Source organism: Rhynchophorus ferrugineus, unplaced genomic scaffold, assembly GCF_030347505.1.
Source record: "Rhynchophorus ferrugineus isolate W39M unplaced genomic scaffold, kcgeb_rfMv2 rfM2, whole genome shotgun sequence".
NCBI classification, from domain to species: domain Eukaryota; kingdom Metazoa; phylum Arthropoda; class Insecta; order Coleoptera; family Curculionidae; genus Rhynchophorus; species Rhynchophorus ferrugineus.
Window position 1 is genome coordinate 40,476,881 of NW_027472581.1, and position 144,179 is coordinate 40,621,059.

General features: G+C 32.8%; 2 protein-coding genes and 1 long non-coding RNA gene across 3 annotated transcripts; 1 reads left to right on the forward strand and 2 right to left on the reverse strand.

The window, feature by feature from the left end:
• The first annotated feature begins 30,233 nt into the window (after positions 1-30,233).
• LOC143191207 (uncharacterized) lies at positions 30,234-31,123 on the forward strand. The gene is made up of 2 exons (XR_013004441.1): positions 30,234-30,466; positions 30,815-31,123. It is a non-coding gene; the product is annotated as an uncharacterized LOC143191207 (long non-coding RNA).
• Positions 31,124-32,493: 1,370 nt separating this feature from the next.
• On the reverse strand, positions 32,494-34,063 carry LOC143192072 (FAD synthase). The gene is made up of 6 exons (XM_076397560.1): positions 33,818-34,063; positions 33,669-33,763; positions 33,495-33,618; positions 33,329-33,441; positions 32,995-33,275; positions 32,494-32,696 (listed from the first exon to the last, which is right to left on the reverse strand). The coding sequence occupies exons 1-6, from the start codon at positions 33,915-33,917 to the stop codon at positions 32,579-32,581; spliced, it is 831 nt and encodes a 276-aa protein (XP_076253675.1). The 5' UTR covers positions 33,918-34,063; the 3' UTR covers positions 32,494-32,578.
• A 10,568-nt stretch (positions 34,064-44,631) lies between these two features.
• Positions 44,632-102,272, reverse strand: tnc (tenectin). Its single transcript, XM_076397561.1, has 8 exons — positions 102,022-102,272; positions 71,110-71,205; positions 55,916-55,972; positions 55,627-55,836; positions 55,315-55,566; positions 50,544-55,250; positions 45,758-50,486; positions 44,632-45,696 (listed from the first exon to the last, which is right to left on the reverse strand). The coding sequence occupies exons 2-8, from the start codon at positions 71,195-71,197 to the stop codon at positions 45,594-45,596; spliced, it is 10,146 nt and encodes a 3,381-aa protein (XP_076253676.1). The 5' UTR covers positions 71,198-71,205; positions 102,022-102,272; the 3' UTR covers positions 44,632-45,593.
• Positions 102,273-144,179: the final 41,907 nt, after the last annotated feature.

Here is a 144,179-nt window from a genome sequence, read left to right on the forward strand (position 1 = left end):
TTAAGTGAAGCCACTTTTGTTATTGTGAAAAAATGGATAAAAAGGAATTTCGCGTGTTGATAAAATATTGCTTTTTGAAAGGAAAACACACAGTTGAAGCAAAAACTTGACTTGATGCCGAGTTTTCAAACACTGTTCCAAGAAAATCAACGATCAAGGAATGGTATGCTATGTTTAGACGTGGTGAAATGAGCACCGGTGAACGCAATGGATGCCCACGAGGTTGCTACCGACGAATACATTAAAAAATCCACAAAATGATTTTGAATGACCGTAAATTGAAATTGAGTGAAAAGCAGACACTCTAAAGATATCAACTGAACGTGTACATCATTTTATTCACGAATATTTGGGTATGAGAAAGCTCTGTGCAAAGTGGATGCCGCGCGAGCTCACTTTTGACCAAAAGTCCCCGGCCTACCATTTTACTATGGTAGGCCGGGGACTTTTTAATTTACCTGTTAAATAAAGTTGAATTAAGTTTAATTATTTTTTATTTTTTAGTGAGTTCCTTACTTATTTTTTGAAATCATTTCAATTTTTTAATTATTTTATGATATAGTGAAAACGAAAATAATATAAAAAAAATCCAGGATGCTAGGATACATTTAAGATCCAATATGATACAAAACAACTTCGTCTTTTCATAGGTTCATATCATTCCCATAGGTAATTCCAGTGATCTCAAATAAACCTCCAAGAACATGGAAACTTGCAATTTTAAATTTTGCGCGCGTCGCTCAGGCAAACTGGATTTACTAAAATCTTTTGCTTGTTGTGTCTTTGAAATAGAGACTTAGCAAATCACTAGACCTCAAAGAGTTACGCCGAATGCGCTTAAAGTTGATGAAAAGAACGTCCTCCAGAAACAATGGTACTTACAATAAATTAACAATGGTATAAAGTTCCTTTACTACCGCTAAGTAAATTTTCATAATCAGTAGTTTCAAAGTTTCCAGGTCTCTCGGAAACAAAGGTGAAGGAATGTTTAGTCCTTTGAACGGCTTATGACTGACCTACAAGTCATTATGACCATATAAGGATTTTCAAAAAGAAGGGTGGATTGGGGATCTTGAAGAAATTTTAGGCTAACATAAAGATCCTAATTAAAACAATCCCTAATTAAATCGTCAAAATAATTTCAAGCGTTATGTTGCCTAATCAGTCTAAAAGCACATTTTCTTCATTCCCATTTCGACTCCTTTCCGGAAAAATTGAGAGATGTGAGAGGAGGAAACAAAGTGAACGATTTCAAATAGTTCTTAGTTGTTTGTTCTTTGATCCGTGTACTTAATGTTGTATTCAGTGATACATATATTTATGATACAAAAAATATTATTAGTCTAAGCCCAAAGTAAAATTAAAGCTTACAATAACAAGATGATGAAAAGGTAATTTCTATTTTTTCATGTTTGTCAAAAGAAGTTTATTCATGTAAATGTCAAACAATAATTGGTGATGCTGTTTCGATCGAGGACCTTCTGCCGCTAGCCTGGTCGAAACATAATTCCATCACTGACAACTTTTGAAAATACTGAACCAAATTATTTTCACAAACCCCTTTACATCATAGAAGAGTTTAGCAGAGACAGGAACAAATGTTCTTCGAACAGCGCAAGGCTTGAGCTATAAGAACAATGCATCAAAATATCCCAGTTAATCTCTCTCAGTTCTTTACTGCCGTTGTCGTTAAGGAAAACAACGCCCAACCGTTTTTTAAGCAAATAAAACACGAAGAGTTACTTTCCTTAGAGTCAGTGCAAGCTATGCAACCATTTGTGCAGCTTATCGGGCTTTAACCCCGATCCTTTCGTGGTAATTGACTCACTTTTAATATTCTATAATAAATCATTTCAAAAATGACTCGATTCGTTCCTCTGACACTGGCATTCATTTAAAACCATAAACACAAAACAAATTTCAATGTTTTTTTTTTCTTTTCGAAAGTACAAAAGGAAACTATGATTAAAATGATCTACTGAATCTCATCTCATTTCAAAACGCAATAACGTTTGGTCTTCTAATTTAAAAAAATCAAGTAAGCTCTAATCACCTCTATCTTATATATAAAATTCTCATGTCACAACGTTCGTTCTCATACGCCTCCGAAACGACTTGACCGATTCTTATGACTTTTTTTTGCATATTCAGTAGGTCTGAGAATCGACTACTATCCATTTTTCAAACCGCTAAGTGATAAGGGGTGTCCACTCCAAAAAATTTTCTTAATTTTGTGTATAATTTTTTTTATTATGTGGCATTAAAAAATACCTAAAATCCTAAATTATCACTTTTCCTCAAACCTCAAAGAGTTTTTGAACTGACTGCATTTGCCAGGCATGCCACCACATAACTTACAATTGAAGGTTTGATCTTCAACTATTTTGCTTCGTAATTTGAACTCGCCACGGCTATGCAACGGTACGCGATTAGTCATTAAAAAATTAATGAAAAACTTTATCGAAGCCACCATTTTAAATGGCAAGTTTCGAGGTGAAAATATATTAATACCACGAATATCTATTATACCCACAAATGTGCCAATTCAATTTAAGCGTATTCAATTTCCATTTTTCACACGGACAATTATACGTTGCATGCTCTCGAATGAGTAAACCATCAAGTTTGTTTGTATTAGCTAAAGACGGGATAATAAAATATATTGTTCATGCTGTAGCATTAAAAAAATAATATTATGCAATAAATTAATGATATAAATAATTATTACTTAAAATAAATTTAAAAAATTAATATTTGGTGTTTTGTTATTTTTATATTCTCTCATCGTTCACAGCGCTCCATGCCTTTTTCACTCATATAACACATCCTTACACACTTCCAATAAGTTGGTTATTTTTCATCTACACTAGAAATTCTCTAGAAATTATTTACATAGCAAAACAACGTTCCGCTAGTTTATATTATAAGAATCATAACTTTTCACACAATTTTATCCATATGAAAACTGGAAACCTCCACTTTGATTGTTAATTCTAATGATAATTATTAATGTGAATCTCAAAGATCAATTAGTTGACGTTTAAACAGGCTAATGTTAGTGGTGCAACTTGAAAATAAGGAAGTGAAAACCAAAGCTTAAATTAATTAACAACTATTTAGGTAATAATAGTAGATAATAATAACATCAAATAATACATGCTCATATTACGGATTCGATGAAAAGGCAATCTAAATGCGGGAAGTTATAATAAACTTAAATAAAAGTTCAATGAGCTAAAATATTGTAATTAGGTTAAGAAGAAACAAGAACAAAAAATGTAAGTATATGCAGTACATAACACAAATAAAAAATAAACATGTAATAAGCTGTACGACCTTTGGAAATTATGAAACAGCCTATTCAATTTCTATTCGATTAGCTTGAAATTTTATCTGCAGCTTCGCAGATGCTGTATCTATGTAACTACAATTCAATTAAACGAGTAACTTATCAAACATTGTAAGTAACAGGAAAACGTGGTCGGGTGCAGCTAGTTAGTAATCAAAATCACTATATATAGTATAAAACAAAGTCGCCTTTTCTGTCCCTATATCCCTATGTGCGCTTAAATCTTGAAAACTACGCAACGGATTTTGATGCGGTTTTTTTCAATAGATAGAGTGATTCAAGAGGAAGGTTTATATGTATAATACATGCATAATATACTAAGGCAACATTGCTAATTTTAGAGGTTTCTAACGTGATGTCGTAAATTAACCTATTTTTTAGGCTTATTTAGCAATTAGCAAAAACGCTGCCTAACCCTACGAGTTAGATCAAATTAATGTACTACAGTATTGTACACCATAAAAAGGTCTACAAAAAAGTCCGCGATGGTATATGTTTATCTTTTAGGGATAACCCACATTAACCATTTTTATTATTTACTTTTTACGAGAGAAAATGGCTTATTTACGAAGCTATTTTAAGCAATACGGCATTAATCCTTATCGAATTAAGTACCTTAAATACAGTGTGCAATTAATATAGATCAATATGGTTCCTTACAGCATGTAAATTAAAGAAATATTTTCGGAGATATTACAAATTTAAAATTTGCGTTTAAAAATGTGTAATGTAATAAAAATTGTATGAATTTAGATATTCCAAAGATAGCAGGAAATCTTCATAGTAAGTATAGGGGAAGAGGAATTATTTTACTCCAAATTTAATGCATGCAGGCCAAGGGCAGTAATGAATGAACCAAAAATACTGGATCGATTTTAATCATGTTTTCATTGAGTGACATAGGCATATATATTTCATGCTCGTTCAAAGTCGGAGCGGGCCGCTATGTTTTTATATACAACGTTCATATTTTTTCTGTAGTGTATTTAATTTAGTATCAGCATTGCACCCGTGCGAAGCCGGGGCGGGTCGCTAGTTATTAATAAATGTAGCCTATAAAACGTTTGCGATATTTCAATTATGTCTGGCAAAAATAGAGTTATAACTTGTTAGAGTTATAACATTATCTCTGCTTTCAAAATCACATGAATGACTTAAACAACCTGAATTAAAATATGTACAATTTCATCTTTATGCGAAGATTTGACGTATTTGACGTAGCGCCAACTTATGAAGTCTGGCATAAGAAACTCTGTATAAACTTCATTAAACGTTACCGAAGCAATACATTGAACCATTAAACTCCTACATGTCAGCCACGATGTTTAGTGTAATCTAGAAAAAGTTTACTAAACAATGAAAAAACAAAAGCAGGTATACCACGAATAAAAATTATTAAGTGGGTCCAGACAAGGAAAATAAAGTTAACTAAAGCAAATCAGCGCATATTAAATTCACCTACAACCAAACCGCTCGTATACCTTGAAATGAATCTAACTCGAGTTAATTCGAATTAATATAAAAAAAAATTTATTAATTATTTATAAGAACATCTACACTTGAATAACATTGAACTAGGATGCAGGCTCAAGAGATCCAAACTGTGTGATCGTGTGTAGTTGTAATGTTAGTAGTAAAGTAAATATGATGTAAACAAAATATTATTATGTAATAATACAGAAAATTGTACCAACTTTTATTTTAGTTTATTAGAGACTAAGTAAGGGTCAATGGGTCTTCCTAGATAGGTACCTAATTTTAACTCATAATAGAAAATAATTATAAGTTAATCTTCAACGGCCTACGATAATATATTAATAATAAAAGAAATTCCAGTTGTCTCGCTTCAACCTATAAACCTTGTCTATTTTATGTAGTATCATCTTTAATTAACTTATTTTAATAAAAAATATAATTCAGAATTATTTTTTACTTTATATGAGAATACGCGATATGTATATATGTATGTATTCGTAAATGAAACGGTACTTTTCGATCAATGTTCCCAAGGTATTTATATCAAGTTTTTTTGCCTGTTCTCAAAAAAGAAAATATTCCACCACAATGCCAGTTACCATTCCGAACGACTTTTTTCTCGTGGCCTGTCAATTTTTATGACATCCTTGTCTGCGGATAGCTGATTTACGTTCGCTTCGGTAATGTTTCGATCGCGATGTCGCAAATCAAGGAGACATTATGTCGCGAATTAAAATGTTCCGCGTAAATCAGCGGCCATTGTCTGGGCCAGTATGTAGATGCGGCTGAGTAATGGGGCCCCCTGTCGGACAGCCAGCACGGACACGAACCTAAACTGTACCTTGTGCTGCTACCAGAACCTTCCGCAGGTGGGTGTCTGTCGCCAAGGGCACTGGACATAACACATTATATTTTTTAACTACAATATTAGTTAACACTTTACTTCAACTAGCTTATGATGATGAATTTTTAATTAACTAAATAGTAGTTTAAAAACGTACATCAAAAATGTTATTTTTTGAAATAACAAAATTAATTAAGCTATTCTTTTAAAACTCAAACCTTTATAAAATACAAACTTCAACTAATTAGCAAACTCAATAGATAACAATAATTTTATAATATTAAATGAATTTTACAGTTTCTTTTAAAAATATGGTTTAAAAATATCATATGAAGTTCTCACACGTATTATGTCTAGTCATATATGTTCGTGAAAATTCGATGTATCAATTTAAACAATTGTTAAACAACCTAACCTAACTATTAAATTGAATGGTTTTAATATTTCTCTACATAAATTAACATTTTCCAGTTTAGTATTATTGGTATTTCCCCATTGAGATTAATCATGGAACGCTCGAAATTATATTTTCGATATTTATTACTATTTTTGCTTGATTTGAAGAAATTTATTCCCACAACCCATCAAGCACTTATAGTGATGTAGCTCCGATATATTTATACTGCCAATTTTGGTCTTAAATATTTAAAAGTTGTGATATTGATGACAATGACAAATAACAACATAAAACCAAAAAAATTCGTAAAAAAATAATAATAAATTGCAAGACATATTGGACTATATCCCAAGTATCTACTATATCCTCAGTAGTTGATGAATCAACTGTTTCCAAGCGTTTACATGAGTTGGGAAAATCAAAAATGATGGAAAATAGCCATCACACGAACTGACTGAAAAAAATATCTCAAACCGTTTTGACATCATCATTTGAGAAAAACAAGAATAGACATACAATGATAATTCGACAAAGTGCAAAAAGGAATAGACTAACCTACTAGTGGAAGAGCCATTAATATCGACACCGAAGCTGAATTTTCATGGCAATAAAGTCTTGTTGTGCTTATAGTTGAATTAGCTGTATATGAAAAATTTCAATTGTTACTGCAGAATTCATTTGAACAAATTCACCTGGGACTTATTGTAGCAGGAAAGACTAGCAATAACGAGTAACAGAGGCAAAGTCATCCTCTTGCTTAACAACACTCGGTTGCAAGAATAATGAAGGATACATTGTTGCAGCTCAAATGAGAGCTTCCATAAGAAGCGTTACGCACTGCGCGTCTCGCAACTTAAGATCGACACCGCAATAATTCCATGGCTGGATAACGCCACGTACCTAGGTCTTCACTTCGACCGGCGGTTCGGTTGGCATTCCCAAATCCAGAAAGCAATCCAAAAAGGTTCGGGGATAGTAAACCTGCTATCTTCTCTGATCTGCTCTTCTAGCAGACTTCCCATCTCCATCAAATGCTTATTTTACAAGATGTTAATTCGGTCCGTACTCCTCTACGGATCTAATGTCTACTTCAAGTTTGTTACACCCAACCAGGTTAAACGGCTTCAAGTTTTCCAAAATAAGCTCCTCAGGAGAATCTTAAACGCTCCATGGTTTGTCAGAAATAATCAAATTCATAGGGAAACTGACACTCCAGAAATCAAGCACTTCATATCTCAATCATTCCACAAACAACAACTCAGCTCAAGTTCTTCTGAAAACGCACTTGTTCGCGAGCTGGTCGACAAGCTGGGAGCTTAGCACCGCGTAATCGCCAAGCTCCCCCCTTTTCCAGGCTGAAACGACCTCATCCGTCGCTACAGTCATAACTTTTGCCCCCATACAACACTACCCAGTTGTGTGTTAACTCAGGTTTGCGAATCAATAGAATCGCCGGGCCCTCGTGCCCAATAACAGCTGCCCGATCAGCGGGTGCCATATCCCCAAATTTAATGCAGTAGCAGTAGTGATCCACAGGGGTCAATTGTGAGGCGGTTTCGGTTTAGTGTATTGGTAAGCCCCGAGGCAGTCCCATATAACCCGGTCCAATTTGTCATTCCAGCGCAAGTCTGCGCGATCAGGTATGCGTCATGCATTCCACCGCCTGGTTTTTAGGCCAGAACAAAAAAAAAGCTCAAATGAGAGTTTCTGCCGTGAATTATTTCTAATTAAATTCTTTTTTAAAATGAAAAAATAATCAAAGCTCCTGCAAGAGCTAGTCTTATATGTAAATATAAAAATAGAATATAGAATATAGAAATAAAAACCGATCATTTATTTCGATTTTTCACAAAAAAAATTGTATATATGTTTATGTTTTTTATTGTTTTTATGTCATTTATGTCAATGTCTTCACATCATTCTTCGATTCATTTTTAATCTTCTCAAATTTAACCTTCTTTTGATAACTCTACTGATTCTCTTCGCGCTTGAAGGATAATGTAAATTAGTTTTTTGATGAAAAGTAACACTAATAACAAATGTCCAGTGACAAATTGTATATAATTATGGCAAAATAAAGGACCAGCTACTAACTACTGACTCGAAATTTCGAGATCTTGAAGCCAATAGATTCACACAAACGAAGAATCACAGTACAAGTTCACGATTTTATATCCGAGCTCTACTCGAGATATTTCTCCACTCTTCGCCCCTCGGAATAGTTGTATTACCGAGCTGCCCGATATTTTAGGCCAATAACTCATTAGGCTCTTCGTGGCCTTATTCTATTACAGCCGACACTTCCCCGTCGTGCTCTAACTCCAAATTGTCTCGACCTCCTCCGGCGAGCGATTAACTCATGTACCGCAAGCTGCGTGGTGTGATAGATAACGACGCCACGTCCTTGCCTGGACCTTGTGCCTCTTAACGGTGTTACCGGTTACAGGCACCCTCCTTACTAATAGTAAGAAGTATCAGTTATTGTCACTGGATCAGCTGATAGGGTGGGGTTTAGTGGGTAGCCCAGAGATAGTCTCTACATAACCAGTCCAACTTGCTTATTCTTGCGGGTCTTCCCGACCAGGTATCCGTAATAGGACTCCCATTCCCGGTTCCAGGCCAAAAAAAAAGAATCAAATCAATTGTGTGTTATACAAGGCACATACACCAACACATAGTGTAACTGAAAAATTACTTAATGTATCATTATGATTTCTAATAGAAAAATAGGGATGATTTTTGTTAAGTGTCAGTTGCCTAATAAGATTTCTTCAAGGTAACTTACACAGGAACTCTATAATATTAGCTTTATGGGATAGATAACGCTATTTGTTAATTTTCATAAATTAACATTGGTTAAATTCATTTTGGTGGTCGTAAACCTTGAACTGTGATGCTTCTATCTAAATTGAATAAGCTAGGCTAGGAGTTTCATTCAATGTCATTGTCATAAATGAATCTTTCTTTTCATGAAAAATTATTTTAGCCCTGTCAAATAAATAGATTCATAAGAAAGCACGTTTATCATCTCGTCAGAATAATCCTATCGACCGCACCAGATTTAGTGTTAATATCAATGAATTAATATTTTTAATCAAAAGTTGGCAATGCCTGCTTCGTTGGCGCAGTGGTCTAGGCGACAGGACGGCCCTCCTGCTGTTGCGATATTCGCGGATTCGAATCCTGCTGGGGCAATTGATATATATTATGTGTGTAATTGTAAATGTCTTTAGGTATCAGTGGAAAATCCGACAAGGAAGAACCATCCCAGTGACGCCAGTAATCAGGCTGAGTAAGGATGTTTTCTGAGATGGCCTCTAAGTTGGTCACTGGTCAGTTGATAACCTTAATGCCGGGACAGTGGTTTGGAGCTCACATTAAACTGTAAGTCCAGTCCAGAGAAACCTTAGTTGGTAAAATATCTCTTTAATTTTTTTTAATTATTTTTTTTTTAAATTAATACTCACGTATCTTATAACATTTAATTACATTTTATATGTAGATTAAGAATTAAGTTAAATCGATAGTATTACAAAATCACTTTAATTTTTTTTTAATTATTTTTTTTTAATTAATACTCACATATCTTATAACATTTAATTACATTTTATATATAGATTAAGAATTAAATTAATTCGATAATATTACAACATATACTGTCGACCAAATCCTAACATTTACATAAGCCAATACTAAAATTAATCATAGAAAATTCACTGAAATATAGAAAATTAAATTTACTGGAAACATTACTTCAATGTAATAAAAAATAAATGAACTAAATAATGATGTAATTATCTATACGAACGATAATTAGACATGTAATAGGGCATATTAAATATTTATTAAAAATGTCCGAAGCTTCTGGGAAATCGTATGAATCATGAAGTCAACTCAGTGCTTAATAAACAGATAATTTGTACATAGTTCAATGATTAATATCGATTTTTGATTATTGCTCGCACACATAAACACAAATTCCAATAATATAGTTAATTATTTTATTTTGAGTAGTGTAGATAGAATTGAATCATCCTAGTTTATCGATATCGATATAGTTATTATTTTATATAACATTATCTCGCTGAATGCAAACAAAATGAAATCTGTTAGATAATTAATTTAATAATATTTCGAAAGTGATTACGTATTCATATAGAAGTATTAGTTTAATGTATATTTAACGATATAAATAGAAATATTATTAATTACCCAATTTTATCATTTATAATATCAAAAAAAACCATTTTTTAATTTTGCTAAAATATACCTACAAAAATATTTGATTTCCATTAAAGTAGCATCCAAATCAGTTCATGTTAATTTTGCGTTGCGGCGAAATGACAAATACTTAATTATATCACTTGATGGATGCCTGATTCGTCAAGTAGGATTAGCTAGATACTTCGGAATACATCTCGATGGTAGGTCAAATTGAAAACATTATGTTAGACAAAAAGCTGAACAGGTTAAACTCAAAGTCAAGCAACTATGCTGGATAATCGGAAGATACCGCCAACTTGACCTAAAATAGAGATTGAGTTATTAGTCAATCATAAAGCCAATTAGGACCTAAGGTGTGCAAATATGAGGTTGGACTGAATCATAAAACCAACTAGTAATCCAACGCACCCAAAACAAAGTTCTACGATTAATTACAAATGATTATCGCTACGTAACCAACAAAGAGTTGGATGATGACCTCGAATTCAAATGGATATACGAAGTGATCCAGGATTTCAACTGAACCAAACCATACGAACTTTTGTTAAGTGTATATTCAGGAATTCAGTGCATGTTTAATCTTATATTAGCACATTTTTATGAAAAAATTTAGATAAATAAATATAAACAATGGTCACAATAAACACTTATTAAACAAATTATCTCAATCACAAAAGGAGTGGGCCAATCAAAATGAAATTAATCATCAATCATCGATCAATAAAAGAAAAAACATGCTAATTATTGTAAAAAGAGCCGCAAGTCTATATATTGTTATTGAATTACTATAAGCTATTCTCTTAAAGCTACAAAAATACTTACTTCCGGACAAGCCTAGTATTAAGTCAAGTTAAGATCTGTAGAGATAAGTAAAGTTATCTACTCTCTACTAGATTCCCGATTATTAATGAAAGAAAATATATCTTTTTTATTTCTGCAAATTAAGACTTATTTTTATTAATTGTTTTATTTTGTAGCAAATATACTTTTCTGGGATGGATAGATTAGCATAGCATTAACATTGATAGATTAGAAATGGGGAAATTTACGAAGTTGGTAAGTTTTGGAGAAGAACTAACCTTAAAAACACCCATATAATTAGAAATTGAATGATTTCATATTAACTTTAGTAGAACTCTTAAGAAGTTGTAAAAATATTAATCAAGGTATCAATCTAAACAACTTTTTTATAACATCTTTATTAGATACGCTTAGTACAATCTTAATTATAAATTAGTTTATTACTACATTTCATTTGTACTTGGATTAATTCACAAGCAAGATAAGTGCGAGAAAATACGTCAATACGTATTCCTCAATTATAAAATTATAATAACTTATAGCTATAGTTTACACTAAAGGTATACACTTTATGTAAGTTCGTATGGTTTGGTTCGCTTCAATCTCCTGACATCCTGCGCGCTGTCCAGCAGTTGTATTGCTTCCACATTAGTATGATTGAGTAAACCTCTTTTGTGCTTCAAGGCGAAATCTTGGATAACTTTGCGATTAGCATTGGTAATCAATCGAAGAATCTTGTTTTGACAGCGTAGGATGACTAGTTGATATGCGTTTTTACTGCAACCCCATATTCGCACCCCAAAATGCCTTTATAATTGTCTTATAAATCATAAATATCTTTGATTTTAGATCAACCTAACTATTATATTCGATGGTTTTTACATTTCTCTGCATAAAATTTCTACATTTAGTATTAGTTTCTAGTATTAGTAACGCTAATCATTGAACGTTTATAATATTTTTTGTTTGCCCAGCACTTTAGTTTATGAGTCTAAGAAAGCCATCTACATCGACTTCCAAAGCAACTTGCTGTGTGTATAGCATTAAAAACCACTAAAAACGAGGAAAGATGTTGCTGCAGATGTCTATCAATGTCAATTGAAAAAATTTAACGACATATTGCTATAAAAAACCAATAATTACCACTTGATTTTGATTACCACTTTGCAAACCTATTCGGCATGTCTTAATTTGTACACGGTTTCGAAAGACTGAAGAAGTGCGAAAACTAATCGATCCTTACCATACCAACACTGTTCTGTCGACACGGTATCGCTACGTTGCCACAAAAGTGAGAAACAGTTGAAGAACATTATGGAAAATACTTTAATCAATGTATATTGTACCATATTTTCAATAATTGCCTTTTATAGTGACACTTTTATATTAACACACCTATTAAAAACAGCTTAAAATATTTATATTTTCTAAACACAGAGGGTATCACCTTCTGTCGGTCTGTAAATATATTACCTAGGACCTCAAAAATCTTCAAGAGTGTAGACGCCTCAGTTGAAAGAAGCGTATATTTAAGAAATGGAAATAACAAGTCGATAATGCTATACAAATCATCAAGGTACGTCAATGTGCAATGATAGTTTCGCCAATCAAGTTAAACTTACTCGACAGCAGTGAAAAATAAAACACAAGTTGAGAAGTCAACCTACATGAAAAACATATATTAATATCCGATCTGATTAATGAACAAATATTAAAGATATTTAGATTATTAATAAATTACCTCCTGAGCAACTTGTTAAACAAAATATATTCTTGTGGTTAAATTGCTTATTGCCTAAATATAATGCAATAAATTAAGAATATTTTAAAACTATAATAAATACATACATGTAAATAAAAATTTACAAGATTATCGAGTTTACTGAATAGTATCTTAAAAAATTGCTTTATTAATTCACGCTATGCTCAGTAAGTATTAAGCGACCGCTGGCGGAAACGTTCCTTACCTGAAATGTTGACTAGTGGCCGTTCTTGTAGAAGTTCATATCGAGCGACAGTTGCTCAGTTACCCTGTATTTTAAATAAACCAACCAATGCCCATTCAAATGCAAAACATACACATAACCGCCGCAAACACTGGCCCCTCAACTACAACTTATGCCACTAAAAGGGCCGTTTCAATTCCCTGACTCTTTTTTTGTGCTCTTTCTTTCTGCTTTCGTCCAGTTCTTATGCTGCCATTCTTGGAATTCGTAAGGCGTTGATCTCACTTTTTCAACCGCATATTGTGGCATAACACTTAAATATAGAGTACGATGGCGAACATATAATTTCGGCTGAAAATTATACCTTTTATCACTAGAATTATTTCATTATTTCGGGTTTTAATAAAATAATTAATCGGCTTAGGTAATATAAATTTGATTTTTCTTACAAATATTACTTTTTACAGAGATATCAACATATAGAGTAATTTTTAAAATGTAAAAGGGAGTTTAAATATTAAACTATATTATGTTTCCTAATAGTATATTTTAGGGTAAATGATATGGTAGATAAACGAAAGGAAACAGTGGTATTTACATTATGTGACCGTTATTTATTGACGATAGAAAATAAAATGTAGGAAATACAAGTGATAAAAGAATCGGTGCTGGGTTCTGAGAGAAAGAGACTTGGGGAGACGATGGTGGCACGACTAAACTGAACGATGATCGCTTACCGAATTATCCAAAGTATCCCTCAATAATCTCCCAGATAAACATCTCGGGGTTTCTAGCCATTCGTTATCGTGTTCCTGTTGGCGCTGCTGGAACCGCGCCCGTATTCAACATCTGGGTTCATATTTCTGGGTATTTTGTAGACCGTTATTTCACGATGTAAAATTCGACATGCCTCAAGGTCGCTACAATATGTTAAAATTTAAAGACATTTTAGAGCCAGGTCTGGAGAGAAGTACGGGTGCACCACGATACTAGATCCTGTACCAAAATCCCAGAAGGGCCCCCAAAGTGCAGCAAGAGTCTTTGATTTCTTGATTCTTCAAGACGTAAATCGCCCTTCTGAAGTTTGAGTCCTTGATGAACTAGATTCTGATCATCGTCCGGTCCTTCTCAAACTCGGAAACTGCGCCACCACTCAAGTCCCACTCACAAGATTCAGGAAAAAGACCGACTGGAAGAACTACCAAATTCTTCTCCTTAAATCCGATCCAATTCCAAAAAGTTACACTCTAGAACATCTCGAGGAAGCTAACTCGTGATATTCAGTCTGCTTACGAATCTGCCACAGTCGAAATTTCATCAGAACCCCAACCGTGGAGAAACAACCTTCCCGCTCCCCTTAAACGTGAAATTCGCATCAAAAACGGTCTATGCATATTAACTCAATTCACCATTGATGCTGCAGACAAAAGGAAGGCGAGCAGAGAATACAAGGGTGTAAGGTAAGGAAGGCCGTCTTGACCTGGTGAGCGATGAAACGAAACTCATTTCTCGCGAACCAAAGGCTGGATGCTCCAAATGCCTCGTGGAGAAGACGCACAATGTCACTCCCCCCCCTAAAGTCAGCGGTTACAGGAAATTTCGCAGTCACTGACCAAGAAAAAGTCGAGCTCCCCGCAGAGACCTGCGAAGTTCAGATGAAATGCCTCCCACCCGCAGAGAACACTAAAGCTAAAGACAACGACACTGTCATCAACTAATCCATCAAAAGACCAGTAACCCAGCCTTTCTTCTCAACCATATCCTGTCTCCAAAGTCTCTACAAACTATTTTTTTATTACTTAATTAATACATTGTTACTAGTCGTGTAACTTAAATCTAGGTATATAACTAGGAGGACCCATCGGCCCTAACTCAGTCTCTGGTGAAATAATGTTTATCCATGTCACTGCTGAATTTTTTAATATATGCACCTCACTACACAACACTACACAAGAGCAGATGGTTTGATACTTTTGAGTCTGTGTCCTGTTCTGGTGGTATCCAAAAGTTACAATATTTCAATATTAGTATGAGAATGGAGTATTTCCTCATGCCCCCTTGCAATTCTCTTGATTTCTTGACTGACTGTGGGTATCTCTACAAATTATGATAGGCAAACTTCAAACCAAAAAATCTCCAGGTTTCGACAGAATATCGATAACCCAGTTAAAAAACTCCCGCATAAGCAGTTCGCGGAACTGGCAAACATGATTAATTCCATCACGAGGCTGCAATATTTCCCGGTATCATGGACAGGCACATATAGCGGTTATTCCCAAGAAAGGAGCAAAATCATCTTCATCTAACTACAGACCCATTAGCCTTCTCAGTGCCATTTCGAAGCTTGCCGAGAGGGTAATACTCTACGTTCTCAACTCTCTCAGAAAAGACAACAACATTCACAACAAAAGACATCATTCTGGATGAAAAATACGGCTTTCGCGCTCACCACTCATCCGTCTGATGCTACCCGTTTGGTCGCACACATCCATCAGGCTCTTGACCAACGTAAAAATCTTGGAGCAGTCCTTTTGAACCTAACCAAAGCCTTTGACAAGGTCTGGCATGACGGTTTGATCGCAAAATGCGTGCGGTTAGGCCTCCCAGAAGACCTAACCGCTCTCATCAAGTCCTATCTATCGGACAGATATTTCTAGGTGAAGATCAGGAAAACACTTCCAGTCGAAAACAAATCTATGCTGGCGTACCTCAAGGTTCCCTGCTGGCCCCAGCCTTATTTAATCTCTTTATTTCAGCTCTGCCGAGAAAAGAGCACATTGACGTCGCGTTTTACGCCGACGACACTGCTTTCTTCACGTACGCCAGGTTCGAAGTTACAATTCACGAACATTTACAGAAGCAGCTCGATTATGCGGTCAGGTGGTCCAAATTCTGGAGGTTGCAAATCAACCCCATGAAAACCCAGGCCATCATGTTTAATAAGAAGCGTTACGTACTGCGCGTCTCGAAACTTAATATCAACACCGCAATAATTCAATGGCTAGATAACATCACGTACCTAGGTCTCCACTTCGACCAACGGTTCGGTTTGCATTTCCAAATCCAGAAAGCAATCCAGAGAGGTTCGGAGATAGCAAACCTGCTATCTTCTCTGATCTGCCCTTCTAGCAGACTTTCCATCTCCATTAAATGGTTATTTTACAAGATATTAATTCAGTCTGTACTCCTCCACGGATCTAATGTCTACTTCAAGTTTGTTGCGCCCAACCAGGTAAAACGGCTTGAAGCTTTCCAAAATAAGCTCCTCAGGAGAATCTTAAACGCTCCATGGTTTGTCAGAAATAATCAAATTCATAGGGAAACTGACACTTCAGAAATCAAGCTCTTCATATCTCAATCATTCCACAAACAACAACTCAGCTCAAGATCTTCTGAAAAAGCGCTTTTTCACGAGCTGGTCGATATGTTGGGAACTTAGCACCGGGTCACCGCTAACCTCCCCTTTTTTTCGGGCTGAAATGACCTCATCCGTCACTGCAATCATAACTTTTGCCCCCATACGACAGTATCAAGTCGTGTATAAACTCAAGTTCGCAAATCAATAGAATCGCCGGGTCCTCGTGCCCAATAACAGCTGCCCGATCAGCGGGTGCCATATCCCCAAATTTAATGCAGTAGCAGTAGCGATCCACAGGGGTCAACTGTGAGGCGGTTTCGGTTTAGTGTATTGGTAAGCTCAGAGGCCCACATAACCCGGTCCAACTTATCACTCCAGGACAAGCCTCCGCGACCAGGTAAGTGTCATGCATTCCACCGCTTGGTTTTAAGCCAGAACAAAAAAAAGTTCACATATATTCTACGGGAGGATAAACCGGCTATTAGGTTAGAGAGAAACGTAGTCGTGCTCGTCTTTTATATCCCTAAACCGCATAGTAACAATCCTCGAGCGTTGCCAACTGTATAATCCAGAATGGGTATGGCCTAAAGAGTTATAGCGGTCTCTAAACATGTAAGCATCTAATATTATTATTAAGCAATGTCCTATAATGCGGCTATTTTAAAGCCCACAAAATAATACTTTCAAAATGCAATAAAGTCTCTACCACCCCATGAAAGTTTGTGAAACCTCATGTCATCATGTAAAACAGATCAGAGAGATCAATTTCTTAAAACACAAATTTGATATCACAGTAAGGCAATAACTCCCTATAAAACAATATTTTAATTTATATAATAATTTACTATAAATATTTTAAAAACTATATTTTTCCTTTAAATATAATTTAAAATTAGAAGAATTACATTAATTTAAGTTAAATCTAATTTTCTTCCGCAAATTTTAGCTGTTATCAGAAGTGCATACCGAGCTTTGGCTGCTAATTCTATAGACCATCTCTATAGCAAACACCAAAATTGCTTATATAAACTAATCTAAACTTAGTTATATGGATCTATAATCGATACCAACAATGTTTATCGACGTCATTAACGTGACAACAATATGCACATTCAATCTTTAGAAAGTAGTCGACCGATTGTTATTCCCTTTGTTTGCCTTTAATCTAATAGTTCATAACAGGGGTATTATTGTATAAATCCATTATATGCATAAACTGATGTACTCTTAAGAAGATTATAAAATAACGAAATTCAACTAAATACGAATAATAAAATAAACTATTTGATACAAATAGAAATATTTAAGAAATATATTATAATAATATGTGGTTATAATTATAATATAATTATTTAGTTAAAACATTAAATAGTTGCAACAATCACCATATTCTCCTGATGGGTCTCATTCTGAATTCTTGCTATAACTCCATATCAAAAAAAATACCTAGCATATTCTTCACACCTATTTCAATATGTGACCGAAAGTTGTCATGCAAGAGAATGACTTTGCGCCTGTTATTCGATTCGTTGTATGGTTTCGATATTGATATCGCTAGACTCCTCAGCAGTAGGAGTTTCGATACCTCGTCTTACCAGTCTCACCAAATGCAATGCAAGACCGGCCATATGTATTCCGCTTCAGTGAAAATTTCAGTAGAATTCATGAGGCATTGTCGTTCCAGCCAAAATTGATCACAAGCTACATGGTTATGATGATATAGTCTCTCCAATGATGTTTTGTACATACGTCATCTAAATTTGTGACGTCAAAACGGTGCAATGATACCGCATCAACTCAGTTTTAGTTCAGTTTGGATTTGACACACAACAAAATTCTGATCTAAAAAAGATAATTAATCAAAAATACTGTTGTCAAATATAATTTATTTTATCATTATATTAAATCCAATGCATATATTATCGAAGGACTTAAAACTACAATTAAGTACACAGTTATAATAGTTTGTAGGTTAAGGTCGTGTTTGATTATATTTACAGTGAACTCTTTTCCATACCGTTTGTAGTTGTATCCTCTGGAGGCCTAATCCACCTAATTAACAATTGTATATCCATATAATTTACTTGCATTAGAGAACATATTTACCTCTTACGCTTAATTCTTCTTCGGTACAGTATTTCCTTGTAAAGACATTTTGCATGCTTTTACACTATCTGCAAAACAGTTACTATTATTGCTCTCCTGACACATTTTAACCAAATGCTCATGTAACGTATATTCTGAACAATTACACACATATATCTGCACATAAATCTATTACTCTCTACAATAACATTTCCTATGTTTATCATATATTAATTATATACTCACCTATACTTGTTTCCCCTCTTATCACCCTGTCTTAGAAATTAGCAGCATTGAATCATATCATATTCAGAAAGTTTCATTCAAGTGAATAACTAAGCTGTAAATTTCCAATCTATCTAACATTTCTTTCTTTTATTTCTTTTTGAACACCATTCCATCATTTGTCAATTTCTTCTTCAATGTATCTGATCGAGTTCACCCAAACTGAAGGTGTTATTAACCATTCCTGCTTCCAGCAGGAAGCACAATATATGTGCAATGAATTATTAATAAATGTTATGACTAATAAAACTTAATCAATTATTATTCACTATTTTTATCATCATTTTGCCGTGAGTGATTATATTGGTCCCATTCTGAAACATCCATGTCTCATCTATATACATCATTTGAAATAATGCATGTGTTCCTTCATTTCATTATATGCTTTTAAAATTGTATTCTTTTAAAAACAATATCCGGAACTTCCATTAGGCCTCTTCTATACATTTCAGACTAACAGTTTCCTCTAAAATAATTGTATTAAATTATATTTGTAGCGAAAAACTACTCACTATTTTTATACGTTTCATATATTTAATCTCTGATAGAGCTAACGTCAAGCTGATTTCATTCGTCACCCGCTTTGTATGGGAACATTTTTTTTTCGGTGAATTTTTCATTTTTTAAGATATTTCAGTGACTGTGTCCACTAATATGCAGTGCAGCTGCAACACGCTAAAAAATATATTCAATAAAAATCGCAGCAAATTAATATTTAACAGCAGAAATGCTTACCTCTCTAACGAATTTTACTGACAAGAAGTTCAAAGTAACTGATTAGAGACTAAACGACGAGACTAACTTTCTAAAACAAATTTACAAAATGCGACAGACAACACATTAAACATCTTGATGACATATGTACAAAACTTCTTTGGTTAGAATATACTTTTTTATTGTGTGCATATAAATTCTATTAAATTTTGTATCTATAATGTTTAACATTTATAAGCAACTATTTCTTTTAGAAAATATTAAATTCATAAGAGTATTTGATATTTATCATATTCAATAGTAATATTTAATTCCTATAATAGATTTTTTAATTTTTATATCCCAAAAAGATTTTTTGCTTCAATCCTATTTTCTCTAATTAAATAAAACTTAGAAACGTCTGACTTATAATGTGCTTGGTATAATAGACCAAATACGAATTGGAATTATTCAGATTTCAATAGAAAGTAAAGTCTGGCTAAGTTCAATAAAAGTTCTCGATTTCGTAAAGCCAAAGAACCAACAAGAATAAATTATCCATGTAATAAAATGACTATATATGCTTACTATATAAAACGGAGAGTCGGGGAGTCTGAACTAATATGACGAAATTATTAAAAACAGATAATTTAGTATTTATCGATACAAATCGGGTGGTATAGATTAAACTAAAATATAGGTAATCAACTAGATTTAAAATTAGATAAAATGTAAAAGTATTTAAAAGTATTTAATTCAAACATATATAACACTGAGTTATAATGAATTTTCTTCGCCATGTTAAAACGAAAAATATACTTATTAAAGTTATTCAAAAAATATTTATGAGCAAGTCTTGCTAGCTAAGCAAAGTGTGTTGAAATTAGTTTAAACATTTCAAATGATTTTCAACTGCAACACAAGAAATCGCCCAAATTGTCGACAAAGTTGAAACTCATTTCAACGCATTCAAATTATTGATTCAGTTATTATTCAATGAAGTAATTATTCATTGAATTGAAATCTGATATTCATTTTCTCTCTACCTTCTTTATTTGAGGTTTATTTCGTTCCATATAATTAACTATGGAAACAAACGAGTTGTGGTAAGCATACCCATTTTCATAAGGTTCAGTCACCATAGAGTTTAGTTACGGGAATTATTTGCTTGTAAATATATAATGTTTGAATATCAACGAGTCAGATATCTTTAGGTACTCTCATCCTATGTGCAATGATTCATATGCATAACATTTTCAATGAATCATTTATCTGAATTCTTTAGTGACCTGGACGACTATATCGGTGGAGTAACTTAAAGACCATCTGAAAAGACAGTCCCACCAGTTTGATTAATGGTATAATGTGTTTATATGGGATCAGGTCTTTGTGTTTCTAGTTCAGATCATTCTCTCGTAATGCCAACAAGGGTTAATATATTTTAATGTCATGTCATGCTTGGTTTCTTATGTACGATTATCTTGGTTAGTTAACTACACTAATCTAATACTAATTCCCAAAATACTGGTATACGTGATACTACGTCGTTTCTTATGTTCAGGTTCTTGGAATATAATCTCTATTACCTTCGATATATTTCTATTTACCAATTTGATCAATCCGGTGTTAAGTGATCCTAGTGTCTTTCCTTGCCTTTCATACACTTATTAATCTGTTAGTTTGTCCTATGTAAATAATTTCACAGTCGTGGAAGCGCAATGACCATTTGATTATAACAGGTCAATTGAATAATCCCGGCCTATCACATAGATGGTGCTAATAGAATTATATCCATATGTATTTTAGTTATCCCTAAGCCTCAAAAGATGCGTGTATAAATTTGACAGCTGTCGGATCATTAGTTTGTGAATTATAGAATTTTCAATGAAGCAACTTTTGTTATTGTGAAAAATATGGATAAAAAGGAATTTCGCGTGTTGATAAAATATTGCTTTTTGAATGGAAAAATACAGTTGAAGCAAAAACTTGGCTTGATGCCGGAAACTCGGCATCAATGATTTTGAATGATCGTAAATACAAATTGAATGAAATACCAGACACTCTAAAGATATCAACTGAACGTGTACATCATATCATTCACGAATATTTGGGTATGAGAAAGCTCTGTGCAAAGTGGGTATCGCGCGAGCTTACTTTTGACCAAAATCAACGACGAGTTGATGATTCGGAGCAGTGTTTGAAGATGATCAAGCGTAATAAACCAGAGTTTTTGCGTCGATAGGTGATAGTGGATGAAACATGGCTCCATCATTTCTCTCCGATGTCAAAACGTAACATAATACTTTTAGATATCCCAGTTAATCATAAATCGATTTTACTTACTAATATAAACTTGCGGAACTGTATAAATCACAAAAGTAGTATTTGCCAATTATATTATCTCAATTAGTCAACTATATTCAAGAAATAGACGTTTTACTCTATTAAATTACTTACCGATAATGACAAGAATAAACCTCAACCATTACTATGTCAGATCGTGATAAATTATTCGGTTTAGCAACAACAAATTAGCAATAAATATAAAACTTCCATTAAACAGGATAAATATGATTTACGCAATTGTATTGTTTAAAATTTCTACTTCCGCTTAATTATATAAATCCAGTTCCGCTTCGTTTGCTTCAACAGAATACAAAAATACAGTTATGTTTCAAGTAAGATAACAGTGGGAACGAAATGTTTGAATAAATATGAAGATGTCTAATAATCATTGGCAAATTGCTACAATAATGTGGCTTAATAAGAACATATTGTTATATTTATAGTAAGATAGAGATTTTGATTAAATATAAAAGACCAATTTTTATTTATTTTATTATGTTAAAAATACTCATTAAAATCTCAACAAAGTACCATTTGCATATATTTTGTGCTTTAATAAAAACAAAAATGCTACCAAAATCATCGGTTGCTTATGGAATATAATATTAAATACTGAATAAATTCATTGTGTACAATAAAAAGTGTCTGTTGAAAAATTCAAAAATGAAAACATTGCAGTCGTGTTAAGATTTACCACTTAGAAGCAGACATTTTACTGTAAAGCAGAATGACAAATACATTGTACTATACATAATACATTCACATCGTCTGCAAGAAATACTACTGTCCAAACATATGCTTATGAAACAACGATTTCATGGCGGCAACTATTAGCCGACTAACTCAAAATTTCTCTCTACAGTGACTTAAAACTAGATACTTATATAGGAAGACCCATTGGCATTTACTTAGTCTCTAATAAAATAAAATAAAAGTTAGTAGAACTTTTTACTGTTTGCCCATTTAGTACACTTCACTACACAACCATACAATGTTACATATCCATATTTAATTCACCATTCACAATATAACTTAACAAGATTGCACGGATTGGTACTCTTGATGTGCGTCCGCTGTTATCCAAGAGCTGCAGCATTTCCATGTTAACTTGGGAGTAGAGTCTTTCTCATGCCTTGTCTCTTAATTTCCTCAATGACGGTTGGAATTTGAAGGCCTCGGTTTAAGTAATTGTTTCTATAGTATCTGGATGCGCCCACAATATTGCTCAGAATTTTATTCCAAACGATTCATCCCATGGCAATGTTACTATGTGGGAGAATAATATTATTCAAATTCATTGATGAAGTTTTCTCGTTCCTTCATAATTATTGTCTACAATAGCAATTCGTATTCACATGTAGAGAGTAGGTAAGCAACAGGACCCAAAACATTTCTTTGTGGTACACATGTTTCTTTCATTGTTGAGTAAGTTTCTTCTTGGTATCTATAGACATTCTGGCTGAGATGTAGGTGTTTATAAGTTCAATGCATTACTTCGGTAACATTTAATGTAGTCAAATAATTTTGATTTCATTATGATTGGATTTATGGATAAACTGTGGGTACTACTAACAAATCCAACAAGAGTAAATCCTTCAGGTTCACGAAGCCAGTGTAAAGTACTCTGGAATTTCTGATGTTAGTGAAGTACATAGGCTAAAAGATTTACTACCATCCGTTCTTATTGAAATACATATAGAATACTTTTTAGAATAACATGAAATAGTAATTAAATTAAGTTCTAGTTTGTAGTACACGAGAGCGCTTACTGTGTAAAACTTCTCTCTGTAAAACATGTCATTATATAATGTAAATCGCATCAAAAATTTATTGCACATTACTACGTGCTAGGGGAATACAAAAACTAGATCCTCCAGACCAACTTATTGGTCTGTTGTAAGCTACGTTGAGCTTTAAAAAGACTGAAATATTTATATGGTGTTTTAAGAAGATTACAATATTTAAAGCATATAATAATATCAAGAGACTTCAAAATGGAACATTGGGTCACAATCAGATGGCTTGGATTGATGTCTTCCTTCTATTCACTGCATATTGAATCAAATTTAATTGATATGTGGTGTAGAAAATAATTATTACAACAAACATTCGGATAAAGAATGATATGCAAGCAAGAACTCTTTGGGTATGTGAAAAGAAATATTGTCCACAATAACATAGTGGGTTCAGATGAACTCCATCAGACACACTGACAACGAAATTGACAAATGGTCAAATGGAAATTAATAACTTAGTTAATGATTTGAAAAGCGACTCAGACATTAATAGTGACTGAATGGAACTGGAAACAACTAAAGCTAACTATACAACTAATACAGACCAGCTCTATGATTGTGCATATATATTTGTTCAGAAAATATATGAGGAGGGATATACCGTTTGCAGATATAGTTAAAGTATTAAATATTTAAATGATCTGAATCTGAATCTGTTTAGATTAGCTTTTTAACAGGTCAATTGAAAAGTCCCCGGACTGATACATAGATGGTGCTACTAGAATTAAATCCATATGTTTTTTAATTAGCCCTAACACTCAAACGATGCGTGTATAAATCTACTCTAAAGATATCAACTGAACGTGTACATTCACAAATATTTGGGAATGGGAAATCTCTGTGCAAAGTGGGTGCCGCGCGAGCTCACTTTTGACTAAAACAACGATGAGTTGATGATGCGGAGCAGTGTTTGAAGTTGATCAAGCGTAATAAACACGAGTTTTTGCGTCGATATGAGACAATAAATGAAACGTGGCTCCATCATTTCACTCCGAAGTCCAATCGAAAGTCATCTGAGTGGACTGCACACGATGAACCCGCTTCAAAGCGTGGTAAAACAGTCGGCTGGCAAGATTATGAGGTTTGTATTTTGGAATGTGCATGGAGGAATTTCCATTGACAACCTTGAAAAAGGAATGGCCATCAACAGCGACTATTACATAGCGTTATAGTACCGTTTGAAGGACGAAATCGCTGAAAAACGGCCGCATTTGAAGAAAAAGAAAGTGCTGCTTCACCAAGACAATGTACCGTGTGCACCGCCCCCAGCGACTATTTCCTGTTCTCAGATCTCAAAATAATGCTCGCTGGTAAGAAATTTTTGTCGAATGAAGAGGTGATCGTACTACAAAAATGTTATCGAAAAGTTGGACGGTCGCTATAATCAGTATATTACGCTTAAAGGAAATTATGTTGAATAAAACAAAATAATTTTGCCAAAAAAATGTGTTTTACTACGGTAGGCCACAGTAAAAATTTTCAATTGACCTGTTATTATATGTCAAAGCAAGAATCAACTAAAACTCAGAATTGGTGTGGCAACATTACGACGTTTTGACGTCATACATTTAGATGACATGACTTCACTGGTTTATTGAACTGACTATAAATTACATATCTGCGGTATTCGAACCACCTACTAACGCAGCAATAAGGTGAACATCTTGCCGCCGTTATCAGTAACGTTACCAAATTTTAAACCTGTAAATATTTATAATCAGAAAAAAAACATTTAAATTTGATATAGTTTTAATCTTCAATATATATTAATTCTTTATAGTTAAAAATATTTTCTCTTGATAAATATATTTCCAATTACATACTAAACTTATACATTTAAATCAAACTGATATCATAAAAAAAGTTAAAACTGCACGGGACCCTAATAAATTTCAATAATAGTACGACACTCGATAAAATTGAAAGCGAAAGCAATTAAGACCATCATTATCAACTGTAAATGGCCATTCAAAATTAACGAAAAGAACTCATTATCCAATCTACTGCTAAAGATCTACCCTCTCGGCCGGTTTAGTTAATTCTTGGCAGACCCTAGTAACCGTTCCGACTTTCTGCCGTGAATGTCCCACTAAATAATGTAAACAGATCTCCCAAAGGAAAACATTTCATTTATTTGGGAATGCCTTCATTTTTCTGAAAGTGGACCTGAGAGAATTACTTGATACAGATTAAAAGAGATTGGATACTCTGATATTCCAAATGGATTTTCCTCTTTGTTTCATATTTTACCTTTTTTCATTTATATTAAATGCGATACATCAAAGAGGAGGAAAAGAGAAAGGCCGAGCAGGAACGGATCAAGTAGATTGTGCACTCTAAAATATACGAACATATTTATTAGCAGTTATTTAAAATTCAATTGCAAGTCTAATTAAAATTAAGTTTTAAATTTACAAAACTTTCCAAATCAACTTTTAAATGTTATATATATTTAGTACAAAAATATGAACTTAGTAAATAGTTATGGTAACATTTAAATATTTATGATAAAAATATTGAACAGCGAAGTTATACATAAGGTACAAAAAATATAATGCACGCCTATTAAATAATATTTCTATGTAAGTACATTCTTTTGGCAATACAAGGGATTGGCTAGGTTAAAATCTTCAAATAAAACCTGAAGGCATACACACCCCATATGTATACTGGAAACCAAATAAGATATCAGCAATAATACCAACATTATTGTAAATCAGAATCAGCTAAATACCTCGGAATATATTTCGATGGTAAGTTAAACTGGAAACATCATGTTAGACAAAAAGCAGAGCAGATTAGACTCAAAGTTAAGCAACTGTACTAGTCGGAAGATACTCTCAACTTGACCTAAAATCAAAGAGATTGGTTTATCAGTCAATCATAAAACCTATTTGGACCCATGCAGTGCAAATATGCGGTTGCACTAAGACATCAAACCTACTAGTAATCCGTCGTACTCATTACCATTTTGGAGCTCTTTTACCAAGGAAAATGCCGATTCGAAATTGTTCGTTTGCTTGATATTACGCAGTCGAATATTTTTCGCGCCTTAGATCATTTCATAGAGCTTGGCCATGGTGGTCGACATCCAGGAAGTGGAGAAAAAGCGACGCCAACACTCCTGCTAACCCCAATATCATAAAAAGGCTAGTGCAGTGAACTTAAGTATCTGCATGAGAAAAGACTGAGAGAGGTATAAGGGACTGGTATGTGAGACCGGTATAAGCAAGTCGTTAGTTCCACGAATAGCAAAAAAGAAGCCTAACCTCAAGGCGTATAAGCTGCAAAATTTCAGCTCCTCAAAGATGAGGACAAGCGGGTAAAATTAGAAATATGTCGCCAACTCAAGACTCGGGCCGCTGCTCAGCGACGGGAGCGCATCCTCTTCACAGACGAGAAACTGTTCACCGTTGAGCAAGAGTACAACCACCTAAATAACAGGAGTTGGCCGCTAAGGCTCTCGGCATCGTCGAGCCCTACTAAAATCTACAGTCCGTCATCGTCTGCAGTGTAATTTGCGCCAGAAGTAAAACCCTCCTCGTTTTTGTGGATTAAGGAGCCAAAATCAATCAAAACGTGTATCGTCACGACATGCTCGAAGCTGTCGTATTTCCGTTGGCTCAGCAACACTTCTGCTATGTGAATGGGACCTTCCAACAGGATTCCGCTCCAGTCCATACGAAGAAGTGATTCAAGGCATGTTTAAATATGTGTATCGTCATGGAAGCTACTTCCAAACCGGCTGAGTATATTATTACCAAAGACCCATATTATTGTTATTAATTGTTGTTTTGCTAAATGTATCTGATTTAATAACATTATCGCTAAAAATATTTCTTGCAGTTTCTTTGGGACACCCTGTATTATAAAAAAAAATTCTACGATTGTAACTTTTACTAACTTTAAAAATGTAGATTATTGTTCTATAGTCCGTGCAATAAAACAGCAAATAAACATTGTCGACGACGTCGAATATATGCCAGTTACAGTTTGTAAAAATATAAAATTCCTTTGAATCTCATAGCAGAATTTTCCTATTTATTTTATCCCAGTTAAAAAGAGACAGAATGTTGTCTGATGCGTCTCAATGCGTAACCAAATCAGGCTATGAAATTCAAATTGGATTGGCATTAGAGGACCATGTTAGCAAATGTCTGCAAAATTCATTAAAATATTAGTGACAATAAGAAAAATTTACTAACTGGTAAACGTTGTTAGCCAAAATTCTAAGTTAGTGCGACAATAACAAGTTGTAAACGTGCTGACGTTATCAATGTTGATAATGTGTTTTAGTTGTTTTATTTATGTTTTATACGAGCTCTACGCCCTTATTAGGTACCTGCACGTATTTTCAGCAATATCTATTCGATAAATGTTAGCTGTCAATGTAAACAACTGTTTTAAAATTTCTGTATTATTATAGTGTTATTCGGTATATATAGAGGCTAATCATTAGACACTTTAAATTTAATTTCCACATTCATTATATTTGTTGCTTAATTTTAAGAAATCTGTTACCGAAACCCATGGAGCATTCTTAGAGGCATATGATGATACTGCTGCGAGATATTTCAATTATCGGTTTTCGTTTAAACGATTTAAAAATGGTGATTTTTATGTCAACGGAAAAGATAGGCCTCGAACACAAAAAAATTCGGAGATGATTAATTGCCATACTTCTGAACCCCGATTTCTAATTCTATTCCAACCCAAAACCCATCTGGTTCCAGATGTTTACATGGTTATCATACAAATTGACTGAAAATGTAATTTCGAACATTTTAAATACCGCGGTTTCATCGCTAACCATGGAGAAAGACGTGAAAATATTACTAAGATTACAAGCAAACCTAATATAAGTAATATAACTATAATGTAAAAAATATTTCATTGATTGACCGACTGTTAATGTTAACTTTTGTTGTTAATTGTCATAATAACAACACAAATGATAAATCAGACACCAGCATGTCCCGTGTTATGTCACTGAAGTTAACAAAAGTATATATTTTACCATATTTTACCGTATACATATGTATATATATATATATATATATATATATATATATATATATATATATATATATATATATATATATACATATATGCAAAATTGAATTGAATTTGTAGACAACTTATCGTATATTAAACTAACATTTGAGAAAGGTAATCGTGACATTGGTTTTTTGTGATGTTTTCTGATAGATATCTTGACCTAAAGGCTTAATTTAACTCTAAGTGATTTATTCACAAATATACATGATATCTTGCGAAATAGCCTTATGAGCATATAGAACCCCAAAAGATTATTTTAAACAAATTACCAAACATATATCGTAGAAACAAATTATCTAGGAAAGTACATATTACTTTAGAACATCTAATGTAAGTATTATCTAACTAACATCTAATGCAAACAATTAATATAAATCATTAAATATCCATTCATTGACACTATCAGCTTTGTTTTTTGCATTTTAGTCTCTTCGTTTCTTAGATATCGTAATGACTGAACTAACTGTTTAATGTGGGGTTAAACCATATGTGTTAGTCAGTGTTTCTATCCAAATAATACTATAACTTTATTTACTACCATGCAACCAACATGGAAGTTATTTCGGTAGTCATCCGGCCGGTAAGCTTGATACATATGTGAGCTATAATAAAGTATAATGTCCTATATGTAAAGTCGTACCTATTAAATAAAAAAACTTAATTATAATTTGTCCAAATATAGCTGCCCCGCTAATTGAGTTCTTCAATTTAATTTATTATATTTAAGACATTCCTCCTAGTACGGTCCTTAACAGAAAAATCTATATTCACTTTAGTAGGTAATTCGTTGTAAAATTTAAGGAAATTACAAAGAACACTGAACATGAATGTGGAGAAATTGAAATAATAGAATTCCCGGGAAAGGTAATAAAATGGATTGGGAAAAGATCCCGTATTTTAAATTATTAAACAGAAACCATTCCTCTGAATAAATTTAATATGTACATAATAAATTTATGGAAATAACATGGAAATCATATTTGTTAATATTGCTTTTGTATTGTATTATTTAATATAGTGATCGAAGTTTTTTTTGTAATTCGGCAGTAGATTAAATTATTATGCCTGAGATTAATTGAAAATATCGTTAACTTCCACAAAATTAATATATTGAAATTAAAATTAATATATCTAAAATATTTAAAATATTTTTAGTATTAGTAGTGGCATCTCTCGGTGAAACGCTCGAAGTAAAAGTGTTTGATTACAGATTCTCACATCACACTACATCTATAGCTTCGCTACCTATCGTAAGAGGACTCTGTAAAAATATAAAATGGGTATTACAAGAATTGATATCGTTGTATAAGTAAAAATAAAATAAATTAATTACAGACAAATGTAATAGAATAAACACTTATCTGAATACAGACGAAAATAGTGATACTAATCGATTATAAAGATAAAAAATTAGTTATCACTACATTTTACTGTTTCGGTATTTAGTGTTTGAAAATTAGTCGTATTATATTTCAGTATTTGATAAGATATATATTTATATGATTACAAAGGGGATTTCAGTTGACTATCAATCTAAAATAAATCAATTTCTATATTAAAGAGAGCACGCGCCAAATAACCTTCATATAACCTTTACATACAGTCCATAGACTTTTTAAAACTGGACTTTCAAAACTTTTCCAAATAATACTTATGACAGTATATTTCAGTAAATAAGAAATATGTATATTTTAATAAAAATAAATACTTCATATCCAAAATGTTATAAAACATTTTAATAACTTTTAGATTTTTTCAGAAAAATGTCCGTTCTAATAATGGAAGTATGTTAACCAGGAAACGAAATGGTAAAGGATTTGATTTTATTTAATTCATACGATTTTACTGCAATACCACAACTTTTATTATATTTTTAAAATTAGATCTAAGAGTAGATAACCCAAAATACATTACGTTATGATCCCCACTGCAATGCTCACCTTTAAATATTTTGATAATAAATCATATATCGTAATATTTAAAAAATATATATATTACATATTTATATGTAATATAGATATTTTTACATATTACATATTTATATTACAACGAAAGCCCTTAATATGATTTTTTTTTCAAATATCAGATCTCGAATATAACAAACATTTTAACACAGTAACAAAATGTACTATATACATTTTTTTTTAATATTTTAGTCTCCTTTTTACCAACGAGGTTTTATCTGGACTGACTACCGATTGGCGAGTGACCAACTTAGAAATCATTCCAAAATACATGCGGTCTTACCTAGCCTGGATCATTTTCCTTGTCGGATTTTGCACTCTTGCCTAAGAACAACCACAAACATAAATTTACGACCCATCAGGATTCGAACCTACATATAATTAAATAATATATTTTCAGCAAAAAAATTGAAAAAACATTTGAACTTTAAAAATAAATAAGGAACTCAGTGACAATTAAAATATAATCAAACGTTTTAAAATAAAATATGTACATAATAATTGTTGTAATAACTAAATAAAAATAAATAAAAACCTTAATTTAACATATCTACAACACGTATTTTATACTCTACTATATACGCACAATTTAGCTTAATACCTCCCTAAACCTATTTATTTATTTACAATATTATTTTAACCACCACCAACTGATCACTTTGTTCGTATTTTAATTTTTTGTATATGACAAAATTATATTATTATTTTTACATTGTTTGAGCTCAGCACCTAGAACCACAACTTTAGAATCCATATATAAAAAAATAGAATATATGGCTTAATATTTATATATTAATAATAATAATTAATAGTCTTATAAGAAAAACCATTTATATATAGCTTTTAATACATAATGGATGGTAAGTTCTAAATTTAACCTATATTTTTGACAGGATGATGCATTTCAATGCCAAGGGGTATATAAATTCTCCTTAAAATACTATCGTCTAAATAAGAGAATCAGCCATCTGCATCTGTTTTAATTTAAATGAAACCTTAAGTGGTATATTACACAATATGACATATGATTTAGTGTGATGCATTCAGATGTACTATACCAATATATACACATAAAGTAATAGCAGTATTGAAAATGGTATAAGAGTCAGCAGCCTATAATTTGATTGATGTTAATAAGTAATCAAAAAGAGATGAAACGAAAAGAAGTAGTTAACAGATGGCATGAGCTGAAGTTGAATATTAAGGTGCATTAATTAATTTGTTGAAACATGTAAAGTGCGGATTAAAGAATTGCATGCATTAATAAGCAACAAATGTATGCTATACTTGTATTAACATTCTCCAGACTCTTTGAGAACTTGTTATCTTTGTCATATACTTTCTTGGCCAATTAATTTAAGGCAAAATTACTGTTAACAAATTACCTTCTTACTAGTTATACAATAAACTCAGAAAGTGTTTGTTACCTTTCAAATTTTATGACTAATTGTAAAAATTAAAGAGAATCATAGTCTATAAGTGTATATATCTGTAAACTTAAATATCCTCTCATACAAAAAAAAACAAATTCTTGATACTACAAATTATTGTAATTTTATTCTATTTGCCAGCTTTGACTCTCACTGAAACTCTTGAAAAAATTCATGTATACAAAATGAAATCATATAAGGTATTGTCTATTTAATGATGTTAGCATATTCAAATCTTTTCACTCTAGAGAAGAGAATATATAAAAGAGAAAGAGAATATATAAATTAAAAGACCACTGGAAGGTAAGACACATTCAAGCTAAATTTCAATTATAAAAGTATGTTGTCAATAATATATAATATTATAATTTGTAGCCATGTTCAAACCAAAATTGATATCTTTATATCTCATATTAATTGTTCAACTCTGTATGCAAACAATTTATAGCAGTTTATAAATAATTTATTGTTAATATCTTACATTTTTTCATCACTTTTCATTACATCATAAATTAAAATACATCTATCACAAATCGTCCTTTTGTACAATACAGCCACTTGGAATTAATTCCAATAATTTTAAATAAGCATTGGTAGTAGATTCCTTTGACAATGATTCTATTGTTAGCTTCACTTGATACAGGCTGCATAAATATAAAATAATTCATTATACAATTTGAATGTCATGTATTTCAAATATTTCCATACAATTTTATTAAAGTCTATTGTATTATATTTATTCATACTATATTTTTATTTTTTACCAACCAAAGAAAATGTATTTGTTTTAAAATAATAAGTAACAGACTAGAGCATTCCTATTTTATTTCAAGTGGATCAAAATATTAATTTAATAAAAATATATTTCACATGCACTTATGTGACATTTGCGGCAATTATATGGAAATATATATAAATATTATACTTTTAATTGTTACTAACCTGTGGTAAAATTTTGGATAGCATCCAAAACTAACATCAGGGAATTCAAGAACCAGTTGTTCCAGTTGTTCTATAATTTTATACTCAGGTAAATTACAATATATGCACTTAGTGAAAAACCTTTTATCTGAGTGAAACAATAAAGGTCCAGCTTCAGTCATGATTAATTTTACTAATTCTGGAATTCCTGGAAACATAAATACATTATGGGTAGAAACACTTGGATATGGCAATTTTCCCCCTGATATTGTAGTATAATGTAATATAGATGATTTTGGAATCTGTAAAAAATATTTTAAAATAACTAAAATTAATTAAGGAACATATAACTTACATATGCCTGTTTCATTCCTGCTGCTTTGGGATCTTTAGTTTTAAAGTATCTACAGCATATGTCTTTCAGCTCAGAATTTAGCACAAGTGGTTCATTAAATGCCAATGCAACAGCTAATAAAGTCTAACTTATATTTGGTATGATAAATAATATTTTATATTATTACCTTCATATGTAACATCATCATGTGTTGGTCCAATACCACCTGTTGTTATAACATAGTTATATTTACTTGAAAAATGTTTAACTTCTTCCGATATATCATTCACATCATCTGATACAACTGAAATCTGATAATTTTATTTCTTTATATGTGATTCATAAATAACATGAATTAAACCTTTTTTAAATTAAGTCCTAAATTATGTAACTCTTTAGCCAAAAAATGTGAATTAGTGTCTGGAATTTCTCCTTTTAGTATTTCATCTCCTATAACTATATTAGAATTGGGTAGTACATGCATGTTAGACAACTAATTTATAGTAATACCTAGCACGCCGGCAGTAGTAATTTTTGAATTTTTCTCTGTGCATAATGATCGTACCTTTAAATACAATCTATTAATTTTATTAAATCGTTTAAAATTCATTCTAAAATTGTTTAACAATTTAAAAGTACATTGGATAACTTTGTCGTTTCAAGGTTATAATTTAATTGTCAGCAATACAACTCCATACAGTAGTAATTGTGCCAAAGAAAAATTAGAAGAAAATTATTGATGAACTTTAGCTAGAAATATACTTCAGTTTGATAAAATTATCGGATATTCGATTTTGATTCTAGGTTGACAATGTTTATATTTCAACATTTTTTTACGAATATATATTTGGTTGCATAGCAATTTATATTTAAATTATATTATATTAACAGCTTTGTAAAACATAATTTTATATTTTCTCGTTTTTAAATAAACATATTCTTTATCATGTAATTTGATAACTTAACATTATATTATAACATATTTAAATATTTTGTTAAATGGGTAGGCAACTGGAAATACCTGGCGTATTTTGTAGTCCGTGTCGATATCCTTTCAATTTTAGTTGTATAAAACTGGTTTAACGTGTGTGCTCAACCACAAATACCCGCCTTCGATTACCTCTATACTCAATAATACTAGAATAATACTATTCAGCAGTTTTTTTAGTTTTTTAACGGCAATAGTTTTTATCAGCATTTAGTAATTATCTTGCTAAGTATTATACCGATAGTGTTTTTATTTGTTCTTCATTACTCTACTACATTTCATGGTTAGTGTATGTGTTAAAATGATTATTTCAGTTAGGATCACAGAGTACAGTCATTTTAGATGAATCGATTGTAGGTCAATTTAGGTTATTTGTTTGATAAAACCCAATTCAATTTTTTTATTTAGCTTTTCTTTCCGTTGGTTCCTTAAAACCAATTTTTTAACTGTAAAATATAATATAAATAATCTAAATCAAATGAAAGTGCACTAAAAAGTTCAAATGCTTAGATGGGGATATGATAGTTAGAAAACGCTAAGTGACATCAAGGTTTCGTAACGGTTCTGATTGGTGTATGATTATGTATTTTTATTTCTGGAAAAATCTTGGTAATCTCACTTTTAATTTTGAAGTAAATGTATCTTTAATAACCCCTCTATGGTACATTATTATCCTAGATGAATATTTTTTAGGATTCTTTATTACAATCATCTAGTCTATTATTGATATATTATAGATTAGATGAAAATCTATTATTAATGAAATAGCATTTATACAATTAATTCAATAACTCACCACTTCTTTTCATTAAAATAAAATAGTTTTAGGTAAATTGCTCTTTTATAATATGATTTTTGATAGTATATCGAAAAAAGTATTGTGGTTGTCATACCAAAAACAAAACCGTTAAGTATATGTTTTTACAGTACAATATTCTTAGTTTACTGGTGATTAAGATGGTCAGAACATCTATTAATGCTAACGTCATTTAATTTCTATTGTTTTCTTGGTTTTGATTTCAAAATTCCTGAGATTATTAGTAAGCTTTAAAGTATAATTAGGATTCGCGAATCTTAATTATAGCATATGGATATTAATGTGTTTATTCCGCACTCGTTTTGCTTGTGTATTGACACAAGTAAAATAGAACTATAGCGATACAATAATTTGCACAATGAGATTATATATAATACACCTAATGTGAGATGTATTTAAATAAATGGTGTTGGGAACAATCGCCTGAAATCGACTATCGAGTTTAGTAATTGACTACTTTTTACTATCGACTGTTTCAGTCGCTATTTTTGATTCGACTGTTTTTACTAGTGACTGCTTTCAGTCGACTATTTTCAGTCGCTATTTTCGGTTCGACTGATTTTATTACTATTTACTATCGACTGTTTCAGTCATTTAGTTACTTTTTAGTTAGTAATTTCGGTTCTACTAGTTCATTAGACTGATTTTTAACAATGTGACTGTGTCGTCCTAGCCGCGACCTTGAAAGTAATGTGCCGAATTTATGCTTATATAGATTTATATGTAATATATGTGGTTTTATGTTTTTTCGTTGTTTGCTTGTGAATTACTATATATTGTATATTAATATAGCAGCATTTTGGAAAGCTAGTTTTCGAGGGCAAAAAAATAAAATTGTAAATAATAAGATACTTTTGACTGGCATTATAGGTAATACTTTGGGCTGATATAATGGGTAATACTTTTTTAATAAACTTTCACGATTTTTGTCCAAGCCTTTCGTTTGTCCTAAAAACTTTTTTCCTAAAATTTTGAAAACTAAAATTGGGTTTCAAAGGTTTCAGAAATTGCATCGATTCCAAAAGATTTGAAGAAGTTTTTGCAGTAACAGTTGTTAAATCTCTTTTGAAAATATTAACGGTGAAGAGGTGAATAAAGTATATTAAATATTTGTAATAAGTACATTTTCTGATAGAAAAACTCTATTTTAATATTAAACAACTGTTTATTTTGATGGCTATTAAGAAGAGCACAACAGTTTTTATTTGTTGATGAATGGGCTATCTTAACAGAATGTGTTCAACATTTTTTAGCCCCTTGGAATAATGATCACCGAGTTATCTGGTGAAAGATATCCCACGATATCTTTAATTATACCATTAATAAGAGGATTGCAGCATTCTATCAAATCCAGGATTTTAACAAGTGAATGGGGAAATGTTTTTCAAAATTGTCTATTAGATGTCATGAATAAAAGACTGGCAATTTTAGAAATGAACACAGTATGCGGAAAATCCGCATTTTTAGATCCTAGATTTAAAAAAGCAGGATTTGGTATTGCAAATAATGCTGAGGCGATACAAAAAGTTATCACAAAAGAGGTATCTTCCATTCTAACTTGAAAAAATACAAATATGGTTCCACAACTCGAAATTCAAGACACTACTGACAAAGAATGTATTGACATTGAAGATATTTTGATAATAAAAATGGCTAGAATGAAAGAAGTAATTACTCCAAGGATTGCAGCAACATTACAGATTAAGCGGTATTTGGAAATGCAATTTATTCGGCCTTTAGAAAACCCATTGGATTTTTGGTAAGCCCATAAAATGACACTACGTGAATTTTATCAGTTACACGTAAAATATTCCTCTATACCCGCAACATATGTCCCCTCGGAACTAGTTTTTTCAAAATCTGAGCAAATAATTAACGATTGAAGAAATCGGCTCACGGAAGAAAAGTTGAACATGATAATATTCCTTTTAATTAAAAAGGGTCTGGTAGTTATTGTACGATTATTTTTGGTCCATCATGGATTAGATTTTTCAATTAGGTATACATTTACATTTTATTTAGTATTTATGGTTATTGAACATTTTTAGTTTTTAGGTTTTGTTTAAGTTGTATTGTACTATTTATATATATTATACTATGTTATTTAAAAATAGCAATTAATATATTAAAACACGATAAAACATTTGTGGTGTTATTATTCCATTCCTTTTTACAGATCCACAGAACATTCAGTATAAAAGTAATACTACTTCCTATAAAATGTTTCGGTTGTACTACCCTTGGAAAATATAAACACATTTAAAATTAACTGCTCCAAGCATTTATATCCGTCCTTTCCTATCTCACAATTTATACAGACAAGAATTCGTACATCTTCGTCTGACATCACGAAAAAAAAACAGTCTTACCGCGCATATGTATACATATAAAATAGTAATTACTATTTTCAGTCGCTATTTTTTTAACTATCGACTGTTTTCAGTCGATAGTTCCCAACGCTAGTTAAGACATAATTAAGAAATTCTAAGGAATTAAGCACTTTGTTTCGTAAACTAAGCGAAGCCGAGAAGAATGAATTTTTGTAAAGCCGGATTTAAGGATTATATATACATGGGATACACAAAATATGAATACTATCTAATATATAGTATATCCAAAGAAGCAGTGGACATACGTCATCACGGTGTTTAATGTATTGCCTACCACAATTTGTAAATTCGTTTTAGAGTCAGACAACCAGTTAAAAGATATACAGTGTTCTATGCTATGTTTCGGACACGTAAACGAGTGAGCCTGCAAAAGCCGCTCGCTTGTCAAATGTCACGCAAAATTCTTCAAAACATTAGTTATAGCAACTACAGGTTTTAAACCGACAAACGTTGTTTTAACGCTTTGCTTGTTTTGATAAATTTCAAATCACTGCTTATTATTACTCAGATTGAATATATCGAAGCCAGACAGAACAAATTCCGTCTCTAATCAGTTACTTCGAACAAGAACAAGATAATGGAGTCCCTCTTGTGCCATAAAATTCGCTAGAGAGAATTTTACTGTTAAATATTAAATTGTAACGGTTTTATTGAAAGTATTTTTTAGCGTGTTGCAGCTACATTGTATATTAGTCTGGGCACGGTCATTAAAATATTTCAAAAGGTTAAAAGCACAATTTTGGATTCGCTGAAAAGAAACAGTTCTTACACGAAGGGGAACGCTGTTCTTGACGAATCAAGATCAGCTTAATACTCTATCTGAGATAAAATATACGAAATGTATAAAAACAGCGAGTAGTTTTTTCAATATTAACATAATTTAATAAAATTATTTAATATGATTTGATATTTGATAAAGATATTGTATTTATAAAGCCTAAGTACATAATATGTCTTATAAAAACACTTTTTTCCTAAAATTTAGACGCGACTAAACTTTATAATCTTTAAAGATTAAATTATTAGTTCGTTAGTATATATAAGTACAAGAAGTAAAGTGAATTCTCGATCTAGCAGTGTTGTGTACCCGGTTGCACATACAGTAAATAAATGAAATTAAAAATCCTAAATCGAATGGTATCAAAGGAATTTATGATCGCTACAGCATGTTTTGTTGTTATAAGTTGGGGTAAGTTTATTCATAACAGGTTAATTAAAAAGTCCCCGGCTTACGATAGTAAAACACAGTTTTTTGCCAAAAATAGTTTTTTTACTAAACATAATTCCCTTCAAGGGTGATACACTGATTATAGCGACCCTTCAACTTTTCGGTACCATTTTTGTAATTAATTTCGGCGATCACCTCTTCATTCGACGAAAATTTCTTTCCAGCGAGCATTCTTTTGAGATCTGAGAACAGATAATAGTCGCTGGGGGCCAGATCTGGAGAATACGTATAAGGAAGCACTTCGAAGCCAAATTCATGGATTTTTGAGACGGTGTATTGTCTTGGTGATGCAGCACTTTCTTTTTCTTCAAATGCGGCCGTATTTCTATAACGCTATTTAATAGTCACTCGAATGACTGTCGATTGGACTTCGGAGTGAAATGATGGAGCCATGTTTCATCCATTCAAAATCATTTTATGGATTTTTTAAATGTTATCGTCCGTAACAACCTTTTTTGGGCGTCCACTGCGTTTACCGACTTCGGTGCTCATTTCACCGCATCTAAACGTAGCATACCAATCTTTGATGGTTGATTTTCCTGGGTCAGTGTCCGGAGACTCGGCATCACTCCAAATTTTTACTTCAACTGTATTTTTTCCCTTCAAAAAGCAATATTTTATCAACATGCGAAATTCCTTTTTATCCACATTTTTGTTTCACAATAACAAAAGTTGTTTCACTCAAAATGCTATAATTCGGAAACTAATGATCTGACAACTGTCAAATTTATGCATGCATCTTTTGACGGTTAGGGCTAACTAAAATACCTATGGATTTAAATCTAGTAGCGCGAACTATGTGTCAGGCCGGGCCCTCACGCACTTGTAGGGGAGTTGTGACACAATTCTAAACTGGCCGTAGAAAATATTCTAGTTCAACCCCAAACCGGAAGTGATAATCGGAAGGGTGAGACTGCAGACATCAAGCGCAAATTTATCTTCAAAATCCAACCAGGGAAGAGATATTTGAATCTCAGCCTCGCAATTTAATATTATCAACTGAATCCATTTCTTATGGGTATTATGATGAGCTATGAACTTAATAGAGCTTTTATTGCTTATAAGGGCTGACCGCAGTTCATGCTCTTGAACTGTAAATTAAGGGAAAATCTATGAACAACAATCATATGTTTCAAAACTACCTGTGGATGTCGAATTAACCTATTCTGATAAATAAATCGGTCGATTTATGGATTCAAGGATGGAAGTAGCTAGTCAAAGAAAATATTTACGAAAATAAATTTGTTTAATTTTATTTTAATCTACTGAACTCAATATACGTTTTCCTGTCAGAATATTGGCTTTATAATTAAACGGAATCATTTCTGTTACAATAAAACAAACTCTATAAACAATGACATACAATTGGTGATATGGTTGGTTTATATTGTTTTAATCGAAAAATGATTGAAAGAAGAATAAACACTTTAAAATAAAGAACCCTGCCATCCTATCGCAGCGCCCGATATCATATGCGGTTGTGAATCTGAACTGTTTTCAAATCGACATAAACATATACAAAAATGTCATCAAAATGTCACAAACGTTTAAGAAGGGTTTAGTGAGATACGCTCACATTATTTTTATACAATTCTTGTCCTAACAATAAGGAACACAACAAAAAAGGCCGGCTTGTTTAGCGCAGTGGTCAATGCTGGGATATGGATATGCTTTGTTTTTGTAATTGTAATTGTAAATTATTATATAAGCAACAGTGGAAAATTCCACAAGAAGTAACCATCCCAGTCGCTCCAGTAACCAGGCTGGGTAAGACCGGATGTTTTCTGGGATAATCTCTAAGTTGGTCAGTCGCTAATCGCTAAGCTTGCTTAACGCCGAGGATCGGGGTTCGGAGTCCACGTTAAACAGTAGATCCAGTCCAGATAAATCCTCGTTGGTAAGAAGGAGATTAATGTATATTAAAAATAACAAAAATAGGATTATCCCACTTGGTGCAGTGGTTCTAAAGTTGCTCGCGTACATACATTTCAGCGATTCATTTTTATTTATACAGATTGGCTTTTTTATATAAAAACACTACAAATTAATTCTAACACCTAATATATTATATTTATTATACTAAAATATTTTATAGTTTTGTTCGTAAGCCTACGTGCATATAGGAATGGATATGTAATCAGGTTTTTTCAAATCGTTAACACGCCTATTTTCGGTGAATTCGCGGTACGTGACAAAAAATATTGATAAGTGTTGTTAATACTTCATTGCCAATTAAAACAAGGCACATTTTGATGCAAGCCATATCAGTATATTTTAATACAATTCCTTTCTTGAACGGTGTATTTACATTTTAAAATTAAGATCGTATTTTGTTTATCTAAACTTTATATACCTCACGCTTGGTAAAAAACGCAGCAATAAATATGATAAAACTTTATATTCTGTTGTTTACTGAAATTTATATTGAAAAATTATGTAGATATACAAAATATCATAATAAAAACCACAGTAATAATATACTTCCAAGAAAGCAATTTCGGTTTGGTGTAAAGTTATCTTCAAAATTTTATTTTGAAGGACTGCAGTATTTTGATTTTCCTTTTGATTTTTTTTAAGTAAAGCGACAATTCAGGATGATCGAACTTTTATGTCGTATGTCGAATTGAATGATCTCCTTTTAATCTTATATGGTGTTTACTTCTTAGTTTCTGATTTGTACCACTATGTATTATATTTGATGTTTGTTATATTGGCCGATTATTTCTTGGTTCAGATGGTATTTTTCCTCATTTCTGAAGTGGTTCAAATGGGATGGAGACAAGCGCTGTAGATGGCCCGCATGTAGGTTTTGAAGGTCGTGACTTGAGTATATGATAGCTAGGTCCCTTACGAACAGTCTGGCATAGTTTACGCCAGGAGCGCATATTTTTCTGCGTTTGCAATATCAGTTCGATAGTGAGTGCCTGAGTCCTACTGCCGTGTTTAAATGGGCGAAAGCATTCATTCAAAGATGGCCGCGAATCCGTCGAGAATGAGCTGCATGATCGTCGACCGCGAACCAAAATTACACCAGACAACATTCGCCGCGTAGAACAACTTATTTTGGAGGAACGTAGAATGACGGCGCGATGTGTTCCTAAACTGTTGAAGTTCGAGCAAAAATTTACGCGGTTGAAAGTTTGTGGCCGCTTGCTGACGCGATACGAGGCGGAGAGGGACGGGTTTTTAATGCGAATCTTCACTTCATACGAGACATGGATACACTATTACACTCCCGAAAGCAAGATGTCCTCTAAAGTCAGTCAAACCGAAGATGACCAGGTCTGCGGGTAAGGTTTTGTGTACGGTGTTATGGAAGCGGCACCGGCGGGGCGTGTTGTACGTCGATTTCCTGCGCATCCAACGTACCCCCTGAAACTCGCTTATCGCTCAAAACAGAGGGGCACTTCAGCACGAAGTTCGATTCTTCTCCAGGATAACGCGCGCCGTCATACCGCGCGTCTCACGTTCTAAACAATATCGGAATTAGGGTGGGAGGTACCCTAAGGATTTATCACCCTGCGACTTTTTATGTTTGGACCACTGAAAGAAGCCCTTGGAGGTCAAAGATTCAACACCGACGTGTAGAGGAGTTTGTGCGCACATGGCTGTCCGAGTTGCCCAAGGAATTATTCGATACTGGCATCAAAAACTAGTAACTAGTGTTTCGATAATATTTTGATAGCCCAACTCAAAAATCTTCCCTACAATCAGCTCGCCGAACTAAGTAATATCATCAACTCCATTATGAGGCTGCAACACTTTCAATCCACATGGAAACATGCATTCATCGCAGTTATCGCCAAAAAGGAGCTAAGTCATCACCTTCTGACTACAGACCTATCAGCCTACTAAGTTCCATTTCCAAGCTTGTTGAAAGAGCAATTCTTTATGCTCTTAATGATTTTACGAAGGCAAACAATATCATTCCAGATGAGCAATTCGGGTTCCGCGCCAAACATTTAGCCGTTCATCAGGCCCATCGGTTGGCCTCAAAAATCAACTGTGCTTTTAACCGACGTGAAAGACAGTTTTCTTGGACCTAATCAAAGCCTTTGACAAGGTTTGGCACGAAGGCTTAGTGGTGAAATGCGACCGATTAGATCTACTTGATGACCTAATAGCTCTTATCATTTCTGTCAGGGCGATCGTTCCAGGTGAAGATTATCGGCGTAGGAGTGCCACAAGGCTCCCCCCTGGCACCCGCTCTATTTAATATTTTTCTTTCAGATATCCCTAGGAGACCACAAGTTGAGGCAGCTCTTTGCGCAGACGACACTGCTTACTTTGCTTCTTCAAGAGTAGCAATGCACATCCGAGGCAGACTCCAAAAACAACTCGATGAGACGGTCCAGCGGTTACATTTCTGGAGGTTGCAGGTCAACCCACAGAAAACCCAGGCCATCTTCTTCCAAAAGAAGCGTGTCTTAAAATCGAGAAAGCCGAAGTCCCATGGTCAGAAGAAGCCACCTATCTCGGTCTTGTCTCTCCATAAAGGTCAACGTATTGTTAATTTGCTGTTCCCGCTTATCAACCGGGCCAGCAGGCTTCCTCTCCGTATAAAATGTCTCCTGTACAAGATGCTGGTTCGATCAGTCATTCTATATGGCTCCAGTGTCTATATAAAATACGTCTCACCTAGCCAGGTGGAATGTCCTCAACTCTTTCAAAACAAAATTCTCACAACAAATTCATAGAGAAACAGATGTCCCCCAAGTTCATGATGTTATATCCGAGGTCTACTCGAGATATTTCTCCACTCTTCTTCTCACGGGCAATAGATGTATTAGCGAGCTGGTCGATATTTTAGGCCAATAACTCATTCAGCTCTTCGTGGCCTTATTCTATCACAGCCGACACTTCCCCGTCGTGCTAACTCCAAATTGTCTCGACCTTCTCCGGTGAGCGATTAACTCATGTACCGCAAGCTGCGTGGTGTGAAACGACGCCACGTGCTTGCCTGGCCCTTGTGGCTCTTAACGGTGTTACCTGTTACGGGCACCCTCCTTACTAACAATAAGAAGTTTCAGTTAAGATCATTGGATCAGCTGATAGGGTGGGGTTTAGTGGGGAGCCCAGAGGTAGTCTCCACATAACCAGTCCAACTCGCTTATTCGTGCAAACTATTCTTTTGATTCAATAAGGTGCTACTTCTTTAAATATATAGTCTATATGCTGTTCACTGTTAATTTTTATTTAGGATACGTACGTTTGATAATGTATATTCGAATTTTCATGATTTTAATTTGATGACGCTCTGTGTATGATACAATATTTTAGAGACGAATGTAACGAACATTGCAATTAAAGTGTTTCTTCAATTTCATTTAAAAACAATATCATTCTTATACGATATCATACCTTTTATATCTATATTATGAAATGTATGCATGAAATTATTTATGTTTGGATGTCAAAAGACAGAGAAGACAGGCAAGGTTTAAGTAGCAGTGAATTAGCCAAGACTCTTTCATAAATAATTATAATCTACAATATCTATTATAAAATAGAACATTTGGGGAGTCTATAAATATAATTAGTTGATTTTTAAATATCTAATCCGTTTTAGAGATAACAAAGATAACTGGTCACTAGTTATTCATATTCTAGATATGTTCCTAGTGAATGAATTAATTTTTTACAAACAGGTAAATAAAGATGGGACCATCCCTCTGCTAGGTTTTAGACGAAGGGTTTGTTTGTTTTGTCATGAAAAGATTGTAAGGCAGGTTTATTGTAAACCTGCTTCATGTTCTTCTGAATTCTAGATTTGACAAGTTTGGTCAGAGGCGTTTTTTGATTTGATCAAAAGTTCCAATGTTGTTGATGCTTGGGAAGTAAGGGTAATGGGTTAACGATGGATGATTGATTTTATGGGTACATAGTATGATAAAAAGAATATTTTCATTTACATAATGTTTATTGTTATTGATAAATAGTACATATTCTATTTATATCTAAAATATTGAGCATCCGATAATATACAAAAGACAGTCTGACCGTTCAAGCGGCAGAAACAAAGTATTTCCACAATTTTTTAAAATAATTACTTAAAGCTACGTTTGGCAAACATTGACACTAGCTTGCCATTTTTCTACCGGTCAAACAACTCAGACATTGGTCGGGATACGCAACACAATATATATTGTAATTGTAAAAAAAGAACTACTAGCCCGAAAAATACATTTGATTGGCTTAGAAAATACGACACTCCAAAAATTCTAAATATACAGTTAAAAAAGTGTAAAAATTTCATTTGTTTTCAGTCATATTTCGTTAAGGAGTAAATCTATGTCGAGTATACAAGTTACATCACTTAAAATGTCGTATTGGTTTTTTAAAGTTAGGTCATAAGTCATATTGAGGAATCCTGTCTGAAGCTTACCCCCATTATCCTCGTAATGTATGACTGTATATTGCACCTAACGACCGTATACGCAGTAGATTCTCATTTTTCAAAAAATATCCTAAGTCAAAAAATGAGATATCTCTGCATAATACGTAACTGACCTAAAGTGAATCGGTAAATTGTAATTTTTGTTTATTCGATACCATAAAAGGGTAAATTTCTTTATCAGATACAGTTCCCGTTTCCCTTATTTTTTGCATAAGTACATAACTCCCACAAAAGATGGCCGCCTATTCTTTTAAGTCCTTTCTACATTTAAATGACTAGACAATCATCTCTTGTGCAGGAATCGTCAATATATCAAGGCACAATATATTAATTGTCCTTTTTTGGCACCCGAGAATGCAATTTAATTGTTCAAGACTATATTCAATTAATATTAAATGTCTTTTTTATCACTGTGCACTTACGTGCTATAGTTAATGTCACTATTTCACCCGGCAAAATTAGCTTCTCATCTTCTTCTCCTCGAAGCGGCGGCTGCTATCATTTGTCGAAGCATCGGTTCAGGACTGCATGGTTTGGGATCGCATTTCATTTGACCATCACCTCCACAACTGTGGGTAATAAATATATGTTAGGAAAAAGTTTAATATGAACTCGATTCTTTCTACTTACGTGCAGTGCAGACATGGTCCAGATGTTGCCTTGATAACTTCACCGACTTGGTAAGCTTTTCCTTGGATTTGACATCCGTTTTTGGTCGCTCTACCTTTGTAAGCGTGCGAGAAGAAATGAGGTGGTAATGTTGTTGTCGTTGTAGTCGTTGATGTGGTCACATTTACAGATGTTGCCATGGAAACGGGACATTCGTATCTAGGACAACAGAATCCTCGAATAGGTTCCTCATGACATCTTGGAATAGGTGGTGGACAGCTCTGTTGTAAACAGATTATGTCGCTTCTAAAGCAGAAACAGAAATCGCACGGGTCATCCCGTGGAATCTGTTGGGCAGATACGTAGACTTTGCCGCCGTATCGACAAGTTCCAGGTCCAAAAGCGCTTTGGTCTTCTTCTTCCTCTTCTTCTTCGCCAGGTTCATAGTCGGTGTCTGAAATATGTTCACCTGGAATAGCCGGTCTATGCGATTCGGTTGATGTGGTAACACGTTCAGTTGGTAGAGCCGCTGATGTAGACAATTCTCCTGGAATATGACGGGTTGTCGTCGATTCAGATTCAGGCCCTGAAGTGTACAATCCTCCCTCAATTGGTTCGGACACATTAACTGGTTCAAGTGAAGCTGTTGTAATTACTGCTGGTGTAGTAAGTGGAGGCGACAGAGTTTCACTTTCACTGGCAGCTTGACTTGGTGTACCATCCGTTTTAATTTCTTCTTCATGTAGAGCAGGTGTAGTTTGAATGCCTTCGACGCTCTTAACAACCTCTGTTACTACTTCTGGTTCTTGACTAGGTTTTTTCGGAGCAACGGTTGTTGCTTGAGGTTCGTAATATGGTTTGCTAGTTTCCGGCTCTATTGTTTCAGTTTGATCCTCAATACCAGGTGTTTTCGATTCCTCTGTTTCTGATGGAACTATTGCTGATCCTGTCGTAGCTGTTTTATATTCTCCTTCCGGCGCTGATGTGTATACTTCGGTAGGTTTAGGTTCAGCTTCAGTGACGGCAGGCTGTCCAGTTTCTTTCTCAGATTCGGTGACCTGTTCGGATTCTGGTGTAATTTCTTCTACGGCCTTATGTGTTACATACTGTTTCTCAGTTGTTAGTTCCGAGACCGTCGGTTCAGTTGTCAAAACGCCAGCTCGAACAGTTACTAAAGGTTCTTCAGTGATCTTGTCTGTTTCTGAAACAGTTGGTTCCGTCGATTCTGATGCTTTAATGGTCTGGCCTTCTTTAACTATTTCGGAAGTTTCTTCAACAGCTGGTACTTCACTCTGCTTTTCGGTCGATGGAGTTTTTTCGACTGGTATTTCCGTTGCTTGTTCTGATGATTCTGTAGTAGGATATTGATATTCTGTATCTCTTGTTGTTGTAATGTCTTCACTCTCATATGTAGGTGCAACTGTTTCTGCTTCCACATGTTTGATGCTTTCAGTTCCTTGTTCGCTTTTATCAATAGGCTTACTGGTTATTGATTCATCGCCTTCTTCCGTTACTTGACGATCAGATTCAGTAGTTACTGGTTGTGCTTCTTCCGATTCTGTCGATAAGTCTGGAACAAATGATTTTTCTGTAACTTCAAGTTCAGGCTGTATTGTTATTTCTTGAATTGAAGGTTCTGTTCCTTTCTGAGGCCGTGTTGTTAATTTTTGTAATGATGGTTCAGTTTCTGAAACAGGTAATTTTTCTGTAGCCTGAGATTCAGACTGTGTGGTTATTTCTTGAACAGAGATGTCGGCTTCTGTGACAGGTAATTTTTCGGTAACTTGAAGTTCGGCCTGTGTGGTCAATTCTGGAATAGATGGTTCGGCTTCTGCCTCAGGCAGTTTTTCAATGATTTCAGGTTCATATTCTGTGGTCAACCGAACGGCAGGGGATTCAGTCTCGCTTAAAATATCTTCTCCAGGCAGTTTTTCGCTTTGCTGTGGCACATGTTCTGTAGTAGCAGGCTCAGCCGGGGTTTCAGCTTCTTTTACTACTTCTTGTTCAGGTAATTTTTCTGTAACTTCAGTTTCAGATTCGGTGATTACTTTTTCGCCAGGAAGTTTCTCAGTTGTATGGGTCACGACAGGCTCGGTGGGTTGAGCAGGAGATTCAGTTTGTTCAGTAACTTCTTTGGCAGGAAGTTTTTCAGTAACGTGAGAATCAGATTCCATCGGTTTCGCAGAGCCATAATCAGTTATCTCAGTAATATGTTCAACAGGTTCTTCAGTTGGTAATTCCGTTTGAGGTTTTTCGTCAAATTTACCAGGTAATTCAGTTTCAGATTCAACTTCAGTTACAACCGGCGTTTCAGTGGCAAGTTTAACACTTTCTGTAGATTCTGGAACTACATTAGTAGATTCTTTGTCGGCAGTTGATATCTCAGATATAGGACCAACGTTAGTTGAATCTTCGAAACTCTTTGACGGTTCTTTAGTCTCTTCTTCCACCTGAGGTTTATATGTGATTTCTGATGGTGTTGTTACAAACGATTCAGTTTCTGTTTCTTCTTCAGGTTTGGTAACTGGTTCTTCAACAAGATGTTTTTCGGTAGTTAATTCTGTCCTAACATCCTCGGGCTTTTCAGTTATTTCTTGTTCTGGTGTAATTTCTTGGGAGGAAAGAGTTGTAACGTCTAGTGATGGTCCAGTAGGCTCAACTGATGGTAGTTCTGGTGTTTGTTCCAGTTCTTCTGTCGTTTCGTCAATAACTGATTTTATTGTCGCTTGACTATCAATTTCTGGTTCAATTGTTTGATCTACAGGGCTGATTGATTGTTTTTCTACTAATGTTTCCGTTACTGCAGGCTGTTCTTGTGATTTTGTTGTATAGGTTTCAGGCTGTTCGATTTCCGGAGGTGGACTATATTCTGTTCCTAGGCTTACAGGAGACGAAGACTCTTCTAGTTTTTCTGTGCTTTCTTCTTCAGTTATAGATTCTTGTTCTTGTTTTTGGGTAGTAGTTTCTTCCTGTGGATGCTCCTTCTTGTACACTACAGTAGCTGTATCTACAGGTTCTCCTTCCTTTACTACGATTGCTGGTTGCTCCGGTCGTTGTGTTGTTTCTGCTTCAGTTTCATATTTAATTTCATCATCACCTGAAGTAAATGTCTTTTCTCTGGCTGGTGTGGTGACTTCTTGTTCAAGTTCAACAACAGATGGTTTTTCTTTTTCGGGCGCGACAATTTCAACTGAAGGTTCACCTTCTTTACCTTGTTCGGGTATTGTAGCAGTTTCTTCAACGACCGTGGGAACATCAGTAGATTTGACACTGCTTTCAGTTTCTCTTTCTATTTCCACTGCAGCTTGTTCAGTTGTAACCTGTTCAATATTTATTCCAGACTCCTTTTCTTTTTCGGGAATTTCACTAACTGGGCTTATTGGCTCACCTTCTTTAGGTATCACAGTGGACTGTTCCTGTTCTTCTCCATCTTCCTTTATTTTTGAAACAATTGAAGGGATATACGTAACTCCAGAGTAAGCTTCTGTTCCTTCTTCAGAAGGCAATTCGGATGACTTTTCTGGCTCCTGAGTTTCAGCTTCAGTTTCAGAAACTTTCTCTTCCGATTCTGGTCTTGTTTGTTTTAATTCTGATTCTGTCGTAATTGCTTCTTCAGTTTCACTTCGCTCTGTGGCTGTTTCTTCAGTTGGTCCTGTTGAAGGTTGAATCTTGATAGATGGTTCGGTTACAAATTCTTCTTCAGCTCCAGATCCTTCTGTAACGACATCTTCATCGTGTTCGGCCTGTTCAGGCTTATCTGTACTAATTTGTTCAGTTTCAGTAGCAGATAACTCGCTGGAAGTTTCTGGCACAACTGTATGTTTTAGTAGTGCTTCTGTTGTAATTTCTTCAGAAATTTCCGGAGCAACAGTGGTTTCTGGAGATAATTCTTCAAGTTTGGTTTTGGTGACAATTGCCTCTTCAGCTTCAGTAGTAAATCCTTCAGCGGCCGCGGCCTCTGATGGTTCCGTTGTTATCAATTCAGGTGTTTCTGGAACTTGGGTTACTTTTCCTAATAATTCTTCTTCAGTAATAATATCTCTTTCAGACGTTGATGTTTCTGGAGCTGGAGTAATTTCTTCAGATTTTTCTGTTTGAAGTTCTGTAATTTCTGGAACTGGAGTTTTTGGTACAAATTCTATTTCTGATTCTGTTGTTGGTCTTTCTTGGTCAACTTCTGTAATAAGTCCCTTAATTTCTGATTCAGTTACGGATTGTTTAACAGTTTCTGTTATAATTTCTTCGGTAATTTCTGGCTGTATAGTTGCCTGTGGTTCGAGTTCTTCACCAGGTTTAGTCGTTTTAGGTTCCTCGGTTGTTATTTCCTTTTCGGTTTCCTCGCTTACTGACATTTCTGTAACGGTAGGTGGCTCAACTGGTAATTCTGTTGTAATTTCTTGTTGGATTTCTGGAGCCACAGTCTTCGTTGGTAGTTCTTCTTGCGGTTTAGTTAGTTTCAGATCTTCTGTAACAGCTTCTTCTGTTATGGAATCTGATTTGCTTATTTCAGTTTCAGATGTGTCTACATAGGGGAGGTCCGTTCTTCTAATTCCTCCTTCAGTCGTTTCTTCTGATTTAACTGGTGTAGAAATTTCGGGTTGTACAGTCTTCTGGTCCTCCGTTATTGTTGTGACTTCTGGTATTTCAGTACTTTCCGGTACATATTTAACAGTTTGAGTTTCCGCGACTGGTGTAGTGGTTCCAATGACATGACTATCAGATTCCATTGGACTGGTTATTTCAGGACCAGCTGAAAAATCAGATTTATGTAAAACGCTTTTTTAATAATAAATTAAATAATACTTACTGCAACTATATGTAGGACAACAACTATCTGGAGTAGCAAATACTGGTATACAATTCTTCATTCCTTCAGGAGATGGCACGCATTCAATAGATTCGCACCTTAAAATGGAACTGATACAGCGGCATGAGGTTTGACAGTGATTAATAGGAGGTACACTGCTGTTGTTGCTATAGGTCTTTCCATCAACCAGACAACTACCTTCTCCAGGAATTTCTCTATCGACTGTTGTGGTTTGTTGTGGTGCTTCAGGTTGATCAGTTGGTGCAATTTCTGGTACTGCGGTTTCAGTCTCAGAGGTGTGTTGTTTAAATAACTGCTGATCTTCGGTAACACCTTCTGTGAATAGTTCAGGTTCTTCAGTTGAAATTTCATCATATAATTTATTTCCTTCAGTAATATCTTCTTCTGATGGTTTACTTTCCGGTATTGTTCCTGGTATAGTAACAGTTTCTGGAGCCGTAGACACTTGTTCAGTAACAGGTTCTTCAGGTAATTTCTGTTCTTCAGTAGTAACTGTTTCAGATAATTTGACTCCTTCAGTAGTAGCTTCTTCAGGTAATATTTTAACTTCAGTAATGGGTTCTTCAGGTGATTTTTGCTCCTCTGTAGTGGTGTCTTCAGGTAATTTTTGTCCCTCGGTAACATATTCTCCTGGCAATTCTTGACTTTCAGTAACTTCTTCTGGTAATTTCTCTTGATCTGTAATGCCTTCTCCGGATCCCTCAGTAGCGGTTTCACCTTCAGTAACTTGTTCTTGTTGTTCTGTAACTGCTTCTTCGGGTAATTTTTGTTCTTCCGTAACAAATTCTTCTGGAAGTTTCTTCCCTTCAGTAGCGATTTCTTGGGAAGATGATTCTTCTGTAATGGTACCTTCAGTAACACTCTGTTCCGGTTGTTTCTGTTCTTCTGTAATAACATCTTCAGGAAGTTGTGGTAGTTTGGTAGTAAATTCCTCGATTGGTCCTTGTTCTTCAGTAATAGGTTGTTCTGAAATATCTTGTCTTTCAGTTGTAGCTTGTTCAGGCAGTCCTTGTCCTGTAACAACTTCTTCAGATGGTAGTTGTTTTTCCGTAGTGGCTGGAAGGCCTTGTCCTTCAGTGACATCGCCTTCTTGAAGTTTTGGTTCTTCAGTAACACCTTCTTCGATAAGTTTATGTTCTTCCGTAACGGCCTCATCGTGTTCCTGAACTTCAGTAATTGGCTCCTCAGGTAATAGTTGTTCTTCAGTGACAGCTTCTTCTGATTGTTTTTGTCCTTCCGTAACAACTTCTTCGGATAACTGTTCTTTTTCAGTAACAGTTTTTTCAGTGATTTCTTCAGGGACAGTTTCGGTTTGTATAGATTCTTTGGTAATTTCTGTTTGAGTTTCTGTATTACTCTCAGGTTTAGTTGTTTTCAATGCAGATTCAGTCGATCCGCTACCTTCTTCTTCTTCACCAGAACCTTCTTCAATGATCGGACTTTCTGTTTCATTCTCTTCAGACACTGGTTTAATAGAACTACCTGGATATTCGGCTGTTACACCAGAAGTTTCCTCCGTTTCAGCATCAGGAATCTCGTTACTTTCTTTAGTTACTACTTCTAATTCAGGTATTTCATTACTTTCCGTAGTACCTTCTGGTAGCGCGGTTTCTTGAACCTCTGGTGCGGGAGTTGCTTGTAGATCTGGTGTAGCTGTTTCCGTTTCAGGAGCAATAGGCTGCTGAGGAACAGTGCCAGCACCACATTCAGTCCCTGAAGTGCATACTTCAGGAACGATGGCTTTTTCAGTAATACTTTCAGCTTTCTTTTCAGTTGCAGGTTCTTCAACTGGGGTTGAAATTTCAGTAATAGAAGGTACGACTTCTTCTGTAACATGATCATATGGGGGCTGGCCTTTGAAATCTGGTTCTTCCTGTATAATTTCATTTTCCTCATCTTTGGGAGTTTCAGTGGTAGACGCACCTTCCGATAATTTGGTGGCAATTTCGGGTTCCAAACTGATATCAGTACTAACATCTGGAACAATCTGGGTGGTATCTTCTTCTTTCTGTGTAACTGAAGTTTCTGTAGATTCTTGTTCTTTTTCAGCTTCAGTTTGAGCTTCAGCTTGAGTTGCTGATTCCGATTTAGGCGCTTCTGTAGATAAGGCGGTTTCAGAGACATGATCCATAGATTCTGGCAATTCCGTTTTTCTTGCTGGTATTTCTGTAACGATAATGATTTCGTCTTTTTCTGTTGTAACTTCACTAGATATTGTTGTTTCAGGAGGAATGCTTTCTGGGGTTTGCACTTCGGATAATTTTTCAGTAATTTCTTCTGATGGTTTCTCGGAGCTTTGTTCCGGAAGAACTTCATTCTCGTCGGTACGGGGTAGTACAGTTGTAAGTTCCGGAACAGATTCAATGTCTGGATAAGATTTTGTGCTGACACGTGCTTCTGTTGCTGTTTCCGGCTCTGTAACACCTTCTTTAGTTGAAATTTCAGGTTGCGATTTAGTAATGACACGTGCTTCTGTTGCTGTTTCAGGTTCAGTAATACCTTCTTCGGTTGAAATTTCAGGTTGTGATTTTGTGCTGATACGTTCTTCTGTTGCTGTTTCTGGTTCTGTAATACCCTCCTCGGTTGAAATATCAGGTTGTGATTTTGTGCTGATACGTTCTTCTGTTGCTGTTTCTGGTTCAGTAATACCTTCTTCGGTTGAAATTTCAGGTTGCGATTTTGTGCTGATACGTGATTCTGTTGCTGTTTCTGGTTCAGTAATACCTTCTTCGGTTGAAATTTCAGGTTGTGATTTTGTGCTGATACGTTCTTCTGTTGCTGTTTCTGGTTCTGTAATATCCTCCTCGGTTGAAATATCAGGTTGTGATTTTGTGCTGCTACGCTCTTCTGTTGCTGTTTCTGGTTCAGTAATACCTTCTTCGGTTGAAATTTCAGGTTGCGACTTTGTGCTGATACGTGATTCTGTTGCTGTTTCTGGTTCAGTAATACCTTCTTCGGTTGAAATTTCAGGGTGCGATTTTGTGCTGATACGTTCTTCTGTTGCTGTTTCTGGCTCTGTCAAACCTTCTTCGGTTGAAATTTCAGGTTGCGATTTTGTGCTGATACGTTCTTCTGTTGATGTTTCTGGTTCAGTAATACCTTCTTCGGTTGAAAGTTCAGGCTGTGATTTCGTACTAATACGTGCCTCTGTTGCTGTTTCTGGCTCTGTCAAACCTTCTTCGGTTGAAATTTCAGGTTGCGATTTTGTGCTGATACGTTCTTCTGTTGCAGTTTCTGGTTCAGTAATACCTTCTTCGGTTGAAATTTCAGGTTGCGATTTAGTACTAATACGTGCTTCTGTTGCTGTTTCTGGTTCAGTTATACCTTCTTCGGTTGAAATTTCAGGTTGCGATTTTGTGCTGATACGATCTTCTGTTGCTGTTTCTGGTTCAGTAATACCTTCTTCGGTTGAGAGTTCGGGTTGTGATTTAGTACTGATACGTGCCTCTGTAGCTATTTCTGGTTCCGTAATGCTCTCTTCAGTTGAGATTTCGGCAGGTTCTTCAGGAACTTGTGTGGTTGGGCCTTCTGCTGATCCTTCTTTCTCTACAGTTTCAGCCGACGGTGTAACTGTTGGCCCTTCTTTCTCATATAATTTTTCAGTAACTTCAGGTTCTTCTTTATGGTCATCTGATGGTACTTCACTTGTTTTATCTGTTTCAGAAGTTGGGCCATATTCTTCAGTAGTTGCTGCAGTAGTTATCTCTTCTACAGCGGGCGCTTCTTCTTCGATTGCAGGTTTGTCAGTGCCAATACGGCTAACGATACTTGTAACCGCTTCAACAGCTTCCGTAACTCGAGTAGTAATTGATTCAATTGCTTCAGTAACTCTAGCGGTGATTGCTTCTATAGGACTTTCAGTTGCTTCTTGTTGAGTTACTAACTTTTCGGTTTCTTCTTCTACTTCTATTGGTGCAGCAGTGGTTACCTGTTCTTGTTCAGTTACTTCTTGTTCTACTGCTACAACGGGCGTTGCTTCTTGTTCTGTTGCAGCTTCCACAGCTTTAGTTGTTAAATCAGCTGCTGTGGTTAGTTCTAGAGATTCTTCCGTTTGGTGTTCAGCTGGTTGTGGTGATTCAACTGGTTCACTTGTTGCGTGTTCGATAATATCAGGTAATTCAGTTACCGGCTCCATTTCTTCTTCAGCTTCGTCATGATGTTGACCCTCAAATAATGAAGATTCAGTTGTTCCTTCTGGGGATTCTGTAATTATATGTGTAGATACTTCTGGCTCTTTGCTTGTTGGCACAATTTCAGATTCTGGTGTAGTCAATAATCGTTCAGTAACAGCTGCTTTTTCTGCTTCAGTGACGCTGGCGATAGTGGTTGGTTCAGTTTCGATTGTAGTTGATGATAATGTCGTTAGTTCTTCTTCAGTTACGCCGGCGCAATCATAAGTATCAGGACAGCATTGTCCTTCTCGAACTGGTAATGGTGTACAGTTAACTTTGTCCAAAGGTGTCGGACCGCATTCTTGAACAGCGCAGACTATATCTCCGCGCATACAGTAGCACTGTTCACAAGGAATATCCTTCTTGACTAATTCACCATCGGCGTAACTTTGACCATTGTAAACACATTCGAATGGTTGCAGTGTGGTGGTTGGAGCAAGAGTGGTGGTGGTTGTTGTTGTCGTGGTTGTAGCAATTTCCGGTGTCGTGGGTCCTTCCAAATAGTCGGGATGTTCTGTAAATGATCAATACAATTTAAATATCGGTTCGATTACACAAAATAAATGCGAAACACTTACCACAATTGTATCGAACAGGACAACAGACACCTTCCTGGAAAACTGGCTTGCAACCCTCAACGTTCAACGTGCACTCCTGCATAACACAAGCCGTCTTGTTCCTGATACAATAGCAAAGTTCGCAAGGATTTTCAGGGTTGGATGGAACACGGGCACCATCGGAGTAGAACAGGTTATCGATTGTACAACCATATTCATTAGGATGACCAACAGCAGTAGAGGGAACAGTAGAAGTGATAAGATGAACGGGTACTGTCGAGAAAAAGTGTTGTTAGATATCGCTCCTTATGATTCTAGTTCAATGTTCGTTACCTTCGGGACAAGTTATTGTGGGACAGCATTGATCAGGTCTGCTCTCCACCTTGCAGTTAGCACCGATTGCTTTAGTGAATGGGCAAACCCTCAAGTAACACATTAGCATCCGGTTGTGACATGTACAGTTCAAGCACGGTTCGTTCGTTATAATTCGGTCGCCTTCGTCGTAATGTTGGAAATTGTAGTAACAACCTGTTGCATCGGCAACTAGAAACAAAAAAAGGAATATAGTTAAAGCATTCGCTAATTTGTTAGTAAAATGCAATTGTTTGTTCTGATGTCTTACCAGGATAGTATTCAATTTCGGTGCTTTGTTCATTGTGGTGTTCAGATAATGTTGGTGCTGAAAGAAAAAGCATGGATTAGTTTTTCGTATTACTAATTATTATTGAAAGAATATAGATGAAGATCAGTCCACTTTCGTCCATATAACTATAATTTGTCTAGGGCTATAGAACCAGTACAAATAGCGGTCAACAATATCTACAAATGGACTAGAGACTGGAAAATACAGCTTAAAATAATTAAGCAAAAACTTAAATATATCACCGACGGATTCCTGATTCCTCAAGCAAAATCAGCTAAATACCTCGGAATGACAAGAAGCAGAGCAAATTAGACTCAAAGTCAAGCAACTGTCCTGGTTAGTCGGAAGATATTCTCAACTTAATTTAAAATCAAAGAGATTGGTTTATTAGTCAACCATAAAGCCTATTTGGATCCATGGGATGAAAATATGGGGTTGCACTAAAACATCAAACCAACTAGTAGTCCAACCCACCCAAAATGATGTTCTAGGATTAATTATCAATGCTTATCGCTACGTAACCAACGAAAAGCTGCACCATGATCTCGGAATCAAATGGATACAAGAACTGATCTAAGATTTCGCCCAAAAACATGAACCAAGTTTGCTAAATCACAGCAACATGGAAGCAATACAGCTACTGGATAACACGCAAGCAATCAGAAAATTGAAGCCAACCAAACCACACGAATTAGTTTAGAGTATAAGTGTATTTTTAACTTTAGCTAAATTCTAATAAGTAGATAATAAGTAGATTAATTTTATTCTAATTTGGGAAATATATTCTGATATATTAATCTCGTACGCGCCTTGCTTGTATATTGTAGTGCAAGTACAGCAGAACAGTAGTAATAAATTAATTTATAAATTAAGATTATACTAAGCATATCGAATGTAAATTAATGTGATCAGAGAACCGTTCGAACTCACCTTTCTGAACAGACAGGCCAGAATTCTGATGGAATCACAAATATCCTCGAATTACATTACGGAAGAAGAAACGAGGTACCACTACTTAATGTCCAAATGGTCTTGAATCTTGGACACTTTTTATGATATAATTGGAAGTAAATATAATATGCACCAGAGTTAAGGCGAGATTTTTAAGCATATATGGAGACACAAAACACAGATTAAAGCTATTTATAACTGCATTTAGTTATGAACTATTAGTTGAAAATGAAGGTACTAGAAGGTATGGATCGAAAAAGGACCTAAAAAACGACAAAAATATATCCTGATATTTTGCGATGGATATTTAGAAAACCGAATTTTATTTAGAATTATATTTAGAAAAACATACTGAATGCCGTGATAATATGCTAACTTATATAACTAGTTATAATACAGAAGAGTATAGTTTTGCCACAAGGGTAGGATCTATAATTAATAAAAAGGCGTGATCTTTCATAAATGAGAGACATGTGAACTTATATTGGTTATTAAAAAGGAAACCCATTAAAGTAATTACCTACTACTAATTATAAAATAACTCTCATAAAACAGTATCCATCCAACGTCTTACCGAATAGTTTTCTATAATATCGAATAAAACCTATCCAACACCAAACAATACGGGTTGATTAAACTGTACAATTATGTTTCTTGATCATATTAGATAACAAATTAATCAATTATGATCATTAAAGATCGTTTAATTGATACTCTCGGGATGCAGTCGATTAGAACTTTAATTAGCAAATAAAATTGTAATTAATTACAAGTGTGTTGCATTTTTTTAGCTGTTGAGGAATGTTGACATAGTTTTCCGCGAAAAGCCGGTGGTTATATCGCTATAAATCTGTTAAAAAAACGACGGCCTACTACGTCGAAGAGTTGGTTTTTTTTGCTGCGAGCGTTCTCAGACGCACGGTATTGTCTAGTGAGAAACAATGTAAAAAACTAACGAGTTCGTTAACTTTGGAATACATAAAGCCAATGATTTGTGGGTAATTAAGGAACGCGAGGAGGATTCATTTGAGAGTGTGAGCGAGACGAAGACGAAGCATAAAATTAAATAATCAGATGTTGGGGTTAAATTATACATTTTTTGTATTGGTCAGTTCTGAGACTTGCAAAAAAAACTCGATAGATAGGCAACTCAACAAACAAGAAATTTCTAATTTAATATAAAACAAGATGTGTTCTTAAATTAGACATAAAATGAAATTAATACTTAGCAAGGTTAACTTTAAATTACAGTTTATTTTTTGACAAATTTGAATTTAAAATTCAATTTATGCAAAATGGTAACCTCTATTATAGTTTTCAAAGAATTCGAAATATTTTCGTCGACAGATGCGAAATGGCGTATTGAGTGTTTACCATCGTATATAATGACCTAATATAAATGAAAAACAGTCGTCATTGGTATGTATGTCGGTATGTTATTGATATAATGGAAACATCACCATTTAAATGGTATTCTTACTAGATCTACGAGCATCTGTTCAAATGTAGCGCGGCGACGCACAGAATTCTGTGATTTTTTTATTAATCGATCGTCCGACCTCTACATTCGCTTTTTACGGCTTTTTAAGTCAAATTAATTTGAATACAAGAACGCTTCGTCCTAGACGTTGTGTAGGTTACCGGTCTAGAGCCGTTAAAGTTCGAATCATGTCCGCGATATTCAGGATTTGTTCTTTTATTCATTGTATTTAGACCGATTTTATTGTTCACACATTTACGCCTGAAGAAGACACAAAAGTATTCTGAGAATAGCGCTTTTTTAGTCGAAGAACGTTTAGTCATGAAGTTAGGACTAAAATTGAAACGAACAAAAAGGACACACAATAGTTTAAATGATATTTCGTTAAAAAAAAAACGTTTGCATTACTTGCAAAAATAGAAGCTTCATTGCTTGCCGCTCTTTTTTCTATATAATTCTTAAACAGAGCTATGATCGATTTTTGTATAAACATTGCTTAAATATCAATAAGTTTATAATAATAGCATATAATTTATTGGCATTAACGGTATTTTTTTATACTAAAACTTAAAAATACTTTTTAAAAATATAAATCATTTTGGTCGTCCAATGAAAGAACGTAAAAATAATTAAAATTATTGATATTGTTTGTCAATAGATCCTGAAGAAATGTTGGAATTTTACTAAACGTGTTGGACGTGAAAATTTGAATAATATTAACAAAACTAAGTTTGCCTAGATCACTGTTATATTCTAATTGGCCGAACATTTGCTTCATCTGCGAAACTGTAAAAGAATTATCAAACATTAACATCAGGTACTGTTATGTCGTCTGTGTCGACAAAAACGCTATATAAGGAAATAAATATCTCATGGAGGACCATTTAATATGCTAATACGTATGCCGAAAACTGTTTTTTTTTTCTTCACGAACTGGACAAATTTTTCGGAATTTTAGATATATTAGTGACTTGTTAACATTGCAAATTCAGTTGCACGATTATAGTCTAGGACGAGCCCGTCCGTTGGACGTTTGTTCGTAGGTGTTGTTAATGTTGGTTGTACATTTTTAGAATCTGTCGCGGTGTATTAGCTGGTTGCCTAATTTCTCGGACGCTTCGTGAATCTTAAGTGGGTTTTGATGATATGTTAATATTCGACACGCCAGTTAAAAACATGTGTACTGCGATGATTCTTCATCATGGACTACATTTCGATTATGAACATTTAAAAATCTAGTTTATGTAGAATATGACCTCATTGCTTTCTAATACAATGTAAAAATGACATGACAATGGGATTACTCAATGGTTATTAGACACTACATATTTTAAATTAATTGTTTAAATAACGATTAGCCCATTTTTTGTTTATAAATAGCATCCTATAAAAACAATAAATGATATAAGCGTTTAATAATATTTTATTTTCAAGTAATCTCATAGTAGTAAATTTGTTATATGTGGTTAAAGAAAAATTATATAGAAGTGCACGCTTGCAGATTTAAAGTAAGTAATAGTTGTGCAAATGCAAAAGAAAATTGGAAGAATTGAAATTATTTTATTGCCTCATTATTACTGTCATTATTTTATTTAAAGTTCTACTCTCATTAACAATCTGAATGCAGATGAGGCCTGGAATTAGTAATTATTAATATTTATTTTTTCATTATATGCGATATCGTCAAGCATCACTATAAAAAATATTTTAATATTCTAATAGTAGCTATTATAAGTAATGATCAGTATATAAAATGTATATAAAAAAGGCAACGAATTAATTTTGATGGATGTGCTATGCTTGGCATATCTGTTGTTTTTGTATATGAATGTATATGAATATGAACTTTAATATTTTCTGTTTTTCTCTTTTATTAAAAATAACATCGAAAGTAATTTGTTGTTGGTGGAAAGTCGGTGGAAGCTAAGCTATGACAATAAAATAAAACGTTGAGTATTGATTTCCATCTTTCAGAAGAGACGATCCTTTGATATATATCGCCATACTCAACAAAAACAGTTAGGAGATGGGTAATTGGATGTTAAAATTGAATGAAACCATTAGGAGATTTTTCTATAGATAGCAACTCACATAATATGATATAATAATAATGATTATTAAAATGATAGTTATATCTATATATTTTGTATATATATTTAAATCGATTTATAGTTTCTTGTACAATAAAAAAACATAGCCATTTAATATTTACTACCTTAGCGGTTCATCAGATATTCATTACCGTAGTTAAATCATTTTCTTTTTGGATCTGTAGTTTTCCACATCTCAAATGTTGACCAAAGAGCAAACAAAACTTTACAGTTAAAGATAGTTAACATTACTTTAGAAAGATCCCTCTTTAGACGGCTATTACCATCCGTTTGTATGTCTCATTAGTAAATAAACGGCAAAACTAAATCGTCAATAGCTCATAACCATCTGTTCCCAGTTGCGTGGTAGTGAGTAAATGAGACTGAAATGGTACCGAACACAAATTTTAGTATCCAGTTAAATACCAGTAACTGCACTTAATTATAATTTGCTGCCTTAATTGAATCTCCTTTTAAAGACATATATATGTGTAATAATGTCTTAATACAGCACTTTATAAGTCGGTCATTCTTTGCTAATTTATTTTATTGAACTATGATTTGTTTTAAGTTGTAGTAAAAGGCATTTAAACACACACATAATTACAATACAATAATTAATGAGCAATCATACTGACGAAACTGTTATGGAACTACAAAAGGTAAAGTGTCATCTTTAAAATTGATTGTTACTTAACAGCCATTAGGAGTCATAAAGCTTTTTTCGATCAATAAACGTCGATCATACTGGTCGCTCGCCTACGAAAGTAAAAAAAGTATGCTCAGCTATATTTGTAGATGTAGCATAACCCTTCGATAAGGTTTGGCATGAAGGCCTTGTTCATAAACTACAGAATATGCTACCAAAACAACACACCGAACTATTAAAATCATACATACAACCATAATGTTTAGAGTCAAACGAGAAGAAGCTTACTCTACAATAAAAGAAGCTAAAGCAGGTGTACCACAAGGAAGTGTACTGGGACCAATGCTTTATCTACTCTACACTTGTGATATACCACAAACGCAAAATATTACGATGGCTATATTTGCTGATGATACTGCGATTATAGCTGTCGGAGACAATAGTGAAGAAGCCTCACGAAAATTACAACAGGCGAGTGCAATATAAATAATTGGACACAAGCTTGGAAAATAAGAATTAATGAAAGTAAATCTGTTAAAGTAAAACCAATAACATTAAACAATACTTCATTCCATATAGCAACAACGCTAAATATCTCGGAATGAATCTCGATGCAAAACTTCAGATACCCATAATCAGTAAAGAAATCAAGAGAATTGCAATGGGGTATGAGGATAGACTCTATTCTCATACGAATATTGAAATATTGCAACTATTGGATACCACCAGAACAGGACACAGACTCAAAAGAATCAAACCATATGATCTTGTGTAGTGAGGTGCATATATTAAAAAATTCAGCAGTGACATGTATAAATATAATTTCACCAGAGACTGAGATAGGGCCGATGGATCCTCTTAGTTGTATACCTAGATTTAAGTTATCATAAAGACAAATTGTAGGTTAGAGAGAAACGACTAGTAACAATATATTAATTAAATAATAAAAAAAATTCTGATCACTCGCATATAATTTTTTTTTCCGAAAAAGAATTATCGATGATTAAAGATGAGTTAATAAACATGCTAAACAGTCAATTAAAATAAAAACAACACGCTGGAATTAACTGGGCTCTTTCGAACCGGATCATGTAATAAATTAATGTTAATGTCCAAATATATGAATAATGTAGCGTTTTTTCTACGTAAAACTGACCGATGTAACTGTACAGTAGAAAGCATTTTTCGTATGCAGAGATCGCAAAAAATAGTCTCAAACAGTTTGCGATTGATTCATAATTATTCGTGTCGTTACGCGTATTATAATTAACCACAGGATTTATGCCGACTTCCCACAATGGATGATGTTATATCACACGTCTCCAAATCTGAAGGACGTGAAATTTAGATATTTTTTTAGGTCATTATATTTTCGTTAGGAGGAAGGATAGATGGCATCAAAGAGTTCCGGAATATTATATTGTTATGTTTATGGTGTCCCCATAGTAGACTTTAATGTATTTTGAGTTATTACTGCTGGTTTTTTAACCATTGTCAATACAAAAATGCGAATAAAAATAATTCAGGTATGATTATATAATTTTTTATGAACTAGATAAAACCTACAAAAAAACCAGTTAAGTAGTTACGTTATATGATATGGTATGTTTTTTTTTTTGGTTAATAAAATATAATTGATTTTAATGCTCTGTAATATCGTAAATTTTAGGTCTTTGGTTTATAAAAGAAAAACCTGTGCTTTTGCAGAAATATGCAAGTAAGTCTAGAAGTTATTAAGGTAGTTTATGTTTCCATGATACGCGGCTATTTATGATGAAAATGGAACTGCTAGACAAGAAGACAAATCTGCGCTCGAGCTTAATAAGATTATTGATAGTGTGACGGAGGAAGCTGCAATCGCGACTACAAAGCAAAATTAATTGATGAAATTAGTCGAGCACCGTCTCTTTCTAATCTCATGCCAGCTGTTCGATCTGACGGATTGTCATTTTTGTGTTCTCGTCTAACTTAGGCGGGGTATTATGGAAATCAGCGTTGTGTGAACGATATAGCATGGTCTAGCCGCTAAAAATCATCCATTGTACGAACAGGCCTGTACAATAAAGATAGCGGAGGAAAAACGAAAAGAAGCTGCAGTGTGGTCCCGCACGGCTATATATGCGAGATCAGTGCGGCGTGGGAGCCTATTTACAGGGTGATAATGAAAGAAAACCACATTACGCTAATAGATCGTAAGAAAGAAACCAAAAGTTGTCCTTTCGGTTTCTTGTAGAGATTGGCTAAAGTGAGATAACTAGATAAAAATCTTGTCCATCAAGACATACTCTAAATCTCTAGCTTCGGTGGTATAAAAATTATGAATTGGAAAATTGTGTGAATAGCTTGAAATATGCTTCGAAATATTATAGATCTGCAAAAGTTTTTTAGCTTAAATGAGGTAGTATATTTAGGACAAAACCATGTTTTTTGGAACCACACCTTCTTGTGTTATCCAAGAGATGTATTTCTGTGTCATAAGTTCTTTTTGTAATCAATTATACTGAATATGTTTCAGTCAATCAACTAAAGCGATAGATTGAGGGCTCTGTACGAAATAAACGAAGCCTGAATTTATGGTGATGGTGTAAAACTGGTTCTCGGGAGGCAGAAAAAAACGCTGTTATATTTTTTGCACACCCTGTTCACGCGTGGGAGCCTGTTCCGGAGGTCAAGCGACGGACCGCAGGCCAGACTGTTTTGTTTGGGTCAGTGGCGGGGGTCAGCACTGACCGGCAGGATAAGTCGGCGAAACGCAGGATTCGGCAGATGCAAAGTGAGTTCGGGCCGATGTGACGAGATACCGTGTCTGGCTGCTCGGAGTTTTGAAGGAGTTCACCAATCGAGCAATTTATCTCCGTCAGAAAAAAGTCTCTCGGCCTGTCTGTTATGCGAAGTTCGTAAGTGGTGTTGCGAAACGAGTACCGACGTATTCTATTAGGTGTATGACTTAATTTTTAAGATGCTTTAGGAAACATATTTCATATAAAACAGTTTCAGTAAAGGACCTCTAAAGCAGCTCGGAAAAGCTTTAAGTGAATATTCTGTCTTGGTATCAACGTAATAGTTAACCTAATTACACACGATTTTTACGTTTAGGATTGTCGTTTACAAAATATTCGTTAACATTTTCAACGGAAAGTCCTGTTTTGTTGTCAGGTAATTCGCAAAGACCTGTAAGCTTTTGTTGTTCTTATTTTGAGTCTTCATTTAGCACCTACTTCAATTCCATTCCTTCAAACCTACGAGACTGCTACTATAAGATGCGGTCAAGCATTAGCACCAAGAATAGTATATTATTTTAATTCTGGGTTCTAGAAGCATTTCATTCTTGTTTGAACAATTTCTAAAATACCGAATACAAAATACTTTTAAGTCGCGTATTTAAAATACAAAATGTGGTATTTTAATTCTTTTTATTTAAAATTCAAAATTCAATTAGGCATTATGTAAATATAATTGAACTAGACCAGCAAGCTTATTAATTAGTAAAAGAATACTTTTCTCTCATAAACACTAGATTGTTAAAAATACCATCAGACAAACAGTTTCTTGTTGGGTCATGAAAACTGACTTTCCAACTATTATTTCATGTTTTTCGTAATTTTCCTTTGATGCATGGTTTTAAGGTTTTGAATTCTTTACCTGTAATCTCTTGTGATTATTTCTGGCAACCAACACATTTTGTAACAAGGGTGCTAGATGCCAATATAGCATGGTTATATTCTAAGCTCTCATTCAGTTGTGATTCCATAACAGTAAAATTCTACAAATTGCAATCAAATTTCAGTCTAGTTTATACAGAAACTAAAGTAGACGGAAGTTCGTCATAGTAATAATTGTTGACCTGAATATAATCTAAAGCTATAGCAACTAGTTTCAATGCTTCAATGAATTCTGCAAAGCATTCTTGTTCTATGACCGAGAAAGTGTTAGTAATACTAGGGTATTACTAGGTTAAGGTCTAGGTCTAAACTAGTCTAGACTAGATCTAAGGTCTCATAGTTCAGATGGTTGGACCCTTTTCTACCACCCGATTTGTTAACATTTCTGGAGAGACCTACATGTGGCATTCTTTCTTATATGTGGACGTGTGCAAGTAAATAAAAATGTGAAATTCTTATGATATTCATATCAATTATTTCTCACATAAACATTGGTTTAGACTCGAAATGGAATCTGCAAAAACTAATGATACACTTAACAATATTATTATCATTCTGCGATAGCAATACCTTACGGAATCAACTTAACAACCGCCGCATTTAAAATTAATTATCATTCATAAGGCAATAAAAGATTATATTCCGAGTTAACGGATATGAATGTTTTTGATAAACGACACCGTGGCGTAAGGATATCCGCGAGAACGAGAGAAAAACGAGGAAACGAAGCCGGTTGGAGGTTCGCGCCTAGGCAACCGTAAGGCTAAAATTAATAAACCGAAGTTTCCGACCCGAGTCGCCCAGGAAAGTTAATAAATCGCCGACAGCCCCGGGCTGTGTAACTCCAGCACAAACATAGAAATCCAGAAACAATCGGTGGTCATGGGAGTGAGTAAGTAAGCCACGCGATGCAAAACGGCGATATCAGAAACTTGAAATTGATCTCGAGAAAAGGCCCCCAGGGCGATAGTGGAGCGGACACTGCTGTTGCATCTCGAGATGGTTATTGAAGATTATGAGCACGTTCGTTTCTTTGTTGGTATTACATCAATATGAAATTTTTTGTGTCGCGAAATTGCTATATATTCGAGGAGAATCATAGAGAGAGCAATTTTATATTAGAAACTGTCATATCACGGTAGAATCAATAAGTTCACGAGAAAAATGAATGATAACTAACAAAATTTCAAGAGGATTTTTGATGGATTTTCATTTCAGTATATTATCCCACAATTTCGATACTTTTATTCTTAAGATCGTAACGTTCTTATTAAGGTTTAATAAAAACAATTTACTTTCAAAAAGCTTTTCAAGGCTTGAGGAGAATCCGAAATTAGATGCTGGAACGATTGATAGTTGAATTCAATGAGTTTTTCATGAACCAAATGAACATGAACAAAATTTCAAAAAATTGACACTTTCTATGAGAGACTAGTCTCATAGATGGCACAAAAATGCGACCTAAATAGATTGTTGTTAATTAGTTAGAGGTGAATCACGTGACATATTTATAATGTTCCGAACGACATATTTTATTGTCATTTAATAAAAAATATATCAAAAAACTCTCAAAATTGTACTTTTCTTGTAAATAATATAAAGATATGGCAAGTTTAAATTGATAGTTTTATGTTAACATTGCGCTTATATTGTTCTTTCCTGAGATCAATATACAAATCAGTTGAAAATTATACCAATGGGAACATTTTTAAACTGTTATATGTAGGTATGTTTAACATAAGTTCCTCTATTGACAGACAGCACAAGTAAAACCGAAGTATGCAGTACGATTATATATATATATATATATATATATATATATATATATATATATATATATTTATATCAGTCATTATATGTTTGTTTGTTCTTAAAGCGTAATAATTAACGCACATAATAAGTCTAATCCATATTTCGTTATAAAAGTTTGCTATTTGATTAAAATGTAGAGATATTAAAGTAAGTATCAAAAACTGAAACAAATGGAAATAAAGTTAGGGGAATAAATACCTATAAGTAATATAAAATTGTGAATTTGGTTTAATTTATTTAATTGCTTGGAATTTAGATGGTTACTTTTATTGGTACTCTTGTTATAATCATATATTCTTGATATTTTAAAATATCTGGTGCATGTCCCAGCAGGATTCGAACCCGCGACTCCTGTCATCCTGTCGTCTAGGGCACTTTGCTAATCAAGCCGACAGAAAGTAATATTATATATAATATTGTATATAAAATGCATATAAATTGTATTGTATTTAAATTATTTATAAAAATACTATATAATAGTATACTAACTTGTTATTGATGATACTTAATTATTAGTATGCTTTAACACATTTTTAATTTTAAATTAGATAGGAGTTGAATTTGAAATATTTCCGAACGTTATTTCGTCTTTAATACGTGACGATTGCCCAGTTATGCTCGACTAAAATTTTGCCCATGGGTTTCCGAATCGCAACTGCAGTCTACCCAAGATCGGACGGCATAGTCTGGCCAAGTCGTGAAATGCATAACATGTTATCGGCAGGTAAAGCAGATAACTGTAAACGCCGGTACATAATCACGATCCCCGTATACATATCGTAACTCTTCTTAATCCGGCTTGATGTGAACGTGGAAAGCGGGATTGTTTTCGAAAATTTATAGCGGCATCTTCGCGGAAGAGTAGCCGGCTGGCTCGGGTACCCGTTTCTTCGGCTGTTTTTCATTTTACTCGGTCATTTCGATGGATATTCGAATATTTTATTCGGACGGAAGTCTATCGGGCACTTTATGACGGTTCAGAAGTAGGACGTGTCGTGAACGGACTTTGATTCCACTTAAATTTTTTTTGAAAACCGCTCGTACGTACGTTTGATCATTATACGGGAAATAACTCGTTGAATAATGAGGTTCATAATAGATTTGTTTGATTACTGTTATCAGCATTGTTTGATTCTCATTATGAGAACTGTGTTTTTAATAGAACGGTTTCATATTATAGATGTATTAGTTTGATTTTAAGCCATCGAATAATGAAAATTGGTACTCTTACTATTCGATATCCTATTATTTCTATTCTAGGCTTGGTATACTCTAGACAATATCTGTTGTAATAAAAATAAACTTATTTTCTTTAATTTTTGGTGGTGATTCTTTTTTTATTTTATTATTAACACTGATTATTGACTGACTTGAAAATTATTATTGTCTTTTTAATATATTTAGCTATATGTATAATATATTAATAATTATTATTATTATATTTTATGTTTGTAAATATTTTATGTCGATATTATTGTAATTATTGTGAAAATTAATTTACGGTACGCAAATGAGATTTTTATGTTACTAACTATTCGTTAGCATTGTTTATGTGTGAAATTTGCAAATATAACGCATTAATAACTACTAAGCAAGCATTCCAATCATGTTTAGTATTAGCTGTCTATAATTACTCTCAAGTATAAATAATTATCAGTAAAACATTTGCAAGGAATATTTTATCAACAAAAAACTATAATATATAGTCGAAACACTTGTTGATTATGAGCACTTAGATCTTTAAAAACAATTATGTTGTACCAAAAACGCTTGACAAAGTTTGGTAGGGACAAAGAAAATTAAACTTACAAAATTATTTACAATGTTAACTCTACAAAATTTTTGAGGCTTTGGTGTCGAGAACATTTCCAATAGCGTCTTTTTATGAACGAACTTAATTGAAGATTTTTTTTATTGTAAATTTTATATAGTCCTAAATACAATATCATGGCCATGTTTAACCATGAATTAAAACATCTGTTTCAAGGAACTTCTGATTTTGAAATTTCTATTATCAGTTGCTTAGTTTATTATAAGTTGATATCATTGTGATCAAAGAAATGCTAGTTTATGACGACTGCTAATTGTCGTGTTTCGATGATATAAAAGATGGTAAAATAGTGAATAATGATAAAGTATTAGTAATTAATTTAAAAATCATTAATTTTCACAAAATAAAAACTGTACTTCTTCAAGATACTAATTCAAAATAAATTATAAAAGTAATATTAGGAAAAAGGAATATTACAAATAACATGTCGTTTTTTTCTGTTTCAAAATGTATTCATAACATCATGTTACACAAAAACCAGAGCAGATCAGATTCATAATCAAAAAAACTGTACTAGTTAGTCTGAATATATGCCCATCTCGACTTAATATCAAAGTGATGGGCTTATCCAGTCAATTATTAATCCTAAAGACTTATGAAGTACAAATATGGAGCTGAAGTGAGACACTGAATTCTCTAGTAATAGAGCCCTGCTAAGAAAAGCGAATATTATATTCAAGATTTCGCCTTAAATCACTAAATAATGTTACTAAAGGCAAGTAACATAGTACGCACAGGAGATCAGAATATTAAACCGAAGCAAACCACACGAACTTTTATGGTATAAGTATTACTCTTAACTTTAGCTTAAGTAGATTAATTTAATTTTAATTTAGAAAATATATACTGATATATTGATCCCGCATTCGTCTTGCTTGTGTGTTAATACAAGTACAATAGAACAATACTAATACGTTAATTTACAGATTAAGCATATCTGATATAAAATATAACTAAAGAAATTGTCTTCATTCTATTCATGTTTTGAAATTTTGTTCAATTATATTTTGTAATTAATTACTGTATTTTGAATGTATAGCATCCACTAATTTCGTTTTTGTTTTGACCTGTTCTTGTTTCGCTTAAAGCGAAGAACGAATTCTTATGGGAACTAACCGAGAGACAGGTGAAAATTAAAAATTGGATTCTCCTAGCAACAGCGAACATTCTCATATAAATAATGCATGGAGGAAAAATGTGCTAAGACGGGAGATTCGCAAAAACCAGGCTTGAATGAATCCATCCATCAATGGGGGCATTATACAGGCTCGATTCTCGAAACAATTTGTTATTGACATTCACCACATGCGTAACGCTCTATTGGTTATTCACCCAATGCCGTGAACGTTGCCAGTATCACATTTTGCAGCGTTATGTGGCTAGCCAGTGCCGTACAATATGACACAACACATTTTTCTTATTCACGTCTCGGGGTTTGTTAAGTTTTTTTTGTTATATTGAACCGATTAGTTCGGTAATTCAAAAGGTATTTCTGATGTTTTTATTTTAAATATCTAGTGGAAGAGAACATCGAAAGATAATTTTGATTGAACTCCTTTGATTCCATCAACATCCTGCCGCTTAAAAATGACGGAATGAAAGAGTTCAGATTAAATTGGCTGATAATAATCGGCACTGAGCCACATAAAAAACTGAACGTGTAATCAAAATTAGTAATTAAGGTAAGAGCCACACGATAATAGTCCGTGACATAACCTCAATTTCTACACCCATGCACGTCAGAAGATTGGCGAATTTCGACCTAGTAACCTTTTGCGGTTAGCCTCGGCGATTTGATTCTTCTCATTGGTCTAGTTTGGGACCGAGCCTGTCCACTGACCCAAACTATATTATTTTATGCAACACTAGCAAAATGATGCTCTTCGGTTTAAGTAGTAACGGCAGCGAAACCGCGACTCGAATAAATCCACTTAGTGATGTTCTATCTGTACCTGAATCATTTAATCTGGTTGCGTATCGCAACAGCCTTAGAAGATCGCCAATAGGAGCGTGTTTTTTCTCACTTAGGTTTCTCACGATCAAGAGTTCTTTCTTTTAAAGACTTTTTTTTTAATTGTCACTCTCGGGGAGATTGTGAAACGAAATATTTTGCGTTAGAAATAAATCCTAGTGTTTTACAATTTATGAAGGAAGTTTCCTTTAAAAATTTGTTGAAAAACAACTGTTGAAAGCATCAATTTCAGTGTATTTTAGGTATTAGTATGTGTTAAATGCATCGATTTAAAGGGTCTAAAAATTGTGTTTATATGTGCCTAAAAAAGTTCATACTTTGATAGCAAGCTTTACTTTACTGTGCTATTTTGATATGAAAAAGGTGCTTTCGAAGGTCAAACTCAAGTTTTATTATAACAAATTGGAGAAGTACTTCTTTGAAGACTTCTGTCGGGCCTGTTAACTACTATCTAAACTATTAAATTATTAACAGTAAGCAAGTGATTGATTGACTTCACAAATAGAAATGATACGAAAAGAAAAAATTTTTACATTGCATTATTATCTTTCATGAAAAATCCAAAGTCTGACAAATTATTAACATTATGTGCAAAATGAAATATCAACGGATCCATGTTTAAGCCAGAACTTTATTTGATCACCTTACTTCCTTTTTTTTTTCATCAAACAATATTCCCATAGATAATTTTATTGCTATTTGTTACTATTTTATTCAAACACTTACCAGCGTCAACTTGCACGGTAGCAGCAAGTACCAAACATAGAGCAATTAAAGCTGGCCCTGGCTCCAGAATGAGAGTCCACGCCTTCATGGCGCGTCCTGAAAAAGAAAAAGAATTTATTGAAAACGCATATTAAATACTTCATTTCGGTTAAATTCGAACAAGAGAAACAAAAAAAACGACCTGAAATTACTCACATTAAATTGACTGAGACCGACAGTAAAAGCTACGTAAAACGTAACTGTTTTATTTTCCTTCATTTTTGCGGAATTCAAAGTTCAATAACATTTCGTGTTTGTTTATCGCATTATGATTATAATGGTAATTCTCTTAATATCGTATTTGGAACCGAGCAAGATCTTGGACCGTAATAATGACTATAAAAGAATTAGTTAGATAGTTTGATATCCTATTATTGAGAAATGAGGCGTGTTCTGGTTCTATTTGTCGAATTTTTTAGGCACTGTTACTAGTTTTGGTGAAAAGTGCCGTCGTTTTTAATGATGCCTCTTGATTTGCTGGTAATAGTATGTTACAACGGTCATATATAATGTTGTCGGGCAGATAGATTGACACCACACAGGTAATTAAGTCTCATTCTTTACTGGATTTGGGATTTAACAATATTTGAACACACTAAACGTCATGTGACACAAAATAATTCTTGATCTCAACATCACTACAAGTATAAATCAGTTCTGATAACTATATTAGCAGCTGCTGAAATATCTCAGGATTGTTTTTATTAATAAAAGTTGTCTGTGTCTTGACATTGAGCAATTCAGCGGAACTATTGTCAACAGCTAGAATCATATATTTTCGAAAGAAACTTTAGAATCCCTTACAGAGGGGTATTCTCACTATTTAAACTTATTTCGGGACCGCCTCCTCTACATTTCTGTTATCCCAACAACAAAAGAAACAGTACTTGAAAAACTTGCCGACGACACAGTTATCATGGTAAAAGATATATTTCTGTCCAACGCTGTAGAAATTATACAAGTGGCAGCCAACAAGATCTACAAATCAACTAGAGACTGAAAATACAGTTTAATAGCTGTATTTTTCATGTTAATTTTACGTTTGGGCGAAATGACAAAAACCTAACGATATATCTTGTAACGGATGTCGGTTTCCTCAAGCAGAATCACTTAAATAAAATTAGAAACATTATTTTAGGCAAAATACAGAGCAGACCCGACTCAAAATCAAATAACTGTAATGGTTAGTCGAAAGATACTCTCATCTTGGCCCAAAATAAAAGAGATTGGTTTATCAGTCAATCATAAAGCCAATTTGAAACTATGGGTTGCAGATATGGGGTTGCACTAAAACATCAGACCAACTAGTAATCCAACGCTGAAATAACAAAGTTATTCGATTAATTACCAATTAATTCTTTGATTATCGCGTTTGAAATCGAGCGTGATCTTGGATCGTAACTCGTGAACTTATAACAAATTAGTTTTGATGTTCTATGATTGAGAAATAGGGCGTTTTCTGATCCCATTTGTTGAGTTTTTGGGTAATGTTATTACTTTTGGTGAAAAGTACCGTCGCTTTTAATGATGCTTCTTGTTTTGTCGGTAATAGTACTGTTACAATAGTCATACATTTTGTTGTCGATTAAATTGACTGTTTATTATTGGTTTTGGGATATCACAATATTTTATTATTTATATTATTTTATTTATATTATTTATATTCAAATGTCATGTAATACAAAAATACGTAATAAACAGAATTTAGACACCTTGGTGATTTCAACATTATTACCAGTGAATCAGGTTAATTGAAAAGTCCCCAGCCTACCATAGTAAAACATATTTTTTTGGTAAAATTTTTTTTTCAACGTAATTCCCTTCAAGGGTGATATACTGATTATAGCGGCCCTCCAACTTTTCGATGCCATTTTTTAGTACGATTTGTCCTTTGCTTCAAAATAAGCCTCAGTTTCGGCGATAACCTTTTCATTCGACAAAAATGTCTGTCCAGCGAGCATTCTTTTGAGATCTGAGAACAGGAAATAGTCGCTGGGGGGGCCAGATCTGGAAAATACGGTGGATGAGGAAGCAATTCGAAGCACAATTCATGGATTTTTGCTATCGTTTTCACTGACTTGTGACACGGTGCATTGCCTTGGTGAAGCAGCACTTTCTTTTTTCGTCCTTCAAAAGGTCTAATAACGCTATGTAATAGTCGCTGTTGACGGTACTTCCTTTTTCAAGGTAATCAATGAAATTTATTCCATACGCATCCCAAAATACAGACGCCATAACCTTGCCAGCCAACTGTTGCGTTTTCCCACGCTTTGGAGCGGGTTCATCGTGTGCAATCCACTCGGGTGACTGTCGATTGGACTTCCGAGTGAAATGATTGAGCCATGTTTCATCCATTGTCACATATCGACAACGCAAAAATTCGGGTTTATTACGCTTGATCATCTTCAAACACTGCTCCAAATCATCAACTCATCGTTGTTTTTGTGATCGTGTCAAAAGTGAGCTTGCGCGGCACCCACTTTGCACAGAGCTTTCTCATATTCGTGAATGATATGATGTACTCGTTCATTTGATATCTTGAGAGTGTTTGTTATTTTATTCAATTTCAATTTACGGTCATTCAAAATCATTTTGTGGATTTTTTAAATGTTTGCGTCGGTAACAACCTCTTTTGGGCATCCACTTCGTTCACCGTCTTCGGTGCTTATTTCACCACGTCTAAACTTAGTATACCAATCCTTGATGGCATCATGCCAAGTTTTTATTTCAACTTTTTTTTCGTTCAAAAAGCATTATTTTATCAACACGCGAAATTAATTTTTATTCGTTATTTTTTTCACAATAATAAAAGTTGCTTCACTCAAAATGCTATAATTCACAAACTAATGATCCAATAGCTGACAAATTTATTCACGCATCTTTTGGGGGTTAGGGTACACTGAAAAACATATGGATTTAATTCCAGTAGCGCCAACTATGCGTCAGGCCGGGAACTTTTCAATAGACCCGTTATATCGGTTTCGATAATTATATCAAGCAGCCGCTGAAATATCTCAGGATTGTTTTTATTAATAAAAGTAGTCTGCGCCTTGACATTGAGCTTAGCATCTGTCGGATTTTATCTATGTCTCGTACAAACAGCGCCAAATGTCAAGTGCGCTGGCTCGAGAATAAAGAAGCCAATGTCACGGCCACGGTCGTTGTATAATTGATTACATATTAAGTGAAAGCGCCACCGCACCATAACAGACGCGGTACGATCCGTCGAGATAAAAAGCTGACGGTGGGTGTGTGGGAACACACGGAAGAGATTGCATAATGGTTTGGAAGTCATTGTCGGGTCTCAGTTTTTGGCTCGACCGGGAACAATGGGTTGGCAGGTCGATTGTTTTTCCGTTCCTTCTTTTTGTGTGGGGTCGCCTGCATCGGCAGCTGTCGACGATCCGATTCCGGGGCAGCTTGAGCACGAGCTGCTCGCCACTTCTCTAGCGGATTTAATTTTAACGGCCGGAATCTAGGTGAGCCATGATTTAGCGACCAATTATATTCCTTTATTACTTCGGATTCGATTCGAGACTCTCACTTACGGTGATCTATTTTATTAAGAGAGATGATAAATTGTTAAACGAACGGCCTACTTGAGCACAGTCGAACAAATATTTGTTTTACACAGATTACAAATGTTGCATGCGTCCGAAAGGGTAATAAATAATTAAGAAAACTATAGTCACGCCGCACCGTTGCGGATCCGAACTAAATGAGTCTGGCCATAAGAAAAATTGTAAGAATGTGATTTCATTATAACAATGAGTCTCAGATGGGTGTAATTTGAAATAAAAGACGATTTATCGCTCTGGTGTTACTTTCTTTTTGTTTTTACTTTAATACGTTTTCTTCTTATATTAATTATTCTGAAGAAACCTGAAAGTCTTTTTTATTAGCATTTAGCATAAACTAAATATGTATGGAAAGGCGATCTTGAGCAGCAAGCCCGAAATATAATTGAACTAATTCAGTCAGATTCAAGAAAAGCTACCCGGATATTAAAAGCTAAATCAGAATATGAGGTAAATTAGCCCCTTGAAATTAGGGAATTGATAAAAGAAAGGCGGAAAGCCAGGAGAGTATGGCACGCTACCAGAGATGCTGTAGACAAGACAATATGTAATAGAAATAGTAATTAGACAAATCAAAAGAGATCACTACTCTTTAGTCCACCACGAATTCACCAACAAGTACAAAGGTTGGCAACGCCGGTGAATTGGTACCATGCTCTCTTTTCTTCTCTCCATCCACTTGTAATAGTACCACTTCCACAGCGCTACCATACTTCCTCTACCTAACCTAATATCCTTTCAATTCTCCCGTCGACCACATGTATCGTTTAACATTGAAATAAACAGTATTTCTTCAACCAGTGTTTTCAGTTCTCGTGCAAATTCCTTCCAAAAATATTAATGAGTGTTCTGACAAATAATCGCAGCGGCAGCCACACATTTCGACCGATTGACCGACGCGACGAACATTCCTACAATACTAATTATTAGAGTACCGTCTATTCAAAATGATGATGGTTTGACGTAACGATGAAAAACATGAATTATTCGCAAAACATTTAGCCAACTTATTCCAACCGAATGATGCAGAATCTACAATTGATATAAGTCTTGTTTATCAGCCCGATGTAGTTGTAAATCTGATTTCTCCAATGGAAGTTTTCCTCTCTACAGAAAGTGTCAATAACCTCAATCCTAAAAAGTTTCCTGTAATTGATTATTTCACCTGGGTTATGCTTAATAATTATGCTTAAAAAACCTCAAGTCGGATCTTACAGGCCTATGTCGCTGCTATCAGCTATATCAAAATTAATGAAGAAACTGCTGTTAAAACATATTAAACCATTTACATAAATACCAGATTCCCAGTTTGGATTTGGAAATCAGCACTCAACAATCGACCAAGTAAACAAAGTAACAGCGGTTGTTGAAGAGGTATTTGAAGAAAAGAAGTAATGGTCTGGAATATCCCTGAATATCTCATCAGTTTTTGATCGAGTATGGAATTTAGGACTAATCTAGAAGTTGAGCAAACTGCAATCTCGGAACTATTGTCAACTGCTGGAATCGTATCTTGTCGATAGAAAATTTAGAGTTTCGAATGAGGGACATTCTCAAGACTTAGACCTATTTGAGCTGGAGTTCCTCTGGACAGTACTTTGGGACCGCTCCTGTATCTATACTTCTGATATACCAAAAACCAAAGAAACAGTACTTGAAACATTTGCCGACGTTATTACAGTTATCATGACAAAGATAAATTTCTGCTTAATGCTGTAGAAAAAGTACAAATGGCTGTCTACAAAATCTAAAAATTGATTATAAAGAGGAAAATGTTAATTTTGTATTTTGGCGAAATGACAGACACCTAATTATATCACTTGACGAATTTGCAATTTCTCAAGCACAATCAGCTAAATATATTGACATCTATCTCGGTGGTAGGTTAAATTGGAAATATCATATTAGACATAAAGCAGAGCAGCTCAGACTCAAAATGAAGAAACTGTACTGGTTAGTCAGAAGATCTTTCTCAATTCGACCTAAAATCAAAGAAAATAGTTTAACAGTCAATCATAAGGCCAGTTTGGATCTACGGGGTGTGAACATGGGGTTGCAATAAAACATCAAATCTACTATTAAACCGACGTTGCTAAAACAAAGTTCTACGATTAAATAGGAGCTGCGTGAAGACGAGTGATCCAACATTTCACCTTCTAAATCAAGTTATTGGAGAACATGTAGGAAATCAGAAGATTGGAAGTATTACTCTTTTAACTTTAGTTTAAGCAGTTTAGTTCATTTTAATTTGGAAAGTACATATTTATGTACTAATTTAGTCCTCGCTTACTCTAGTACAAGAGAACAGTAGTATTATATTCATTTGTAAATTAATATTGTACTAAGGATATCCAATATAAGATGTAATTAATAAAAAAGATATTCAAGAATAAAAAAATGTTTAAAAAGCAAAAAGTTCTAAGTAATTTACAATTAAAATTAACGTGTAGCAGACAAATTATACAGTATAAAACGGACGTAAGAATCATAAACGACAAGAACCATCCGTGTCTGGTGACTAACGAAAATATGCCACTAAACGACTGCAACGCCCTTTAAAGCGAACAGTGCAGAACCTCATTCTCCACAGCTGAATCAGCCATCGACCCAGCTCGCCGAGAAAAGTATTCATTAAAAATTTTTGCAGGCCTGCTTCTCGGAAGAATGCGAGGAATGGTTGTGTCCATCGAGAGACCCGTTCGGTTATCTCGAATACAGCCCCCCATATGGGCACCGACAATAGTCGCCAAAGGACCGCCTCATATCGGCTCTGTCTCAAATAACAAATTGAATAATAAAGACGATATTCGTGTCAAATTAGAGTCGTTGTTATGCAAGAATGGAAAGAGGAAACAGAGATTTAAGCAAGACATTCGGAGAATAATGATGGAGGTCTTCGGTTTTTAACTTAACGAATGTTCCCCTTTAATTACCAGGTTTTATACGGACTGTCGTCGGCAATACTTTTTTTACACACTGGCTGTGTTACGCCAACAATGCCGTATTAACTTGATTGGTTCTTCGTCTACATCTTGCTAAATAATTTAACTCTCGTTGAACCCTCTGGGTCAGACTTCTTCGTCATTCTTTTGTCTGTGTTTTAATGAAGCCACTTTATAATTTCTTTTTTAATCGTTAATTGTGCCAACTTGCATTATTAGTCGGTTCTTTTGTTTCATATTCTCAAGCTCTTAATTAATCTGTATGTTGCACCGATATTAGCACTGATGACTCCCAACTGGTTTTTGTAACTCGAACGAGTGAAGAGAAAAATATGTGCTGATGATACCAATATGTTCTCGGTGGTAATCAGGAAGTTTTGCATTCGAAAGAGTTTTGCTGAAACAAGCTAATTAAGCGACGACTCCAAGATAATATTTGTTTTGTAATTGGAACGTGTCCCGGTTATATTATTGGAAACTCGAGATACACCGTTAGCATCTCTTCATTAAAGGATACTCGAGGTATCAGGTAAAATGTATTATGTATGTTGCTTGCGACTGGAGTGGCGAATTATTTACGGTTTTGAACCGAACCGTCACTTACAAGTAGCAACTTCTCATTCGACTTTTGAACATGCACGGAATCCATATCAAAGCCGTTTCCTTGCTTATCATAAATGGTCATCCACCGTGAAGTGTTTCAGTTAATTATTAGTACGTAATCTAGATTTAAATTCAATCAAAATAAATACAGGAGTAACTAACTGTACTGTAGTTATATAAAAAAGTTACAAGGTGTCCTAATCCTTAAGCAACAATGATGAAAGATATTATATTACGTAAAGTAAATTTATCGAAAATGTGATAAGTTTGCATTAATTTTGTTCAAAGATCCTAATAATTGTCATGTACTAAGTTTGACATTTTTACGTTTTAGGTATAGTATACGTATTCAGAGTGTTTTAACATATGGGTAATATTTGTGGTGTTTATAGAAACTAGAAAAACGCAACTTTTAGAATACCTATAAACCATTCGTTCTTTACTCCAGATGAAGAGATGAGAGATGAAAAATATCATAGGAATATGGGATATTTGTATAAGGAAATATATTGGATAGTTTTGGGTGGCCTTTTAGCATGTAACTTTATTTCTAAATATAATTTTCTTGGTTTTATATTATTTAGCCACCCTGTATATCAAATCAAAACTAAATTGCTAGCTGCCTCAGAGTCATTTGCATAACCAGATCGTAGTTCGTTGGGCAAAGTAATTTCCCTGTCAGTCAAATCAGTTTTTAATCAAACAGGTGTTAAAAATTACAAGTGCTATTAAGGTGCTTTGTTGCTCTATAGATACCGGGCATGCCGAGATAATATACGGTATAAATTTCGGTAGGGCCATGATAATGTATCCGATATGCTGCCTATTATTGTTCCTATACCTGTAAATTATACCAATAGAATAGTAATTATTTCTTTCCTAAGGAGCAAGAATACAATGCGAGCTAGTAAAGATGCAACTATTCATCGCAGTCCAGTTAGTTTAATAATAGAGGGAAATGGTATGAGTGAAAAAAGAAATAATCTCGTTTATTAGTGAACTTCTTGTATTTAACCTTGAGGTAAATTACGCTAGCTCTGCCATATCCTGTCTAACATAGATATAAGATCGTACATCTAGAAAAGAAAGATTGTAACAAATCTGGACTAATATTACTAAAGAGGTGAATCATCTTAAAATGTTAAATGCAAGTGGGTTGTCCGAAGTTTTTTTAGTTTTAAAATTAGTTTGGACTGATAGAATGAATGAAAACTATAATCAATTAAATGTATTGTTTCATAAAGCTTTCAAATTATTTCTAAATTTTTATATATGATAGTGATTTAACTGATGATTTGACATCTAATAAATTGCGATGTAGATCCGTTTTAGTATCGAACATAATCATACGTTATAGTACTAGTTTTAATTGTACAAGTATTTTTCTTTTGATAGTGTTTTGAGTGATGATATAACATTTAATATATCATACTACTAATCCGTTTAAGCATCTAGTATCATTTAGTAATAGTTTTAGTTTTAGAAGTAGTTAAGTGGAGTCTTAAGTTATTTCTAAATTTTGAGACTTGCCAGTGATTTGGGTGATGATTTGACAACTAATAAATAACGTCACTAATCTATTGCTTGATCTTGAATCTTATGGTTCAATATGTTTTGCGTTGTTCATACCAGATTTAGAAGGAGAAATTTTTAAAAACATTTTCAAAATTGTATTATCTCAATATTATACTAAATTTATAATATATGTTCAGCGGATCTGTATGATCGACTTCTGTAGGCTGATGTTCTATGAGCTATTATTCAATATTGATAAATGAGACTAGATGTCCTACCTCATACAGCACTTTTAGATCTATGAAAGCAAATTGCAACTATTTAGAGTGATATTAATTACCAAAAGAACAAGAAAAATAACATTAATAACAAATTTTCTTATGAATTAGGAATTAATACTACTTTTTTAATATAAAATATAATAATTTGTTGTAAATAATGATAAGCTTGAAAAACATTTAATTGAAAAACTAGAACTAAAACTAAAATGAATTAATTAAGGTTTTATGATTAACTCATAAATAATTATGAACATGATTTGTAAGAAATATTTTCTCGCATTGCTCTATACGTCCAATTAAGTGAATTAAATATATATACGTAGTTTAATATATACGTACATTATTATAATTTAATAGTAAATAGCAATTTTATCACATTAATTAGTTAAATGCGTTCATTAAGAAAACATACAAAGTTGTAAATAAATATAATTATATAGTAAATGATAACCAATACAAAAAAATATTAATTAAAAAAGAGCGAAGATCGATTATAGTAGATTATAAAACAACCGGAGCAAAAACAAATTCATTGTCGCCTATGACGAAGAGACGGAAAAGCGTGTCGACTTTCGGTCACCGAAAGAAATCCAATCAATCGTCCGTGCTGGTCACCGTGGTCCACCCATGAGCGTCGAAAAAACAATTTACAGTAATTAATAATGGTCGTCGTCGTTTACGCCGTAAAATCTTTTCAAATCAAATACGAACGGTTCATTTGGTGTCCCGTTAGAACAGAGAGAGATTCCCTGTTGCTGCGAGATGAATCGGTGAGCGCGTACATGTACCGCGCACAAGAATTAATTTCATTGCATAAACCCGTTGCCATTTTTTCCTGCGCAAAGAATGCTACCGTGTCGCCTTGCTGCGGAAGAAAGTGCAGGTCAGTTGATACCATTACTGCATGCACTTCATCAAATAAAAGAACCCATTTCAATACCTCTCTATCATAATGAACGCTAAATTATTCTCTAGTCATTCTTAATAACTATCTATCTATATCTCTCTCTCTCTCTCTCTCTCTCTCTCTCTCTATATATATATATATATATATATATATATATATATATATATATATTGAAAATAAGAAATTAGTTGGAATTTGTTTAGAACAACAATCAATTGAAACAAGTACTGCGGTATATACGACCAAATTCTATATTTATAACCATGTCTCGATGAGACTCGAACCCGTGAATATTCAAGTAGTATGAGAATCGTCCTGTTTCATTGACCACTGCGGTTAGATATAAAATTGAGATTGTAGATGGTATAACAGATATTTTAGTAGTGCAGCTTTATCTATCATATTGTTATAGTCTGTGAAAAACTATTTAAATTTTCTTAAGAGTTTAGAAGGTTGGAATGGTTATAGAAATAGCTGGAATCAATACCCCATATCTAAAAGTGAAAAAAGTTTGTTAACCTTATGTTATATTGAATCTTTAACCAAATGTTATCTGTCGATGGTTCCATTAGTGGTATGAGAGTGCGAAATTATTTATTAGACACTGTTTCTACACTGGTTTTAAACGTAGTAGAAAAGAAAAGTGTTTAAAAATAGACGTGGTGTTCGATATGACGTTACAAACTCTTTTATTGGTCTACTGTTCGCTGATGATAACTGTATATACACAGATACAGTTTTTTAAGGGTTTATGATATAGTTCGCTTTGCAGAGTCATACGGCTTGTGAATTATGAAGAAAAAATCAATGTTTTGGCAATTGATAGATCCTTGCTAATATAAATCTCAACAGCAGGAGTTCTTGGGATTAGTAATCCAGGGGAAGAAAGTAGCTGGCAAAACGGAAGTACTAGACCGAATCGGCCAAGTTCAGTAGCATTTCTAAGAGGAAGTATTACTGGGAAGCCTATAAACCATTTCTTTCGCATATTTATGTTGCCAATCCTTTTTCTGTATGAGTCCGATGCTAAGATACTGACGTCTCAAAGCTTGAGGTCTTGGAATTGCGATGCTTAAGCAAATTTTACACGCCCTGAAATCGTCTTAGAAATCATTCGAGAGTCATTTTGAGATGCGACAATCAGCGCATAGCTGAAGAAAAAATTCACAGACTTAGATCACAATTGGTTGGACATGTCTGTCGAATTAAAGATGAACGAATTCACACATATTGACGATTATATTGAATATATTTCCATATATTTTTTCTTAATTTCTTTATTTATAACTATATGCAAATAATCATTTGTAATTCTTCCTAAAATAAATATTTTGTATAATATTTTCTTTTTCCTTATAATAAAGATTTAAGTTAAATTGTTCGTTTGATGTTAAAATGTTAAACCCTGTCTCAAAATATCTTAGATAATAAACAGAAAAATAAGGCAGCATTATTATTCTAGTTGTTTTGATAATTGTTTTCATTTAATATATGATAAAGAAACATCACTTTGGCTGTCAATATCTTAAATATGATAAATTTAAAATACAGTAATCGTTATGATCCACTGTATATATGTTGGTTGTATTTTTGTAATTATATACTAAATTTAACTAGCCAGGTATTATCATAAATAGATGTTGATTTTTAATTTATATTCAATATCTACCGCAAAACCCATTGGAGCACATATATTCAAGGCAGTAAAACTGTTTATGTGCCACTAGAACAGTTTTACGAATGAAAAAGAACATAGTAACTGTTCATTTCTCATTTTAGCCGACCTCAAATTTAAATTCTGCTCAATCATAAATATGTAGTGATCAGTTAGATCACTACATATTTAAAGAGTTAGGTTAGTGAATATTCTTTATCCGAAATGAGTAAATTCGGCTATTAGTGAAAATGATGAGGGCAGATGTGCGTATATCGATCGATCTACGATGCCACGGCATAAATTACGTTAAATGCTTTTCCGGAGCAATATTTTGACGTGAGCGGGCAGTGTTTGCGAATGCACGCATCTTCTGATAATAATAAACTATTAGAACCATTATGACGGGCATATACGTCGAAGTCGGTTATAGTTGCGCATAATTCCGCAAAATTTCCCTCGAGATCCTCACAAAAGAAGACAAAGCAAACCTTGGAGATTATATGTCTTTACCGAGTTATTATGTCTTACCAGACAGTGCTGGCTCGTCATTGGCCGATGTTTAGTGCGATGCTGGTATTTAAGTTGCCTGGTTGTCGATTACTCCTTTAAATTAGGATTTATTAAAGGTAAGGACATGGAGCTTCTCTGTGTCTAATTACATTTTATTACCGCATATTCGTGGTTATATTGGAAATATAATCAGCTCTGTATATCAGCTCTAATACATTTAAATAACATACTTATTTAATGAAGTTAAATAAACATCAGATGTTTTCCAAAAAGGTATATTAGTTGGTTTAGTCTCCTCAATATTTTTTCTATTTATTCATATTGAGAAGCGGGAAACAATACAATAAGAACCTGCACCATTTAACAATATTCTCCAACTGTTTTTAAGGTTATAATTTAATGATACAGGTTGATAATACTGTTCAAAAAGTAATATTGAGCTTTTCTTTATTAAACAAAACTATACTAGTTTTAAAATTATACAATTGTTGCCTAATATTTATATTTCTATATAAAATTTAGATATTTAGATAAAATATTTTAATATTAAACTAAGAAACGAGAAAATATGTGGAATGAATATTTATTCATTGAACTAATAAAATATGACACTCGAGATGCCTTTAAGAGAGTGTTTGAGTGTCGACTTCTCATAAGAGCAGTGCCATTGTGACTTCTAGTTTGCGTTTTCAATTAAAGCCGTCGTGGTGTTGGAAATGCATTTTTGTAAACACAATGAAAGCTTGGGAAAGAATGGACCGCGAGAGTCTTTGGTCAGTGCTCTTTCCGAGTTTATTTGTCAAAGGCGTTACCCGATAGGGAGCGTAGTGGATGACCGCAGTGGCGTACCACTCAAAACTTAACGCCTATTAGAAAAGTTAATAATTTTGAAGCACTCCGGCGAGAATATACGGCATTATTTCAGTTTTAAATGAATCTAACGGGCATTAGTAGGTTTTAAAGAGCAATCAAAACTTTTATAAAATCAGTATCGTATTTTATTTCTATGATTTCCTTAAATTTTAGTAACTTCATTTTTATTAAATAATTTGTATTTGTTATTGAAAGTAAATAGTATTTGACCTGTATGAAAATATTTTAAAATTTTAATGTTTAAAATAATATGTTTAATTTTTTTAAAATATTAGACATCTCCACCAATGATATGTCGATGCTCATATACCCATTTGTAATTCATTGAACAAATTTCCAAGTATACGGCACTGTTTACAAGATAATTATTTATATTTACCTGAGAGATAACAGGTATGTGAGTTAAAAGAATCGTCTTTGAACATTTTCCCATCATGTGTGGGGGGCGTGTGAATATTCCACATTGTTTTTTTAACATTGTCTCGTTAAAACCGAATCAGGTTAAAGCACCGTCTTTATTCTTCTAATTATGACCGAAAAACAAAAGGTGCCTTCACGTTATTGTCGTATTTGCATTCGGCCGTTTTATTACTTTCAAATATTTAAAATAACTGCATTCCTTTGGGTAAAGCATCAACTATTGTCGAGGATCGGAACAGTGACGTGTAGAAGCAAGTTAAAAATCCAATTACAAAAATCACATACCTTCGCCGACCAACGTTTCGAATTCAGAGAACCGAACTGTTAATAGTTTATAGCTTTGGACAGAAAAACCCACTGACCTATTTGGCTAGATCTCATTAAAATACTTGATTTCTTACTGAGCAAGTAAAATGGCTTCGCTTGAGTAGAACGAACGAATGAACAATTTTTTTTAAAGAAATGAATGAATCAGCATAAATGGTTATTGACGAAGTGATACGATTTTTTTAGTTTTTTTTTTGTTTTTGAAGAACAATGTAATAAGATGACACCTATTAAGTTTCGAAGGTGATAAACAACTATGATTTCATGGAAAATCTTCCTAAAAATAAAGGCTTGTTAGTTAAATATTATAAAATTGTTTCTAAAACAATCCGATGACACTGTTACACTCCTTTACCATTTTTAACGGTATTACACCATAAAGTTCATCGTCACCGAAAATAAATAAATAACAAAAATATATTGACTTTATATTAATATATCTAATCCATATAATATTGTTGATTTACGTATCGAATAATATAGTTGCGTTGGTGAAATGTCATTAAACGGCACCGCTGAGTTTAATTTATACACGAAATTTATTGGTTGAATAACCAGGATTTTACTTTCAGGTGACCTTTCTGTGTGGTTTGTTCTTTTTATTAGTCACTACTACGTATGATTTGATATATAGTCTAGATGTGATTCACGTGGGATGAGTTTTGAAATGTTAATAGGAAGATGCTGAGGTTTGATTTTGAAGTAAAAGTTTCTAAGTGTCAAGATCAAAATAAAATCAATGTGTTAGGTTGCCAAAAGATGTGTGGTTTATAAATATTATTTTTGCCATCTTGCTATGTTTAACATAAACCATCAGGAGTTTAAAAAATGTAAGATTGAGTTAAAGGAGTGAGGAAATCATATATTATAATATTATTAATATTTTAAACTGATATTATTCCTATCTGGATTGAAATTATTTTGAAAGAACATCACCTGAACTTTTTATCTTAACTTTTAACTGTTTTATATCCTGAAACCACATTGTTTACATTTCTTGGAGTAATTTATATCACGTTATAATGAAAATCCAACCGGCTTATAAAGTATCGGTAACAAAATGTAAAGTGATTTAAATCCAACAAGTGTTACTACGGTTGGTAAATTATTCCTGTACGGAACTGCTCTGATAGCACTCAAAAAATCGTGATGAAGAGCCGGTGTTAGAAGTCAACGGTAACACTAGATTTGCGGAATTACGGTTGCGCGCTTACTGGTAAGTCAGATAAGTTGCAAATTTATTTTATTAGGCGAAATGGTGGTAAGGATAACGGGATTCCGTAGACCTGACGAGCTCAAATTCGAATAAATCGACGAGTTTCGTCGAGGAATAGCAGATGTTCGCCGCCTACGCGGCTCAGAATCGAAACCAAGGCGGGTCCAGATGGATGCCCTGAGGGAGACGATTTTTGTTTCGCATTTTCGCGTAGAAACAAAGATCGACGGAATGTGTGTGCTGACGCTATATATCGGTTTTCGAACGCTTCAGTGAAAATAACCGATGACCTCTCAATATTCGTTTTGTTTGTCCTCCTATTTACGACTATTAGAAAAAGAAACTGTTACTTTGATGATTCAGTTTTTTCTTGTCAATACGGTGAATATTAATAATTATTTAAACAGAATATCTAATACACTCGCTTTATGAGAACTATCAATAGTTACTTTGCCAATATTTGCAATTTAAAGGTTTGATAATAACTATGAAGGTTAAATAAAGTATTAGTATAAAATAATGTTGATAAAAATTAATTAGAAGCTTTATCTGTATTAAAGTTTTAAATAGTTCGTTGGTCTCGAAGAAATAGAATAATTAATAGTAGATAATTTAATACGAAATAGTAACATAATAACAAAATTACATATATCAACAATTATTATTATATTGTATCTATGTAAGTTATATATGTGATTAACCAAAAGACAAGAATGTATAATTTAACGAGGAAAATGATCCCAGTTACGCCAATAACCAGCCTGGGTAAGACTGGACGTCTCCTGGAATGATTTTTAAATTGGCCACTTGCCAGTCGGTAGGCAATTAAGGCGTAGTTGTATAAACGAGGCTTTAGAATATAACATAAAAACGTGCTGATAAAAAGATGGTAAAAACTCATGCATAGCGATGTATAATACCGTCAGAAGTATGTTTGTTACAACTTTCTTTAAACAAAACATTCATATCTGAAGAATCAATGAGAATTTATTTACAATTCCAACGCGAATGTTGTTATTACTATTTTATTAAATTTATATTTCGCAAAACCCCATCAACTCTTAATTTGTTACTATATACTTGATAATACAAACAAAATTTAAACATATCTAGTTCTTTGAACACTTTTTATAAAAACTTATGAAACACAACTTGATAAAGGAAAAAGGAAATGATCAAAAAAGACAAAATAAATCTAATTGAAGCAAATAGCCTTACATCGTTCTCGTCCTATATAAAAAACATTGTTTTAATTTCCCTGCATAATTTATTATGGACGTGTGCAATCGATGGTCGACGTTTAATAAGATCCTGGGAAGCCATGAAATTAGTCCGATGTTTCTTTTTTTCACTGTTTCTTTTTCTTTCTTGAAATTACTTCAGTGTATGTTTTTGCTTTATTTAAAGCAATATGTAGGCTTGCTTTAATTAACTTAATAACTAACGAAAAAGGTGAATTAAAATAAATATTGTTTCCAACTAAATATTACATTTCAGGTAAACCAGTCCGGAGATGGGCGAAAAAAATGATATACTGTTATTGGCCTATATCTTTGATAAACATTTTTTGGGCTGTTATTGTTATTCTTCATTGAATCGTACGGTAAATGCTTTTTATCCATGGCGTATGGTTGTGTTTGACTTCTACGGTTTTAAATTGAATATTTTATACTCAGAGGAGTATATTCAATTGAAAATCACGTTTCTCTTCTCGAAAAGACGGAATAAACCAGTCGCGAAGTACTATCGACGTTACCTTGTTTCTTCGCGTTTTATATTTCATTTTTGTCATTATATTGTATTATGCGACGTCTAAGCCATATCTGCCATAACAAAAGGAGAGTTTCCATAGTAAAGAAGCCACTTCTATCGCGTAATCAGATCCTTATCGTCGACAGTTTGTTTGCCAAGTTTTTTACCGTTCAGGAATTCCGCGGTTTTGCTTTATAGTATTCAGCGCCGGCTGCAGATGGCGCAAGATAAACTATTTTAGTATTGTGACTTTGCATAATGTTGTCTATTATTTAAGGAGGTTGACACGAATATTATGGTTACCTAGGACGGAAGATTTTAGTAGATTGGTGTATCCATTCATAATTTGATATTATGATATTATATGATATTATGATATGAATGAGAGAACATATTTATACACCTTGATATACGAAGATTAATAATAAATTATACAACAATTTTTCGCTATGAAAATGTTTCGAATTGGTTATAATTATGATATAAATATAATAATTACAGGCACCAATGTGGAAAAAGCATGTAATTATAATTTACTAACAGAAATAACTTTTTTTTTTATAAACAAATTCCTAAATATGAAGAAGTATAGAATAAATCACTTTTCAATATTATAGAAGTACTATGAAAAAATGAAGCGATGCATCGTGACCTAAGATGGAGATAAGATTTTTAAGTCAATATCAGAAGAGTTGATTGGTTATAACTAACTCCTTAAATAGTTAAATATAAGTTTGATAGTTTTTTAGTTGGCCTGAAACTTCAAAATCTGTGCAATAACAGTGAAAGTACTCAGTACAATTGCTGAACACATTGGTCGTAAGATTTATATCTGATTGAAGATTGATAAAAAAATGAGAATTTGTTTCAACTAGCTATCATGACCATGATAACTTGGAAGAATCTTGATTATAATTATTTAATAATCCCTCTTAGGTGAGATTTAGCTGAATAATAATAAATATTTTAACATTTATTTCAACAAAAATATTTCAACCTAGTATAGCTTGATCATTGCTATCAATTAGGGTTATTCTCTGTTATGATTGTCCGTTAATATTGTTGACTACTATAGACTAAGATTGTTAATCATCCTGGTTATTCCGCCCTTGCTATTGATTACCATTTTCATCGTCAATTTCATTGTTAAGCTTTTGTATTAGTTGTGGTTATTCTCGTATTAAATAAAATGACATTTTACATTATTTGTAGGAAAACAAATTAATGCGTTCATTTTAAGGAGGTGAAAGAAAAACACGACAAATTAAATTTAATATAGATTAACAAAATTCCATCTGCCCTCTGTTTACAAGGTATTTTGATTTTCGCAAGCAGCTTTTTCATATTAGGATTTCATATTACTCCATTTCCTATTTTAAGAGTTTCAATTAATTTGATATTCATTGGAAACATTGTGCTTGTTTAAGAACTGGTAGTAATTGATACTTGATAGTTATTCTGGAGATTTTTATTAGAGGTAATTCTAAAATGCATTTAGATTTTTCTGTAAATTTTATTGGTATGAACTTCTAATCCATTTTAGGTTTCATTGATAAATGCATTTTGTAACAAATAAGTAACCAAATATTGCAGGAATTAAATATATTGTGCACCAAGAGCTATAATTAATATTGTGAAGAATATTAACATCCATAAAATAGTTTGCAGAGTTATAATTCCTCGTTTTTTAATAAAAAATTATTTTAAGTATCTGGTTGTGATATTTACTTTATAATAATTTTATTCCTAATCATTAATTTTTCAAGAGCAATATTTTAATAAATCTTTATTAGTTTCTGGTTATAAAATAGTTTATTAATGTAAGGGGCTAATTACCACTTTACTATTAAATTTTAAGGGGTACATAAAAACTAAAACTAAGGGTACTTAAAAAAAATTAAAGAAATGGAAATGAATCAGTTAAAATAATTACATGATTTATATATTTTATCTATTTATCTATAATCTAAAAGTATCGAAAGAATGTATCATTTATTGACTGAATTCATCTTTAAAATATTTTGTTGATTGGTTTTATGTCTACCTACAACAAATTATGTTTAACAGTTGCAATTAAGTAGCGTAATTTCTGATGACAATAATGTAGGAAACGTTTTAAAGAAAATTGGCAAATAATTAATTATTCATTTTATATTTCATATATACTGAACTACATTGACAACTAAAAAATATATTATGATCTTTTCTTTTAATACTTACGACCTTCCAAGATGGCTTTATGTTTGTATATCTTACCTGTAACAAAAAAAAAATTAGTAAATATTGCACCGAAAACCGAAAAGCTAGTCAAAATTGTCCCATCTCCAATTAAATACTTCCGGTACAGACATTAAGGCCTATTTAGCTCACGCCAAACGCCACATTTATCACGGAACCACCCTTAAAGAACACCTGGTGTTTTTTGACCATATTGTTCTCTCTGACGCCGATTCAAGCTGTTAGAGGAAAATAGTTTTGGCGTGTGTTCATTGTCAACCCCCATCGTAAAAGATTATCATCGACGCTACCATTTGGTATCCCATTCTAGGAAATGCGAATTTATTTTTGGTTCGAATTAAAATTCGAATAATGATGCAACCCGTTATACGCCTGATCAACTGTGAATCAGTTATGTGATTTAGTAGGTATATATTACGTGGGATTCAGATGTTCCACATCAGTATTCAGTTTTTTATTAGTATTTTACATGTGTACATTTGCGTACAAAAATAATCCTGCAATAACAAATTCTCAGCTTGTTCTTTATTGTTTAAATCAATTACTCAACTGGCCGAATGTTAAGAAACCAGTAGGCTTTGATAGTTTTGAATTCCGCACACGTTAATACTAAAATTCGTTGTTTTTCCTCATTTATTTAATGGCCAGAAAACGGAATTAAATGGATTCACTTCCTTGGTATTCCGAAAAGGATTTAGTGTGTTTATTTATAAACATTACCAATAATGTTAGATCTAAATACTTCCTATACGAGATTACTCATAAAAAATCGACAAAAAATGTTATAATGCTTGAGAGAACCTTGAATGGGAATCATCTTTACGTTTTTTTATGCACAAAACCTGTCGACAAACTAGAGATTAAATAATTTTCGTCAAGGTTTCGAGAGATTCTTGTATACAATTGGAGCGACTCATTCATTCGATGACCACCATTGATCAATGCTTTTTTACTGTTAATATTAATTTTAAATCATATTTTCTACGGCGTAAAATTATCATACTATTAAACCATTAAAATATCGACGCAGTTGTCACGGGATATGCTTTATTGAGACTCGGGTTATCTTTTCATCATTGGAGTGGTCTTCTTGGGTGAGTCACTGTAAAATATTTTTTTCTTTTGACGAGAGTCAACGACATCCGACTAACTGGCTTTTGTGCAAACAACTAATAAACAGGTTGGGAGAGATGTAAATGTAGCTCAGTGAATTCTTTCCTTCGCACGGCTCCTCGATAGGGCAACAGGAGATGATTACTCAAGTATGAAATATTTTGCTGTTGCAGAGAAGATTCCTGCTAGAGACTTATTGCGTTATTTGTAGAGTAAATCACGACGATGTGAATATTATTCTTATGTGAATATAACACCTAGATAAATTTATGTTTTACATAATTATGTTCATTATTCAATATTTTAGTTATATTAGTAATCTATGAAAATCATATCTATCATATTTTAAGAAATTTTGTCCTTGCTTTTATTATTTTTAACTTAATTGGTATATGCATAGGACACATCATAGGTCTTTCAAAATTGCATTTTCGATGTTAATTATTTAATTATATAAAGGTTTTGAAATTGAAGAAATCTGCTCCTAAATTTCATCAGGCACATTTAGAAATATTGGTGATGGTGATGTTGCTCTATCATATCGAAATTGTCCGTATTGTTTGGTCCAAATATCATTGGACATAAAAGTAGTCACTTTAATTTTTTGTCTCCTATGTCAAAGAATGGCCTGGAGGACAGAAAATAATGATCGAAGATAATGAATGGTAAAACTTATTGGACGAAAACTTTCACTTCTCGGAGAATTTTCTGACGCCTTAACAGTTGATGAATCATTTATTTTCAAATATTTATGGGCGATGTAAAAGATCCAGTAAAAAGGGATTAAAATTTGTTACCACACGCATTGACTGATAATGCCATTTCGAGCAATTTCAATATTTCAGTTTCATTGTTTGCAGCCAAAAGAAGAGTTTTTTTTGGAGTATGAATGATTGGAAATGGATTTACTACGACAATCCGAAAAAGTCTCAAACAAAAAAGCTTAATATAATATGGGGCAAAAGTCCCGCTAACCATAGTGTTGTGTAAATGTCCAAATTTTATTATGGATAAATATACGCCACAAGAACGAGTAGAAATAGTGACAATATTTATTGAAAATAATGGTTCTATTATTGTCACTCAACGGAAATGGTAGTCGAACTTATGTATAAGGAATTGTTAGCACGTTGCAGTATATTACAGTCTTCTAAAATTGAATGAAACTCTCACATGTTACAAAAGTTGGGAAGGATGAGATGAGATACTGTTGCAGTTCAAATGAGAAGTTCTGCTGCACCCACTGTATTGACCAGACATGGCGTCCTTTAGTTATCTCTTATTCAGATAGATCCAGCAGGGCTTAGTTGACACATCGCTTGGAATTGCTGAAGAAGTGCAAAGATTAATCGATGAATGAAATACTGTCAGAGCAACATTGGTTTTTCGGCATATATCCCCATATTGGCAGAAAGACGGAGTTATAGAAAATGTAATTTATTTTAATTAATATAAATTATATCAATTTTCAAATCCAATAAAACTTTCAAATTTTACAAAAGTTGAGGAAGGATGAGATGAAATACTGTCGCAGCTCGAATGGGAAGCTCTGCTGCACCTAGTCTATTAGGCCAGATATAGCGTTCCTTACCGCCAGATAAACATTGTGCTTTCGGCATATGTCCCCATTTTGACAGAAAGACGGAGATATATAAAATGTAATATATTTTAATTGATATATATTATTTTCTCAATAAAGACCCTTTCAAAGTGAAATATGATGGAAATGACAGTAACCACCTAACATAAACGCAGAAGTGTAAAAACAGAAATAGAAGAAAAAATAGAAACAGAAATTTTATATATCACAATATGGCTCTTCAATTTGCATAAAGGATTACTCAATGATGACAACAAACTTTGATTAATATTAATTTATACTATATAGAAAAAATACTAGAACAGAATATTAGAGAACTAACAGCTCAAGAGAAAACAATTCTGAAAAAATAATCTCAACAAATAAAGAAGAATTATACCGGTTATCATGAAAAATATCGCGTTTTAATGTTTTGATATTCGTTCGGTTCCATTTGATTTGAAATGAGCGGGTACGTCCAGCTCGTACCGCCTTAACCACAAGTAAAAAAGGCGAAATGCATCTATTGGACTGAGCAAGCAAAAACGACGCGTGTAAAAATAGCTCGGCGATTTGTTAAGGTTTCCTCCTGGCCGCGGAAAAAAACGGCGAACTTTTTAGGGATGAGATTTTACACGCTGCGTCCAACACGGTGAAATTACGAAGCTCCTCGGCTATACCTTTTTTTATTATTCACGGAAACTCTCTCGAAATGTTCGGAAATATAGTCCGGAAGACGGTAGTCAGTTAATTTTTTCCTATTGTGGGCACTATAAAAAATAAATAGGTCTGTTTACGGGTCTGAAAGCATATCAAAATGCATAGATCAAAGAAAAGTAACTCGATATTATTCTGGAGATCGTGATGCTGTATATATAAGTCTAAAAATTAAATACTTTGATTTAATTTATGCGTGAATTTCAGTAGTAGAAGTTAAAAAGAAAGGGATGATCCACGGCTTATCTCAGTAACAGTTGACATCACACCAACATATAAAAAATTGGATCTATTCATGGATGAAGTAGTAAAAGTTAAAAAGAACACAACACAACAAGAAAAGATTCAACACTTTAATAAATTTGATAAAAAGGAGGAGGAAATTTTGTTGTAAAACTGTGCTGAAACAAATTAACCTTTCGTGAACACTACAGCAAATAAATTGTTCTGTTTATGATTCTGAAATGATATCAAAACGCAGAGATCAAAAATAGGTCACCCGATATTATTCTGGAGACCTTGGTGCTATATATTTAAACCTACGAAATGAAATATTTTTGATCTAAGATTTGCGTGATTTTTTTACTGATAAAAGGGAAAGTCTGCCATTAATTAATGTATATATTTAGATTGTTTTATGAAGTATGTGTATCTACCTGACTATAGACAAGAAAAAATTACTCATAAGGTAGTTTGTAGAGATTTTAAAAATAATTGATAGTAATCACTATAGTGTCTATCAGGACAAAATATTTCTAACTTCAAAAGGATTGGAAACTATCTTAGCTAGTGATGGGTATAACAGAATGAAACATAAGATTTTACTCTTTGATAAAGTTGATAAAAAAGCCGGAAATACAAAATTTCCTGTAAAGCTTTTCTGAAATAAATTAACTTTTGTGAACACTACGATAAATAAATTGTTCTGTTTAGAGTTCTGAAACCGTATCAAAAGGCAAAAATCAAAGATAAAACCCCATAATATTCTGAGACCTTAGTGCTATATATTTAAACCTAAAAAATGAAATATTTTGATTTAAGATATGCGTGAATTCATTACTGATAAAAAAGAGAGTCGGCCATTAAATTATGTATATTTTTAGATTGTCTTAGGACGTATGTGTGTCTACGTGACTATAGACAAGGAAAAATACTCATAAGATAGTCGGTAGAGATATTAAAAATATTTGATAGTAATCACTAATGTGTCTATCAGGACAAATACTTCTCACTGAATATTATAATAAAAAAAAACCTCATAATTTAGTTGAGCGTGTTAAAATCGTTAACACATGTTGTGCATTCTGCCTAAAATTAAATGTATTCCACTACGCCTCTGTCCAATTAAGTATACATTTCACCGCATTTACCTGTTTTTAGGCACTTATCTCTAATACGGCCGCCATAAACTTTGCGTAAAAGTGTTCTTGAACAGCAGTTCTTTTAAACTGTGTCTGATACAAGCCTTGATAACAATTTAAATACCGACACCCGGGAAACATCACAGGGCTCTAGCGGCGAACGCGTAAAATCTCCACCCGCTTCGCATGGGCAGATGGCATTTAGCACCAGATTTTTTCTGTGAAGTAGTTCGTGGTGGCCTAAATTTTAACACCATCGTTTTCTCGAGTACCATTTTTATGTTTTTCCTGTCTAAAGATAAGCGTACACATTGGGAATATTGAATGACTATTTAGTAGTAAAATGTTCCTTCAGACAATGTTTTTAAGTAAACAGATGGTTTTACGTGTCACAAAAAATGATTGAATGGCTCGTTTTTTCTGGCTATGTGGTTGAAAAAATTTAAGTAGCCGAATACTAATCGATGTAAGACAATTTGTTTGCCGGAAATCGTTAGTTTACGTTTAGGTCGAGTCACTTTAGAGATGCTTTTATGGGGGTAAAAATACAATGGTCTCAAACATTACACATAATAAAGAAGAAAAAAAAATCCGGTTTATAAAAATACATTGTTACTTGTTTACATTTTATGCTTAAATTTTGATTACTCATATTTAAATCATTTTATTCTACTTTTTATAACTTTACTCATAAGATTTTGGATGAGAATTTAGATATAAAAAGTAAACACAGAAAATGTATTAAAAAGCAATATTAATTAATTAATATCATTAGCATTATTATTTATTGATATTTTGGATAATTTGTGGCAGTATTATGTAATTTTTTCTCTTTTTTGTTTTTGAGATTTAAGGCGAATAATCTTTCCCAGGAATTTTGTTTAAATTCCATAAATATGCATCTGAAGCTTCTATTTTTTATAGAAATGAATAATAAGGGTGAAAACAGTTTGTCCTGAATGATTATAGAGATAAAACATAGCAAACATTGTGTTATATATTGCAAAACCACTGAAAATTTAGATATAATTAGAGTTAGTTTAAGGATAGCTTCAGGAAAATAAATATATATAGATTAATAAAACATAAGCATAAATTTTTATTTAAAATACGGCAGAAATTTATTCCCATTCCGGCTGGCAAAACGTAAACAGTTCTGGTCAGATCACCTATCAATTATAAATTATGGGTAACTAGTTCGGAGATCCGGATTTATGAAGTTTTGCTGGACGTTCATATGGATTTCGTATATGATAAATAGTCTCCACCTAATGAACTAAATATCTATTTAGTACCACTTGATCTCGAAGTTCCTGATGCGTACGTTTATATTCGATTTATCTGTCTAATTGATTTGTAAATGCAGTCTATCGCTTGTGGCGCCGTGATCATAAAAATAAACGCTACTAGTTATATTGATAGCTGCGAGAAATTAAAGTCGAACAAGTTGCTTTAAATTTAATACACCCCTATTAATTAAAGCGATGATAAATTTACGAACAACGTTGGAATTATTATGCAGCAGCTTCTTTTCATAGTTGATAAATCCAGCGATTACCATTTTTGAGTTGGTACGAACTGATGCCGTATTACTTGGATTATCATGAAATATTGATATAATTCTCCTGTTAAACCACTACTAGTTTTGCTTTTCAATGCGAGTACTTATTCTGTATTTAAATATAATTAAATTTAAAAGTCAAGACGCTATTAGGAAGGAATTAGGAAGACGTTAAAATTGATAATGCCAGTCACAACATAATATTTAAAAATTGGTGATTTTGTGTCAGTATCATACATTTTTTCTTGAGAAAATCACTTTTTAATCTAATAAGCGGGTACAATTATACGTAATTCTTTTATTACAATACATCTGTTAAAGAGGCTTTGTAGTGAGACAAGTTTTCCTTAATAGTACATGAGTATTTAACATCGAGGACAAAAAATTCTATGAGAGGCAGAAAAGTGTCGAAAGGTACAGAATTTGAAAACATGAAACCATCATGGGACGTGGCTATAGATAGGTTTATGTTAAAATCTACATGAAAAGCATTAGATGGGAAGTCTCGTCCCAAGACCGGTATTCAATGGTCCTATCTCAGCAGCAGTTTACATCATATGAAGATATAAAAACAATGGATCGATTCATGGATGAAAGAGAACCGCGCTACCACAGAAATAATGGAAACTGTTTTGGCTGGTGATGGGTATAACTGAATAAAACACAATAATCTACCCTTTCACAATAAATGTCGAATATTTGATAACAGAATATAAAACAAGATAACAAGATATAAAACGTGAATAGGATTGTGGCTTTAAATATCAGTTAATTCTTATTGATGCGACAGCTGAATTTGTTTTTGTGAGTAATACAGAAGCCTCTAAACGCAATTAAAAATAATTGCAAAATTAAATGCGTCTACCGATTCTATCATCATAATAAAAATCAATATTATCATAACAAAAAGATAAAATCAAAACATTGAGCTACTGTTATGTAATACATCAAGTTGCGCACCCGATGTCGTTTCGTATGCGACAGGAGCCACATTAAAAAAAATAATTTTTAGCAGTTCAGTTCCCATGATCTCGAATGGCGTTATGGTGATAAATAAAACCACTTGGTCAGTCAATATATGGCAGTGTGAAGATTGTAGGTCTGTAGACGGTACGTACGCATCGGAATGTGCCTAGAAATTATTGGAATTAAATTGTATATTAGATATAAAGCTATGAAAGGAATATTAATCACGACGAAGAATTTCGCGAGAGATTTTACTGGCGTTTCGATGGGAAAATATAATAATCACGTTGGATTTCCCAAGGAAACAATCTTCAAAAATTGCAACGTAGGTTATAATGGGCGGACAATTAAATCGATCGAGGCCAGCTAAATTTAGAGCGTCAATTGTTCTAATCAGTCTGCATCGATGCTCGACCAATTGTTTCGCCTAAAGGTTAATTTTATTTAAACAAAATTAATAACACTTATGTCGAAAGGGACACGAAAATAAACCGGCGACTCTCGCTAGTTGGAAAAAAATTGGGTTAGTAGATCCATACGATGCATTTATTTGCTTTTTTATATGAATGAAAAACCTGTTCAACATAATCGAGCTTCAAATCGTAGCAGGCATTTTTCACTCGTTGACAATGCTTTCTATTTGTGTGACCGGTAAGCTGATTTTTATTCACATATTTTTCTTTTACGTCATGCATTTTATCGTGAATAATAATAACGCCCGATCATGATATAAATGGGAATTAATTAATAGGATCGATAGTGGGAAATCGACTACTTGTAACGACTTATTATAATTAAAAAGTGAACGGATAAAATATTGCTAACAATATTTAAAATTGAACCTGTCCATTTTGAGAAATATGTCTAAAACAAAACAAGTCACCCTTAAAATAAATATTCTCCAATTTTCAAAACAAATAAAAACTGATGCTATCCCCGAACAAGTTACAACTTTTGTTGGCTAAACAGAAGATGGTCGGTTGATTTTGAGTCGTTTTAACTTGAAACCGTAGCCTATGTTCAATATTTTCATAGATGGGGAGGGACGTGGGAACCGCCTGGGCCGACGAATTTGGTAAACATCTGTGAAAACACCATTTCAGCTTTGAATATCTCGGAAATTAATGAAGAACATTTATTAACGACCTGTTATTAATCGCATAAGATCGTTTATTGTCGAAGCGAGCGATGCAAGTTGATGATCTTGGCATTCAACTTGAAAACTGTCCCTTCCTTTATGCAATTCCCGAAGCGAACTTGAACTGAGGTGAATATAACAACAACCGTGCACTTGTAAAACCGTGTGCGGATTAATTATTGTGGATTAAATAAAGCTCTGAGGTTGTTTTCCTCGGAATAACGATGCCAATGTCAGGCGTTAATGATTATTTAACTAATTTACGAGCCAAATTAAGGTCGGATGATTTGTTTCGAAAATTCATTGAATTTTACAATTAACATGTGTTGCATAAATAGTACCTAATTAGATAAAATGTTATTTGAATGATTTGAGAATGATAAACTTAACCCGATTTTTTTTGGACAATAAATGAATGCTAGAAATACATTTAGCAAATTAATTACAAATGAGAAAAAGTTTATTGATTGAATGTTTAAACACAATTAATTGGATGTTAAAAAATGGAAAAAATAATTTACCAATAATTCCATTACATGTTATGTGATAACCGCTATAATTTGAAGTTTCATTATATATTTAGAGAATGTTCATATTTCATTTTAGAAAGCCAATATTTTTTTTTATTTTATTAAGAATGATATTATTGGAATGATTTAAGAAAGACGAATTAAACACGAATACTTTTGGACCATAAATGAATGTGCGAAATATGTTTTAGAAATTACTTTTGACAAAAGTTTCTTTAATTAGTTTAAACACAATTATGAATCAAAAATAAAATTAATGTTATATTTTTAAAATCACTTATTACTAATTGGATATTAGAAAAACTAATATTAAAAATATTACCAATAATTCCATGTAGTCTCTGCTATAATTTGAAGTTATAATGATTTATTGTTTATTTCGAGACAATATTTTTTTGATGTAATTAGAATTACTTAAGAGCGAGAATTTAAACCTGATTATTTTTGGACAATAAATGAACGTTCAAAATATTTTTTTGGAAATGAATCACTGGCGAGGAAAAGCTTCTATTAATAAGGATGTTATTGATTTGATATTTTAGCACAATCATGAATTGGAAATAAAATTAATGTTACATTTAATTAACTAGTTATTATAAATTAGATATTACAAAAAGATGGAATAAATAACGCACCAATAACTCCATGTTATTTAATGTCAACTATAATTTCCATTTACAATGGATTTTTATACAATTAGACATTCTTCATAGAGAGGCAATATGTTTTTAATATTATTGGAATGACTTTATATTTTCGGACAATAAATGAATGTTCGAAATAATTTTTAGAATTTTTTTTAGAGTTTCTATTAATTAGAATGTTCAAGCACAATTATGAGTCAGAAATAAAATTAATTTTATAATTAATATAAATTTAAAATTAATATTTATAATGAATTACCAATATTTCTTGTGTTGTCTGCTATAACTTGAAGTAATAATTAATCACGTTATTATATACTTTTTGTTAAATATATTTACTAACATGTTTATTAAAATAGTATACACACTCGCCCATATCTGAAAGATTTATGTAATTAAAACTTACTAGTAGAAATAACATAATGTTTAAATTAGTTCTTATTCACTAGAGTTTATCTGATGGTAAAGTTTTCAGGGATGGTATAAAAGGTGAATATTTTTCAAATTTTCACCCACATTAAGACAACTGAAATGATTTTTTATCAGTGAGCTAAGGACGAATGGATTATGTAAAAATCGAAAATGATCGTCTTGTAGAAAAGTGGCACACGGTCAAAATTATGGATAAACAATTACAAGAGTGCCGACGACCATGGGCTTGGTCTTTAGAACTGTTTAATTTATATGCAAGTTGTGCGTTGGGTCCGAGCTCGTTCACTTAATACGTACTTTTGTTAATTTCTCCTCGCATACTGACCTTTTGGCCATAGCAACAAGAATAAAAGTCTTTCCTGATTATTCAGTGCGCCCGCTATAATATGCCGCTCGTCTGCTGTTTACTTTAATATGCTAATATTTGCACATTATTTTTAATGTAACCTTGTCGCGAAAACCCCAACAGCAGTTTTGAATGTTTTTCTTATTTTGACAACGTTAGTTTTAAAGCAAAACGTGTCAAACTAATATTTTACAACAATCACCTTCACGCAATTATTTCAAATCAAACAGAGAAAAAATGTTTAGTTTTCAAAAATAATATTTTATATACATATATAAAAATCTATGTACATAAAATGAAACCGAATAGTTTGTTGCCCCTTTCTAATACAACCGAAGTGTTGGTACTTCTGAAAATACAATATGCTTTAGCGAAGCGGATGACATAACCTCACGAAACAGCAGTAAACACGATGACCATCGATAAGTAACAGTTGAAACAACGTATTCTCTACACATTTCAATTAAACAAAATTATTGATGAAGCTCCGAAAATGATTTGTACTGTCCCGAAGGCGCTACAATATGTGATATGGAAATTTTTATTTTTCGAATAGACACAAGTAGCATTTTGATGAAAATTTTAAAGTAAAAACCGAGAGGATATCGATTAAACTTAACCGACATACGTTTCCGTAAAGTAAATTTAATCACGACGTAAAAAATACTTAAATAACTTTTAAGATTGTTAAAATAAAATATGAATTCTGAAAATGTTCAGAAAAAAAAATGTAACTAATATTAAAGAGAAACTGTGTGTAGAAGAGTATGTGGAAATACATTCAAATTCATAAAGTGTTGAAGCGAGAATTTTTCACTGAATCAGTCTTAAATAAATGATAGGAAAATGGCATTTAAATAGAAATAATTTAATTATGTATTAGTTGGAAGTAATATATATGAAAAACGAATTTCCTTGTAAAAAAGATTAATTTTTTAAAATAAATTATATACTTATAATTTATATATTTTTACGAAAAATATAACGAAAAACAAAACAACTATATTTAATTATTACCAATTAATTTTAACAGATTCTGGTGATACATCGATCAAGGTCTATTTCGAGTCTAAGCATTTTTTTTGTAGTTCTACGCACGGTCGTGAATGATTTAAATAGGAAATCCCGCCGCTGCGTCTTGTATTTTATTAGTATTAATTCAGTGCCGATTCGTAGCGGCTTGTTGGAGATAGCGACGGTGCGTTAAGATGAAAACTGACCGCAAAATTGTTATAAACAAAGTCGATTCGATGCAGATCGGCGGAAGAGACAGTGTTCAGGATTAACGAGACCTTCGAATCGATTTGCATAATATTTAGGAATTATGTTATATTTTATTTGGAGATGTTGTTGACCTGCATTTATTTAGTTTTTTTATCATAAATATTTAATAAATTATTTTTGTATTTGTATAAAATGTTATTGTATTTTATAAATTAATTTAAAAAACCAAACATTCTAGATGATAATATTTTTGGCTAATTTATGATAAAATGCCGATTGTATATTTTAGAAATTAATTTTTCAAAAATTATTGGAAATAATTGATTTTATTTAAAAGAAAAAATAGTTGTAAAATAATTTTTTGAACACTTCTGATCACTATTTATCACAAAATTTGTTATAATCCACTGGGAAGTAGTTGATGTGATCTCTGGCACTCTTACCTCAAAATATAAAAACGGCTTCAACGAACAACGAAACAATTCACACTCGGCCCGTGAGATGGACCTTATACAGTCAATTTTGTTGGTATCGGGACGATGCACACACGTCTGTCGCGAGATTCGAACTGTATGAACTTAATCCCGGGTATGCTGGAGCCAAATTGTTGGCAAAAAGTGGGTATGGGGTCGCGTTATCGACGACGTCCCAGTGTGAATCTTCTTCTACCAGGGACGGAGAAGAAATGAACGCTGCTAGAGTAGCGCGGCGCTAGTTTAAATACCGAGAGGGGCGGGGATGGCAAAGCTGCCGTCCCGAAGAAGTAACGTCGGGACGGAGGCGTCGCGTCGTCTTCGCCTGGGGACGAAGAAGAGCGAGATTGTTGCGGTAACGGACGCGATGGATTCCGGCGTGGACGGTGCTGCCATCAGGAGACCTCGTTCAATGAGGCTTCGAAGTGGACGCGGCTCCGTATCTCTCTCTCGTGGATTTTTTTGTCGGACTTTGCCGAGTTTTTTACATCTCCGGTGTCGCTTCAGGAATTCATGTTTCTCCGAAGATTATAAACGTTTGCGTCTTTTGTGATTTCTAAAGTGCGGATATTTTACGGTTCAAAATTCGATATTTGATTTTATGGACAATTTAGTGCAATATTTTTTTCGTTTGTAAAATTTGATTCGTCTTTTTGAATACTGTGATTTGCCTCAGTGAACTATTCATTTGATAAATTATTAATAGAATTCTCAAATTAATTTTAGTAGTTTACTCATATTATTTATGGTATTTATCACGAAATAGTATGAAAGAAACATTCAAACTGTAAAAAAACTTATTTTCTAGTTTGAACATTTATTGGACATATATTATTTAGCAATATATCTATATAAATTTTATTAAATTTGTAATAAAGTCATTTTTAATCCGACTTCAATATTATAAGATGTAAAAAGTCTTAAAGTGTCCATAATTTTTAATTTATGAGAGCTTTACTTATTATTAAAATATATTATATCGATTTATGATTTTCTTCCATCATCTTTATTTCTTTACTCATATATTTGAAAAGATACACACATTAAACTGTTTATCTATATATTTCATTTTGATGACTTTATTGATTAACTTATTTTTCGATGTCTTAATTTAGTTTAAAATAATTTTGATTTATTTTCTGCTTATTATTGCATTGATTTTAAGGAAATATGAATAAGAACATATATAATGATTTTCTTCCCTCATCTTTAATAATTTTTCTTTACTTATAACTTTGATTAAATACATATATTAAATTTCATTTTGATGACTTAATTTAGATAATAATTTTTATTTATTTTCTGTCTATTATTACAATGTTCTTAAGATAACATAAAAATATATGATTGTTTTCCTACATTATCTCTATTATTCTTTACTTCCATCATATTTATGTATTAGATAAGATATACAAATAAAGCTATGTTAAAATATTTTTAATTTTGATGGCTCAATTTAGTTTAAAATAATTTTGAATTGTTTATTATTATTTATTTTTATTTATTATTATATTCTTTTCAATACAGTATGATAAAAAATAGATTTTTCGTGTATATTATAAAAATTATGCTCTCTTGGCGAAAGTATCGTCATATATTTTATTCATTTAAGTAGGTGATAATATTAATATCAAAATATATAATCTGGTTTAATTGTTATATTAAACAAAAATAATTTTGGGTTGCGATGTAAATATATGATATACATATTTTATAATGAAGAATATAATAATTTGAACAGTTTAAAGTATTAAAATTTTATATATATTTACAAAGAAGGTAATATATGATGTTAACGTTCTTTTGTAATTTTTTCCTATTAACATAACTAGTTTCAAATATGGTATTTAGGTTGCCAGTTTTTTTTAGAAAAATTTTAGCAAGTATTTTGTACTTTTGATAAAACTAGACCTAACTGCTTGCTGTAATATTTTGAAGAGTGTGTATTACAATATATTCTAGGTTTTATTAATAATAAGCTATATTTTTTCCTATAAATTATTACAAATAAAACTGAATACATAATAAATTTGTGTTTCATTTTTGTTCTAACCTGCTTGCTACATGATATATTTATGTTGGTTTCTGAATTTCTTTCAATTCCTTGAGCATGTTAATTAATTTACTCGTTAGTACAAATGACTATTTACGTGCTACTACTAGTATAAATATCAAACATTTATAAGCGTAACAAGTATATTCTAATACTTGTATTATTGAATCAGAAAAATATTGATGTATTAAAATATTTCATTAAAATATGTATATCTGCAGAAGACCTTGAACTAGTTGCTAAGATCAAGTGAATGAACTTCTCTATTTATATGAATCAAGGTTTCAAGAGTTTCTTTTTACAGATACACAGGAATCAGCAAATTGAAAATGAAAGCGGAAAGTGAATGCCTAATGCAGAGAATAATAAAAAATATAAGACAAAAATAAAATTAATAATTCACAGAAGCTTGAATGAAATTTAATCATTAATTAAATTTTTAATTTAAGGATGGTGGTGTATGAAAATAATTATCTGGCGAACAATAATACTTTGATCAAAATATAATAAGACTTCTAAAACGAACATTTAAATTTTTTTGGTTTCCAAAGAAATCTGGAATGGTCTTTAAAAGCCTCTTATATTTAGTTTTAACCTTCTTAAAATAGGCTCTTGAGGCGATCCAAAAGCTGTACCTAGAAGTCTGATGGGGCTAAATCAGCCGAATAGAGCATTTAAATATGAATTGAACTATTGACGAAAAAGTCTGAAAAACCCATACTATGCGGAAAGTTGCATTTTATGTTGAAAAACTGGTGATACATATCTAGAGTGCTATAATTGTATTAGTGGTGGACACTTCAATGCCTTTGTTTGTTTTTTTTAATAATTAACTTCCTTCCTTATTAAGTTAAATAATACTAGCATTAACATCTAATTTGTATAATTAATACAGAAATAACTAATATACATAATAGGAATAATTCGAGGGCCAAATTTTTATATTATTATAGTATTGTTTGTTTTCATTGAATAGAGGATAATAAAAAATATAAGTACTTGAGATTAATTTTGCATCAATGCATTAATAGGATATTTGATTAAAGTTGACCTTGAGACTACATTTGAATATCGGCAATAATATTGATTTTTAGCTTTTTTACTCTCAAGGCTTCTTATGATTACTGTATCACACTAATAAATTAATAGCCCGTAATTATTATATATTGTTCATTTTCAATATTAGTCGGTGCTTAAGTTATTAAGTTTCATATGATATATTGTGATGTATTAAGATATATAGTTAAGAATATTATTTTTTTAATGGGATAATTGATTACATAAAATGATGTATGTTCCATCAAATAATTAATATGTGGTAAAACATTTTTTCAATAAAGGTGGGTAGATCTTGCAAAGGGATGAAACAAGTTGTGCGTCTGCTTTGATTTTATTGTTGATTTTTTAAAATCTGAAAGGGCCCATTATGAATCTAAGATCTAAGAAACCTGATCTAAGAAATATAACTTTGTTCAAATACTCGTTGGCGGTTCTTATGGCGGTGTACGTACGGCAGATACGAGTAGTCTAATATTTAATGACTCTGCTGCAGAGATTTGGATGAATTTGTTTCATGATCTGGGCTGACTTTTATACGTTAATTCGCTTAAATCAAGTTACATTGCGAAATATATACCTTGTGCTATGCTCCAAAATGGTCATGTAGAATTTGAAGTGCCGCCGTGGTATTATATGTGGAACATAACGTCTTTCTGCTGGAGTCTCATATAGTTTACGTCCATATCGTTCAATTTACACATCGTGTAGATAAGAGGAATTGGCTATTATCGCTTTATAGCGCTCGGTGTCATCAAAATTACAAACCAATGACGCCTTCGGACCAAAATGCTATTTGTTGTGCATTGTCACCTGGCGGACCTCATGTAAGTGACGTCATTACATACTTGACAATTATGTGGGTTAACATACTTCTTAATCTTTAATGAGATATCTTTAGAATTCTTGTGCACTGTGAGGAATTAACTGTCTTGTATTCTTCTTCACTCATTCACATATCACCATTCTGGGAAAAGTGAATGTGTATAAAATGCTAGCCTGATCAGTCTGCCTTTTTGGAGCACAGGTGTGGTACAAGTACGTATTTGAGAGACAATTTGCACAAATGCAAAAAAATCCGCGCGTTACTCAGTGCTCCATGGTTTGTGAGGAACGCGAACACCCATCTCGAATAAGGCATCCCGTTTGTGAAAAGCTTCACGAACATGCTACTGTGAGGTTCTCCCTTGGCAACTTGCAACACACAAATCTGCTCATTAAAGCTCTACTCATCATTCGCGGTAGTTAATACCAGCGTTAATCCCAGTCGTATCCTCGGGTAACTGTCGCCCGTAACATTTAATCTTCCGAACGCGGAAATCAGCAAAGGACCAATTGGTACTTGCAGGTCATCATGGTTAAAAATAATTCTTTCACAGATAGCAGCAATGTTTTTAGCCGATTTGGTATTTCGTTTAAGTAGAAGTGCTTCAATAAGCCCAATGGTCATTTTGATAATAACACTTTATAATTTCGATATGCTGCTTAATCGTGTAAGTTGCCGCACTTGGTGATCTTACACCAGAAACTAAATAATAAGCAACATGTTAAACAGATATCGCAAAAAACTATATAGCCCTCACCGCCTGTCAACATCGTCCCTTTTCACTTCAAAAACTCTGTATATTATTTTTATAATATTGTTTCGTATATTTGTTGTCGCGTTTTAAAGTACACAGTCGAAGAACGACCTTAAGAAAAATATGGATTAAGACCATGAAAAGCATCTTGAAATATAATTAAGTCATTCTATGGCACCAATATCATTGTGTTGATGGCTGTGATTCCAAATTTTAAACACATTATTTTCGCAGAGATAAATATCAATTATCGACGAAAATCAGATACACCATTTTCATTAGTTTTATAAAACAATTTTTCTTTACAATCTTCCCTCAGTCAATAGCATCACTAATGTAATTAAAAGATTATTTCTTTTTTTTTTTTTTTTTTTTGCAATGTAGGGACATTTTTTATTATTACTCTTCGTGAGTCCACAATCTGCCCTATTGGCAATAAGTATTTCTTCTGTTTATATTATATATACATGGCATGTAGAAAATCACTTCATTAAGCAATCTTCTGTATAAAATATTATCTTAATTAATTAGTCTTATTCTAATGCTTATTCTAAACTCTACATATGTCCAGTAATCAGATCAGATGGTGTTAAACGTTTTAGTCTACGCACTTCACTATCACGTCGCATATTTAGCTGATTAGCGAGTACATTGGGATGCACTGACACTCTTTCGAAGTACTTCACACAAACACGTTGGATTACACTCGTTATAGGTTCTAGAGGAATATCGCGTTGTATCACTTTATTTGAAATATAGTACGGAGCATCAACAATGGCACGCAACACCTTATTTTGGAACCGTTGAATGATGGATATATTGGATTTGCTAGCGGTACCCCATAGTTGAATTCCATATGTCCAAATGGGCTTGAGTATAGACTCATACAGCAATACCTTGTTATCTAATGATAACTTGGATTTGCGCCCAATGAGCCAATACATTTGATATAATTTTAGTCCTAGTTGTTTCCGTTTAGAGAGTATGTGCTTCTTCCAGGTTAGGCGTCGATCTAAATGCATACCAAGATATTTAACATGGTCTGCTTGGGGGAGTTGGCGATGATTGATATTTACTGGTGGACATGTTCTTCTACGCAGGGTAAACGTTATATGCGTGGATTTTGATTCATTGGCTTTAATGCGCCAGGTCCTCAACCATAATTGTATTTGCTCCAGGTGGGTCTGTAGGTTTATTGATGCTGTGACTGGATCTTCATGGGATGCTAAGATTGCTGTATCGTCTGCATATGTTGCCACAGTAGTTATTTTTGTGGTGGGCAGATCAGCCGTATACAGAAGATACAGTACTGGACCCAGTACACTACCTTGCGGAACTCCTGAATATATGGGATTTAATTCGGTATGTTCATCGCCTTGATTTACAATAAAATGTCTGTCAGTGAGATACGATTTTAGTAGCTGATAGTCCGGATGAGGGAGAAGTTTCTTTAGTTTAACCTGCAAGCCCGTATGCCATACTTTGTCAAAAGCCTGAGATATGTCTAGGAAAGCAGCCGAACAATATCTTTTGGCATTTAGGTCAGCGTTTATTTGGTTTACAAGTCTATGCACTTGTTCTATAGTCCCATGCTTATTGCGAAAGCCAAACTGATGTTCTGGAATAATTTTTCTTTTTTCTATTATATAGTTTAGTTTTTTTATGTATAACTTCTCGAAAACTTTCGAGATTATTGGTAATAAACTTATAGGTCGGTAGGAGGTCACATCTTCTGGTATTTTTCCTGGTTTAAGTATCATTAATATTTAGCTACTTTCCAGATACTAGGGAAGTAATTAATTCGTAGCATAGCATTAAATATATATGTTAATAGTTTTATAGCCTTTTCTGATAGTTCTTTTAAAATTTTGCCGGTAATTAAGTCATAACCAGGAGCTTTTTTAATATTAATCTCTCTCATTATTGTATGTTTAACTTTTTTGACCGTTAATTTCTCGTGCGGTAAATCCATTTGAAATGGCGAATCTAGAAAGCTAGTAATTTTATTTTCGTCATCTTTATGTAGCTGAGACTGGAAAGGTTTAAAAACATTTTTTAAGTGTTTTGAGAAAATGTCGGCCTTCTCTTTATTGCTTCTCGCCCAATTATTTTCGCTTGTTTTAATAGGTGGGTTATGCTGCTGGGATCTCCTAAGCTTTTTTGTTGCTTTCCACAACGAATAGTCTGTAGCCTCAGTTGATGTCAAGTTTTCTAGGTATTCTTGAATGCCTTGGTTCTGTTCGATTTGGATTAGATCTCTCAGCTCTTTTATGGCCCTATTAAATTTTCTTTTATTCTCTTCAGTCCTTTGCTGTTGCCAATTTCGTCGTAACCTTCTTTTTTCTGCTATCTTTTTCTGTATTGTACATGATATATGTGTATTTTTTCTTGGAAATGTTTCAATGTTGGGAGTCGCGGAATATGCTGCCTCCTGTATATTTTTTGTAAGATTTATTGCTGCTATTTCTATATCCATTTCAGTTTGTAACGGTAAGTTTAGAGAGATATTTTGGTCTAAGTTTTCTCTAAATGAGGGCTAGTTAGTTCTATTATTGCACAGAGAAGGGGGTTTATCTTTGATGGTAATTTTTGAAGAAATTGTTACTATTATTGGTGAATGATCAGAAGACAGGTCGAAACATGATTCTGCCTGACACTTTTTTGGATCAATATTTTTTGTAATACAGAAATCTATTGTATCTGGTTTTTTATTTCTGTCTGAAGGCCAATATGTTGGTTCACCAGTAGAGATATGTTGTAAGTTATCTATCCTTATGGCTTTGAGCAGTTCTCTACCTTTTGAGGTTATTATTCTTGAACCCCACATTAAATGTTTTGCATTATAATCTCCTCCTGCTATAAATCTATTACCTAGCGTACGGAAGAATTCTTGAAATTGTTCTGCCTTGTTGTTATGTTTGGGTGGGCAATAAATCGCAGAAATTGTTAATGGTCCATGGGCTTCCTCTATGGTTATACTGGTGGCTTGCAGGTAGTCTTTGCGGAATTTTTCTTTTTCGAAATGCTTTATATCATCTCGAATTATTATGGCTGTACCTCCATGTGCTTTATCATCAGGGTGATTTGTATGATAAAGCTTATATTTAGGAACTTTCAAATAATTTTTGTCCGTAAAGTGTGTTTCGGAAACCATCATAACGTCAATATTTTGTTCAATTACGAACATTTTTAGTTCCCTGGCATGTTGTTGGAGCCCATTGGCATTCCAGACGGCGATTTTGTAGCTATTGGTTTCAGGCATTAGGCAAGTTTGCTTACGACGGTTGTGAGTAGACCAAGCATCGTACTCATTTGATCCATTAGTTTGGCCATCATATTTTCTAATCTTGAGATGTTGCTAGTTTCAGTAGGTTGAGATATTGTCTCTCGTTTTTGTGCTGAACCATTTTCAACTATTTGGGCATAAGTTATGTCTGGTTGACTTGTTCTGGTGGGTAGTGGTAGATTGGTAGTAGTGGATTGTTTTTGTTGATGCCTTTTTTCCCTTAAGGCAGGATAGAGTTTCTGCTGTAGGTGCTTGTGAACTGCGCAACCCTTGTAGTTCGCTGGATGATTTCCGTTACAGTTGACACATTTCACTTTTTCATCGCGAACTTTACGAGTACAATCTCCTGTCTTATGTTCTCCTGCACATTTTACGCATCTATATGATTTGCGACAGTAAGTCTTTGTGTGCCCGTGCGCTTGACACCTTGTGCATTGTGGTATAATTCTTTTTATATGTGGTGGTTCGCATTTAATAATATTATTTTCCAATTTGGTGATTTCATACACCGCCTTATTGTTTCCATTAGGTTTTATGTCTATATAAAACATAGGCAGAGGTTTTTTTGTCGTGTGATGTCGTATATTGTGAATATTTACGACCTCGTGGCCTTTTTCAGCTAGTGCTACCTTGATGGTGTTAAAGTCCGTCCCGTGATGTAATCCTTTTAATACGAATTTAAATGTTCTCTCGGATTTTGGCCTGAATGTATGGTATTGGGTGTTTCTTTCATCTAATTCTTTTATAAGAACTTTAAAGTGATCCGCTTCGAACAATTGGATTTTAATTGTTTCATAGCTCACTGTTTTAATTGTGTAGTTCGTAGTAATGGTTTTTAATAAATCATGGATGTTTTTTATTATTCCTACCTTATAGACTGTTATTGGTGGTGGTTTGGGAACAACTTTTTCAGGGCTTGGTTGTATGTTCTCTTCAATTTCTTCCGACAGGTTGCTAAAACTGTTTTTTGTCTCTATCGGTTTCTGCAACCAATAGTCACTGATTCTTGTTTGTTTCCTCGCGATTTCTTCTTCTGGACTTCTCAATCGTTTTTTGTTAACGACTGTAGTCCATTCTGATGGTGGAGTTTGCGTTATTGCTGTTTGTTCTAATCTTATATCAAAGTGTGCAGGTGATTTGGTTGAATCGCTATTGTTTGCCATTTTTTAATTTTTAATATTTTATTTAATTTACTTCCAGAGGATAAAAAAAATAAAATAAATACATTGTTTATTTCACGCACTTCATTTTTCACTTACGTTATTTTAGCACTAGTTTTTTACTATAAATACAATAAATGAATTTCAAAAGGACTGTTGTAAAATAAGATGAAATTATTTTAAACACTAATAAAAATGAGATGCAGTCCTTTTGTCTGGTCACGTAAACACGTATTCACTACACTTTAGGTCCACTGAGAGACGGATAGCCGCATCTGTTATGCGTTTTTAACACTCAATTAAATAACCGTAATAAAATACTGGGTTTTTTTAAAGAAAGGTATCTTTTTATAGCTTGGACCGTATTGAAAATACGTCTTCACCCTACGAAGGTTGGAACTGAACTATAAAAGATTATTTGAAGATAATAACATTAATATATGCAATGATGATAAACATGTGAGCTTATTTTTTTGGAACATATGAGAAATACCTATTTGGATACGTGGTGAGAGTTGTAAGAGAGCATTCGACTAAAAAATTGATAATACATGCAGCGATATTTCTATAAGGCGTTTGAATTTAAATCAACTGTTATATTAACAAATTAAACCTAACTGTTAAATTCGATAGTTTAGACTTTTTTCTATATAAAAATCAGTTTTTTATTTATTATTATTGAGTTATTCAGTGCATACAAATGCTAATCAAGGAACGCTCAGAATTCATTTCAACTTTTGTTGGTTAATTTGAGGTGATCTGCAACCGATGGCCATCTAAAAATTTTGGAAACCTATGGTGATGCTGCTTCCTTATATCCCTACTGCCGGCTTTAATTTTATTGATTTAGTATGGTGTGTTAGTCGTTTTGATGTCGATCATAAAGTCTACTGACGTCAATTGAACAAATTGAACGAGATTTTGCTTCAAAAAAGACCAGCAATAGTGAGTAACAGACACAAGGTCACCCTCTTGCGTTGCAACATTAGGCTGTACGTTGTAAGAGTTGTATTCGAGAATGAGAAGTTTTACTGCTTGCGCAAAGAAAGTGTGAAAATAGATTGACTGTTGGTTCATTGGCAAATCAACATCGTCCCTTTGCCACCGTGTTGTCATATTGCCAAAAAAAGGAGAAAAGGTTTCTAAAAATATTTTTATTGTAGGGGTGTTCGTCGGGTCGGTCAGTCGGTCGAAATGTGTGGCTGCCGCTGCGATTATTTGTCAGAACACTCACTACTGTTTTTGGAAGGAATTTCCACAAGAACTAAAAACACTGGTTAAAGAAATACTCTTTATTTTTAATATTAAATTAACATATGGTCGACGGGAGAACTGAAAGGATATTAGGTTAGGTAGAGGAAGTACGGTAGCGCTGTGGAAGTGGTACTATTACAAGGGGACGAAGAAAAGAAAAGAGAGCGAGACGTCGTCGTGATGGTCTGGAACTGCATGGTACCAATCCACCGGCGTTGCCAACCTTTGTACTTGTTGATTAAGTCGCCACATAAATCCCCTCCTAGTGGAACTGCCGTGGAACGTACCTCTATGTGGTGCAAGTTCCGGAGTGCACCCGCAATCACGCAAACAAACGCCCGGGGACTGCTGATGAGATGGGGATCCTCCCAACCTGAGCGAGGAGTTTTACGGGATCAGCTGCCATCGGAGCTGTAGCAGGACGTCGTTCGTCTTGGGGCGTTTAGCTTTGTTTGAGGGTACCTATAAGTGTGTTACGTGTCCCGTTTCGTGATGCGAGGGTGTTCATGTGTTGATGTTATACATAGTGGGCTTCTGTGGTTTTCGTCCATCAGGCTAGTCTCGTGGGATGTCGTCGACCATGTGATGTTGATGGGTTCCGTTCCTCGTCACGTGTCAAGCACCTGTCGAGTGGCTTATGTTGAGTTGATTTACCTGTTAGGCACTTTGATCACGTCGGGATCACCAATCGTAGGGGTGTTCGTCGGGTCGGTCAGTCGGTCGAAATGTGTGGCTGCCGCTGCGATTATTTGTCAGAACACTCACTACTATTTTTGGAAGGAATTTGCACGAGAACTGAAAACACTGGTTAAAGAAATACTGTTTATTTTTAATATTAGATTATACATGTGGTCGACGGGAGAATTGAAAGGATATTAGGTTAGGTAGAGGAAGTACGGTAGCGCTGTGGACGTGGTACTATTACAAGGGGATGGAGAAAAGAAAAGAGAGCGAGACGTTGTCGTGATGGTCGTTTATAGCCTGGAACTGCATGGTAGCAATCCACCGGCGTTGCCAACCTTTGTACTTGTTGATGAATTTGTGGTGGCCTAAAGGGTCGTGGCGGTCGCCACATTATTAATATATATTTTACCAATTTTTCTGAATTTATGTACTTTTAAAGAAAAAAAAATTCTTATTAAAAAATGTTGCAATGATAATCAATTAAGATTTTAGTCGCTAAGCGGATATAATATATATAGGCGCAAGGAAGAAGCACTTCAATTGAACTTGAAATTTATTAACATATTATATGTAATTCTGAATTAATAATGTATAATATTTCTTTATAAAACACAAAGTTTCTAAGGATTTTCCGTGATTAACTCTCAGGATGCCTATCTGAATAAACACCCAACTAAAATAACAATGATAAACCAACGTCACAGTTTATATTATTATTATTCTAACATTGTAAATAAGTGCTGGTATATTTTAAGTATTAAAATTTAAAATTTTAATTTACTATTTTGAATTAAAACTAGTTAAATAAAATACAAGAATTTTAAAATAAACACGAGCAAGTTAGTTATATTGCCCATGTATTAGGTAGAAGTATAATGATGTTAAATCAGATGAATAGGGCCATTGCGGAATGATATGGGTTGAAGTTTTAATGAAAAAGTCTCGAATAACCAAATTCTATGCGGGAAATATTACTATTACTTGTGGGACGTATTACTGTGATGAAAAATAAACAAGAGTTATCGGCGTATAATTTCAACCTCTTAAGATCAATAGGTTTACGAAAACGACGCAAAGAACCTCTAATAACAACTCTTGTTGACAGTTGATACGAGGAGAGGAATATATTGTGAGCAACATATTTATTGTTTGATAAAAGTAATATAACAATTAATTTTGTATCGTATTTTAGGGTAAATTATATGGCTCGGTGAATAGAGGTAAAATGAAATGAAACAGTGGTGTTTACATTATGTGACCGTTATTTATTGGCTATATAAAAAAATGATAAAAATACAATTAGATAAAACGGATGGCAGCGGTGTTACCTGGAGACGAGGCTTGAGCAGTCGATGGTGGCACGTCTAAACCAAACGATTGTTGAGCACTGAATGAATCCAAATACCCTTCAATAACATCCCAGATAAACGTCTCGGGGTTGCCAGCTGTTCGTTATCGGGTTCTAGTTGGCGCTGCTGGCACCCCGCCCGTGTTCAACATCTGGGATTACATTTCTGGGTATTTTGTAGACCGTTATTCCACGATGTAAAATTCGACATGCCTCAAGGTCGCTGCAGTATATATTCTAAATTTCAAGAAATAATTGTTTTGTATGAGTTAAATAAATAAACAGAGAATATTGAGTTAAAATTAATTTTACTCAATGATGCAGGAATTTGTTATTTCTTGGAAAATTCGAATTTTGGTTCGCGGGTTAGTGGTTTGGTGTTAGTTTTGCGATAAGAAAAATCTTAGAACAATATTCTGTTTCTATATGTTAGGATTTATTGATTATTGGTAGAGTGTGAAATGTTATCTAGAAATGCAGCGCTTGTGGTGTTATGAATTCGAAATTGAAGTATATGCAAGTTTTCTTGATAATTCAATTTACTCTGAATAATGTATTAAAATAAGTATTAATTAATAGTTTTTCTTAATTAGATATTTTTTAAAATTGAATTTAAATAATAAGCAATTAATACTATAGTAAAATCATATATTATATCATTTGATCTTTATTAGTAGAAATGTTGGGCACATTTCTTTTATTCGTGGATATGTTGCAATAAAGTGATTTTTATATCTAAAATTATGTATGTGCTAAGAATAATAAAAAGCTATTTTTTTATCTAGTAGTGATCTCGATTATTTTATGCTTAACCGCTAATTTAAAAGTTTTAAAAGTGACATTATGTTTAATGATACTCGTCGATTTTACAATAAGGTCGCTCTAGCAACTAAGGCCATCTAACAGTCATTTATAATATTACTCATCAAGAAAATCCGCCTACCAATACAAATTTTACATGTAACCAGCAATGTAATGAATAATTTTTACGTTATTATATACATAAATATTTTATCTAATTTTATATGGACCTTGGAACAACTTTAGGAGTACATTCATTCATTCTTATATAACATGTCAACCATTTTATGTGATATATTTCGCTAAACGATAAAATAGAAAACATTATTTCAAATAATTGTAATATAATATAAACCAACAATAAAAAATTTTCAAATTAGTTTATTTAAATATATTTTCATTCACTATTTAAAAATACCCATAAAATCAAACCGCCAAAAATAAACAGTGATATCAATGAGCAATATCAATAACTAATTTTCAAATGTTGTAAAGTTACATTAACAATTCATGGAGAATTTAGTCAACAATTTCTGGTACATTCTTTGTGAAATAAATGTTTTGTGATAGAAAAGCAATTTTGCCCCACTTCTGATTCTTAAGACTTAAGGTGTAAAATGATCACCGGCTTTTCGCCTATAGTATCACGTAAGCTTACATGGTTAAACTATAGAGTCTACACCATGTAGATTATGTCTGATATTTGATCTATTTAATAGTCAGACACAAGCCCGACCCTAGATTTAGACCGCATAGATTTAGTAAATCGAAAATTACTAATCTCCTTCTCTCATTTGAGATCATGCATTAAAAGTTGTTCGTTTTTCCTTATTCAAAATTAGTAAAAATAAACAGAGGGGAAAATTTAATATTTATAATTTTTTGAGTAATGTTTACTTATTTCGATACTATTAAACATTAATTTAATAGCCGAAAATAAAGAATAAGAACAATTGACATGATATCTAGGCGAAAATGCGAAATACCAATATAAACAGCTGTTAAACAATCTAACCTAACTATTAATTTCTGTGCTTTTGACATTTCCCTACATTTAAGATGATGCTCTTTCAATATATTCCAGTTGCCAGTTTTGGTTTTAACGATTTAAGTGATGTTAAAGAACTTCCTGGAGCTCTCGTTTCGACGAATTTTCTGTAGCGTATTACTGGATGTGCATTAAGTTGTTCTATGAATATGATGGAATTAGCAAGGTATTGTTAAAACTGCTGAAAATGTTATTACAGATGTTTGCCGACGTCAATTGAAGACAGTGAACGACGTATTGTTGGAAAAATAACAACAATAACGAGCAACAGATACTAAACCGCGTATTACAAGTTGTAATGTTGCAGTTCAAATGGGATATCTTGCTGTACCCAGCGTACCTACCGGACATGACTTCTTGTGATTATAACTTGTCCAAGTTGATGCAGGATAACCAGTCTTGAAATTAATTGCTAAAATCCATCGATGGTTGTCAGAAAGATGGGAGAATGTGTAGAAAATAGTGTAAAATACTTTTTGATTATGCCTTCGTATTGTGCCAATTTTTCTTAATTAATGCAATTTTATAGTGAAATTATAACCAGAATTCATAAAAACAGTTAATTAATGAGATATTTTCAGAAATATATTCCAATATGTAACACGTATGGATTAATCATAACACTTAATGGACAGAAGTAATGTTTTTATTCTTTGATTAATAATGACATAACAACGTAATCATCGGATCCAGAGAAATGTACCCGTAAATTAAAAATTGTACCTAAAATTACTTTTATTTTAAATTATGAATAACAATAGGCATATTTAGCTTCATGTATGTATGTTTGAATGTTCACATTGGTAGATGAAAATGCAGTTTTTCTTATTACTGGTATAAATCATATTAACATCTAAAACAGTTACATTTGAATGCAATAACATATATTCCTACTGATCATTGCTATATGTTTTCTCATTAGTAAATTAATTAGTGTTATACTAATTTATAATGTATTGTTCTATGTTGCTTCTGATGTAGTTAATATAAATAATTTTATACTAATGTTATACGGTATAATATAACAGATATAAATCACTAAAAAATTATTGAATGATTTGAGAAACAATTTCCGGATGGGTTTACAGACCCCATAAATATGATAAACAGCACTTAACCCAATCAAGTTGCATCAATCGATAATCTTGAGATAACTAATTTCAACTCCCCTAGAATGTCTTGATTTGACTCCAGGAAAAGGAAAACGTTACACAAGCTTATAACAGATCAGTATAGTGATTAGTTGACCACGTTTGGTAATATTTTTTGACAAAAGTATTATGACGATATGACGGTATCCATGAAGTATTCCTCCACAATCTGGCCATTCTTTGAGATATTACTCTCTGGTCGAATTTCTATAACAACCTCAAAAAAATTTAACATTAGGATAACCTAAGCAAAATTCTAGCAACTTAAACATGACATTTTGGATTTCGGTTGGTTATATATATATATATATATATATATATATATATATATATATATATGGTATCAATTGGAGAACTTATCGTAGTACAAAAACTTAGTTAGCAGTTGGAGTAAAGCGCACCCGAGAAATCTTGGGAAATAATGCCTGTTTCCTTATGCATACGTTTAAAAATTTGCATATTAAATAAATTATTTAATACTGATTTCGCGAGCGTCAACCAAAACAATTCCTTGCTACATGTGCCTATTAAATTGTTGCTAATAAAATAATTTAAAACATATTAATATTAATAATAGTCGGCTTGGTTGGCGCAGAGGTCAAGGCAACAGTACAGTCCTCCTACTGTTGTGAAAATCGCGGGTTCGAGTCCTGCTCGGACATGGTTGTATAAATTTATGTTTGTGATTATTTATAACCATGATTCTCCATATGGCATGGGTATAAAATCCGACAAGGAAAATCCTAGTCACGCAAGTAACCCGGTTGGGTAAGACCCAATATCTTCTGGGATTATCTTTAAGTTGGTCACTCGCCAGTCAGTAGGCTTAATATCGAGGACAGTGGTTTGACGTCCACATTAAGTAGTAGTAGTCAATCATAATAAACCTTAGCTGGTTAAAAAGATACGTAAATGAAATTATTAACATGAGATAATAGTTGTGTTAGATGCATTTGTTAATAATATAGATTGGTTATTTCTCATGAAATATACTTATTATTAATGTTATATTTATAGTCACGTTCTTATTGTAAAATATGTGATTGCATATTAACCTTGACCGTGTAGGGTTTGGAAGTCATCCAAATCTACCGTCATATATTATTGTTTATTGATACTCGAACAATCGGGATTCGAATGATCTTGTATAGTGTAGTGTAGTGAGGTTGATGTAATAAAAAAATCACAGTGTTAACACATAAACATTATTACACCAGAGACTGAGAATGGGCGTCTATGGGTATATATATATATATATATATATATATATATATATATATATATATATATATATATATATATATATATATATATATATATATATATATATATATATATATATATATATATATATATATATACAAAATTTCATATAATTCCGATTATTAATAGCAAATTTCATTACTAATTACATACTGTTGTAATGCAGATAGTTTGAATGTAGAATTGAAATAGACCATTATTACAATTATATGTTATAATTTTTTAGACGTATTAAAATAGCTCTCAATTACATTTCTAAGCGAAAAAGTCCCAGATGGACGTACACAAGAACAGTATCATTTTACTAGAAGAAAAGTAAAGATTTATACGATAACTGCCACGAGAAATTCCGTAATAATACAAGACAAAGAAAAGAAAAACGGTACTGTTAAGCAAATAGTATTCTATCGGCTCTGGGTTATTTGCTTATGATCCATCCTTGTTTTTCGAAACCAAACTGGCTATAAGCCGAGCTATTTAATTATATTTCTGCATTGAACGTTTAGAATAACAGCAGTTCGTAACAGATTACCATAGAATACTGGATTTCTGAACTTGATCTCTTCGTTTATAGGACCGGATTAGGAAAATTAAATCCTCCTTCCGCTAGGTTATTGTTTCGTTTTTTTTTACTAACCGCTCTTTGTATAAAACTATTTGGGTTAATTACACTTTTGTAATAATATGTTTTGTTGTATTCTTACCTTTGTTGGAAATATGTTATTGTCTGGAGTATTAAAAAACATTAAATAATTTTATGAAAGGTTCTTGTAAATTACGTTGCTTGGAAATACGGTTAATAAAGTAATAATTGCTTAAAAGATGATAAAACTATTTTCCTTTTGATACATAGCAGCAATATAGTTTATTTAATTACTTAATTTTTAATAACATTCTCTTAAGAGGTGGAGTTTTTCTTAAAATATGGTATTAGAATATAACAGTGTAATCAGTCTAAGAATTTTTTGAACTTTCCCATCGCATGTAAACATTTGGAAACAGTTGATTCATCAACTGCTAAGCTGTTTTAAAGCTGAGTTTGAGTTTGAGCTGGATTTACGCCTAATGAGTTTTGCAATACATTGCGTTTTTGTCTTTCAAGGCAATTTTTTATCACTAATTTTAAAACTGTCACTTTTAATTTCTTGTAGCTAAAACCCAAAATTAGGATTTGATGATGTTGCATTATGTTGTATGTGTTACTATATGTTTCTAAAAGCTTTCCATGGGCTTCGTACAAAAGAGTGTGTTACTAATTCTTCAAATGAAACAATAAAAATAATGAATGCCGAAATTTTGAGCGTTCCATGACTCATGTCTGTTTATATTGAATAACTCAATAATATTAAATGTAAAATATTTTATAGCCGGCTTGGTGACGCAGTGATAAAGGCGATTGGACGGTTCTCCTATTGTTGCGATAGCCGCGGGTATGTATCCTGCTGGGGCATGGTGGTAAATTTATGTTTGTGATTGTTTACAATTTGTGATTCTTCTAGGCAAGAGTGTAAAGTCCGACAAGGAAAATGATCCCAGTCACGCCAGTAACCAGACTGGGTAAGACCGGATGTCTTCTGGGATGATTTCAAAGTTGGTCACTCAAACTTTAAGCCCAATCCAGATAAACCCATAGTTGGTAAAAGAATACTTTAAAATATATTTAAAAAAATATATTTTATGCAGATAAATGTTAAAATCAAATTTAATAATGAAGTTAGGTTACTTATATTGATACTTCGTATTTTCACCATTTTTTGAGCACTTATTTGAAGTCCAAATCCTTTGAAAATTATTATGACATTTTTTATTTTGTTTTTTTTCGATTACATCTCTATTAGATATACTTAATACAATCTTAATTATAAATTAATTTATTACTACATTTCATTTGTAATTGGATTAATTTACAAGCAAGACGAATGCGTGATAAATACATGAATATGTATTCCTCTATTATAAAATTATAATAACTTAAGCTACAGTGTACACTAAAAGTATACACTTTATATAAGTTCGTATGGTTTGATTCGTTTGAATCTTCTAATTTCCTGCGCGTTGTACAGTAGTTGTATTGCTTCCACGTTAGTATGATTTAGTAATCTTCTTTCGTGTTTTAAGGCGAAATATTGGATAACTTCGCAAATCCATTGGATTTCCAGGTTATCGTCCAGTTCTTCGTTGGTTACGTAGCGATAGACACTGGTAATTAATCGAAGAATTTTGTTTTGGCAGCGTTGGATGACTAGAATTTGTAGTACAACTCCATATTTGCATCCCATAGGTTCAAATTGGCTTTATGATTGTCTGATAAATCAATCCCTTTTATCTTAGACCAAGTTGAGAGTATCTTCCTACTAACTATTATAGTTATTTTATTTTGGTTCTAATGTGTTTTGCTTTTTGTCTAACATGATATTTCCAATTTAATCTATCGTCAAGATTGATGCCAAGGTATTTAGCTGATTCTGCTTGAGGAATCGGGCATCCATTACGTGATATATTAGGTTTTTATTATTTCGCCACATTTGGAGCTATTAAGTTGAATTTTCCAATCTTTGGTCCATTTGTTGATTTTGTTGACTGCCGCTTGTATTTTTTCTACTACCCTAGGCAGAGATATGTCGTTTGCCATAATAATTGTGTGGTCAGTAACGGTTCCAAGTAGTGTTTTTGGGATGTCAGCAGTGTCAAGCAGATACAGGTGAGGTCATTAGATGCTACCTTGTGGAAATCCAGCCAATATAGTTTTAAATGTCGACAACGAATTTCTCGCGAGACTTTTTTTCCGAAAAGATATGACTCCAGCAGTTGACAATACTTACGCGGTAACAATTTGTTCATCTTACAGATTAATCCCAAATTCCAAACCCGATCAAGCGCTTGTTAGACATTCAGGAATATTGCAGGGCAGTATATCTTTTCCTCAATCACCCATGACTGTGTAAAATATCTATATAATACTATGTATGTGGTAAAATATTGCTATTAGTTTTGACAATAAGTTGAATTAATTTTTGTGTGCTATCTTTAGTAATACATTTATGGAAATAATATTTTACATTTAATTTGCATTTATATTTAACTTCGAAAATCTATCTCAATTTTTTCTCGAATATGTTTGATTGCATTGTTCCATTAGTATTTACCTTCTCCTATAAATATTAATACAATTTGTATTTGGATTATCTGTGCGCTACTGGTTTACACGGATCCTAAAGCGATAATCAATTATGTTTACCAAATTAAGTAGGTTAATTTACCTTGACTTTGCATTATATATTTTAAATATGTTTTGTTTAATTCTGCATATTTAATGTAAATAGCTTATGATGTAATTTTTTTTTCTTTCTATTAGATGATCGCATATATCGAATATATAGAATATATATGTGTAACTATGCCTAAAGAATTTAAAAAACTAAAAAAACTAATAGTTATTTAAGTTTTCAATCTATATTTTAATTATTTTTATTAGTTTTGTCAATATTATTTATACATTGCTTTTATTATTATTATTAACAATAAGAGTAATAATATGTCTATCTATTTATTTTATTATTCCCTAATAATAAGGATATAAAATGAAGGAACACATGGAATTGAAAAGTAACTTCTGAATAAGCAGGATATGTTACTCCTGTCATCTCCGGTTTTGGCGCATGCGCCCTATCCTGCATAGAATAAAACATAGAAAAGAATAAACCATATTGTCTTCCCTTTCTAATGACGGAACATTCTTTTCGAATCGATGGGTACAGTCAATCAAGACAAAACAACAAAGTAGTCTAGGATATTTAGATCTTGTGTTACATTCATAATTCTATAGTAATAATAATTAATTTGTTGTGTTATTCTTGGTAGTTTAACATACATTGGTTTTCAAATATAACGGACGAGGGTAAGTGCAGAATGTAAGGTTATATTTAAAAGTTATAATATCCAAACAGCATCATAATATCCAACCCGATTTTATTTATAGTGGGACTGTTATCTGCCAAATTTATAACACAATATTTTCAACGATATCGAATAGCTATCAACATATGTCAAAATTTAATGATAACAAGAACAGAGAACAAAATTATTCTTGTTGTGTTGGTAGTAGTCAAGTCATTGACTACTACATCAGCGACACCCCAATGATCTAATGACAAGGAAAATACAATGGATTATTATATAAGAGTGTAAGTAAATAAATTATTGTTTTGAAAAAAATAATGATGTATTGACTGAGATTTTTTTCAGCTTAAATGTACGATAATCTATTTATTTTAGGCTAGTACCCATATTACGTGTCCAACAAACTGATTCAACGCGATATCCCCATAGAACCCATAACGAGTGTGATTCGAAGTTCTAATTCAAAGTACTCTGAAAGACTATTAGTGCATCCTAATGCACTTGCAGTTAAATGTGCGCGATGACATTGAATTGCGTGGGCTCAAACGCAAACTACCATACGAACTGGTTAATAGACACATAGAATGAAATTTAATAATTTTTAGAATAATTCAGAATAGTCATTAGAATAAGTTAGGATATACTTTAAAATAAGTTAGAATAGTATCTAGAATAAGATTTAGATTATAAATTGTAGAGCAGATCACTTACTGAAGTGATATTCTTCATGTTAGGATGGTTATATTATATAACCGAAATTAAACAATAATACTTGTTGCCCACGGGCAGATTGTTGACGTTCCAAGAGATTAATAAAAAAAATTTGGCTAGTAAATGTACGATATGTAAATCGAAATCCAGATAGCCAATTCATTAAAGGGATTTGTGGATCAAGAATACTAGCAATCATAGTTAATCATCAGTTTAGTAGTAGCTTTTTCATTTGGTTTTAAGTATATTGGCTGGCTGGGTTTGATCTAAACGATTTTGGTCTTTTTATGCTAATATTTATTTATATGGTTCTTGGAGATCTTGTTAATTGTTCAAATATCTATATTAATTTAAATATGGTGTTTTTATAAAAATAGAAAGGCATATAGAAATTATTTTTTATTATTTCATTTCATTCAATAATTTTTTAAATAAAATATTCAATGTTTATTTCCTTCCTTATATATAGTTTCAACATGGAATCAATTATTTATCAAATGTGTGTATATTTATTTATAAAAAATAATGTGTAATGTGTAATATGATGTTTTTATAAAAATAGAATGGCTGGACATATATTAATTATATTTGTATTATTAGGTTTTATTCAATACTTTTTTAAGTAAAATGGGCTAAGTAAAAAATTTTACCATTTTTATTTACCTCCTGAAACTATTTACCAGCTTATATATATATATATATATATATATATATATATATATATATATATATAGTTTTTTTAACGTTCCTTGTTATATCTATTATATAAAAAAATAGCGATCACTGTAAACGGTTTATTATAACTAGGACCATCTGTTGTTAAACAGCAAGAATTTATGTACATACATGCAATAAATAGAATACAGAAACAACATCTGTTGTTGGATCATCTTTTACTTAATCAAGTATTTTAATTGAATCATATTTTGTGTTCATCCATACCTGTTCATACCTAATTTATTTGTTTGAGATCTTAAGCGCTCAGTTCACTTCAGGCACTTCAGGAACACTTATATTCATTAACCATCCCTATACTTCGTATGCACGTAAATTTATTCGCTATACCATAATTGTTACTGCAATATCAATCAGGGAAACAGTAAATAGAGTTTGATTTCGAAATTACCGACGTTACGTGCTTCTTTTCTAATCGAAAATTATACCTATTTAGAACTTATACCGATAAATTTGTTCAGCGTTAATGATCTGACAAATACGACTTATATAGTAACGAATTGCTATAGATCAGGAACTTCCTAGAATTGATTAGAATGTTACAAAGTTGTGTTAAATGTTGATCAAGGGATTTAATAACATTGGGTATGGATAAAAGTTCAACGCAAAATTTTTCTGCAAACGCAGAAAAATTTCCGTTTTTTTAACTTCTTTCCACACTAAAAAACGAATGACAATACATTGCACTACACTGTTCGCAGCTATACCCAAGTATATATATATATATATATATATATATATATATATATATATATATATATATATATATATATATATATATATATATATATATATATATATATATTTCAGAAATTTTTCTGCGTTTGCGAAATTAAACTTACTTTGACTTAAAACACTACGAACTTTTATCCATACCCATTGTTATTAAATCCCTATACATAAATACATACATACATATATATATATATATATATATATATATATATATATATATATAAAATTAAACATCATTAAACACATTTGGAGTATCTTTATGCTGCTCCACTCCTCCACCATATTCCAACTGTTGGTTATGGTTCCAGTAATTTGATAATTGTGATTATGAAAACCTAGCTCAAACTCTCAAAGAACAGATAATTTAGCAGTTAATGCTTCAAGAGTTTCCAAAATATATATACGATGGAAATAATCGAATTTTCTGTCGTATGTTATGACTGCCAATGGATGGAATCATTATAGATATACTAAAGAGACAATCTGAAAAGCAAAAAGTCATGGGATATTCCAAGAAAGTTATCCACATCGACACTGAAGCATAATATGCAGGGCCATAAACTCTAAATTCATGGTCTGCTAACGTTAACTGAATAATTTGAAAAATGTATTGCAAAACAGACAAAAAATAGTAGGTATCATACGTAAACACATCTTTTTGCATGGCAACGCTGAATCACATAAAAAGTTGGGAATGATATACTGTCATAACTTGAGGAAGAAGTTCTGGCGTATTCAAAGGTACTAATCAGACATAGAGCTTTTTGATTGCCACTTGTTCAGATCGATGCTACTTAGTTTGAATGGTAAACGGTTTCGAAATACCGAAGAAGTACTAAGATGGATCGATAACTGAATCGTTCAGAAAGTAACGTCCTTCGACACGGTATATTCTCGGAACTATGGGAAACAGCTATAGAAAATGATATAAAAATGAAAAGATTAATATATACTGTATGAATGCTCTTTTCAAGTGAAAAAATAATGAAGATGTAGAATATTAGTCAGATAATTTCTGGTTTGGTGTTCCTAAAGCGTAGTCACATCTCGTTTTTCGATATTTGTTCATAGGATAAAAAACTAGGAAATTATTTGTTTATAATAATTGGTGATATTGCTGACATTGATATTATTACTAATATTATTATTGAATTCAACGGTAAAAATTAAAATGCTTTAAAGTATAAATAAAGAACACTAAAATAAATCAGTCTATTTTGTCTTATTTATGTCAAGACCTGTGTCAAAGTTTTCTTACTGACTTGCTAATAAGTCATTCTTTAATAGGGAATATTCTATTCCTTAGGCTCCTTTTAAAATATAACAATTTAATACTTGACAATAAATGACAGAAATATACATCACACTGATGAAATATGATCTACAATTATATTTCATCGATAAAAAAATTCAATGGTAACAATGACTAATTCCTTTAGCGCAGTTATATAAAAAGCCCAAAATAAATGATTTGATATTAGCATATTTTTTATCGAGGCAAGCACAAATGGTTAATAGATCAATGGAAACGTGACAGTTGACCGGTGTTTCTTCTTATATAACATGTTTAACAACAATAGAAGAACAATTATAACACACTGATATTCTTATTGTCAATTGTGATTGAAATTGAATGTGACTGGGTTTAAGCTTGTTTAAATTATTCTTGGCAATAAATTGAAAGATATTATACGAGGGATGGAGGCCACTTCATACCGGATAGATTTATATCCGTTTAATATGAAATAACTTAATATTTTTCAACCTTATGTACACAGAGTACTTGTTCTGTTGGGTATAGGTTTATAACGTTACTCAGCGTATTTTCTATTTCCTATATTTTCGAGAAACATTGAATCTTTTTCATCTTCTTTATTTACAGGTAAACAGATTTCTTGAATCAAAAATATAATTACCTTCCTAGCAGGCTTGGTAGTTGAGACTCAGTTTTAAGGTCTTTAAGGTTTTAAGGACGGGACAGTCCAGCTACTGTTATAAAAGTTACGAGTTCGAATCCCAAGGAGAACATAGGTGCTGGACAAATTACTTTTGCAATTATTTGTGAATTTTATAGGAAAGAATGTAAATATCATTTATATTATTACTGATTTGATTTTATCTATGATAAATATACGAATACAGCTTCTTATTTAGTAAATATAAATTTTTAAAAATGAAGATGATGTTATTTATTATAAAACAGCAAGATCTTAATGTTCCCATAACAAGATTACTAAAGAGATAAAATATTGAACCAAAACCAAAAGCTTGCCTATTTTCGCCTGAATATGGCTGAGTGAAAATAATTTAGTTTTTCTTAATAGCTGCTAATAACATACCATAAAATATTTCTGATATAAGGGTTGCGTCATTTGTTTACTTATTAAAAAGTTATTGCAAATTAAAAATTGAGATTTTGCAAGGCTATATATCAAGTTTAGCTCTTTTATTTCCGAAAAGGCAAAAAAATGCAACGCCGCACCATCGAAAATGATGTACCCTTTATGGTGATCTTCTAATCTGCAAATTTATATTGATGTTTGGTTTGATATTTAATGGATTGCTGTTTGTAAATAAAAAAAAGTAATAAATGTTAAAATTATAATTTAGGGAAACTCATTTTAAGGGTGTGTACACAATATGTAAAATATTAGTAACTGGAGTTCAAGTTTGGGTTGGATAATTGGATTTAATAATATTTCCGGTACTGAAATATCATTAGGTAATTTTGCAGTGTATTTATTATTACTATCATACTATTAAAATTATATAAACAGATGGCACAAATAATATAAATAAATAATAATTAAGAAATACAATTTTATAAACTGATATTCAATATTTTCATCAGATTTATCATCGTTAAACTTTTAAGGTGGAACTGAACAGTCATTTCTAATGAAATAAAATGATATTTAATTAACTTAAAAAACAATTAATTTATTAAACAGTTACATTTTATGACATTAAGTGTATGTTTATAAAAATGGATTTATTTTACGTAAAATTACAATATCGAAATGATGATACGAGAAAAAATTAATTGGTATAAGTTAAAATAGTCATAAAACTTATAGATATTTTATAGGTACTAATATATCCGCGAATCCCACGAAACCTGATATAGAAATGGCAAATAATTTTAAGAACGAAAATATATGACCATAATTTTTAATAATTATAATCTTAATCAATTCACGAATATTTTAGCAAGATCATTTGGAACGGTTTTGGAACGAATTCAGTTCGATTTTTTTTATGTGCATATTTATTGATAAATTAAAAACGGTTAACGGTTTGGTCGAATGAAATATAATTATAACGGTCAATAATTTCTAGGCATTTGTTCGCATTGAAGTTATGCGGGTGATAAGAATATTATTTGTTGGTCAAAGTGATCGTAAGGGCATGATTAATAATGGGATTATTGATGGAGATTGGTCGTTTGCTATACGATAATATGATGAATGACATCAGGATGGGCTGGAATAAGAAATAATTTCAGATAATTGACGTAATTTTAGGTTATTGTTTATACCTTCTTCAGTTTATAAATATTTATCAACGTGTCGTTTTCGATTTAAGATTTAAATACGAAAGCCAAATAGCGCAAAATGACTGGCTATAAAAATATTGATCGTGGTAACTTAATATTTTCGAGAAACAGTTACTTAACCATAGGTATAAAATTACGTGACTTTTTTTTATTGATTTTTTTAAAGACAGATCATAAATCAGCGACTCTTTTAGTTAAATAATTTAGTACTATAAAGATTCTATAAGACTATCTTAACCATAACTGTTCTATCTTTGAATCCAAATCAGGTATAGAGTTTATCAATAAGAAAAATGAAATATCAAGTTCTTAATCTTTATAGGCTCGTTTCTTAAGATATACGAGGATAATACTAGAAGTTCCAACCTAACAGAAAATAAGAACATAACGTTAGCATCTGTTAAATTCCTTTAAAAAGCTCATTATATGCAGATTTTGGAGCTGTTGTTAGTAAAATATTTGTACCAAAAAATCATTTATTACAATTTCAAAAGAAAATTTTTGAAAGAAAACTTTTTGCAATATATACGAAAATATATTTTTTACAAGTACTAAGAACGCTGGTGGTTGTCAACTAAATATGGATAAGGTGAACAATATTTTAATGAAAATAATTACCTAAAGATTATTATTGCGGACATACTATATATTTCTGTTTTGAAGGTTTCTTCGCTACTAGATTATTTTTAAGACAAGAGCGTAGCATCGGATATAAGGAAAATCGTTCCATACTGGATAGAACCGGATGTTCTCTGGGTTGATAGGTTGGATTAATGCTGAACCTCATGAAACATAGTTGTTGAAAATTTTAGTGTCTAAAATATATAAATGGACGTTGACTTAAGTATTTTCATGACTACCCTCGTATTCTAATGCCCAGATCAGATAAACATACAGTTTTTTGTTAACTACAAGAAAATCACTTAACTGTTACTTTTAATTAATTTTAATGACGTTAAATTATTTATAGTGCAATAAAACTATATTGTTTTGTTTTCTTTTAGAATAATACGCTTATTTATATATTTAAAAGCTGTGGAATAATCATTTACATAAGTTGACTTCCAGTTTTATTGTTTTCACATAATCGGACACTTTCAAAAAACTTCTAGTAGATAATATTACTAAAATTTAGAGACATGTGAACATTAATTTTTAATCGTATTGGAAACAAATTTTCAGGGCATTTAGTAATGGTCATTGTTAACCTAACCCATAAGAACTAACCGAAACAGTAAATATGGTAAAAAATTGAATATTTTTTGTCATCGAGTTGTAGTGAAGGAAGAAAATTTGTCTATTTTAATAACCGAAAATCTATAATAATTAATGCTATTAAGGAGATCGTTTATCGAGAGCTCGATTGTATTTTAATCAGCATCGTCTATTGGTTAAAATACGATGCCAATTGATTTGAAGAAATCGTCTGCCGAGGCTTATCAAATACGTTTAGAAATTCATGGTGATGCTGCTGCATTAGTTGAGCGGCTCTAATTGTTAGTTTTGATTACAACGATTTAATATTAACAATTTTAATATCAATGACAAAGTACCAAAAAATTCAAACAAATTAAATAAACAAGTTGCAGGACTTATTTGCCGAAAACTCAGATCAAACTCCTAACCAACCTTTAAACGGCTTAGTGGATGATGGATTCGCGATCTACGATGGAAAATATCCAAAAGGATGAAAAACGTTTCAACACAAACTGATTGAAAATGAAACATCGAAATATTTTTTTTTCCTGTCAGACAAAGAAAGAAGTATTTCCTATGGCCAATACTACGATAATTTAAAGCTCAAAGGGTTATAGGTTAGTCCAGAAGAGCACTTCACATGGACACCGAAGCAGAATATGCATGATCTCTTAAAGATATATTGCGGCAAAAAATGTCAGCAGTAGTGATTAATAGACGCAAAAGTATTCTATTGCACCGGGCGTACTCACTAGACATCACATAGTATACGGTCAGATACACAAGGTGCAAAAATGGATCGACAATAAGATGGTTCCAAAACCAAGGTCATTTTTTCTATAAAATATCATCATGTTGCCAGAAAGATTGTAGAAAATGATTAATATTTTGATATATAGATATATATAATAAATTTTTCTTAATAAGTGACACTTTAAAGTAAAAAAATATTGAGAATCCATGCAAGCGCTTAATGTATAAAGAGTGATATTTAATTGAGTGACTTTTAGCTTATCTCATAATAAATAGCCTTTGCTATTTTTCAACGCAAAAACTATCCTTTACTACTGTATAAGATTTGCCAAAGCGTAATACTTGTAAATTAACTTCTCAACAAACAAAACAACTTGATTTCTTACTTAACACGTGTAAGGAGTAATTACGTCTACTGTAAATAATCGTCATTAATCCAGAATACTTACATCTTAATATCAATTCTGGTAACAAATAGAATTACCGTAAAAAATTATAACACATTAAAAACGAATTAACTAAAGTGGTTAAAAGGAAGCGACAAGGTTAGTTAGTCAGTAAAGATAATAATTGTTGCAAATCGCTAACAAAAAAAAATAGATCATTAAAACTATCCGTAAATATAGTGCTTCAATCTTCTTAGAACAAACCAAAAAAAAAAAAATGGAAATAATTTTTAAAAGTTTACAGTTATGATGATTGTTTATGGAATAATTTTCAGAATAATTGGTCATTATTTCATGTTTCGGAAATATTTATAATTTTTCGTATCTATTTAAAATATACTTTTTTATATTTACCATATAAATTAGTTTATATTTGTAACGTCTAGGGTGTATTCGGATTATATCTATTGTCATTATTACTCCTTTTATTTTTAAATTTTAAAGTCTCCTTTAATCAATGAGGATTTGTTTGCACCGGACCTACAGTTTAATGTGGGCTCCGAACCACGGTCTTCGGTATTAAGTCTACCGACTGGCGAGTGACCAACTTAAACATCATCCCAGAAGACATCCGTCTTACTCAGCCAGGTTACTGGCGTGACTGGGCTTATTTTCACGTTTATCTAGGACAATCACAAATATTAAACAATCACAAACATAAATTTACGACCATGCCCCAGCAGGATTTGAACCTGTAGGTGGACTGTGATTATTACTGATTATTGACAAAAGTAACCAAATTGTACTAGTTCAGAAGACATTCAGTGTACCCAGCCTGGTTACTGTCTTGATTGGAATGATTGTTTATTAATGGATTTAATGGTCGTATAGACAGTCATAATGATAAAATATAACTCAAAAAAATTTAAAAATTACATCAATATCTAGATTTAGTGACTAGAGCACTGACAGCAGTAATTCTCACTCCTCATCGCTTTAACCATTACAGCTACCAGGTTGGAAATGCACGGATTTGTACAACTATATGCCCATGGCATTCAAACTTATTGAACAATATTTGGGAAAGTATTACATGGAGATTCGGGTAAAAACAGACCAATTTCGAAGATCATAAAAAGCAAAGTTACGGATGAAGGTACAGGTGATAAAAATAACACAGGCTTACAAAAAAATTTAAGAACTATTTAGGTTTTGTCACATAAGCTGTCTACTTTTGGGTAAGAGGAATCCGAAAATGACCACAATGAAGCTCCTTTTTGTACATTTTTACTTGGAAGAATCTGGAAGGTCTCTCTTTTTTATTATTCCAGATTGATCAGCTAGAACCAAATGATCTTTTGCTGATGTCACTTCGGGTTGGGGATAGAGATATTATTTTGCGGGCGACAGAAACCCTGGAATACGACTGGGATTGTCGTAGTTGGTTTAGCTACTCGGGATTGTGAATGGGTAGGGATTTGATTAAATTGTGTTCGATCAAAGAGTTTTCGTTTCGTTCGTTTCTAAGGCACCTAGGGAGGACCCTTCACTGAGCATGCTCGTGCAACTTTTCACGAACGGAATGCCTGATTCGATGTGAATATTCACGTTGCTCATAAACCATGGCGCATTGAGTAACGGCGGACTTTTTTGGGCTGGAACACTTGGAGCAGTGAAAGTTGTTTCTCAGAGACGTACCTATATCACACTTGGGCTCTATCGAGGCAGACTAGATGGACTACCATCTTATAGAGAGTCACTTTCTGGGGGATTGGGAGTTTCCTTCTTCTGGAGAAGAGTGCAAATAGTAGTCTGTAGCGGATCGCCTCGGGACTGTAACCGATTGTGAAGAAAGCTTTACCATCTGCATAAAATGCTGTGTGAGACTGTTTGTGAAGTGCGAAATCAGCGATGTAAAATTTGAACAGGGCAGGGGCTAGTGGAGCACCTTGCGGGGCCCCTGCGGAAAAGAAGGTCTTTCTGGTTTACAGTAGCATGATATCATTGAGACGCCCCATTTCCTTTGATACCTTTTCACCATCTCGTTAATGTTATGGTGAAATCATTCGCCTTGCTCCTCTCTCACATTTTCCTAATTTTTCAGAAAGTCTAAGTGGAAATAAAGAGATATAAAATGCAGCGGTAACACTTCAAATGCTTATAACGTTCTCTTGATATGTTGATAGTTATGGTCTTGTTGCGATTGTTTCAAATAATTATATAGACTCTTTAAAAGAAACCCACTGGGATTATGGGTAAGTTATAAACTGTCTAATGTCTGGTCCGATGAGAACATCTTCCTTCACATTTAGCGGACTAGAATCTTTAAAACTATGTATATGAGGCAATTTTCATCTTTAGGAAATGATTTTACAATTAGTTTCATTAATCCCAAGTTTATGTGCAGTTATGGTAAAAGAAACTTTATGTTGAGGTACCAATGTTCCTTAGAGGACATTCTTTCTTCAACACATTCAACTTTAAGCTCCCTTGGCAGCCAACTCTATTTGCTCGATCTCTGCTATCCAATAGACATAAAAATAAAGGGAGTTTGGTAAAGCCAGTTTGTTTTATTACCTACTTGTTTTATTTGACGAATCTGTGGAAAACCCCCATTGTGCTGTGCTAAGAGTTCCGTTTGTATCAAAACATGGTAGAATCGGAAGTGTTATTTGTACCGTCGATTAAATACTGCCACTTTTTTGCACTAAAATATTTTGGGTTTATGAAAATAGTTATTTACTATATTTATAAATACTTTTGGATGATTATTTATAAATACTATAATATACCTTATTGATGGGATTATAATTTTATCGGCATAGGTGCTGGTCTGGAGTTATCATCTTCTGTCTGTCATTCTCCTCGTCGCCTCATCTCTGTCATTTTATTTCAGAAATAGTCCGTTGAACATTTTGTTTAAATACATTTTGTGTTTGTGCATTATGAGAGTAACACCAAAAATAATCATTTGCCTTAAGATATAAGTGCGCCTTTTTCAACGAACATTACTAAAACCCTTAATTAGAAGCAGCAGTTTTATAGAAGATTTTTGGAACTGGTGACGATTTAATTTAGAAATGGGAACAATTTAGAAGTGGAATTCAAAAATTATGTAATTTAATGTTGTGTGATATTTAAATATTCGCTAACATGATTTAGACATATTAAGTATATATTAATATCATAATTGTCAGCTGGATATTATTATATTATACGGTGATTCAGTGGGACAATTAAATTTACAAAATATTTAACGCCTGTTAAAGCAGCAACATGGACATTGGACAGAATTGCTTATAACTCGGTAAGGACAAATTACCGGGTTACAAGCACATAATCGACAATTTATTATAAAATTATAATAAGATTGAAGATCGAATGTCCGTCAAAATACATTTTTGTACTCATATTTTGATATTCTCTTCATAAAACCTGGGCGGTATGAGTGACGAGCAAAGAGAACGGCTGCACCAAGATAGAGCGAAAACCGAAAGGCGATACCAAGGTTTTTGAGACGAAGGCATGATGACTGGTGAACTGTTAGATTCTAATGCATGAAACAGATCCCAAGCATAGGAAAGGATTCAGTTCAGCTTCTGTTCATTTCTGATTTATAATTTTTAATACAATAATTAAATTAACGATTAATAATGGTCAAAAATAATGTTATTTATTGAATATTGAAAAAACAGGCTGCTTATTTGGATTCAGCTCCTAATTTACCTTATAAAATGGTTTTGGTTGTTCAGGTCCAAAACCGTGTATACATATTATGATATCGCGACGTCTTTCCGTTAAAATAAAGTAATTTTTAAGTAAAATAAAAGAGTTTGTTTTAAGCTCTACGCATTTGATAAATAGTATATGAAATATAAAATGTATGTATCATAATAATACGACATATGAAATAATTTATACAAACATGTATGTGTGTGTGTATAAAAACTGACACTTGCTAGTACGGACATTGACAACGCAACTATTACATGCAAGTCGGGCTGGTGTGTCAGGAAAAAAAAAACAATACAATCGCATAGATCTGAAACATCCCGCCGTCAGCAATCATTAAAAGTTTTAATTAAATAATAAAGCATACATTCCAAAGTCAAGGTGGGTTAATTGGATTTGCAGATACGAGCAACGTTTGCGATGGCCGTTAATTAAGATATATTTCAACCGTATTCATATTTTGCGGTCTCGAGAGTTTATATAGCGGAAATAGTAAAGAATTCGTCTTATTTTGGAACATATTGTAAATCGCTATTGGTGACATTTAGTTTAACGTACCGTTTTATTTTTTCCTGTTTCATATTTTCTTTTGGTTTCATCTTCTTGGTGTTATATAAAGATTTCGGTTCTGTTGATTATTATATAATTAGTACCACTAACATCACCTTCAAACGATACATGTGAATACTGTCTATTAAATAATACAACATAATACAATATAATTTTAAAGAAACTGTAAGTTTAAATTGTGTAAGGGAGCAGATCCTTTAAAGATATAAGATAGATATTAACAAAAAGAAATCATTCAAAAACAAGAAAATATCGGGCAATCCACAAATGCACAACATTATTTGAAGATATTCAAGTTAAACCAACATTATTTCTTATGCCCTTATAGAAAAATGGATGAAACATGAATTCGCCGCTATATAAGTTATGGAACGTGAAGAATATAAAACAGAAAATCTTAGTTTACATGAAATCGGATACACAAATTACACGTCTTTTCATTTTGTCACATGTTGGACGTATTTTCTTTTGAAAGTCTGCTTTTGGCCAGTTTGGCTTTAAGGTTCTCCTTTGAATTTCGGTTGCTTTTATTTAAAACTAGCGATCCGCCCCGGCTTCGCACGGGTGCATTGCTGATACTAAATTAAATACACTACAGAAAAAATATGAACGTTGTATATAAAAACATAGCGGCCCGCTCCGACTTTGCACGGGCATAAAATATATATGCCTATGTCACTCAATGAAAACATGATTAAAATCGATCCAGTATTTTTGGTTCATTCATTACTGCCCTTGGCCTGCACGCATTAAATTTGGAGTAAAACAATTCCTCTTCCCCTATACTTACTATGAAGATTTCCTGCTATCTTTGGAATATCTAAATTCATAAAATTTTTATTACATTACACATTTTTAAACGCAAATTTTAAATTTGTAATATCTCCGAAAATATTTGTTTAATTTACAAGCTGTAAAGAACCATATTGATCTATATTAATTGCACACTGTATTTAAAGTACTTAATTCGATAAGGATTAAAATAGCTTCGTAAATAAGCAATTTTCTCACGTAAAAAGTAAACAATAAAAATGGTTATTGTGGGTTATCCCTAAAAGATAAACATATACTATCGCGGATTTTTTTGTAGACCTTTTTATGGTGTACAATACTGTAGTACATTAATTTGATCTAACTCGTAGGGTTAGGCAGCGTTTTTGCTAATTGCTAAATAGGCCTAAAAAAATAGGTTAATTTACGACATCACGTTAGAAACCTCTAAAATTAGCAATGTTGCCTTAGTATATTATGCATGTATTATACATATAAACCTTCCTCTTGAATCACTCTATCTATTGAAACCGCATCAAAATCCGTTGCGTAGTTTTAAAGGTTTAAGAGCACTTAGGGATATAGGGACAGAAAAGGCGACTTTGTTTTATACTATGTAGTGTTTCAATGAGATTTTCCCGAGCTTTGGTATCACTAAAGTCCAATAGTCTACGGCCGAGCAATTAAGTTGCTGCCTTTCTTTCGTGTTCTTCCATCCTGAACTGCTACCCTTGAGCCAGGAATTTAGGGAGTATAGTTGTTTTTCAAAGCATGGATGTTTTTTAATTCCAATTTCTTATGACCTGAGGGCTTCAATCACCTTCAATTCGCCTCCAATAGCTTTATAACTTGAACTGCGATATGTTTGCATGAAGTTCACTAAACTATGTCAAGAACTACTTCGAGAAACCGTATAACGATTTCCTGTCCACCGTCAACCTGTCTTCCTTTCTTGACTGAATAATTTAATTCCATTTAATTGAATTAATTCAAAAGAGTCTTATAATATCACCGAAATCCTATTGACTGCGCAAGTTATGAAACATATAGGGTTTGAAGAAAAAACTTTTAACTTACTTGAAAACCGATTTTTATTCTAAAAGAAAGGATTTGCGACTTTTTGAAGCTATTCTTCCTATTGAAAAGTTATACGTAAGGACCCTTATTATGTAAATTCATCAGTCGTCATATACCGTCATCAGACACTACGCCTTTTTTTTTCCGCTATGTAGTTAGACATGGTATGTAGCACAATTAATCCGAATTAAAAAAGAACTCCAAAAGCTGGCTAACCAAAGACACAAAATTGGGCTGGCACTGTTGGTAGGCGCACGTGGTATTTTGCTTCGGTCATTGAAAAACACTATATGATATCACAGCTCGATGAAAGCGGTTAATAAATTGAAATAATATCTCCGTGAAGTGCTTTACGAGCTACCGTACTCTCCAGATCTGAACAGCGATACCATGCTTTTTGAAGACATTAAAAATAATCAGAAGAAATAAAATTGGCATTAATGAATATAGTTCTTCTAAATAAGTATCGAAATGTTACGGGAGCATAGAAATGAATGCATCACTATTAAAGAAAGTATAAAGGTCTAATTTCCGAAAACGTTTTAGTTCTTCCGGAGTCTTAATGAGTAATATGAAGTGTAATATCGTTTTTTTACTATTTTAGAACAGAGTAAGTAAGCAAATTCGTTTTATAACAGGTCAATTGAAAAGTTCCCGGCCTGACACATAGATGGCGCCAGTGGAATTAACTATATAGGTTTTTTTAGTTAGCTAATTTGATAGCTGTCGGATCATTAGTTTGTGAATTACAGTATTTTGAGTAAAGCAACTGTTGTTCCCAGGAAAATCAATCATCAAAGATTGGTATGCTAAGTTTAGACGTGGTAAAATGAGCACCGAAGACGGTGAATACAGTGGACGCTCAAAAGATATTTTTATTGACGAAAACATTAAGAATATCCACAACATTATTTTGAATGATCGTAAATTGAAATTGAATGAAATAGCAGACACTCTAAAGATATCAACTGAACGTGTCCATCATATCATTCACGAATATTTGAGTATGAGAAAGCTCTGTGTAAAATGGATGCCGCGCGAGCTCATTTTTGACCAAAAATAACGACATGTTGATGATTCCGAGCAGTATTTGAAGATGATCAAGCGAAATAAACCCGAGTTTTTGCGTCGATATGTGACAATGTATGAAATATGGTTCCATCATTTCACTCCGAAGTCCAAATGACAGTCATCCGAGTGGACTGCACACGATGAACCCGTTCCAAACCGTGGGAAAACGCAACAGTCGGATGGCAAGGTTATGGCGTCTGTATTTTTGGATGGATGCGCATAGAATACTTTTTTGTGACTACCTTGAACCTCTACATAGAGTTATTGGATCGTTTGAGAGACGAAATCGCCGACAAACGGCCGCATTTGAAGAAAAAGAAAGTTCTGCTTCACCAAGACAATGCACCATATCACAAGTCTGTGCAAACGATCACAAAAAATCCATGAATTGAGCTTCGAATTGCTTCCTCATCCACCGTATTGCCCAGACCTGGCCCTCTGCGAATATTCCCTGTTCTAAGGAATGCTTGTTGGGAAAAATTTTTCGTCGAATGAAGGGGTGATCGCCGAAACTGAGGTCTATTTTGAAGCAAAGTACAAATCGTACTACAAAAATGGTATCAAAAATTTAGAGGGTCGCTATAATCAGTGTATCCCCCTCGAAGGGAATTATGTTGAATAAAAAATGTGTTTTACTATGGTAGGCCGGGAACTTTTCAATTGACCTGTTATTTGTGTCTATTGTATTCATACAATATAGTACATCTTATTGCATGTTGTTTAGTTTAGATGGCAAGACTTGTAAGTTATATTTTTGTGCCTGTTATACAATTTGATCTGCGATAGTTAAAACAAGCGATGGGTAAAATGTATGAGAACATCTGAATTCTTTAAGAATTCAAAAGCGACAGTACATTTAGTAATGGTAGCATGGACAGAACGTAGTAAAACGTCATAGGGGAAAGGAATATTGGCCTAAATCCAAACTTAAGTGACAGATACCGACGAACATTAAAAATAATTGTAAAAATAATTGTGACTGGACTACACAAAACTTCCACGACAAATGTGACAGCAGAACTTAACACTTAGTTAAGTAATACTGTTTCGACAAAAACATTACGGCGTGAGTTTCACAAGGCTAACATTCATGGAAGAATTGTGATTGTCAAACCCTGTATAACGAAAGTCAACGTTAACTGATGAACTGAACACTTGATGATTGGAAGAATGCGGTCCAACCAATGGTCTGATGAGTCATCGTGTACATTGTTTCCTAGACACGGCCGTGTGCATATATGGAGAACGCCAAAAGAAGAATATGATTCGGAGTGAGTGTTTACTACAGTCAATAATAAGGGAAGTTCTATTATGATTTGGGCAAGAATATCGTGGTATTTAGACCTATAAATCATCAATAAATAAATTTATTATCAAACATCTTCCAAGATGATGCCATACACATAGTCCAAAAGTTCGTTGTTTGATGAGTGATCAATTCACTCGCCAGATTTCAACATAATTGAACCGTAATCGGGAGTTTCAAAGCAGAGAGTGAACAGTAGATCTCTATCTTCAATATCAGTGAAGCAATTGGCAGATGTTTTGACATAAATATGAAACAAAATTACGTTGGAAACTATTTAGACACTTTACGAATCTATTCCGCGAAGAATTTAAACTCATTTAAAAGTCTATAGTGGATCCATATCTTATTAATAAATAAATTTTGTGTATATGTTCATATTATGTTATCCATCCCCTGTATATAATTTGCATTATCTGACACATTTTGTCTTTGTTTTAATTACTATTACTTAAATTTGACGTTGTTTTATATATTTTAACAGAAGACACGGGAACTCATAAATGTTGTTCCATATTCTAAAAATAACTATTCTGTGCCAAGCAGTATTTTTTAATACTGACTTTTTTGTTTTTTCCTATAAATTCTATAAAATATAAATGAAACCACCTGACACATTTTCTCACGCTGGTAATATATACCGTTAAAGTATTAATTTTTTTTGTGATATTTGAAGAGCTCAGCAGTCTAGATATTTTATAAAATTGGATTTTTTTTATTGCGAAATAGCCGTCTGTACTTTACGAACTGTACGTCTGAGAGATTATATGTTTTATGTATTTCTCAAATTTTATTAGCCATTATGCGCAGTCATTAAATTGACAACCAAGAATTAGAAATACAAATGAGATGAAAGAGATAAATTCCCATTTGTTGCGCCTGTCATCTCATTTTATTATTCGACGAAAAGTCAGTTTAGTAATATCAGATGCCCAATATATTTTCCTATCTATAGTGTTGAATTCTGAGAGGGTGATAAATGGGAGTGCGGTGGTATTTTACAAATGTCAATGTGATGTGATATAAATAACTGAATATTTATATTTCTATGTATATGATCAGTACAACTTTATTTATATTACACCTATTACTAAAAAAGTAATTAATTAAGACTTTTTTCTAGAGCATATTAAATTAGCGATAAACTATAATACTGCATCTAACTCTCCCTTAATTCATGTTAAATTATGTCGAATTAGTTGCAAATTGTTTTGAATTATTATTTTTTTATCCTTAGAATGGTGATTAAATGTCATCAGATGTGTGAGATGTGAGAAGTTGTTTTAGAAACGTAATTGTACAAGTCATGAAGCAGGTTTTAAATCTGTACCCATACCATAAAACGTAACCAAAATTGGGAAGAGGATGTTGATGTATTGTTGATTTAGTACAATTTTAGTACAGAATATTAGTATAAGCTATATATACACCTTCGAATATTTTGTATAATAAGTTCTTAAAATAAGTTATTTTTGTAATTATGTTAATAGTATTAGCACTGACATCTCATGATATCGTTGAGTTTTAGGCGAGAATTTAAGTTTTAAGATAGAAAATAATAGTTTTCTAAAAACCTTTATTTCCGGCAGTGATAATTTATTCTTATGATATAGTGAAATATGATATAATACGAGTATATAGATTAAAATATTGTAAACAATTCAAAATTAGTCAAAACTGGTGTGATATTTAGACGAATCTGTCGTCAAAATATAAACAAAATATTGACACATATCTACCTCCAGTTCATTGAGTTTCTCCTTTCTGTCTGCATATAATTTTAATATTTATATAATTGTTATTTAAATGTATTTGGCTGTTTCGGATGGTTATATATTTTTTATTTACTATAACTACTAATTCACTTTTGTTGTTTTGGGGTTCTTTGGAATGCGTATTTGACGTAAGGGTTCTAGCCTATCAGTTAATATTTCTTGACCTGTGTTGATAATCTCCAAATAATGCTAAAGCCTTGGGAACACTCGAAAGTAATAATATTAATCAATCAAAATTCGCTCCAAAACCTGTTTTATAACTCTACACAATCAATGTTTCAATATAATAATATGTTTAAATTTTGTAATTTCGTTAAAGACAGTGCATTTTAAGCTTATTTATAATATTAGGTGACTGTATGTATTTTGATTATTTTTTATTTTAGAGCATTTATTGAGAAAATTGGTACATCATCTAATAAACAATTTTTCGATAGAAAATCTCTTCTTTAATATTCAAGATTTTATTTTCTTTGCTATTAAAAAGTACAAGAAAATAATGATGGTCACGACATTTTTGGTTAAGATTATTAATAAAAGACAATCCTTTTAGATCCTCGATATAGAAAATCAGTATTTGGTATTACAAATTATGCTGAGGCCATACAAGAAATTATCACAAAATAGATATCTTTCATTCTAACTTCAAAAAATACAAATACAGTACAGCAACTCAAAATTCAAGACTTGGATACTAATGAAGAATATATTACATCTGAAGACATTTTGATAAAAAAAACTAGCTAGAATGAATGACATAATTACACCGTTACAGGTACTATAACAACTTTACAAACTAACCAGTATTTGAAAATGCCATTTATTGGGTGTTTAGAAAACCCATTAAATTTTTGGTTAACTTATAATATGATAATACTTGAATTATATCAGTTACATTTAAAATATTCTACTATACCTGTTATATCTATCCCCTCATAACGAATCTTTCAAAATCTGGCCAAATTATTAATAATCGAAGAAATCGCATCACGGGAGAAAATCTGAATATGGTTGTATTTTTGAAGAGTGATTAAAATTTATTTCCGTTCAATAAAAAATGTAACATGTATTTTATTTAGAAAGGCTCTGATAGTTATTGTGCGATTATTTTTAGTTATGTCATGGATTAGATTATTTAGTATTTTTGGTTATTGTACATCTTTAGGTTTTAGATAATTGGTCAAAATTGTCAAAGGTGTGTTTAATTAAAAAGGTAATTGCTAATTGTCATTTTTTTTTAAATTTGAGTTCTATTGTATTATCTCTAGTTATTGTAGTATGTTATTAAAAAATAACAATTAACATATTATGAAAATACGATAATATTTTTGTGGGCTTACTATTCCATTCCTTTTCAAAGATCCAGAGAGCATTCAAATATAAAAGTAATTCTACTTTGTTTGATATGAAATTAATAACTCCGTCTCGCTTATACTGACGTTGGAAAAAATAAGTACTTTTTAAATAAACAGTTCCAAGCAATTATCTGCGGCCTTTTATAGCTCCCAATTTATACAGGGAAGAATTCGTACATCTTCGTCTGGCATCACGAATGGAAAAAAAGTCGAACCGTGCCTTTGACAGAAAATAGTAATTTTTTTTGACTATCGGTTATTCCGATTGTTTTGCGACTATCGACTCTTTCGACTATTTTCAGTCGATAGATCCCAATGCTAGTTATTAGGAATAAATGTTCGTTGGGTGTGAATCCGTATTTTTTAACGGCGGCGGAGATTATAGTGTACATAACTACCGTTCATACCGCAATCGTCGATTCCATTCATTTCTTTTGATGTTACTGACACTACGGATTGTAAGCGAATTCCAACAAACTTTCGTTGGCCGTTGTGAATCCGTCCAAACGAAGCTTTTTAACAAACAAACCCATTCTTATGTACACATCATTAGGCAAGCCTATCTCCATTATTTTGAATAAGTGGTCATCAGAAGATGCTTGGTCATGTGTTCTGCATTCTGTAGATGCGGTAGGACTTCCTATTCATTCTACAACAGTTTATTCTTCACAGCACTTACTTATGGCCAAGCATTGATGATGATGTAAGATGACTTTCTTTTTGTAAGATGTTGCTCATTTTTGGAACAATATCTCCTTAAAGGAATTCAATTGATGTCAAGAAGACAAAGCAATGAAATTGCGATGTTGAAATGGTTCGAATTGGGTTAAAATGCTCTTGCATTGGATTATTGCCATCGGAAGCGACCTGAAAGTCGCATAACAGATTTGAGTCTTGCAGTAGAATAAGAAACTTTCTGATCCTCCAGGACATTCTTTGCCTCAGCTATCAAAATCGGGACTTTAAATCTATTAAACCAAAACGACAATTGAGGTATAACGGAACATCATCATTATAAGTTCTCAAACGTCTTTGCTGTTCTGAGGTAGCAGGTTTATAAAAATCAAGCAACAAAAGTAATTAATATCTAAAAAACAATTCTGGGCATTACATGATTAGGGTCTCTAGGAAAAATTGTTATTTTATGTAGAGAAATATTAAAATTCCAATTGAATAAATATATTTTGACGTTTAATAGTTGCGTTGACTAAATCATTTAAATCATATCATCGTAATCAACAAACATTCATATCTAAATGTTAAAAACTCTCTGTTGGAAAACAACACGAAGTTATTAGATATATGAAGAGTATAATATTTTTTATTGAAAATTACAAGACAGGGTATATATTAAAGGCAAAATTATTCTTGAACCGTTTAAATATCGGTTTCTTATAACGTCGTCTCGAATGCAGCAAAGAAAACGATGAACAATTCATAAGAAGCTATATAAGAAACGGGCAACGAACAAGGTACATTTTGATTTTGGAGGCTTTTTTAATAACGATAGCCGCATATTTTGGACCAGTATCAAGGCAGGAATGACTCACGAAAAGTCGCTGGTCGAGTAACAGCTTTGTATTATGGAAGCTGACCGTATAATTCCCCATTATTTTTTAAAGAAGACTGTTTTGTTCAGATGGTAGACTGACCACTAAAACTTTTCTTTCATTTTTTTATTAAGCATCATCATTGTTAAATATGTTGGCGTCTGGTTCATATTGTACTTATTATTAGTTGTTAATATATATTATATGTTCACATAGTGGGATTTCATAAAGTCACGCTTTTTCCTTATATTATCTTTTATACGT

Coding starts and splice junctions, on each gene's coding strand:
- LOC143192072 (XM_076397560.1), bottom strand. CDS start 33,917: ATGAATTTTAAACGATTTAATAAAATTAATAGATTGTATTTAAAGGTA. Junction 33,619..33,668: donor TAGGACTTAATTTAAAAAAG/GTTTAATTCATG, acceptor TAAAATTATCAG/ATTTCAGTTGTATCAGATGA. Junction 33,276..33,328: donor CAGGAATGAAACAGGCATAT/GTAAGTTATATG, acceptor TATTTTTTACAG/ATTCCAAAATCATCTATATT.
- tnc (XM_076397561.1), bottom strand. CDS start 71,197: ATGAAGGCGTGGACTCTCATTCTGGAGCCAGGGCCAGCTTTAATTGCT. Junction 55,973..71,109: donor TACCGTGCAAGTTGACGCTG/GTAAGTGTTTGA, acceptor TTTTTCTTTCAG/CACCAACATTATCTGAACAC. Junction 55,251..55,314: donor TCCTGTTCGATACAATTGTG/GTAAGTGTTTCG, acceptor GATCATTTACAG/AACATCCCGACTATTTGGAA.